A 144,179-nucleotide genomic window follows, 5' to 3' on the forward strand; every position below is an offset into this window, starting at 1 on the left:
CTGCCATTACTACCTCTTGGTGCTTCCTGTACACATGCAGTGTTCCCGCATGTATGTCTCTTATACAACAGTTTAATTATACAGGATTGTTGACCGCTTGGGGTGTGTTCAGAAATGCCGAATTTGCATACTGTAAACTGGATAATCTACTAAGTGATCCGTAGTAGAAATCCGAGGGAGACACCAAGTTTTTCTCAAATTTCTTTAAAATAAAAGCCATTGTTTGATTTTTACAGCATTATATACAATTACTATATTGTGCATGTACATAAACAGCACTTCACTAACTAGCCCCCCCAATCTGTGCCCTTTCCCCCCTACCTTACCTTTTTCAGCTAGTTGTTTATTTCGATTAAATCTCAAGTGACTCCATGAATCCTCCATCATTATAAAAATAGGGATTTTTGTGTACTCACCGTAAAATCCTTTTCTCTGAGCCAATCATTGGGGGACACAGACAGTGGGTGTTATGCTGTAAACACAGAAAAAAGTTAACTCCTCCCCTGCAGCAAACAGTAGAATGACAATAATCATAACTCTGTCAAAACCTAAAAATGCTACAGTGAGCCAATAGGCCAAACAGGGTGGGTGCTGTGGCCCCAATGATTGGCTCGGAGAAAAGGATTTTTCGGTGAGTACACAAAAATCCCTATTTCTCCTACGCCTCATTGGGGGGCACAGACAGTGGGACGTCCTAAAGCAGTCCCTAGGTGGGGAGCCTACAACTGCTAATACCCCATGTACCACTGGCTTAACACTGTGGTACTGCCGATTGCAGGATGCATCTGCCAAGAGCTGCATCCGCAGAGGCCTGAGCATGAACTTGGTAATGTTTTGTAAGGTATGCAGGCTGGACCAAGTTGCAGCCTTGCAGACAGGCCTGAGAATGAATTTGGTAATGTTTTGTAAAGGTACGCAGGCTGGACTAAGTCGCAGCGTTGAAGACCTGTTCTGCCGACGCCTGGTGCCGAATGGCCCAAGAGGCGCCCACTGAGCAGATAGAATGCGCCTGAATCCCTGCTGAGACAGGTGTGTCCCGGACATGGTAGGATTCCTGAATAGCCAAGCAAATCCACCTGGCTAGCGTGGTTTTTGAAGCGGCGAGACCCTTCCTATGCCCCTGTGGAAGTACGAACAGGGCATCTGACTTGTGGAAGGGAGCCGTCCGCGAGATGTACCGTCTCCGAGCCCTGACCATATCGAGGGTGTGGAAGGCCCTCTCAATGAAATGAACTGGAGCCGGACAGAAGGAAGGCCAATTTCTTCATTGAGATGAAAAGGAGACCCGACTTTGGGCAGGAAATACTGGGACGTCCTGAGAGCTGCCCCGTCCTGATGAAAATACAGGAACGGAGGACGGCAGGACAGGGCTGCCAATTCAGAATCTTGTGTAATTGACGTAATTGCCGCTAGAATGACCACCTTCCAAGAGAGAATATCTAGTGGTACGTCCTACGTCCTGCAGTGGTTCGAAAAGAGCCTCCTGTAAGGCTCCGAGAACCAAGTTAAAGTCCCATGATTCCAATCAGGGCTGTGGAGTCGGTAAGCCAAACCTGCGACTCCGACTCCGACTCCTCAATTTCCCTTACACCGACTCCGACTCCAACTCCGACTCCCACACATATTGCTTATATTTAAGTGAAAAATGTATTGTAGTACAATGTGAACCTCAGACATTTAATCATTTTTATGATCCAATAATCAAGATATTTAGATAGAACAGAATATATATTGGTGTACTACCCGGTTTTCATTCTTTTTGGTACAGATACGATATGGATAGACAGATATGGATAAATGGATAGATAGAGCAGATTTCTAGTCTGCTTTTGCTATTGAGTAACATTATTTATGAGCTCAAAAACCTTTCAGGTGATGCAGTTTTTTAAAAAGATGATCAACTTTTGCAGCTGAAAAACGTATCCTCAAAAAACACAGGAAAAACGCTGTGTGTGAATGTAGCCTTAGATCAGGAATATAACAGCCATTTATAGGACATTTCATAACTTTCCCAAACTCCTATGAAAAAATATTCAGCACATCCTGCATTGAATTACTGTACCCAATTTATTATATATTTTAGGAGTCGGAGTCGGTCCATTTTATACCGACTCCAACTCCGACTCCACCAAAATGAGCACCGACTCCGACTCCACGACTCCGACTCCACAGCCCTGATTCCAATGGCTCTTAAAATATAGAGGCGTCACCAGGGAGACTCTCTGAATGAATGTCTTCATCTGAAGTCTGGTGGCAATTTTGCATTGGAATAGCACTGACAAGGCTGAAATCTGGCCCTTGAGCGAGCTAAGCGCGAGACCTGACGTTAATTCGGATTGTAGGAATTCCAATATGGAAAGAATAGAAAACACCAGTGGGGATCGACCATGGTCCTTGCACCACGAGAAAGTTATCCAGGTGCGGTGATAAGTGCGCATGGACACGGGCTTCCTAACATTAATGATGGTGGAGATCACGTCGGGAGAAAAAACAGCCTGTGCTAAAAACCAGGATTCAACGGCCACGCCGTCAAAGACAAGGCCCCGGAGTTCTGGTGGTAAATTGAGCCCTGTGAGAGTAGATCCATGCGATCTGGAAGTCGCCAGGGAACGCCGGCGACTAGCCCTACTAGTTCTGCATACCACGGCCAGCGCCACCAATCTGGCGCGACTACGATCACTGGTATTCCCTCTGCTCTAATTTTCTTGATGACCCTCGTGAGCAAGGGAGGAATGGAAAGGAGCCGGAACCGGTGCCACGGCAGAACTAGGGTGTCCGCTCGGATGGCGCATGGATCGCGCGATCGGGTAATGAATCGAGGAACCCTGTTGTTTAGTCTTTAGGCCATATGATCCACATCCGGAGTCCCCCAGCGATGGCAGATCTGCTGAAAAAATCTTCCGGATGAAGAGATCACTCTCCTGAGGCAAGGCCTTGGCGACTGAGAGAAGAGAAAAAAAAAACACCACCCAATTGTTCACACCCGGGGTGTGGATTGCTGAGATGGGCAAATGGTTGGTCTCGGCCCAATGGAGGATGTGACTCACTTCGTGCATGTCTATCCTGCTCTGAGTACCCCCCTGATGGTTGATATACGCCACAGCCATGGCAATGTCAGATTGGATCCTGATGAGGTGACCTGCGAGGAGATGGTGGAAACGTAGTAGAGCTAATTTGATCGCTCGAATGTCCCAAGATGTTGATGGGGAGACGTGGCTCTCGAATTAACCAACGACCCTGTGCCGTGTGGTGACGAAGAAAAAAACGCACACCAGCCTAGGAGACTGGCGTCGATGGTCACCACCGACCATCGTACTGGGAGAAAGAACTTCCCTTAACTCAGGGTGGATTTCAGTGTCCCCCACTTGGGGGCTCGCCTGATCCGCAAGGACAGAAGAAACCGGCGGTCCAGGGAGAACGGGCTCTTGTCCCGAGTTAACAGCAATGCATGTTGTAAAGGGGCGGAAATGGAACTGTGCGAATGGGAACGCTTCCATCGCTGCCACCATGTTTCCGAGAACTATCATGCTGAAAACTTATGGAGTGAGAAACCGGTCGGGAAAGAGTCCGCGCTGCCTGTTGTAAGGCTCGGGCATTTTCTGGAGTGAGAATGACCAACCCGCGGGAAGAGTCCAAGATCAATTCCAAAAAGGAAATCTGCTGGACCGGTGTTGGGGGAAGACTTTTCGAAGGTTATCTTCCGACCCAGACGAGAAAGTGTTTTTAATGTGATATCCACGGATTTCTCGCAGGCTGGAAGGGATGGACCCTTGATCAGCAGGTGGTCCAGATACGGCAGTACCACCACTCCCTGAGCGTGGAGAATGGCCATGACAGCTGCCATGGCCTTAGTATAGACCCTGAGGGCGGTGGCGAGACCAAAGGACAAGGCAATGAACTAGAAGTGTTCTTCTCGAATTGCAAAAAGCAGGAACTGCTGGATGATAGGGACTCTCCCTCTTGCATGGAGGCAACACGGATCGGAGGAATTCCATTCGGAATCGCCGTACTTTGACAAACTGATTTAACAGCTGCCGGATACCACAACAAGTCAATGAGTAGGGGATCTATGGGATCTGCTTCCTTAGATCCAGATGCGGTCGGCCTGGGTTTCCAAGAGCGGTTAGTTCTGTGAGAGATCTGGGAACCTCTGTCTCCACGCGGGGACCGACCTGATCCGGAAAAGAAGGTTGTGGAGGACCAGCTGGAGCTGTTGCGAAAAAGGTAGAAAAACGAGTCGGCTGTTGATTCCGAAAACGGCCGGGCAGCCCCTTGGGGAAGAAACCTACTCTTCCCCCCGGAAGTGTCAGAAATGAGCTGGTCTAGTTTCTTGCCCAAACAGGCGACCAGTTTGATACGGCAGAGAAGTCTCTGGAGGTGGAATCTGCCTGCCAATCGCGTAGCCAAAGGGTTGTTCTGATGGAGACTGCATTAGCGGTTGCCTTAGCAGCGCAATTAGCGGCATCTAAAGAGGAGTCTACTGCAAAATCCCCTACGTGAATTATCTGCTTGGCGACACTGGTTGTCTCCGGAGGATTGCTACCTTGGGAAGGCAGTAATTAAGACTTCTGCCCAAGTAGCCATTGCCTTGGCCACTCAAGTCACCTGCGAAAGATGGGAAAAAAGCCGCTCCTGAAGCTCCAAAAACTGAACTGGCGAGGAAGGCAATTTGACAATCGGAGGGGTTTCTTACTGAAGATCCCTCAGAATCGGATCAAAGTGTTTTAGGAGCCGTTTTAGGAGCAAGGCACAATACAGGAGGATCCACCGAGGGGGTCTGTAACCAATCCTTCATTAGATCTGGAGTAAAGGGGTATTTAGTCTCGATAGGCTTTTGCCCTGTGAACCGCTTATGTGGTCGGTTCCTACGTTTCTAGACAATGTCCTTCAACTCCGGATGGCTGGCAAATACTCTGTGTACACGTTTAGTCTTCTTAAAGGAGATATCGTGTTCCGGAGCAGGAATATTCTCCTCGTCCAACGTCAGAAACTTGTTGACTGACTGTCAGAGAATCAAGCGATTCATGGACATTTGGGGAATACTGAGGGACTGACATATCAGACAGAGACATGTTCTCTGCGAACATTAGGACAGGGAGAGCGAGAAACAGAACTCGCAGATGTTGAATCCGCGAGCGTGACTAGGGGATGTGTCATGAGTCCGCTTTCTAGAGGCCTGAGGATCCCTTGAACGAGCACGGCCCCTGCTGGCGGACGGTTCCTGGCCGTCGCCAAAGCCCTCCTCGGGCGGTAAAGACGCGTTCTGACTTAAAGAGGATTCCTGGAGTCTATAGCCAGTGACTCCACAGACCGTGACAAGGACGCAGCCCACTCAGGTGGACTAAACTCAGGGAGCACCTTGCAGCGGATGGCGTTTTAGCACAAGCCGGGTCGCAATCCGTGCATAGCGGATTAGTCTGGGTACTGGGCAAGGCAGTCTTGCAATAGGTACCAGCAGTAAAGAAAGCAGTGCGCTTCTTATTAGCCCCCTTTTATGCTTCCTTAGACTGAGACATAGTGCCCGTGAAAGGGTTACAAGCAGAGCCTGGGCTGCAGCTGCAGGGAATGTGCAGTGAAGGTGTTAAGCTTTTCTCTGAGAGCAGATGCAGCTTACCCACGGTCCTGACGCTGTGTCCCTGGGAATATCGGTGGCTCTGTAGCATCACCAGGTGTTATCCATCCGTGCGTGCACCCCCGCAGCCGTCACAGAGCCCGAGGAGCAGAGAAGGGGTTAAGGACATGGCCCCCCGAGACTAGCAGGGCACCACTCTTTCAGAGCGAGAGGCGCCAAAGACATGGGCGGCGCTATGTAAATTGCGGTCTAGTAGGCCAAAAAGCCGGGGACTAAATTTTTGGGCCAACCCGCGGCGAGAGACGGGTGGAGGAGCGGGAAGCTACAACGGGGCGCTGGTATGCCGCTGTTGACTCGGTCAGCGCTTCTCCCAGGGACGAGGACCCGACCCCATACCACCAATCCGGTGCTCGCTCCATCTGCACTGTCTAGGAGCCTGCAGGTTTCATCCCATCTCAGATCCTGAGGTAAAAAAAGCTACCGGACGATGTAGCAGAGTCAGAGAGGTTGTTACAGGGGTATTGCTCAATCGATCCACCATATGGGCAGGGGGACGGAGCTATGGGGCTGATTCAGGGCATCCGAAAGCGCTGGTCAAATCTTCTCCATGCGTTCCGTGCGCTCACCCTCGTATCCATGAGGGGTACTAGTACCGTAAAGGAACCATCGCCAGAAGAATCAGCCCCAGTTGTCGCAGGAAAGTATACGAGGAGGTATTCTCCGCGTGCTTGCCTGTTATTGGTTCGGGGGAGAGCGGGCCGTAGAAAGGAACAGTGGCCCCCCCTTCACTCCGTTAATTAAAAAATAAAAATTTACAGAAAATTCAAAAATAAAATAAAAACGGTGGGGTCTGAAGCCAGACCCAAGTGCCTCCTACAGACACCAAGCAAAGAACTGGAGAAATCCCAGCCACCGAGAGGGTCTATACTGCAGGGGAGAAGCTAACTTTTTTCTGGTTTAGGCTAGTTTCACACTAGCGTTTTTGAGCGCAGCGACGGCCTGCGCACGGCTGCCGCTAAGCCCCGCCTCCGCCGGTAGCTCCGCCTACCGGCGCATGACGCTGCATGCGCCCTGCGTCCCCTATCTTTATCACTGGGGGCGCAGGCCGTGCGCAGTATGCGTTTGGCGGCGCATGCGCCTTTTTGACGGTGCGCAGGCGCAACCAAACTGCAGCAGGTTGCGTTTGGCGCAGGTCGGCGCCCCATCAAAAGGACGCATGCGCCGCCAAACGCATACTGCGCACGGCCTGCGCCCCCAGTGATAAAGATAGGGGACGCAGGGCGCATGCAGCGTCATGCGCCGGTAGGCGGAGCTACCGGCGGAGGCGCGGCAGGGGGCGGGGCTTAGCGGCGGCCGTGCGCAGGCCGTCGCTGCGCTCAAAAACGCTAGTGTGAAACTAGACTTACTTAGTTTCACATAGTGAGATAGCTAGCAAGATCGCTGAAGCATCACCAATTTTGTAACGCAACAGCGATCTCGCTACATGTGACAGGTAGCGGTGACCAGGACCCCGCTGCGATGTCGCTGATTGTGCTCGAATGTCCTGGGCCATTTTTTTATGTCGCTGATGTCCCGTTGGCCAGTGCGCATTGCTGTTTGACACCGACGAGCGACCTCGTTAGCAACTCAGAAATCATGGACGCAGGCGGGAGTCGTCAGAATCGCTGCTGTGTGACAAGGTCCCAACGACCGCCGAGGTCGTTATACGGATCGCTGCTGCGTCGTTGGGCAAGTCTGCCTGTTTGATGGCCATGTAGCGATCATGTAGCGATGCACCAGCGATCCTTACCAGGTCGTATCGTTGTCGGGATCGCTGGTGCGTCGCGTAGTGCAACGGTACCCTTAGAGACAAAGCACAAGTTTGTGCCCTAGAGACAGATTGGCTCAAACCTGGCTACTAGGCATTAGTGATGAGCAAACATACTTGGATAAGGAGTTATCTGAGCATGCTCAGGTGCTAACCAAGTATCTTTGGCGTACTCGAAAAATATGTTCGAGTCCCCGCTGGCAGCATGTCTCACGGCTGTTTGACAGGCACAACACATGAACGGATTGCCTGTCGAACAGCCGCGAGACATGCAGGAGTGGTGACTCGAACATATTAGAGCACGCGAAAGACACTCGGTTAGCACCCAGCATGCTCCGATAACACCTTATCCAAGCACGTTCGCTCACCACTACTAAGGGGTTGTCTTGGCATAGGTCATCAATAGTAAGTTGGTGAGAGTTCCATATCTGTTGCCCTCACTCATCAGCTATTATTTGCTCTGGCAGAGGCTGGATATAAACACTTTGAATAGAGCTGAGCTGACCTTCTCCATTCAATGCCTTTAAATCTGGCCACCGCCAGAAAACTGGTGGAGGTGTAAAGTGTTGGACCCCCACCAACCTGCTATTGATGGCCTGTGCCCAGACAAGCCCTTTAAAGTGTACCGATAATTTTACTTTTTCTGTTGTACTCCTTTACACTACCTGATGGATTGCTATGGATTTGGGTCACAAAGTCGCAGGATCTGGACCTTTAATGATCTGCAAGTCGTGCATGGAGGGAAGCGAAAACATGTAAAAAATAAATAAATAAATAAAATAAAATGATAGGTACGTCTTAAATCAATTAGGAATAATGGAGCTAGCAGAACAGTATATGTACAGTGGACGCTTTTCTCTGACTTCAGACAAATACCACCTCATGGAAACAGACCAAAAATATTTTATTAACTTTTTCCCTTTAAGAAAAACACATTTAAATGGCAGCCATTCATATTCTCCAGTGTGACACTCCTTAAAGCAGGCAAATTAAGGAAAAGCATGGAAAACAAAACAGTAGTTTATAACAATCTGGAGAGTAAAGTACTGATACTATTACTGCCCTGAGCCTGCAAAACAAACTGTTCCCACAGAACGGATGAACTGGGATTTGGTTCATTTACAATCCAAAATTTTCCAGATGTCGATATTTCTGGTGTATCAAAACCTCTTTCATGGATTTTCATACTGATTCCAATAAATGGTGTAATAAAAAGGGGAAAAAAATAATTATAGCAAAGAAGAAAAAAAAAAAAAAGTACATTTTATCTCCCCTCCCCCATCCCGCTTTTTTTGTAGGGAGACATCTACCCTGTAAGGTAATAAAAAAAAAAATCAAGGTCTTTTTCTACAAGTATGAGACAGCACTTCCTCCAAGTAAATATTTTTGCATTGAAATTTCATAAAAAAAAAAACAAAAAAAAAAACGGTTGAGGCAGAAGTTAACGTTAAAGTACTGGCATTTTCCAATAGTGTTTTGTTACAGGAAGATCATATTTGTTCTAGAGAGTATTGCTTTTAATGAAAAGTACTTGCTCTCCACACTTAGTGTGAATTTCAGCCACTGATGCCACATTCTCTGGTTGACTTTTTTTGCATTTCTTGATGGGAATTAAGTAAAAATCCTCAATGGTATTCGCACCATTTTACCATCCTTTGGTCGCATCTCTTATCTTGCTGCTGAAGGAGCTTTTTACTTTTTTGAATACAGTACAAGGGAAAGTATTTCTTGCATCACCTTAAAAAAGACTCCTTTATTATTTATTTATTTTTTTTTGCTGGTAAAAGGATTGCAAACATTCTGAAAACCTTTAACCATCAAAGCTCTGGGTAAGAAAATGGTCCAAAAATAATCAAAAAATGATACACAGGTTTGCTGCCTTTTCAGGACAAAGGGAGCAATTAAACCCTTTGACCAGGGGAAAAAATAAAAATAAAAAATAATCGGGAAAAGCAAAATACTTTACTAGTATGCATCCATGAACAGTCACATTGACGGAATCAAAAGTACAAAAAAAAATTGTCCAAAAAAGTTAAACATAAAACTGATGGAATGCCAACTGATCCATAAAAGGCCGCACTAAGTTGTCTGTAGCAAAATAGAATACAAGTCCGAATGTGATGGAGATGGGAAGTGCCGGCAATGCCTTCTTGAAGATTGCAAGAAGCAGGAGGGTAAGGCACAGGCCCTGTGAAAACAGCATCATTTTTCAAGGTTAGCCACCACTGTAGTAGTCGCACATTATTGTTAAAAAGGGATTCAAAAGGAGACTAGAATAAAACATTACAGAATGAATATAATCACGGATGAACAGTGGCCATTCTGTGAGGTGCATCTATTTTTCCAATCATCCCTAAATGAATTAGTACCCCTTGAAAAGGGTCTGAAACTTTAAGACGCAACAAACTATAATTGAAAAGCTATTGTACAAGAATACATGACGGATTGCGGAAATAAAAAAAATGAAAATAAAAAAAGCAAACCTCCCAACGAAGGCTAGTTTCACACTAGCGTTTATGAGCGCAGCGACGGCCTGTGCACGGCCGCCGCTAAGCCCCGCCCCCTGCCGCGCCCCGCCGGTAGCTCCGCCCACCGGCGCATGACGCTGCATGCGCCTTGCGTCCCCTATCTTTATCACAGGGGGGCGCAGGCCGTGCGCAGTATGCGTTTGGCGGCGCATGCTCCTTTTTGACGGTGCGCCGACGCAACCAAACTGCAGCAGGTTGCGTTTGGCGCAGGTCGGCGCACTGTCAAAATGACGCATGCGCCGCCAAACGCATACTGCGCACGGCCTGCGCCCCCAGTGATAAAGATAGGGGACGCAGGGCGCATGCGCCATCATGCGCCGGTGGGCGGAGCTACTGGCGGGGGCGGGGCTTAGCGGCGGCCGTGCGCAGGCTGTCGCTGCGCTCATAAACGCTAGTGTGAAACTAGCCTAAATAGATTCCTTCTTTAGTTGGTTAGAATGATCACGCTACCCATCGAAAAGGGAGGACTGACACTTTTTTATTGTTGCTCCACACTGTATACAGTGGAGAGAATAATGGTGGTAGTTCCTTCTTTGTTTTCATATATTGTTGTTTCACATGTAAAGCGCAATGGAATAAATGGCGCTATAAAAATTATAATAATAACTACTGTTGGCCAAGACTAAGGCGAGCACTTCACTTCATTCCGTCACAGAGAATAGCTGCAGCCCGTCAGTAATGGCAGATTGGCTGCAGTGTTCACGTGACTGCCAGGAGATACAGCGATGAGATCGCAAGAGCCTGTAGGTAAGCCATGCATTTTTTTTTTTTAATATAGTTTACGGAACAGACGATAGATATTAAGAAGGGGATGTCCAGTAGTGGACAACGCCATAAAATCATTGATCGAGCAACAAGTACCAAACTCCAGTTGGTCCTTGCCCGTCTTCTTGATGGATTTAATAGCAGCAGGATTGACCCTTGTGGTACTGACATCACTGTTTGAAGGGATTGTCCACTACTTTTCATTGATGACCAATCCTTAGGATTGATGACTTATGTCTGATCGGCCGGGATCCGACACCTGGCACCCCTGCCAGTAGTTATCTGTGTTGGCGGCTGGAAGTAGTCAATTGCAGAAAGCTCCATCTTCGGATAGTTGCCGCTGCAGGGTACTACACATCCGCTTCCTATTGATTTGAATAGGAGGAAAATGTGAAGTTGCCCTGCCTCGGCCACTACAAGAAGACGGCCAGCTCTGCAAGTGAGTACTTCCGGCCGCCAACACTGATAACAGCTGATCGGCGGGGTAACAGGTATCAGACCCTGGCCAATTAGATCATATCTTAAGGATAGGTTATCAATGAAAAAGTAGTGGAAAACCTCTTTAAATAGGAATCAGTAAGGGTGGAAGCGTTTAGTTACAAAAAGAACCGAATCAGAACTTACAGTTGTGCTCAAAAGGTTACATACCCCAGCAGAATTTTTTCAGAGAATATGAATTATACCACCAAAACTTTTTCTCCACTCATGGTTAGTGGTTGGGTGAAGCCACTTATTGTCAAAATACTGTGTTTTCTCTTTTTAAATCATTTTAACCCAAAACATCCAAATGACCCTGATCAAAAGTTCACATACCCTGGTGATTTTGGCCTGATAACATGCACAGAAGTTGACACACATGGGTTTGAATGGCTACTAAAGGTAGCATCTTCACTTGAGGCCTGTTTGCTTGTAATCAGTGTGTGTGCATAAAAGCTGAGTGAGTTTTTTGGGATCCAGACACACTATTGCATCTTTCATCCAGTCACTGACGTTTCTGCATTGTGAGTCATGGGGAAAACAAAAGAATTGTCAACGGATCCACAGGAAATGGCAGTTGAAAACAAGATATACAAAACGATATCCAAGGAATTGATAATGCCAGTCAGCAGCATTCAAACTGTGATTAACAAATGGAAAATCAGGGGCTCTGTAAAAACAAAACCCCGGTAAGGTAGACCAACAAAAATGATGTCCACAACTGCCAGGAAAATTGTTCAGGATGCAAAGAAAAACCCACAAATAACATCAGCAGAAATACTGGACTCTCTGAAAACTAGCGGTGTGGCTGTTTCAAGACGCACAATAAGGAGGCACTTGAAGGAAAATGGACTGCATGGTTGAGTCACCAGAAGAAAGCCATTACTGCACAAATGCCACAAAATATCTCGCCTACAATACACAAAACAGCACAGAGACAAGCCTCCAAACTTCTGGAACAAGGTAATTTTGAATGATGAGACCAAAATTGAACTTTTTGGCCACAACCATAAACGATACATTTGGAGAGAAGTCAACAAGGCCTATGATAAAAGGGACACCATTCCTACTGTAAAGCATGGAGGTGGATCGCTGGTGTTTTGGGGATGTGTGAGCTACAAAAGGTACAGGAAACTTGGTCAAAGCTGAAGGAAAAATGAATGCAGCACGTTATCAGCAAGTACTGGAGGCACATTTGCAATCATCAGCCCGGAAGGTGCGCATGGGACGTACTTGAACGTTCCAACATGACAACGATCCAAAACACAAGGCCAAGTCGACCTGTCATTGGCTACAGCTGAACAAAGTGAAGGTTCTGGAGTGGCCATCTCAGTCTCCTGACCTCAATATCATTAAGTCACTCTGGGGAGATATCAAGCACGCAGTTCATGCTACACAGCCCAGGAATTTACAGAAACTGGAGGCTTTTTGCCAAGAAGAGTGGGCAGCTCTACCTTCTGAGAAAATAAAGAACCTCATCCACAACTACCACAAAAGACATCAAGCTGTTATTAATGTTAGAGGGGGCAATACACGGTTGTAAGAAATGGGGTATGTGAACATTTGATCAGGGTCATTTGGATGTTTTGGGTTGTCATTTTATGTAAAAAGAGAAAACACAGTAGTTTGACAATAAATGGCTTCACCCAATTACTAACCATGAGTGGAGAAGAAGTTTTGGTGTTATCATACATATTCTCTGAAAAAGACCAACAAATCAAAAATTCTGCCGGGGTATGTAAACTTTTGAGCACAACAGTATATGTATCACTTACAATCAGTATCGCAACAAAACAAGCCAGGGTCGTATTCCAGTCACCACTGGCTGTGGCTGAAGCTTTTCCCACAAGGACACTGTAGAAGATGAAGTCTCCAAGTCCAAGTTTCACACCCCCTGGAAAAAGAAAAAAAGTTAAAATATAATAAGAAACAATAACGATAACTCTGATTGTAGAGAAAATTGGTGAGGAGAATGATTATTTTACTTACAATAATGATTATTTACTTCCTACAAGAAGAATTTACTTCAACAAGCATTTTCTTAAGACGCTGTCAAATACATCTGCACATTCGTATGGACTAAGGCTGGTTTTACACTTGCCGTGTTTTTGCTAGCCGTTTTGGCAACCCTAATGCATTTCTATGGATGGGGTCGCAAAAATTAGTAGGAGGGCCGTGCTCCATATGGCTGTGAGCTTACTGTGGGCTTACGGACAGGGATGCAATGCATTTCAAAGGTACCGCAAAAACGTTAGCTTGTTTTTGCGGTATACCGTATTTGCGGGGAAAAACGGCGATCCGAGGTTTTTTGCAGCCCGTTTTTGCGGAAGAACGTGGAAATTACAGCCATACGGCCCGCAAAAACGGACATAAAAAAACACGGCAAGTGTAAAACCAGCCTTACACAAATTGCAGAGACGGTCAACCTTGCACAAATGTCCCCATGTGAGCCAGGAGGGGTAGAGAAGACAGCAAAGTGTGCCTGAAGGTCAGGAGTCAACCATAGATAGGAATTCACAGAGTGGCGTTGGGGTGTACTGGCAGTGCTAGGTTTTATAAAGATGATCGATATTTTATTATATCTTTTCATGGGACGACACTGAAGATCTGACACTGTTACAATATGCAGTAGTCAGTGTACAGCTTGTATATCAGTGTAAATTTGATGCTCACGCAACTCACACAATCATTAATGTCTAAACCACTGGCAACAAAAGTGAGTACACCCCATAAGAGAAAATGGCCATATTGTGGCCAATTAACCATTTTGCCTCCCCGATGTCATGTGGCTCAGTGTTACAAGGTCTCAGGTGTGACCATGACCATACAGCAGTTTAACCCCTTAATGACAGCCAATGCGTCTTTTTACTGACCTGAGATATAAGGGAATATCATCCCCATACAGGTGACAATCCAGCAGCTGTCAGCTGTACACTATAGCTGACAACTTGCTGTATCACAAAGATCAGTGTTGGCACCGTTCATATCTGTTTAACCCCTTAGTTGCTGCTGTCAAAAGTGACTACATCAAATGAATGGTTAATAGATTGTGGGGACTTCCGCTTTAATCTAATTGACACACCAAGATGATTGTGTGGTCCTGATGTTTACCATAGCAGTTCATGGTCAAATAGCGGCCTTAAGCCCCCGTTAGACGCTGCGATATCGCTAGCAATATCGCTGTAAAGTCACCGATTTTGTGACGTTGCAGCGATATTGCTAGCGATATCGCTGCATGTGATACCTACCTCCGACCGGCTCCCCCGCTGGTTATCGCTGATTGCGCGAGAAGCTCCTGGACCATTCCTCGTCGTCCACTTCCTGCGGCGCTTCCTGCTGTGACGACGAGCGACGCGTGGAGCCGGGCGGGAGGACGCAGGATCGCCGCGTCTGACAGGTAAGTAGCGATCCCCGTCCCCTGTGATGTTGCTGGTGAGATCTGCCTGTGTGGCAGCTCACTAGCGACCACCTAGCGATGCACCAGCGATCCTGACCGCGTCATATCGCTGGTCGGGATCGCTGGTGAGTCGCTAGGTGTAACGGTACCCTTAAAGTCTGCTAGCTACAGCGGTCAGTTCCGAACTTACCAACATTTAGGTGGTAAGCAAACACTTTTTCATTCCTGCTATACCACTTTGCATTAATTCCTGAAAATCACCGGAAGGGTAAATAAACTATCTGACAGACGTTTTCAATAAGTCACCCTGTGGGTGATCAGACCATAAGCCGCACACTGCATCACATTGATCTGCATGACTGTCATCCCAAAAGGAAGCCTCTTCTAAAGGTGATGCACAAGAAAGTCCACAGATTGCTGAAGACAAGCAGACTAAGGACATGACATACTGGAACCATGTTCTGTGGTGCGATGAGACCAAGATAAACTTATTTGGTTCAGATGGTGTCAAGCGTGTGTGGCGGCAACAAGTTGAGTAGTACAAAGACAAGTGTGTCTTTCCTACAGTCAAGCGTGGTGGGAGTGTCATGGTTTAGGGCTGCAGGAGTGCGATCGGCTGTGGGGAGCTACAGGTCATTGAGGGAACCATGAACATCAACGTGTACTGTGATATACTGAAGCAGAACATGATGGCCCCTTCCCTTCCGAGACTGGACCGCAGGGCAGTATACCAACAAGATAACGACCCCAAACACACCTCGAAGACCACTACCGCCTTGCTAAAGAAACTGAGGGTAAAGATGCTGGACTGGCCAAGCCCTCTCCGGACCTAAACTTTATTGAGCTTCCTCAACAGAAGGTGAAGGAGCGCAAGGTCTCTATCATCCACCAGCTCCGTAATGTTGTCATGGAGAAGTAGAAGAGGCTTCCGGTGGCCCTAGATGAAGCTCTAGTGACATCCATGTACTAGAGAGATAAGGCAGTGCGTAAAAGTAATGGTGGCCACACAAAATATTCACACTTTGGGCACAATTTGGCCATCTTCACTTAGGGGTGTACTCACTTTTGTTGCCAGTGGTTTACACATTAATGGATCTGTGAGTTATTAAGAGGGCAAACCAAGTTTACACTAATATACAATATGTCCCATGAAAAGTTTAAAGATATTTACAAAAATGTAAGGGGTGTACTCACTTTTGTGATCTACTGTAAATGTGTATATCATATCAGTAAATGTAGGCAACCCCTTTTTTGTGCAAGAAAACTTCACATTTGCTTTGCTCAGGTACGTCAGATTTAATTATGTTTCAGGAATTTAAACTTCAATTTAAACAATTATGTTACATGTTATATTAAAAGGGTCCAACAGTAAAAACAAGTCATTAGCTAGGAACAGGATGGGTGACAAGTTACTCATCAGTGGGGGTCCGTACACTTGGACCCTCAGCGATGGGCAGAATAGAGAATATATGTAACCAGACTACTCTGACAGTTGCCCCAATTCATTCCCAACAGGGCTGATGGAAAAAGCAGAGCATAGCGCTTGGTAGCCCCATAGGGAATTAATGGAGTGGCACGTTAGATGTCTGATCATCCTTCCATTTATTCACTTGGAGCTGCTGGAAAAAATGGTGAGCAACGCTTGGCAGCCCCATAGTGAATGAATGAGCTGTGGTTAAGCATGTGCACTACTGCTTCATTTTAACACAGATAAACGTTCCCTGTTCTGCCGATCAGTGCAGATCCCAGCGGTCGGATCCCCCCGACCACAATCACATTCATCCCACAAATAAAGTTTGCGAGACCCAATTGTTCAGCCATTACATCTTCAGCCAATTGCCACTACTTTGCCACCATCTACCTCCGAGCAACCTGACGTAATAAGCTGGTTACAGAGCCTACGTGTGCAACTCAATGGTATCAAGACCATTTGTGAAGAGCTCTGCTGCAGAGACAACACAAGTTCCTTCAAGGGCCGCCCCATTCAAGAACGTGTGCAAAAAAAAAAAGTAATAAAGCAAAAAGCTGGATGGTGGAAATTTTTTTTTTACACTCTTAAGACAAAATGAGTGCATAGAAATGGTACATACATAGCTGTTTAGGCAAAGTGTCTACACCAGCATTAAAGGTCACGATGCGCTGCCGTCTGCCAAGTCATAGTAAAGAGCGAAGAGAGGAACCAGGAAAAGACTACTTTGCCACTTTCGAGCTCACATGAGCAAGCGGAACGCAGAGCAATCTTTATATTTGTGGTGGGAATGAATTAATATAGACACAAACATAATTCTGATCTTGATATTTTAAGTCAAAGCTCCATTTTCAAAGATATACTAGGAAACAGTAAGAATACAAAATGCTTCATAGCTGTGGGCGCCACTTTACATTTCTTATGTATCTATAAGTGAGTGGAGCGGATTACACAACAGCTTGTAGTGTAGAGGTCATTCCCTAATCCCGATTTTAATCTTTGGAATATCTCCATAATTGGAACTTTAATTTTTCAGATCAAAATATATAAAAAAAAAGTTAAAACTAAAGTCGTAGCCCCAGAAAAAGATTGCCACATAAGTGCTGCCTAGGGTAAGCAGGCAATATACAGAAGCCACCGCGCGGAGGGTTGGAGAATGTATACAGTATAGTCCTTAAGCTGTTCTTTAGTCATAAACCAATGGGCCATCTGCACAGTAACATCGAATAGGTATGTGTCTGTCCTGTGTTCACTCAGACCTTCTGCACATACCGACGAAACGTGCCGGGGGCTATGAGATGGCCCCGAAAGAATCTCATTACACTGCCTGTAGGAAAAAATTTTGATAAAAAAATGTGTTCTGTAAGAGCACACGCCTGGGAGCACTAATCATCTTGGACAGTTTTGTTTCAAAGCAAAATTGGGTGTGAGATACATAGCTGCAGCTTTTAGTCCAGCAAGTCTCACCCGGTGCAGGTACCCCCCATATTAAGCACTTTGATTACATAACTACATTACACTACCGGGAGGTGAAAGAGCAGGTTTGATCGCAAATATTTTTATACAATCAAGTATTGATCCAGTTCTAGAAATATTGAAAATAATTTCTAATTTTCTAATAAATACAAATATACATGGAAAAACCTGCTGACAGGTTCCCTTTCCGCACCTTTGACATAAGCCAATGATTAGTTCAGCAAACAGTAAACTTTTCTGTGCAGGGAAGCATATCCCGTTTTTTGTTAAACGTGCTGCCAACAATAATGAAGGACAATTGATTGTTTAAGCAACTCCTCTCCTTATCGTTGCTAGGCGAATGTCCTTCAATGTGAAGTGGGGGGGGGTTTCATTTAAGGCTGATTATTCTGATTATTTTATTTTTAATTTCTCAGAGGAATTCAATGATAAAGGAGTTGAACACTTACGTTCTTCGGGGTCTTCACTCGGAGGAGCATTGCTAGGCAGAGCTTGTACAGCTGCCCGCGACTCAGGGGTAGAGTTCAGTGGGCCGATTCTGGCATTACTTTGTAATTCCCATTCAGGATCAAACCCTCCATCATCATCACCCAACGTGGCGCCATCACTACCTGACTCTACCAAAGCTTTGTCAGATATAAAAAGTAAAAAAAAAAAAACATAGTTATTAGCAAATACAATTAAAATAGTGCAAAATTACTCCATTAGGCATACAAAATTACCATAACAAAAGTACAGTTTGTGCAGAAACAAATCCCAGTCCATGGAAGCAATCAATTCAAGATCAGTCTTAGGTCTTATTCACAAATCAGTGATTTTATCGTATGAAAAAAAAAGGTCTAAGGCCTGTTTCACACTTCCGTTTTTTCAAATCCGTCAAAATCCGTTGTTTTCCGTAAAAAAACGGATCCGCCATTTTTTGCAGGATCCGTTTTTTTTGTCCCATAGACTTCCATTACGGTTACCGTGGATCCGTCAAAAAAACGGATCCGTTTTTAAAAAAACGGATCCGTTTGCATCAGTTTCCGTCAAAAAAACGGAAACGGATCCGTTTGGCGGACACAAAAACGGAAGTGTGAAACAGGCCTAAGTTTCATTAGTTTTTCTTGGATGAGAAAAAAAATTCAGTTTTTTTCCTATACTGCAGGCTGTGAAATATGGAAAGCAATTGAATGGCATTCAGAGTGCTACCCGATTTTTTCATTGACACATAGACTTGCCTTGCTGATATTATAACCTAATAAATTATATAAAATATTAGTACACATCTTATCAACCTACTGTTGCTCCTATGCTGGACCTTCAAAGGACCTGAACGTGAGCAGTGTATATCTAGGTCCACTAATGTCAGGTTTCTCAATATGTGGCCAGAGAAGCCAATTGCTGACCGCAGTAGTGACCTCCATGATGTTGACCCAGTACTGCTACAGTCAGTGATTGAGGTAAGCGCCGAGACGGGTGCGGCAGTGGCTCAGGACAGAGTACGCAATACTTTTGCTATTTTAGATAATGGTCAACAGTTTCTAAATGATGTCACAGAGATGGAAAACCACTTTACAGCTACAGGATAGTTAATCATTAGTAGATCGGTGGGAGTCCGACACTTGGCACCCCACCGATCAGATATATTTTGCTCCAACAGATATAGGACGTAAACAGTCAACTCAGTGTATCGGCGGCTGCTGACGATTACAGCAAAGCTCCTCTGCGAAGAACAAGAGCTGCGCTGCAATAGCCGGCAATTACCGCTACACTTTGAAAACAGCTGATCGATGGGGTCATGTGGTGCAAGAGCCCATCGGTGTGATATTGATGACCTGTCCTGTATATAAGTCATCAAATATCTATGCTCAGACAACCTTTAGATTGATCACTTTGTTACACTGGTTACAATACTTATAGAGCTGCTTACAATATCACACGCAAACATGGTAGCACGGAATCTGCATTTATGTACATAACATCCAAAGCACCGGGAGTCATTCGCACGGAACACGTTTATGTCTACGGTAAGCCTTTGAGAAGACATCAAAGCAACGAGTGGTCACTGCATCCCCGACTTTATCACATGCTTTAGATAAATGGAGGACATTCCAGAATATGACCAAGGGCTAATTCTTTTCAAAGGAGAGAACTAAAAATGAATTGTAATAATTCTTAGAATATGTGAATAAGTGCAGTGAAATGGCAGGCATGTAAGACAAGTAACTGTTCAGATGCCTGTACATTTTTTGGGAACATAAGTCATTGTTGTTACAATGTTCAACAGATCTTCTGTATACAAAACCCAGGAGATTGCAAACACACAATGTGCGCACAACAATCACGACAGAGCTGCCCCCTACCTTGCGAGTTGTGTGACGGTTGCTTTGACCCACTCTGTGTGAAGCCTGGATCTCCATCGGCCATCTTCACTAACCAGATCATTGTAGCTGAAGACCACAGAAAAAAAAAATCCAATATATTATGAGATTTTACTGACTTGTTTATGTAAATCAGAATAATTCTATAATCAAACTAATAAATTAAAAAGGCTTATTCTCAACAATGATCTTCAGGAAGGCACTGCTCCCTGGCCTCCCAACTTCCTGAGTGCCGGGGAGCAGTGCGCTCCCAATGATTGACAATTTGGGGTAGCAGTATCATCAATTCACTGGTCTGAACTGTAAACTCTCCGATGAGGCTATAAGAAATAGTTTTGCCTCTGTAGCATCTGTAGTGCGCAGGGGCACTGAATCAGCGATCTGGCAGTCTTCAGAGCACCGCTTACAAGCGCTACAGAAAAGAGCTTGTAATCACTGAGCTCCTAACCTAGGGGATTGGCCACCGCTAACAAACTACAGAGGTAGGCAGCAACCTAGTCAAGAGGTCTAACGACATAAAAAATGAAAAAAAAAAATAAATTTATTTTCTTGATAACAAAGATTCATTTAACAACAAGTAAATTGCAAAGTTAGTTGATTTCACCAAAACCACCATGGTTACTTACCGGTAGCCGGTTTTTCTGGAACCCATGACAGCACACCTGAGAGAGGGATCCGCCCCACCAGGACAGAAACCTACTGATATATAAGGGGTGGCACCTCTCCCCGCTTCAGTTGGTTACAGAGCATTGAGAGGACTTCCCGGTTAGTCACATGTTTATCCAACACCACATCACACAAATGCACCCTACTAACGTGCACACCCATACGGTGAAAAGGGGGGGGGGGGAATATATGGGTGCTGTCATGGGTTCCGGAAAAACCGGCTACCGGTAAGCAACCATGGTGGTTTTCCCTTCACCCATGACAGCACACCTGAGAGATTTTTGGAGATTCAATACACCTTAGGGAGGGACCACCGCTTGCAGCACCCTTCTACCAAAGGTTAAGTCAGCAGAGGAGGACAGATTTAATCTATAGTGCTTAAAGAAAGTTGACGGTGAGGCCCAGGTAGCGGCCTTACAGATTTGCTCAATTAATACCTCTGCCTTTTCAGCCCAGGAGGTCGCCACGGCTCTGGTGGAAGGAGCCTTGATGCAGTCAGGAATCGGAACACCACTAGCTGCGTAGGCTACACTAATGGTTTCCCTGATCCATCTGGCAATAGTCCCTTTTGATACTCCATAGCCCTTTCTGCCACCCTGGAAGGCTACAAATAGGGACTGGGACCTCCTCCACTGGCTAGTCACTGATATATACTCTAACAGGGCTCTTTTAACATCCAGTTTGTGGAACTTCTCCTCCCCGGAGTTTTTTGGATTCTCACAGAAGGAGGGGAGGACAATCTCCTGGCTACGGTGGAAATCTGATACCACTTTAGGTAGGTAAGCGGGGTCTGTTTTTAGGACGACCCTGTCCTGGGTATAAGGTGGATTCACTGAGAGGGCCTGCAAGTCACTTACTCTACGGGCCGATGTAAGGGCCACTAAAATAATGGTCTTTAGGGTAAGATATTTTACCGGCAGTTGCTGAATTGGTTCAAACGGCTCTTTCGTAAGGGCTTCTAACACCAGGTTTAAATCCCACAGGGCTATTCTTGGTGATGGGATCGGTCTGGACCTATGGCAGGATTTAATGAATCTAGCTACCCATCTGTTTGCTGCTATGTTGCAGTTATATAGCGCGAATAGTGCGGACACCTGCACTTTAAGGGTATTTACCGCTAAACCTAGCTGTAATCCTGCCTGTAAGAATTCTAAGATGGCCTTAATCGGGGATTTTTGCTCCAACGGCTTTCCCAGGAACTGTAGAAACTTCTTCCATGTCCTACCATATATTTTAGTTGTTACTGGCTTCCTACTTTTCAACAGCGTAGCCCCAACCCCAGAGAAAAACCTCTATCCCTTAAAAGTGACCTTTCAAATTCCACGCCGTCAGATGGAATCCTTTGACTTGCGTGTGGAATATTGTACCGTGAGCTAGCAGGTCTGGGATCTCTGGTAGTACCTATGGATCCGAGAGGGACATCATTTGCAGTAGCGAGAACCAGGGCCTTTTCGGCCAGAACGGGGCTATTATGATCACTCTGGCCTGATCTTCTCTTATTTTCCTCACAACTGCTGGGATTAGAGCTACTGGAGGAAATGCATAGCCTAGTTTGAAATTCCACGGAATTTGCAATGCGTCCACCGCCTATGGTTTTTCTTTTGGGTTTAATGAACAAAACCTCTCTACCTGTCTGTTGGTTTTGTTGGCAAAGAGGTCTACTACCGGTTCTCCCCAGAGTTGTACTATCTTCTGGAACACTAACTGATTTAGGGTCCATTCTCCTTGCCTTAGTATATTGCGGCTCAGGAAGTCGGCTTCTACGTTTTCTACTCGTCTTATATGTAGTGCCGTCAGGGAGAGTAGATGTTGCTCTGCTCTGTGAAAAATCTTGTTGGCCGCGTTCATTAAGGAGTGTGACCTTGTTCCTCCCTGGTGGTTGATATACGCCACTGTCACTTTGTTGTCCGACATGATCCGGACATTGCGGCGTTTTAGACTGGGAATAAAGATTTGATTTTTAAGGCTTTGTATACTGCCCGTAGTTCTCTTAAGTTGGAGGATGCATTTTGCTCTTTGGGCCCCCAGGGTCCCTGGGCCGCTTGTCCCCTTAGGTGCGCCCCCCACCCCGAGGAACTTGCGTCCGTCAGGATTATGTCGGACACTGGTCTGTGCCATAACATCCCTGACACCAGGTTTGTCCTGTCTAACCACCATCTGAGAGAGTTTTTGACCTTTAAGGAAAGCTCCAGCCTTCCTTCCAAACACCCTCTTAGCGATTTCTGTGCTGATTTTCTGCCTGAAGTTGGCGGGTATGAAATTGTGCCCATCTGACCGCTGGAATACATGCTGTCAGGGTGCCTAGTAAGTTGTACTGTGAGCTCTTAGTGACTGGGCTTTAAGGGAGATACCAATACTGCAATGAGGCACCTGCGGCCGTTCCACGTGGTTCTATATAACAAGTGGACGCAGTATCCACTGCGAATCCAAGGTGGATACTGCGTCCACTTGTTATATAGAACCACGTGGGACGGCCGCAGGTGCCTCCTTGCAGTATTGGTATCTCCCTTAAAGCCCAGTCACTAAGAGCTCACAGTACAACTTATTGTACATTGATGAAGGTCCTAGACCGAAACATCTGTATGTATGTACTGCAATTCATTAAAACCACCTTTCTGCATCAGAATCTTTTGGGTGTGTGCCAAGTCTATATAAATTTTAGGGTGCCTAGTAAGGACATCGCGCCTCTCAGGGTCGTGTGAGGTTGGTCTAGGGCTGCCAAAGTCATATTCCTCACCTTTTCCATCTTGGCATCTGGTAACAGACAAGTTTGTTGTTCTGAGTCCAGGATGAACCCTAGAAAAATCTGTCTCCTTAGTGGTTGTAGTTTTGATTTCTTGATATTTACCATCCACCCGAGTCTCTGTAGGGTATTTGCTACCCTTTCTACCTGCTCTGTGCAGTGTCGTTCTGAGTTGCCCACTATTAGAAAATCATCCAAATAGGGTATTATAATTGTGCTGTGGATTTGGAGGAAGGCTGTCATCTCCGTTACGACTTTCGTGAACACTCTCGGGGCTATGGATATGCCGAATGGAGGGGCTCTGTATTGAAAATGCCTGAGATTGCCATGGATGTAGAGAGCTACTCTTAAGTATCTTTGATAATCTGGGTGGATCGGGATGTGATAATAGGCATCCTGTAATCGACTACGGCCATAAAACAATTGTGGTGTAGTAGTTTTATGGCCGAAGTTACCGACTCCATTTTGTAGGTATGGTTTTCTATCCACTGATTGAGGCTTTTGAGGTTTATAATTTTTCTGAATGACTGGTCCGGTTTTTTTTTATCAGGAAGAGAGGTGAGTAGAAGCCTGTTCTCTCCGGTCCGCTTGGGACTTCGGTCAGAACGTGTTTGTCTAGCAGACTTAAGATTTCTGACTCCAGGGCCAATTGTTCCTCTATCCTCTTCCTGACGGGGGTCACCACAAATGATGCTTTCGGTCACTGAAAGAACGGGATTTTGAGGCCTTTTCTTATAATGTTTAAGATCCAGGCATTGGAAGAGATACCTTCCCAGGCCTGGGAAAAGAGCATCAGTCTCCCCCCTACCGGGATGTCGGCGTCATTGTGAGGATTTTTTTGCGGATGAGGTGGCTCCTCCGAACATGAATCCAGACTCCTTCTTCCTTTTGTGCTCCCATCTTTTCCTATCCCCCAGAGGACGGTTCCTGTTGAATTTTCCTCTCTGAAAGTAAGGCCTTCTTTAATCTCCTGGAAATCTGGGGAAGCCCTTCTTTCTATCACTTGCTTTTTCCAGGATGTCATCTAAATTTTTTCCAAATAAAAATTGTCCATCACATGGAAGACAGCACAACTTAGCTTTAGATTGTAGGTCTCCTGGACAACCTTTAAGCCATAATGCGCGCCTTGCGACGTTTGATAACCCTGCTGCTCTCGCCGTCAGTCTCATGGAATCGGCGGAAGCGTCAGCCAAAAAAGCTGCTGCTCCGTGTAGAAGATACATATCCGCCAGAATTTTTTCCCTCGAGACCTCTGAAGTGGGTCTCTCTTCCAGCTGCTGTAGCCAAATGATTAAGGATCGTGCTGTGCAGGTGCCGGCTATTGCCGGTTTTAGTCCTCCTGCCGCTGCTTCCCATGTATGTCTTAGGTAGGAATCCGCTTTTTTATTCAGCGGGTCTCTCAGCACACCTGAGTCTTCCAGGGGCAGGGCCGATTTTTTGGATGACCTAGACACTGCTGTGTCAATCTTTGGGACTTTGTCTCATATTTCCGCGTCTTTATGCTCAAACGGGTATCTCCTTTTAGAGGAGGAGGGAAGTGCTCCTGATCTTTCAGGCTTCTTCCATTCTCTTGGACTTTCTCATTGACTGGAAAGGTGCGCTTCCTTCTTTCCTGTAGACCCCCGAACATGACGTCTTCTAGAGACTTAGTCATTTTTTCCTCCTGTAGGCCCATGGTTACCCAAATGGCTTTGAGGAGAGCATCCGTATCCTCTACCGGAAAACACGGCTTGCCACCCGTGTCACTATCAGAGGAGGAGGAGGACAGGTGTTCGGCCTGATATTCAGCTGAGGAGGAGTCTGATGAAGAACTAGGGGAGTCTTTCCTACTCTTTTTCTTTAACAACACTTTAAGTGAGCCTTCCACCTCGGACCTGATGACTGATCTGAGGTTAGTTGCAAAGCTCGGCGCCTCCTCCGCCATGGTTCGCTGGATACAGCTGGCGCAAAGGTCTTTCTGCCAATCTCTCACTAGGGGGCTCCTATATATGGCACAATCCCTATTATTTCTCTTGCTCCCTGCTTTTTTGGCCTTTTCCTAAGGAAAATAATACACAAAAAAGATCCTATTAACATCATTCTAACATTCACGGAGATCACTCACCACCCATAAAGTCGGGTACCGGACTCGGAGGCTGTGGTGGAGCACGTGACCTGTGCTCTCTGGACATCAAGGAATCTCCCGACCTGTGGCTCAGGCGACTGCTGCTTTTGCCGCTCGAACGGCTGCCATGTTTGCGAGCGGAGGTTTGGGATTGGGGCAGAGATGGTGATCGTTCCTGCTCTGACCCCATGGTTTTACCTGGCCGCCCTGCCGTCCTTCCTCCTTTAAATAGGTCCGTCCCGGTGAGCGTCCCTCCTCTTTCTCCCCTCCCCCCTGCGACCGCCGGCCGCCGCAATTCTTTTTAATGCGGTCGGCGTCGCACCAGGCACCATCTTGCTGTCGCGTCTGTGACGTCATCCGGCGCGTCCCAGGATGCCCCGCACCGCTGACGTCAGACTGCGGAAACCGCCCCCGGCTCTCCCTGCCATGTCGTGAGGGAGAAGGTTCGGGCGCGCGAGGGGAGGGAGGTACGGAGGAGTGCCCCGAATTACAGAGGCCGCCTGACCGCACCCGCACGAACCCGGAAACTGCGCATCCAGGAGACTGACGGCCAGCGCTGCAGGTAAGCCGACTTGCTCTTCCCGCGCCGGGACGGCCCTGGGCTCTTTCATCCATGACAGGCACCGCCGCTGTCAGACTGGGATTCCCTTCCTAGGACAGGAACCCAAATGAAGCGGGGGAGAGGTGCCGCCCCTTATATTTCAGTAGGTTCCTGTCCTGGCGGGGCAGATCCCTCTCTCAGGTGTGCTGTCATGGGTGAAGGGAAAACTTTACAAATTTATCCATATGACTAAAATATGCTGTTTAGCAATGAGCGAGCGTGCTCGGATAAGGTGTTATCGGAGCATGCTCACGTGCTGAGTGCCTTCAGCATGCTCGAACAATATGTTCAAATCCCTGCGCCTGTATGTCTCGCGGATGTTAGACAGCATGTTAGATTGCCTGTTTGTTAGACAACCCCTGCATGCCTTGGGGCTGTAGAACAGCAGGGAGACATGCAGTCACGGGGACTCGAACATATTATTCGAGTACGCCAAAGATGCTCGGTTAGCACAAGAGCATTCAACTATAGGTCAGGTGGTGGAAACTCAAGATACGTTGTTCCTGCCAGAGAGGAAAACATTGTAGTGCATTGTATTGTGTCGAGAAGGAAAAAAAAAAAAAAAAAAAGAGCAAGGGGAAGACAACCATTCTAATTGATAAATAATTCAGCTGTAATTATTCTCGGATATGAAAATGATTGCAAAAGGCTGGTAAATAAGAATTTAAGCTTTTTTTTCCTAAAGACAGTGGCAAATAACCCTGGAAATCCCCATTAATACAACATACATACAAGAGTAGATTAAAGCTGGGAAGAGGGTTTCATTTCGCTCCTGAGCAGTCTCCACCAGCATACGGAGGGGACCCTTCGGACACAAAACAGCAACAAGATCTAAAAGAAGAACGAAATGAAAAAGTATAAAAGCCACGAATATTAAAAGGGGTTGTACGGTCTAAAATGATAAGTCTGCAGAATTATGAATCACCCCAGCACACGCACCGTGCGCCGTGACGATTTGCTGGTTTCTGCTCTGGGACCAGCGGGTGTATATTGTATGCATACTCCCAAGCAGAAGCTGTCTATTGGGTGCGGCCTTGCTCCATACACTTGTATGGCGTGTGCACATCACATTACTGGCTCAAAAAACAGAGAATCCTTGCCACGCAAAGTGCATGCGCTGGGGAAGATTTAAAAGTCTGCAGTTACAGATTAACTGCAGACTTCGCTTAAAGGGGTTGTCCGGTCTAAAATGAAGACATTTCACAATAACCAATTAAAATTTTTATGACTTTATTTAAAAAATAAATATATGTTATTTATGTACTCACTGTTTAATCTTTTAAACACACCAACATATTCTGTGGTGCTGTACAGACAATACTTGCATCAGTCCCTAAGACCAAGCCTCCCACCATAATGGACAGGCAAAAGAATGTATCGTTAAAAATATATATTTTATTTATATCACAAGAATCAAAATATATTTTAAAAAATTAATGATGATGCCTCCTGTCAAAAACAGATCAAAATTGGTCCCCAATATACAAGTGACATACATTAGTATATAATAGAAATAAAGCCTTGGTAATGCCACTCAGAGATTTTATGGGTCAAAAGAATTATTTACATTCACAGATATAAACAAAAATAAAATGACAAAGTGCAAATGTGAATGATAAGAAACATATCACGAGCAATGTGCAAAAGAATAACCTCAAAAAGTCCAAAGCAAAGTGCTTGAGTGCATGTAAACATTACCAGCTCAAATTGATCTAATAAAGTGCTTATCTGAATATCATTACCTCAGTGGGGAGCCACTAGAGACCAGCTTCCTACCCCAACGCACGTTTCAATATATTCTTCTTCCGGGGGCATTCTTTTTTAATCAATTTTTAAAATAGTGTTTGAATCTTGTGATATAAATATTTACAATACATTCTTTTGCCTGTCCATTAAGGTGGGAGGCTTGGTCTTATGCTTTGGAATGGAATGGGTTTTTCTGCTATCATAAATTTAATAGACAAAAATGTATATTGCATCAGTCCCTGTCCGTAATCCAGTCTCTCCACTCAAACACGGTTTTCAGGGCCTGAAAACCATGCAGATATACAGCACAGTTAGGCTAGTTTCACACTAGTATATGGAGGAGCTGCGGAGGGATGCGGACTTCCTGCGTGAAGCTCCGCCCAATGCCACGCCTCCTCCGTTCAGCTCCGCCTCCGCTGGCATGCAGCCTGCGTACCCTATCTTTAGCATTGGGTACACAGGCCATGCCGATGTATGCGAATGCCTCCGCATGCATCGTTTTGACGGGGAGGAGACCTGTGCCGAACACGTGTTGGATTTTGTTGCAGTTGCCGCACTGTCAAAACGATGCATGCGGAGGCATCTGCATACATCGGCATGGCTTGCGTACCCAATGCTAAAGATAGGGTACACAGGCCGCATGCCGATGGAGGCGGAGCTGAACGGAGGAGGCGTGGCATTGGGCGAAGCTTCACGCAGGAAGTCCGCATCTCTCCGCAGCTCTTCCATAAGCTAGTGTGAAACTAGCCTAATTAGGATCGTTGCCATCTCCTAAAGTGAATCTGTCACCAGCTTTCACATTATATCCCTTACACCTGTATATTCCTCATATGGTGAGAATTTTATGAGTCCAGAATGAGAATCAGACAGCTCAGAAGTCCAATGTATTTAGTCTTCACCCATGCAGCCTAATTGACAGCTGCAGTGTGTACGTACTGAGCAGCAAGAGATCTCAGCAGGGAGGAGAGACACTGAGGAGCTGCAAATAAAGCCAAGTCGGTGGCAATTATATTAAACTTTCCTAAAAGATGATACAGCTGTTTCACTGTATATACAATTAAAATGGATCTTAGATTTGATAGGAATGTTGTGTGAAATCCGGTGACAGATCCGCTGTAAAGATCTTCTAGTGTTTAAGAAAACCTCTTAAAGGGAATCTGTCACCCCATTTTAGCCCTATAAGCTGCGGCCACCGCCATCAGGGGCTTATCTACAGCATTGCAGAATGAAACCTGAAAGAAAAACAAGTTAGCTTATATTCACCAGGGGGCGTGGTCGGGTGCGGTGGGTATTGCGGTCCGGTCCGACGCCTCCCATCTTCATACGATGACGTCCTCTTCCTTGCTTCTCCCTCGGCTCCTGCACAGGCGTACTTTCTCTGCTCTATTGAGGGCAGAGTAAACTACTGCAGTGCGCAGGCGCCGGGAAATGTCAAGAGGTCCCGCACCTGCGCACTGCAGTACTTTACTCTGCCCTCAACAGGGCAGATAAAGTACGCATGCGCAGGAGCAGAGGGAGAAGCATACATCATAGTATGAAGATGGGAGGGGCCGGACCGGACCACAACACCCATCGGACAGGACCGAACGCCGGACCGGACCAAACGCCAGGGTAAGTATAATCTAACGTGTTTTTCTTATCTTTCAGGTTACATGGAGGGCTTATCTACAGCATTACAGAATGCTGTAGATAAGCCCATGATGGCGGTGGCCGCAGCTTATAAGCCAAAAATGGGGTGAGAGGACTCCCTTTAAATAATTTTTTCTCCCTTTAGCTGTGACAGTCAGCTGAGTCTGACATACTTCTCTCCCAGACAGGAGCTCGTTACCCATGTTCAGACACGACTCCTATATGGCAGGGCATATCATACTCACCGTATACAGATATAACTGCGAGAATAAGCCAGGCCGTCCACTCTGGAAGGTACTTGATAAACACCAAAGCCATTAAAGCGCTGATCATAATGAGATAGGCCTGTTGTAGGAGGAGCGGACCCTTCCAGTGAATGCAGATCATACCCACGACTCCAAAATTCCAGATCATCAAGGCGAGTGTGATATAATCCATGGCTACATTGTATGTCTTGAACACTTCTCTGAAAATCAGATTAAAAAGTTGTTTGTTTTGTTTTTTTGTTGCTTTTTTTAAGTTTTAACTTCATGCAGCACTTTAAAACAAGGTTTGCCTGGAGCTAGGACTAAATTACAACTAGCCATCAGGTCATATAGGTGTCCAGTAAGCCGCTAGTCTCCTGAATCCGGCGTAGTTCTCCTTCTGTTCCTGTGCCTCTCCGTTCCAGAGATACGGACCTATATTCCCTGTATTTACACGAGTTAAGAAAATTGCATATTTATCTCAAAAGTAAAATAATATTAATGATGAAAAAAATAGAAAGAGCTTCCACCCATCATCTTCAGTCAAGACGTTACACAAATTAGATTTTTAAATTCACTGGATCTACTACTGATGGCTGCCATTAACTAATTAACTCTAACACAGTAATATTTATATAATAGTATGTACCCCCTCGATCTTCCAGACTTCAGAATGGTAACTGTCTAAATGTGCAGTGATACGGGTAGGTGAAGGCTTTACTGCAAAACTAAGCAGATCTGCCATCCAGTAGCTGGAGAAATCATAGTGACAGCACACATGGAATCGGCAATTGCGACCGTACAGATTGTCGCTGGTGTTTTAAAAAAGAAATTAAGAAACGGCTAAACTCTATATAAACCGTAAATGCTATTTTTCTTATACACGCAAGAAAATAATGTTAGATCATGTTCTATAATTATGAAAATTAAGCCCATTACATTAAAGGAGTATTCCCATCTCCAAGATCCTACCTCCAATATGTAGTAGGTGTAATAAAAATAATATTAGCAAATACCTCCAATTAGAAATGTAGAATAGTCGTTCTGATTGGCTAGGTTGCTTACCCCCATGTGCAGGGCATTGCAGTAGCTTAAATATCTATGGTTACGACCACGCATAGCAAGTTAGTTAGCTGCTATTTGTCGTAACAATGGATATCTAAACTACTGCATTTTCTGGCACATGGTGTAAGCGACATAGCTAATCGGATGAACTACACTACATTTCTAATTGGAGGTATTTGCTAATATTATTAATATTACACTTACTACATTTTGGGATAGGATCTTGGGAGACTGAAATACCTTTTGAAATAAATAATCGCTAATTTACTGTGAGTGATAACTATATAAAAGGGGAACAAGCTTTTTCTAATTACTTGATGTGTGCTTACCCCAAATAGATGAAAGAGAAGAAAAATAGTAGCAACAATGAGGAAATGATCAGCCAGCCGTGAATGACCTGGAGAGGAAACAAAATATATTAAAAATCTGTTACCTCTGAAAAAGGCTCAATATAAAGACATAGTGGCCACTTGTACCAAGTTTCCATGGGTGGATAATCTGAAAATAGGCAAGGATGCATGGAAATTTTCATAAAAAAAAAATTTACAAAGAGAGAGCAGGCAGAGCTGACACTTTGAAGAAATGTCCGTCACACGAAATATTGTAGAGCTGTATAAAAGAAGGTCCTAGCAGGGCTGTATGCTATTTAGTGTTTGTACAGTCAGTGACAAAACAGTAAAGAAAAAAAAAATCCCTAAATCATGCAAATTTTTAATTTTTACACTGGCAACTAATCTTAATACTAGATTCACACTACTAAGTCCAATACTAGACTCATATATCCTGTTCTGTAAATATGACTTTTCAGCAGACATTATCATCACAGATAGGATTACAATAAAAAGCTAATACCTAATAACAGATGATCCGCCATTCATAATAGGTGATGGGCACAGCTCACCTCCTCCCCTTATCTTCACAATCACATTGGCATAGATTAAAGCAGGCTTCGAAAAATACTTCAACACAAGTCAATGAGTCAGAGCCAGTCTATTACTGCTAATGTCCATTTGGTTGCTGACCAGAACAGTAAGTATGGAGTCCAATGTGAAGTCTAGTGGTCAGTGTGAAAATAGCAAGATTTCAGATTTTCTTTTAGTACAGATAAAAATATGGGAAAAAAGTCTGCAAAATTGATTCAAAATAAACTTAAAAAAAAAAAAGTTGAAAGAGGAAAACCTCTTTTTAAATTCTTTTAGAAATATGTCCTTACCAAGATAAAAAAATAACATAAACCACTGCTATTCATCCTCCCTGGATTCCAGGGCTGAGTTTCCACCGCCGTTTTGGTAATTGTATATAGGTTGCAGCGGTGACATCACGTCTGCAATACTGCGGACATTCAGTGAGCTGTCTGCCATTGTAGACTTAGAACTGGACTCAGTGGTGGCGGCCCATTGGAGACTTAGAACTGGACTCAGTGGTGGCGGCCCATTGGAGACTTAGAACTGGACTCAGTGACGGCGGCCCATTGGAGACTTAGAACTGGACTCAGTGACGGCGGCCCATTGGAGACTTAGAACTGGACTCAGTGACCGCGGCCCATTGGAGACTTAGAACTGGACTCAGTGATGGCGGCCCATTGGAGACTTAGAACTGGACTCAGTGACGGCGGCCCATTGGAGACTTAGAACTGGACTCAGTGACGGCGGCCCATTGGAGACTTAGAACTTGACTCAGTGATGGCGGCCCATTGGAGACTTAGAACTGGACTCAGTGACGGCGGCCCATTGGAGACTTAGAACTGGACTCAGTGATGGCGGCCCATTGGAGACTTAGAACTGGACTCAGTGACAGCGGCCCATTGGAGACTTAGAACTGGACTCAGTGACGGCGGCCCATTGGAGACTTAGAACTGGACTCAGTGACGGCGGCCCATTGGAGACTTAGAACTGGACTCAGTGACGGCGGCCCATTGGAGACTTAGAACTGGACTCAGTGACAGTGGCCCATTGGAGACTTAGAACTGGACTCAGTGATGGCGGCCCATTGGAGACTTAGAACTGGACTCAGTGACAGCGGCCCATTGGAGACTTAGAACTGGACTCAGTGACGGCGGCCCATTGGAGACTTAGAACTGGACTCAGTGACGGCGGCCCATTGGAGACTTAGAACTGGACTCAGTGACGGCGGCCCATTGGAGACTTTAGAACTGGACTTCGTGACAGTGGTTAGCAGCTGTTTTTGCTATTTTTTTTTATCATGGCAAGGACAAATTTGAAAAAGAAAAGAAAAACTTTTTTAGGCTATGTGCACACAGACTTTTTTTTTTAAAGTTTTCAGAGCAGAAACCCCCAAGTGTTTGAGGATTTATTCTAATAGCATAGAATACCCAGTAACATAAGATCAGACACCCCGGTAATTTCTATTTGTATTGTTCATGTCTAGTAATATAGTATTCAAGGCTGAAAGAAGATGATTTCCAACCAGTTCAGCTTATCACCCTGCAACGCCTATTATTGTAAACAATGTCTACTTTAGGCAATTTTGTAATACTTTGACTAGAACTGTAACCTACCAAAGTTACCGTTACCTCCCTAAAATACATTGTATTTTCTACCAGTTCGTGATGAGCGAACGTGCTCTGATAAGATGTTATCTAAGCGTACTTGGGTGCTAACTGAGTGACTTCAGCGTGCTCGAAAAAAATGTTCGAGTCCCCGCGGCTGCATGTCTCCCGGGTGTTCGACAGCCACAACACATGCAGGGATTGTCTAATAAACATGTAGCCGCGGAGACTCGAACACAGTATTCGAGCACGCTGAAGACACTCCATTAGCACCAGAGCATGCTCAGAGAACACTTTATCCCAGCAAGTTTGCTAATCACTTCTACAGGGAAATGAAACTGTTATATAGAACTTGGACTAATTTTCTATTAAAGATCAGAGCATTAGTAAGAAAAAAAAAAAAAGACGTATTTCTTAGGTCTCACATCAGTGATTTTCTTCGTACGCAAAAAACAAAAATTAAAGTTTTGTCAATAGTTTCATAAGCTTTTCTTGGACAGAAATAAAGAACGTCAGTCACTTTGCGGTTACCAGGGAATATTTCATTTTTCTTATGTTTGCTAGTTTTATGTAAGCTTGTGTGACAAAGGATACTATAAAACCTAGCACTCTTATGTTTTGTGTCGGAAAGTTGTTCCATCTTGTAAAAGCTCCGATTTGTTGGGCAGGAAAGACGAGACAATGGTTTCTTTCTACTACAATATAGCAGGTCTATAAACCATCCCTAGAAGTGACATTAGTAGTTGTCTCACAAGGACATATTTGTCATAATTGTTAAATTATTTGGAACAATTTATCAACTTCTTGTGCTCAATACCTTAAGTAATAAGTGTCCAAGATCTAAACAACTCAAATACAAGAGGATTCTTGGCATTTTTCTTTTTTACTGTGAGTACTGTCAGGTTTATCTCATGTTAAAAATTAAATTACTGAAAGATTGAAAAGATAAAGACATACACACATACATAGGACGTGAGAAAAGTATGAGAAAATGTACTCCATAGCCGGGGTCACACACAGGACAATGTTGGAGTGCAGTTATGTTAATCAACATTTTCTATTTTTTTCAGAAATAGAAAGATTTTGGGGAACATTTTTTTTTGCATCATCCAACTGGTCAGAAAAAAAAATGTGAGTTTTACTTAATTTCCATAAGGAGGTCAGGCAGCAGAACTGGTGTCATTGCCACCATATGCCTGACAGAGCCAATTTACTGACAGGTGTTTCAGGTGTATGGCCAAGCTTTAGTAATAAGGAAGCTTTACCATTTTTAATATTGACCCCTGGCGCTTTTTTAGACTTTTTTATACTGGCTGTCCTTAACACAATCATGACCTATGACTTATGCATACATCATATGTCAGGTCTCCCTCTTTGATGCAGGTTCCGATGCTAAGGCTGGTTTCACACTAGCGTTTTTTTTTGCGCTGCGTTTTTGCGCATACATCCTTTTCCCCTATCTTTAACATGGGGGCGCATGGTCTAGCGTTTGCACGCGTTTTACGTGCGCATGCTTTTTTTGTAGTGTGCGCCCAGACGCTACCTGTTGCATTTTTGGTCCGTCCGACAGGTCTCAAAAAAACGCATGCGCACGTAATGCGCAAAAAAACATATTACAGTCTATGGGAACGCAGATGTGCGCATGGATATGCGCACGTCTGCGTTTAAAAACACATGCGTTTTAAGAGAAAAAATGGCTAAAAAATGGTTAAAACACATGCGCAAAAAAGCAGCAAACGCATACAAAACGCATGATGCGTTTTTTGCATGCGTTTGCACTGCGCAAAAACACAGCACAAAAAAACGCTAGTGTGAAACTAGCCTAAGCCAGCATATTTTCTGGCACATGACAGCTCATCTGATCAGAGTCATATGCACCTAACAGCCGCAGGAGGAATCTCGATCCACCTGCGGCTGTTAACATGTTAAATGCCGCTGTCAACCTCTGACAGCAGCATTTAACATGCTCGCACTGGAAACACGTCACTAATCCTGCCCATCGGATGTCCGCAGGGCGCCGATGGGTTGGCGTGAAAACTGCGGGTCTGCAGGAGACCCCCATGTAATTCATGCTTGTCATTGCAGATCTGCTATGAGCACCACCGGCAGATGAGCACTAAGGCCCTGCTATGTGTAGCACAAGCGATCAGAAGATCTCAGCTTCAAGTCTCCTATGGAGACTATTGAAGCAAGTAAAAAAGTATAAAAAAAAAGTTCTTAAAATTATGTTTAAAAGTTCAAATCACTGTTTGGTATTACAGTGTCCAGAATAAACCCGATCAAAATAGAAAAAGAATTAATCCGATCAGTAAAAACGCATAACACAAAAAAAAGCCAGAATTAGTATTTTTGTTTGTCGCAAACGTGCAATAATATACAATAACTGGCGACCAAAAGATCATATCTACCCCCAAATTGTATTGATAAAAACGTCAGCTCAGTGCGCAAAAAAATACGCTCTCACCCAGCCCCAGATCATGAAAAATGGATACGCTACTGGTCTTGGAAAGTGGCGCCATTTTTTCTTTTTTTTTTTTTAACAAACTTCTGATTTTTTTTCACTCTTAAATAAAAAAGAACCTACACATGTTTGGTGTCTGCAAACTTGTAATGACCTGGAGAATCATAATGGAAGGTCAGTTTTAGCATTTAGTGAACATGATAAAAAAAAAAAAAAATTAAATGTGGAATTGCACTTTTTTTTTTTGCAATTTCACCACACGTGGAATTTATTTACTGTTTTCCAGTACATTATATGGTAAAATCTATGGTGTCGATAAAAAAATCCAACTCGTCCTGCAAAAAACAAGCCCTCACACGGCCATATTGACGGAAAAATAAAGTTATGGCTCAGGAAAGAAGGGGAGCAAAAAACTAAAATGCCAAAGTGGACACTGGCCCAGGGGTAAAGGGGTTAAATGAACATTTTTCAGAAGACTCATTATCATCAGAGGCAGGATTACACAGACTATTAATACCTGTATTCACAATTGATAACACAGGATCCACCAATCACAATATGAGATGTTACAGCTCACCCTGCTCCTCATCCATTCACAATGACTGACATGCTTATTCATAGAATCATAGAATCGTAGAGTTGGAAGGGACCTCCTGGGCCATCTGGTCCAACCCCCTGCTCAAAGCAGGATTCGCTAAATCATCCCAGTCAGATGTCTGTCCAGCCTCTGTTTGAAGACTTCCATTGAAGGAGAACTCACCACTTCTCGTGGCAGCCTGTTCCACTCATTGATCACTCTAACTGTCAAAAAGTTTTTTCTAATATCTAATCTGTGTCTCCTCCCATTCAGTTTCATCCCATTGCTTCTAGTCTTTCCTTGTGCAAATGAGAATAAAGTTGATCCTTCTACAATGTGACAGCCCTTTAGAAGGATCAACTTTATTCTCATTTGCACAAGGAAAGACTAGAAGCAATGGGATGAAACTGAATGGGAGGAGACACAGATTAGATATTAGAAAAAACTTTTTGACAGTTAGAGTGATCAATGAGTGGAACAGGCTGCCACGAGAAGTGGTGAGTTCTCCTTCAATGGAAGTCTTCAAACAGAGGCTGGACAGACATCTGACTGGGATGATTTAGCGAATCCTGCTTTGAGCAGGGGGTTGGACCAGATGGCCCAGGAGGTCCCTTCCAACTCTACGATTCTATGATTCTATGAATAAGCATGTCAGTCATTGTGAATGGATGAGGAGCAGGGTGAGCTGTAACATCTCATATTGTGATTGGAACAGTGTTATTAGACACTTCGACACAAAAACGCTGCCCTACGCTTCCAGGTGAGCACTTATATATCACCCACATATCTATTTTTATACATCTCTTATTGCACATAGATATTGCTTTGGTATGACTCTCTCCAACAGTTTTCCTGGAAAAAAGAAATCTTTATCATTCATTATGGATTTCTGATCTGACCTTTTTTTTTTCTACAGATCTAGCTAGATGACACACTGCACATCCGATTTATGACCCATCAGGCCCGGAATCTACCCTGAAGCACTCTCTATTAATTGCGACAGTTATCCCCACCAACTGTCACAAAAATGTGCCTGCTTTGATCAGCCTACTACATATGCTTATTTCAAGAGATAAGTCAGGACAGCCGGACATTGATTCATCTCTAAAGTAAACAAAGGATTGGGCATGATGAAAGCCAACATGCCCACTCCTTTGATTTCCAGACCCAGTACACATACACCCTGATGCTTGTAGATGCAAGTATGGGATATTGAATTGGACAAGCAAACCAATCATTTCAGTACATTAATGATCTGTCAGCACACGCAACTCATCACAAAAATGAAAATGAGCATAAACCCAAAATGTGACAGGGGTCATCCATGGGCTCCTTAATTACTTGTTTTCAACCTGTCATATTACTCGTCGAGGACAGTTTGCTGACCACCGACAACTGCCCCGACCGGCTCTACACTCACCACCCGTCATGGCTGGCCAAGACTTAGCACATAATCCAATGTTCGGCTGCATTTTTCCTGCAGGCTCATTTCTCTGTGGTTATTTCTGCTATGTACTGGATTTTTAACCTTGAACAAGTTTTTTTTTTAAATTCTGTTTTATTTTTTTCCCTTTTCTGTAGAGCGGTTTGACAGCATTTTTACACAAGTCTATTAAATGTAGTGAAGCCCAAGGGAAAAAAGCATGACTCAATTTTTTATGAAAATGCTGAAAGGTTCTAAGATAGTATAAATCTGCATATAAATTATAGTGCGTGTTGTGACTTGAAAATATGAACTTTTGTGTTTCAATTGTAAGGGTATGTTTCCATGGTCATTTTTGGCACCGCTTTGGACGCAGCTCTGCCGGCTTTGTACGCGCGGTGATTCCGCATGTGTTCATTGAACCGTGCGGAATCACCGCATCCTATACATAGGACGGTGTTATTTAACGTGCGGAGACTAAGCGTCTCCGCAAGATAAATAGACATGACACAGTCTAGAAAAACGCACCACATGTCTGGTTACGTAGGTCTGACACCTGCTTCTTTGAACGCATAGTGGAGATGGGATTTCATAAGATCCCCTCCACTATGCTGTGACATCTGGCCGCTGCGGATTTGACACTGCAGCTATACGCAGCATCCAATCCACAGCGTTTACTGACCGTGGATACATACCCTAAGACTCTATTCAGTTGCTGTTGATCCCCAAAAAGGAGTGTTGATAAGCGGAGAACGGTGTTCAGTGCAGTACCCACTGACATCAAAAGTCCAGCAATATTAAGCCCTAACCACCACAGGCAATTTCCATGTTTTCCTTCCCAAAAGCCATTGCATTTTTCATTTTTCCATACACTTAGCCATATAAAGCTGGTTTATTGCAGGACGAGTTGTACTTTTGAAATGACAAATTCTTTTTATCATGTGATGCACTGTAAAATGGTGAAAAAATTGCAAGTGCATCAAAATTGCAAAAAAAAAAAAAAAGTGCAGTTTCATAAAAGGATTTTTTATTTACATTTTCACTATACGATAAAACTGACCTGACGATATGATTCTCCAGTTCAGTACAATTACGCTTCATTGGGGGACACTAGGAGGTTGACACTATGTACACTCCACCGACTGGAATGGATTTTAGTGTTAGAAAGAGGCTGTACTCAGCCCAGCTTCTAGCTTAGGGTTGCTGTTTTTTTATTAATGATTTCCATTTTGCAGGTTCAGCTTGTGATACGGGCTACAGAGTGGTATTGTGTCACTCTGTTCTCCTCCTTAAGACCGAGAGCACATTGTGGGATTGCGTCACTACTGTAGTCTCCCGGGTTCATCCGGCAGGACCCTATCCCACCCTCAACACATCAAGCGTTTTCAGGGCATCCACACTGAGGGACAGATGGACTTGGTCTTCGCCATCAGTCCCTGGTCCGCTCACCCCCCCAGAGCCTGACATGCATGGTGGGATGACTTATCCTTTACCAGTCATATAACTTCTAATGCCAGCCCGAAGATCGGCATCCAGTCATTCTATGGTCTGCACCCAGGACCTCAACGTCAGTCTTTTTTCTCAAGTCTGCGAAGAAGGATTCCGGATCTTCAAGATAGCTATCTCCATCCACGCAGTGAGGGGCTCAGTTTAATAGAACAACAAACATTTCATGCCCAGCCATGCAGGAACTCCCTTTAAAAGAGATCTATGGGTTGCGGGGAGCACAATAACTTAAGTCAATTACGCCACCCCCTACCTAAAAATTTAGTCTCCAGCACCATTCCACATCTTCTCAAGAGGCCTGGTCATTCACGCGCAGCAGATCATAGTGTGGCCACGCCCATCACAACGTTACTACCTTCCAGCACGTGGGATCTCTGAACACTTTTTTTCAAGCTCCACCTCCTCCTTTCATCCGGCGAGCAGGAAAGCTTTGCGTGTTTTTCTCCACCCTGCCTATACGGCTCCATCTCCAGTTGCTGACTTGTGTGCCGCAGCAACTGGTCTCCACAACACAGCATCGTGTGTCGCAGCAGCCGGTCTCTTCAGCTCAGCATCATGAGTCTCTCTATTCACTGCTGACTCAGAAATCAGGATCTGAGTAAGCTCTGCCACCGGGTGCAGCTCTCTTCCCACCATATCTCATATTGGGAATCCTCTCTCTATGCCTAAACCCAGGTAGGCTCACTCCCATCCTCCTCATACTGACCTCTATTTTGCTTGCTCCAATAAAGTTTCTCTCTGGTCAGACCTCGTCCCTCTACCCGAACTACAACTTATCTAATATGCCACCACAGAACCCACCTACTGCCCAAAACGAGAGTGCCCCCCTAACCCCCTAGTGGGCTGCATCTTTCTCCCAGTCAGTAGCAGACCTCACCAATGTCTCCCAGATATTGATATCGGTCTTAGAACAACTGACCAGCCCCGCCTCGGGACCCCCGATCGCTGCCCTTGGTACTCCTCAATCCCAAAGGATTACACCATGCAGACATTCCATGGGTTCTAAAAAGTGTGCCCACACTAGCTCTTCATTTAGATCCTCCTCATCCTCTCCATACTCCAGGATTCCATCGCTCTCTCCCCTCTCCGATGCTCCAGCTCTGCATGAGTCAGAACCCCAGTACGAGTCAGATTCTGACCTAGACTCTGAAAATATCTCCCAAACTATGGGACATGTTAAATAGTCCAATCGTAGCCAGCAATCAGACCCTTGAAATAGAGGATCCAGAAACATCATCTGAGGACACTGTATTGTTCAGAAAGACAAAATGACCTCCCAGAACCTTTGCCAACCACAAGAAGTTCACCAGAATCTTCACTATGGAATGGAAACATACAGACAAGCGTTTCCAGAGAAGAAAACGCATGGACTTCTTGTAGGCTTTTGCACCTGATCTGCTTCAGAAATAGACAGAGTCTCCATCATTAGATTCCCCGGTCTCCACTAACACTATTCATCCTCTGTCAGAAGGCTCTTTTAAGGAGGCTGCATCAAACACACCAAAGCTCTTGACAAATCAATCTTCGAGACCGCGGGCTCAGCACCCTGCAAGTCCTTTGCAGCGACATGGGTATTCAAAGCAGTGTCAGCCGGGGAAAATTATTCTTCCAGGCTATCTTGTCAGCTGCCTTCCTGTTCAAGCTAGTGGACCTAGCAGATCAAATCGATCATACAGGGAAGTATTTCCTCACAACCGCTCTCTATGCAGCTGCTTGCTCTGCTATGGAAGTCTGCAATATCATCACTATCCGCAGGGTCTTATGGTTAAAAGGTAATGGCACGAGGACACAGCTTCCAATAGGTTCCTTACCAAATTCTTGTCTTTTCAGAGGAGTTGGAAAAGAATTTCCAACACCGAGGGGGTAAGAGTACCTCACTCCCTTCACAAGACCTAAAAAGCCTCCCAAACATCACACAGTACAGTTTGTCCTTTCGGAGATTTACAGTCCAGTAGTCTAGTAACCGGAAGGACAAATCGCCAGACTGTCAAGAGAGGAAGAGGCCTTCCTTCAAGCCCACCAGCGCCTGTCTTCCAGTCCCGGATCCAACAAACTTTCTTCGGCATGACAGACCGCTCCCACCTGGGAAGCCTTTCAGGGTGGGCGGACGTCTCCATTTCCATGACGAGTCGTTCTCGGTAGATTATCAACATACCAAAGTCGACCCTAACACTGGTCCAAAGCATTGTTTTTCTGGGAATGCTGTTCGACATTGCGAAATCAAGAGTTTTTCTGCCCGAAGAGAAGCACTCGGCTCTATCATGCGGCATTCGCTTCCTCAGGGGCATATCTCATCAGTCATTCCATTTCTGCATGAGCATCTTAGGCAGGATGGTTGTGTCAATGGAAGCAGTTCCATTCGCCCAGTTTCATACACGCCCTCTTCAACTTTTTTTTTCTATTACGATGGGACAGGTCAACTCTCTCGATATATTGACAAATCACGCTCCCGTCCCAGATAAAGAAGTCCCTAGAATGGTGGACTCAATCTCTGTTAGTTCATCGCGGAAGTTCTTTTCTACCGCCACGCTGGAAGATCGCCAGTATTCTCGGTTGGTGAGCAGTTTTTCAGAACATAACAGTCCAAGACCAATGGTCACCCAGGAATCGTCTTTTCCCATCAACATTCTGGAACTCAGTGCAATCTTTCTTGCTCTGATTCACTGGCAGGATCTTCTCCTCAAACATCCGATTCGGGTCCAAACAGAGAATGCCATGGAGGTGGCATGCATAAATCAAAAGGAACTCAAAATCAAGCCGTATTGTCAGAAGTGACGCCGATTCTGTTATGGGCAGAGCAAAACGTACCAATGATATCAGCAGTACACATCCTAGGAGTGGAAAACTGGGCCTCCGATATTCTTAGCCGAGAGGGTCTCGCCTTTGGCGAGTGGTTTCTGAACCTGTCAGTATTCCATGAGATTTTTTCTGATGGGGCACATGGCGCCCAGACTAAATCACAAGATTCCTCAGTTCATCTCTAGATCACGCGACCAACTAGCAATTGGCATTAAAGCCTTCGTAATTCCTTAGTCTCTGTCCTCCCTTTTGCACCTGTTCCCTTCATTGTGACTGGTCCCCAGGGTGGTCAAGAAGATCAAAACGGAGGGATTGTCTGTCATTCTCATCACTTCAGACTGGCCCAGAACACCATGGTACGAGGAAGTAATTAACCTCCTCGCAGACACTTCACGGAAGCTCCCAGACCTTCTCTTGCAGGGTCCTTTCTTCCAACAGAATTCTCAGTGGCTCAATTTAATAGCATGGATGTTGAGGTGGCGGTTCTGAAATCCACCATTTTCTCAGATCAGGTTGTTCAGTTCATGATCAGAGCTAGGATGCCTTCTGCTCGCATTTACCACCGTACGTGGAAAGCCTTTTTCCACTGGTGAGAAACTAACCAGACCTCCCTGAAGGTCTTTCGTCTGCCATCCATTTTGTCCTTCCTAAAATCAGGCATGGAATGTGGCATGTCTTCTCAGTTCTCTCAAGGGGCAAGATATCTGCTGTTTCCATCCCCTTACAAAAGAATCTAGTGTCTCACCTGCAAATTAAGACCTTCCTGCAAGGAGTTGCGAACTCCATTCCCCCCCCCGCCTCCAGTAAGAGCCTTGGAATCTCAATCCAGTGCCCGATGTTCAAGAGTCACAATTTCAACGTCTACGAGAAGTTTCCCTTTCACACACAATTTCAACGTCTACGAGAAGTTTCCCTTTCACTTCTTTTCTGGAAAGTTGCTTTACTGGTCTCCATCACTTCCATCAGACGAGTTTCCCAACTCACAGCTCTCTGCTGTCGTTGCTCTTATTTAGTGTTCTATCCGATCTCATCCTCTCCCCTAAGGTGGTTCTGCATTTCACCTCAAGGATATTGTTCTTCCTTCTTTTTGTCCATCCCCTTCTCATCCTCGAGAGCAGTCTCTAAATAAACTGGACCTGGTAAGAGCCCATCGCCTCTACCTTTCCAGGATAGCACTCATCAGATGTGCGGACTCGCTGTTCATAATTCCCAAAGGTCTTCGAAAGGGCTTGGTTGGTTTCATATCTACCATTACCCCCTGGGCTTGTTTTGCCCTTCTGGAAGTCTACCGACTAAGGGACAGAAAGAGTCTACTTAGGGTCACTGGTGCAGTGGGGGCATCCTGGGCTGTTTGCCACCAGGTGTCTGCCTCAGAAATTTGCAAGGCAGCTACATGGTCTTCCATTTATACCTTTGCCAAGTCCTACAGGGTTCACACCTACGCCTTGTCGGATGTGAACCTTGGTAGAGAGGTCCTGCAAGCCGCAATGGCCTGAGCTCGGGACTTAAGAGTACTACTATTTTTCCCCCCCTTGAGACTGCTTTTGAATGTCTCATCGTTTCTTGTGTCCCCCAATGAATAGATAGAGAAATTAAGATTTTGGGTATCACCCGTAAAATCTCTTGCTCGGAGCCTTCATTGGGGAACATAGCTCCTACCCTTGTTTATTGTTGATTCTGGTTATGTTATCATTGTTCTATACCTGTTGCTTCTCTTACTGCTTTCTCATTGATTAGCTCCGTGCCAGTTGTTGGGTATATACTGCTGAGGAGGAGCTAACTTTTTTTTTCCTAGTGGCAGCAGCATACACCCATGGTTTCCTTTGTGCCCCAATGAAGGCTCCGAGAAAGATTTTATGGTGGGTATCCAAAATCCTCATTTAGCTTGTATTTTCGGAGACCCGTAACATCTTTTTGGACGATGGGGCTGGGTAAGGGCTTATTTTTTGCACCCTGGGCTGACGTTTTATTTCATTTTGGGGTAGATATGAGGTTTTGACTGCCTCTTATTGAATTTTATTTGCAGAGTTGCAGCAGCCGAAATAGGGTAATTCAGGAGTTTTGATATTTTTTTTTCTCATCATGACGTTTACCGTTAAGATTCATTTATTTTATAATTTGACAGAATGGATTTTTTTTTACGAAAGTAGCAATACTAAATGTGCATTTGTTTCTTTGATTTTTAATGTGGAAAAGGAGGGCGATTTGAACTTTATTTTTTTCATATACCGTATTTAAAAAAATTTTTTTCACTTTCTACTGTATTTAGTGGTCGGGGGTTAGGGGACTTGAAGCTGCAATTGTCTGATCGTTTGTACTGTACACAGCAGTATAGTACATTAAAGTCAGGGACCTGACAAATAACGTACCTGTATGTCATAATGGGAAGAGCTTAAAGGGAATTGGTCAGATGATTCATGCTGCACAAACCAGAGGCATCAAAAATCAAAAGTCTGGTTGCAAGATTGCAGTCTGGTATATTTTTCTCTGAAATGCGCTGGTGTTCCAGAGAAAAATATATCTTTAACTCCTTTCTGACATCAGAAGTACAATTCCGTCCATGGGACCCGGGCCTCTATGTCCATGGACGGGATAGTATGTCTAGTGCGATCAGCTGCGCTCCCGGGGGGAGCGCAGTTGATCGCGGCCGGGTGTCAGCTGATTATCACAGCTGACACCCGGCACTATGTGTCAAGGGCGGTCACGGACCGCCCCCGACACGTTAACCCCTTGCACACCGCGATCAAACACGATCGCGGTGTACCGGGGTTAAAGGGAAGCATCGGCAGGGAGGGGGCTCCCTCCGTGCTTCCCTGAGCCCCCACAGCAGCGCAATGTGCAGCGCTGCTGCGGGGGGCTCCATCCCTGCAGGTCCCCGAATCCAAGATGGCGACGGGGACCTGCAGGGAGCTGGCTTCCTCAGTGCCTGCAAAGCGCAGGCATGAGGAGGTCTGCACCTATGCCTGTGACAGATTGCTGACCTAATAAAGTTAAAAAAAAAAAAAAAAAAAGTGTAAAAATAATTTTAAAAACTCGCTAATTAAAAAAAAAAAATATTCCCTAATAAATTCATTTTTTTAAATAAAAAAAACAAAAAAACAATAGAAGTACACATATTTGGTACCGCCGCATCCGTAACGACCCGCCCTATAAAACTGTCCCATTAGTTAACCCCTTTAGCGAACCCCTTAAAAAATAAAAAACGAAGCAAAAAATAATGATTTATTATCATACCGCCGAACAAAAAGTGCAGTAACGCGCGATTAAAAAGACGCATATAAATATCCATGGAACCGCTGAAAACGTCATCTTGTCCCGCAAAAAACGAGCTGCCATACAGCGTCATCAGTGAAAAAATTAAAAAGTTATAGCTCGCAGAATAAAGCGATGCAAAAATATTTTTTATATAAAATTGTTTTCATTGTATAAAAGCGCCAAAACATACAAAAACGACCTGAGGTATCACTGTAACCGTACTGACCCGAAGAATAAAACCGCCTTATCAATTTTACTGCACGCGGAACGGTGTAATCGCACCCTCCAAAAGAAATTCTTGAAATGCTTGTTTTTGCTCATTCTGCGTCCCAAAAATCAGAATAAAAAGCGATCAAAAAATGTCACGTGCCCAAACATGATACCAATAAAAGCGTCAACTCGTCCCGCTAAAAATAAGATCTCACATGACTCTGTGGGTCAAAATATGGAAAAATTATAGGTCTCAAAATGTGGTGATGCAAAAACTATTTTTACAATAAAAAGCGTCTTTTACGAGTAGCATGTGACAGCTGCCAAAAATAAAAACCCGCCATAAATAGTAAATCAAACCCCCCGTTATCACCCCCTTAGTTAGGGAAAAATAATAAAATTTAAAAAAAAAAATGTATTTATTTCCTTTTTCCCGTTAGGGTTAGGGCTAGGGTTAGGGCCAGGGCTGAGATTAAGGTTAGGGGTGTGTTGGGGTTAGGGTTGGAGTTAGAATTTGGGGGTTTCCACTGTTTGGGCACATCAGGTGCTCTCCAAACGCAACATGGCGTCTTATCTCAATTCCAGCCAATTCTGCGTTGAAAAAGTCAAATGGTGCTCCTTCCCTTTCAACCTCTGCCATGCGCCCAAACAGTGGTTTACCCCCACATATGGGTTATCAGCCTACTCAGGACAAATTGCAAAACAACTTTTGGGGTCCAATTTGTCCTGTTACCCTTAGGAAAATAAAAAATTGGGGGCAAAAATATCATTTTTGTGGAAAAAAATATGATTTTTTTATTTTCACGCCCGGACGCTATATGGGGGTTCAAAGTGCTCACCACACATCTAGATAAGTTCCGTGGGGGGGGGGGGCTAGTTTCCAAAATGGGGTCACTTGTGGGGAGTTTCAGCAGTTTAGGCACATCAGAGGCTCTCCAAACACGACATGACACCCGCAAACCATTCCATCAAAGTCTGCATTCCAAAACGTCACTACTTCCCTTCCGAGCCCCGACGTGTGCCCATACAGTAGTTTTCTCCCACATATGGGGTATCAGCGGACTCAGGACAAATTGAACAACAACTTTAGGGGTCCAATTTCTCCTGTTACCCTTGGGAAAATAAAAAAATTGGGGACTAAAAGATCATGCTTGTGGAAAAAATATGATTTTTTTTTATTTTCACGCCCGGGCGTTATAAACTTCTGTGAAGCACTGGGGGGGGTTCAAAGTGCTCACCACACATCTAGATAAGTTCCTTAGGTGGTCTAGTTTCCAAAATGGGGTCACTTGTGGGGGTTTCCACTGATTAGGTACATCAGGGGCTTTCCAAACGCTGCATGGCGTCCAATCCCAATTCCAGCCAAAAAAGTCAAATGGCGCTGCTTCCCTTCTGAGCTCTGCCATGCGCCCAAATAGTGGTTTAGCCCCACATATGGGGTATCAGCGTACTCAGGACAAATTGCACAATAACTTTTGTTACCCTTGGAAAAATAAAAATTGAAGGTGAAAAGATTATTTTTATGGAAAAAATGTGATTTTTTTAATTGTACGGCTGTACGTTATAAACTCCTGTGAAGCCCTTGTGAGTTCAAAGTTCTCATCACATATTTAGATGAGTTCCTTGGGGGGTCTAGTTTCCAAAATGGGGTGACATGTGGGGGTTTCCACTGTTTAGGTACATCAGGGGCTCTCCAAACGTGACATGGCGTCTGATCTGAATTCCAGGCAATTTTGCATTGAAAAAGTCAAACGGCGCTCCTTTCCTTCTGAGCTCTGCCAAGCGCTGAAACAGTGGTTCCCCCCCACATATCAGGTATCATCGTACTCAGGACAAATTGCACAATAACTTTTGCAGTCCAATTTCTCCTGTTACCCTTGATAAAATAAAAAAAAAGTTGGACCTGAAGTAATTTTTTTGTGAAAAAAGTTAAATGTTCATTTTTTTTTTAAACATTCAAAAAATTGTTGTGAAGCACCTGAAGGGTTAATAAACTTCTTGAATGTGGTTTTGAGCACCTTGAGGGGTGCAGTTTTTAGAATGGTGTCACTTTTGGGGATTTTCTATCATATAGACCCCTCAAAGTGACTTCAAATGTGATGTGGTCCGTAAAAATAAAATGGTGTTGCAAAAATGAGAAATCGCTGGTTAACTTTTAATCCTTATAACTTCCTAACAAAAAAAATTTTGGTTCCAAAATTGTGCTGATGTAAAGTAAACATGTGGGAAATGTTACTTATTAAGTTTTTTGTGTGCCATATCTCTGTGATTTAAGGGCATAAAAATTCAAAGTTGGAAAATTGCGAAATTTTCAAAATTTTCGCCAAATTTCCGTTTTTTTCACAAATAAATGCAAGTTATATGAATGAAATTTTACCACTAACATGAAGTACAACATGTCCAGAGAAAACAAAGTCAGAATCACCAAGATCCATGGAAGCGTTTCAGAGTTATTACCTCATAAAGGGACAGTGGTCAGAATTGTAAAGATTGGCCCGGTCATGAACGTGCAAACCACCCTTGGGGGTAAAGGGGTTAAAGTAGCAGGATTTTGTATCCACAATGTAAGTTCAAATCAGCAATGGATAAAATGTAACTTTTATTCAAAAATTAAGATAAAAAAAAGAGGAATTTTGGGTTCTTACCGTAAAATCTTTTTCTTGGAGCCTTCATTGGGGGACACAGATGACCATGGGTGTATGCTGCTGCTGCTAGGAGGCTGACACTATGCAAAACAAGAAACTTAGCTCCTCCCCGGCAGTATACACCCACCGACAGGCACCAAGCACCTCAGTTGGTGAAAAAAGCAGTAGGAGAAGCAACCAAAAACCATAAACATATGTACCAACTCAACAAGGGACTCTCAGACCCAACACGGTACTACTTAAACAGGGAGGGTGCTGTGTCCCCCAATGAAGGCTCCAAGAAAGAGATTTTACGGTAAGAACCCAAAATCCCTCTTTCTTTATCGCCTTATTGGGGGACACAGATGACCATGGGACGTTCCAAAGCAGTCCCGAGGGTGGGAACAGCAATAAAGGAACGAAATAAGGAAGGGCTTAGGTCGGTCGATGCGCCACCGCCGCCTGCAGAACCTTCCTACCAAGAGCTGCACCAGAGGAGGCCTGGGTATGAACCCTGTAGAACCTCGCAAAGGTGTGCAAAGACGACCAGGTCGCAGCTCTGCAGAGTTGTAAGGCCGAAGCCTGGTGCCGCACAGCCCAAGAAGCCCCTACAGCCCGGATGGAGAGGGCTTTCACCCCCGGAGGGGGCCGTTTCTCCTGAAGACGGTAGGCTTCCAGGATGGTAGACCGAATCCAACGAGCAATTGTGGATTTGGAAGCCGGAAGACCTTTCCGGCGACCCTCAAAAATGACAAGCAAGGAATCAGATTGGCGAAAGGAAGTGGTCCTGGCAAGGTAAACACGCAAGGCTCTCACTACATCCAGGTTGTGGAGCAACTTTTCCAGAGGATGAGCAGGCGCAGGACAAAACAATGGAAGGACGATATCTTCGTTAATGTGAAAGGGGGATACCACTTTCGGAAGGAAAGAAGGAACTGGCCTGAGAACAACCTTATCTTGGTGGAGGATAAGGTAAGGAGAACGACAGGATAAGGCCGCCAACTCAGAAAATCTCCTGATGGATGTAATGGCGATTAGAAAAGCCACCTTCCATGAAAGAAAAGACAGAGGGATATCCTGAATCGGCTCGAACGGCGCCTTCTGTAGAAGGCGCCAAGAACAAGATTGAGATCCCATGGATCTATCGGAGAACGATGAGGAGGAGCCACATGGGCGAATCCTTGGAGAAAAGTCTTCACTTGCGGTAAGGAAGCTAGATCTGTCTGGAAAAGGATTGCTAGGGCAGATACCTGGCCTTTGAGAGTACTGAGGGATAGGCCCGCATCCAAGCCGGATTGGAGGAAACCAAGAATGGGAGGAATTGAGAATGATAGTGGAAAAACATCGTTTTCGTCACACCAAAGAAAAAAGGCCTTCCAGTACCTATGGTAAATGCGGGAGGAAGCCGGCTTCCGAGCCTTAATCAAGGTCTGAATGACCCGGTTGGAAAACCCTGATTCCTTCAGAATCGCGGCCTCAACGGCCATGCCGTTAAACTCAGAGACTAAGAACTCTGGTGGTAAAGGGGGCCTTGCGAGAGAAGATCTGGACGGTCTGGAAGCCTCCAGGGGACGTCCGTGAGCATGTTCACCAGCTCCGCGTACCAAGGGCGTCTCGGCCAGTCTGGAGCCACTAAGATGACCGGGATGCCCTCTGACTTTATCTTTTTGACCACTCTTGGGATCAGGGCAAGCGGAGGAAACAGGTAAGGTATTACTAGGGCGTCGTAACCGACGACTAATGGATCCCTGGACCTGGCTACAAAGTGAGGAACCTTGTTGTTCATCCGAGAGGCCATGAGATCGACGTCCGGGGTGCCCCAGCGCTGGCATATCTGACTGAAGACTGTGGGATGAAGGGACCATTCGCCTGTCACTAGACCTTGGGGACTCAAGAAGTTGGCTGCCCAGTTTTCCACCCCTGGAATGTGAACGGCGGAAATTGCCGGCACATGACACTCTGCCCAGCGGAGAATCCTTGCCACTTCTGACATCACCTGCCTGCTGCGAGTACCGCCCTGGTGGTTTATGTATGCCACGGCCGTGGCGTTGTCCGACTGAATGCAGACCGGTTTGCCTACGAGAAGATGCTGCCAACGAATGAGAGCGAGGAAGATTGCCCTGATCTCCAGAAGGTTGATGGGCAGAAGAGTCTCCTGGGGGTTCCAACGCCCTTGGGCCGTTCTCTGATAGTAGACCGCCCCCCATCCTAGGAGACTGGCATCGGTGGTGATGACCTGCCACCGAGGCGGGAGAAAGGATCTTCCGCGGAGAACTGACGCCGACAACGTCCAAGTCAGCGATTGTTTGACTCTGAGCGGAAGAAGAATGGGGCGATCCAGAGAAAACGAGGTCTTGTCCCAGACTGACAGGAGGAACAGTTGGAGAGGGCGAGAGTGGAATTGTGCAAATGGCACTGCTTCCATAGAGGCCATCATCTTCCCCAGGACTCTCATGCAGGACCGAAGGGACATGATCCTCGAGTGCCGAAGGGACTGGATCCCCTTGCGAAGGGGTGGAAAACTTGTCCCTCGGTAGGAACACTCGGGCTAGATTCGTATCGAACTCCATGCCCAAAAAGGTCAGACGCTGGGTAGGGCGCAGAGTGGACTTGTCCTTGTTGACTATCCATCCCAGGCGTCTGAGGGCATCCAAGGTTATGTGAAGACTGTGAAGACAGTCTTGGCGGGACGAGCCCTTGATCAGGAGATCGTCCAGGTAAGGGATGATAAGAATCCCTCTGGATCGAAGGATGGCCATGACTGTTGCCATCACCTTCGTGAAGACACGAGGGGCGGAGGCTAGGCCGAAGGGAAGGGCCGTGAACTGATAATGATTGTTCTGAATCGCAAAGCGGAGGTATCTCTGATGCCGCCGAGAAATGGGGATGTGGAGGTAGGCATCCTGTATGTCCACCGAGCAGAGAAACTCTCCGGGCTCCATAGAGGCTATTACCGAACGCAGAGACTCCATCTTGAAGTGGCGGATCTTCACGTGGCAATTGAGCAGCTTGAGGTCCAAAATTGGGCGAAGAGAGCCGTCCTTTTTCGGGACTACAAAGAGATTCGAGTAGAACCCTAAAAACCGCTCGTTTGTAGGAACGGGAACGATGACCCCGGCGGAAAGGAGAGAGGAGACGGCCTGAAGGAACCCTGGAACCTGAGATCGCTGTTTTGGGGTTCGAGACAGACAGAAACGACTGTTTGGGAGGGAAGAAAACTCGATTTTGTATCCGGATGTGATGATTTCCCTGACCCAAGCGTCGTCAACAACGGATAGCCACGCGTCCTTGAAAAAGGAAAGCCTGCCTCCCACCCTGGAAAGCTTTCCAGGTGGGGGTGACCCGTCACTTAGATGAAAACCTTCCAGATCGAGAGCCTGAGGACCTGGAAGGCTGACCCCTGGATCTCCAGCGAGGGGCCGGCTTATACGATGGCTTTCTCCGGTCACTGGAAGCAGTGTTCCGGTCCTGCTGGGATGAACCGTCTGTGGGAGAGAAGGGGCGAAAGGACCTAAAAGGCCGAGAAACCTTCTTGTTAAAGAACCTCTTAGGGCGGGACTGGGGAAGGGAAGTGCTCTTTCCACCAGTGGCATCCGAGATTATCTGATCCAGCTTGGCGCCAAAGAGCCTAGTGCCGTGAAATGCCAGGTTGGTGAGCGACTTCTTTGAGGTGGTATCAGCATTCCAAGACTTCAACCAAAGAATGCGGCGTACGGCCACAATGTCGCTGTTAGCTCTAGCTACGCACCCTGCCGCGTCCAAGGAGGCGGCCAGAAGGTACTTGCCTGCGTGATTAATTTGGTCTGCTAAATCTGCCAGCTCGTCCTGAGGAGCTGCCGCTGAAATGCCCCTGCGCAGAATTTTCGCCCAAGCCGAAATGGCTTTCGCCACCCAAGCGGATGCGAAGATAGGGCAGAGGGATGAACCGGATGCCTCAAAGATAGACTTAGCCAACGACTCTATTTGCCTGTCTGATGGGTCCTTAAGAGAAGCTCCGTCCGGAAGGGAAAGGACCGTCTTAGAGGAAATACGAGAAACTGGTGGATCTACCTCGGGAGCTTTGGTCCATTTCGTGACTAGATCCGCATCTAAGGGATAAAGTACATCTAAGTACTTGCGGCCTGAGAAACGTTTCTCAGGATGTTGCCAGTGATTGGCTAAGGAAGTGTCAAAATCCTTATTAGGAAAGGTTCGAGATGGAGGCCTCGCCTTCTTAAGGGAAACAGAGCATTCCTGAAGGGGGGCCTTATCCTCCTTTATCTTGAGTGTTTGGTATATAGCCGATATGAGACAATCTACCATCTCCCGAGTTCTAGCTATGTCGTCCGCCTCTGAATCAGATCCAGATTGTGAATCCTCGTCTGACCCAGGATCGTCTGCCGATGAGGGAGACGAGGAGCGTAGCCTGAGAGAAGCGGAGGGACCCTGCGAACCGGAAGAAGAGCCAGACAGGACCCGCTTCCTAGAGCCCCTACCTGGTCTGTCCGTCTGAGGGCCACGGTCCAGTGCTGTCGACTCACTATGAGAGGCGGTCGGTGCACAGGTGACTGCAGATAACTGAGGTAACCGCTCTAAGACCTGGACCAGCGATTGAGACACCTTTGTCAGCTCAGAAACTGACAGACATCGCCACGGCCCACTCAGGGGGTGGGGTGGTCTCCGCCCGGGGTTCGGAGTGCTCCTGAGGGGCAGACATGGTGGAAGGGCTGCAGGACGGGCAGAGGGGAGACGACTGACCCGAAGCCCACTTCTTTTTACAGCGCGCGCAGGCGTAGTGAGTAGCGGTGGGTCTGGAGCAGAAGGCCATTGCAGGGTTGGGCATAAGTCTCAGTGGTAGAAAACACTACCTGAGGAAAAACTGCTGGGGTGAAGCTAAGTTAGGCGTCAGGGATAGTCAGCGTCTAGCCTACTGAGGTTCAGAAAAAACTAGCGATGTGTCCCCCAGGCAAGGTCCGGAGAGGAGGAAGAAGCTCGGCAATTCAGGAAGGAACGCTGGTGGTGGGCGGAGCTAAGCCACCACACCGCGCGATTGGCTGAGACCCCAGTGGGGAGGGGTGCGGTTAAAGACACTGACAGGGCCGAAATGAAAGCAGCCCTGAGATAGGCTGTAGAAGCGCGCGAAGAAAGCGCGCGCAGGGAGAGGGAGGACCGCTTTTGAAAATGAAAGTGAAAGCGCTCCCTCAGCTTTCACTAGCGACGGCGCGCCCGGGCTCCCTGCGGGCTGAACACTGAGAACCGGGAGCGCTGACAGAGGAAGCGCAGCCCCCCCCCCCCCCCCCCGCCGGACCCCCCCCCTCGCGACAGGAAGGACGCGCGCCTGTCAGGGCGCTGTGTCAAAAGAGCGGGGAATTCAAACAGGAGGAGCCCCAGCGCTGAGGTACTCTGCTGTACGTGATTGAATGTGGTCCCTGATTGGTCTGTGAGCGCAGTGATGCAGGGAACATTCAGACAGGCTTACCTGATGTCCCTGAAGAGGCTGACCACAGGGGCCCACGATAGAGCGCAGGCCGCTGGGAGAGACAATCCTCAGTACCCGCACCAGCCGTATGGTGCAGAAGACGGCTCCAATCCCCGTGTCAGGGGAAACGTCACCGCTGGCGACCGCCGTCTTCCTCTCAGCCCTGTCCTGGGAGAGGGATGAGGAGGGGAATCGGCAAGGACCGGACACCTATCCATGGACCCTAGTACCCGAAGGTGATAGGGAAAGGTCCTGCCTGCGGGCCTGAGAGTTGCGATGTGGGCAATACCACATTGCTCGCTCAGCCGCATTAATAGGAAAAGCAGGATGAACTCACATCCCGTTTCCTGATGCTGTATCTGGAAAAGAAAGGGCAAATCATTAAAAAAAAACACAACTAAAACCTGAAAAGAAAAGGATTAAATGCGGATCTGGGGAGATCCCGGTCCGCCTCCTACAGACACTAAGCACAAACTGAGGTGCTTGGTGCCTGTCGGTGGGTGTATACTGCCGGGGAGGAGCTAAGTTTCTTGTTTTGCATAGTGTCAGCCTCCTAGCAGCAGCAGCAGCATACACCCATGGTCATCTGTGTCCCCCAATAAGGCGATAAAGAAATAACAAACATCACCCTTGTGAAAGATCACACTAACAACCACAAAAACGCAAAGACCTACAGATAAAAATACTCGCAGGAACTTCCTGCCTTCAAATTAAGTATATGGCCTCTTTATCAATGATAAAACTGTTTTTGAATGGTTGCTAGATGAATCAAAATTAATACCTAAATGCAACAAGCTCTCACTGGAGCACTATGTTACTGTCACACTAATAGGATTGAGCCACAAAAACTATAACCACCAATACTCGTGCCATAGAATCTCTAAAAAAGTTCTCTGTGCAGCCGGACGTTTTTGCTAAGACTCCCCTGATGAGTATATTATAACGAAACGCGTCGGGAGACGCAACCTCAGAGGCAGGCAACATCGCGTTACCAGTACAGCATGGGTTTAAGGTCACGGTAGAGAACACTGGAGAAATTGGATTCCTTCACATTGGGTGAGATCTGATAATGTAAAAAGCTGCAATAGTACATACCAAAGCGGCACTGCTAATATTGTTACCCTAATTGGTCACTGGGAATGCTCACGGATTCAGTGAGGCAGCACGGTTCTTATGATGTGACTAAAGTGTAATGATCTCCCCTTTTCTTCTTCCTTTTTGCCTCCTCTTTTAAGCTGCACTTTTTGAACAATATACGTGGCCTCATATTTCTAGCCAAATCTGCTATTCTCTGTATGCATCAAGCGTTTTTTTGGAAAAGGTTCATGATGATCTACTAAACGCTCTAAGGAGCTTTTACTCTCCTTGTGGTATTGATATGCACAGAGCACTTTTTTAGAGATTGTATGGCATGAGTATTGGTGGTTGTTATGGTTTTTGTGGCTCAATCCTATTAGTGTGACAGTAACATAGTGCTCCAGTGAGAGCTTGTTGCATTTAGGTATTAATTTTGATTCATCTAGCAACCATTCAAAAAACAGTTTTATCATTGATAAAGAGGCCATATACTTAATTTGAAGGCAGGAAGTTCCTGCGAGTATTTTTATCTGTATGTCTTTGCGTTTATTTGGTTGGTGTGATCCTTCACAAGGGTGATGTTTGTTATTTTTTTATCTTAATTTTTGAATAAAAGTTACATTTTATCCACTGCTGATTTAAAAATATATCTTTCCCAGCACCGCCTCAGGTGATCATCAGGTCTCTTCCGTAACGAGAACCAGTCAATACTTACAAGCACTCTGGGAAACGCCGGGATAGGGGTGGCTCAGGACAAATCTTGTCTCTGCCCGCGATTCCTGGCCAGCTCATCTAAGCTCCGCCGTTTCAGAAAAATATGCCTGGCTTCAATTGTGCAGCTATACACCGATTCGCCTAGCTCATGTTTTAGTCTGCATGAACCGACTGCCAGAGTCACTTAAAATGGGTTGTGCCAAGTATGTAAGTTATTCAAAGAACCTCACATTTGTGTGTATGTGTGTGTGTGTACAACAATAGTGTAATGCAGTATGCTATTGCACACCGTTTGCATCACAGTTGCCCCTTACCGTGTTTCTCTGAAAATAAGACCGGGACTATTATTTTTTCTCTGAAAGATGCACCAGTGCTTATTCTCAAGGGATGTCTTATATTCCATGAACAATCACCCCAAAAAATGTATTAACAAAATGTACATAATATACAATCTATTTCAAAATGATAACTAAAATATAAATAGCAATTAGTAAATGACACCACATAAATAAATAGGGAAAGGTATGAAAATATAAATTACCGTAGTAGAGTAGAGTATTCATCACATAAGACCTACAATTTCCAAAAGCAATTTTACCTAACATGTATAACACAAATAGATGTTGTATGAATTCCTTTTGGAAATTGTAGGTCTTATCATTTGATAAATTATTTGTTGTGTTGCTATCTACTACAACATTCTATGTTAAGTATTATTTTCTGACAACCAGACTGCCAGGTCATTCCCCTCCCTGAATAATACCAACATGTCCATTGGTGATGAAAGGTTTTAAGGCGATTGTTATCGTGTTTTCCATTGTCATAATATAATACCCTCTTCCAAACTGGGAGTTTATGTGAATTTCCAGTAACGTGGAACAATTGACTAATTTGTGGGAGAGTGACTGATTTTTACCAATCCTCCTCTGAAATTTGGGTCATTGCAGGTGTCCCTTTGTGGTACTTTGTATATACAAGACAGAAGTTTAGTATAGGGACCTACTTGACAGATTAAGGTTTCAAATGGAGTTCATCATTTATGTTATGTTAAGAAGCTCTGGAGAGGGAAAGAAGCACCCACAAAATAGGGCAATACCGTCTGGTAAGAGATAGGTATAATCAGTGGTAGCACTCCCCTAAAGGTGTTGTGTGCAGGCACAACACCTATAAAAGAGTGAAAAGCCGCTGCCCTGTGCCTGGGGAAAATAGTTCTTCCAGAAGTAAAGTTTCAAAATTGGAAGCTGGCACGTTTATTCATTCCCAACTAAAAGTGCCAGCTTCCATTTTTGCCACACTTTATGTTAGTCAGACATACAAGTGGGTACAGAAAATATTCAGACCACTTTAAATTTTTCACTCTTTGTTTCATTGCATCCATTTGGTAAATTCAAAAAAGTTCATTTTTTTCTCATTAAAGTACACTCTGCACCCCATCTTGACTGAAAAAAACAGAAACGAAGAAATTTTTGCAAGTTTATTAAAAAAGAAAAACTGAAATATCACATGGTCATAAGTATTCAGATCCTTTGCTCATACACTCATATTTAAGTCACATCATGTCCATTTCCTTGTGATCCTCCTTGAGATGATTCTACTCCTTCATTGGAGTCCAGCTGTGTTTATTAAACTATAGGACTTGATTTGGAAAGGCACACACCTGTCTATAGAAGACCTCACACAGTGCTTGTCAGACCAAATGAGAATCATGAGGTCAAAGAAACTGGCCAAGGAGCTCAGAGACAGAATTGTGGCAAGGCACAGATCTGGCCAAGGTTACAAGAGAATTTCTGCAGAATTCAAGGTTCCTAAGAGCAGACTGGCCTCCATGACCCTTGAATGGAAGAAGTTTGGCACCACCAGAAGTCTTCCTAGACCTGGCTGTCCAACCAAACTGAGCAATCGTGGGAGAAGAGCCTTGGTGAGAGAGGTAAAGAAGAACCACAAGATCACTGTGGCTGATCTCCACAGATGCAGTAGAGAGATGGGTGAAAGTGTCCCAAAGTCAATTATCATTGCAGCCCTCCACCAGTCTGGCCTTTATGGCAGAGTGGCCGGATGGAAGCCTCTCGCCAGTGCCAGACATATGAAAGCCTGCATAGAGTTTGCTACAAAACACATGAAGGACTCCCAGACTATGAGAAATAAGATTCTCTGGTCTGATGAGACGAAGATAGAAATTTTTGGTGATAATTCTAAGCGGTATTTGTGGGGAAAACCAGGCACTGCTCATCACCTGCCCAATACAATCCCAACAGTGAAATATGGTGGTGGCAGTATCATGCTATGGGAGTGTTTTTCAGCTGCAGGGAATGGACCACTGGTTGAAATTGAAGGAAACATGAATGAGGACAAGTACAGAGATATCCTTTAGCACCCAGCTAAAATAACAAAGGAGTGGCTCCAGAACAACTCTGTGACCATTCTTGACTGGCCCAGCCACAATCCTGACCTTTACCCAATTGAGCATCTCTGGAGAGAACTGAAAATGGCTGTCCACCAACGTTCACCATCCAAACTGACAGAACTGGAGAAAATCTGCAAGGAAAAATGGCAGAGGATCTCCAAATCCAGGTGTGAAAAACTTGTTGCATCATTCCCAAGAAGACCCATGAGTGTACTAGCTCAAAAGGGTGCTTCTAAATAGGAGTGTCTGAGCAAAGGGTCTGAATACTTATGACCATGTGATATTTCACGTTTTCTATTTTAATAATTTTGCAAAAATGTCTACATTTCTTTTTTTCTGTCAAGATGGAGTGCAAAGTGAACTTTAATGAGAAAAAAAATGAACTTTTTTAAAATTTATCAAATGGCTGCAATGAAACAAAGAGTAAAAAATTTAAAGGGGTCTGAATACTTTCCGTACACACAGTATGTGAGAATTTATAAGTGACCTGAACTGGAAATAAGCCAGCCAGGATGGACACCTTCCTGGACAATAACCACTAATTTCTGTAAAGGAAGGAAAAGAGACTGATCCCAAGAGAACGTGTCGCAAACTAACCCCGATGGATCTGTCCCAAATTAGAAATAAATCTGCACCTGAAGCAGGGGGGAAATCTGAGTTGTCAAACAAAAGGCGTTTCTGGACCCAACCAGCGTAATATAGGTGATGAGAACAAAACTTGCTTCCATGTTGGCAAAAAGTAATGAGTGAGCATTGGCAATTGTTTAGTTAGTACATGTATTTTGATGAGCAAAGGTAAAGATGTGAGTCCAGGGAGAGAGGTCCCCTTCCAGTTTCACCCAATGCTTATGTTCCAATGCTCTCATAAGAATCTCAGACTGATGGGTTGCTTTTTTTTTTTTAGATCTTGGGACGACACGACAATATTTTAAAACGTATCCTAGGCCTCTATGTTCCCCATACAAACTTGATAATAGCCTTATTGAGATGTGAGAAGTTTGTTTGAGGAACGCAGGCAGGAAAGGTCTGGAATATATAAAGAAATTTTGGCATTTTGATCACATTAATAGTTACACCACATTTTTGAGTGTAGCAATGGTATAATTCATGTATTCAACATCAGAACACACTTTTAAAAAGTTTTGTCAAATGATCAGATGCAATTTGTTTTAAGCAGTACCAATGTGAGGTATTTAGCCAAGTAGAAAATGACAAAATTGGAACAGACACAAAGCAAATCCTGCAATGTTTCCCCATTTAAGAGTTTACAACTGCGACCCACATTCTGTTATTGCTTTATGAAATAACCAAATTGCAGCAACGTTACTGAAAGTCCATGAAGCAGAGGAGCGAAACACAGACTAATTCTAATATCCATCTAGAGTAAGACGAGCAGTCACCTTATAACACCTGTACTTGTAGAGGACCACTAGCAGGATGGTCATGACAATAATGACGCTGATCATTATCGCCGTATTGAGGATGGAGTTCAGGGCTCTTTGTCCGACTGTCTCGGTTTCTTCAGTGAATGGAGTGTAGATTCTAAAAGATAAACAAAAATTCAGAAAATGATATCAATATGTGATCAACCACACCTAGCATTCTAGAAATGTTAACATTTGAAACCAGCGCATATCATTGCAGCAAACACATAACAGTCTATTAATAATCAACATTGTGCCAACAATTTGAAGGATCAAATATTATGTAATGATTTCCACACTTTTTCAAGTTACACTCACAAACAAATATTTTTTATTCTGATTTTTACCTGATAAACCAACACAAATTATAAAACATTTGTGAAATGTAAAGGAAATGATACAAGGTTTTCAAATTATTATATATTATTATATGATGCATTTATATTCAGCCCCTGGGTCAGTGCTTTGTAGGACGACCTTTCGCTGCAGTTACTACTACTCATCTTTTGGATCTGTCTCTACCAACTTTGCACATCTACAGGCTGAAAGTTTGGCCCCTTCTTTGTATACTTGCTCTCGCTCAGCGAGATTGAATGGAGGCATCTGTGACCAGCAATTTTCAAGTCTTGTCACAGTTCCTCAATGAGATTTAGGTCTGGACTGTGACTGGGCCATTCACAAACATGAATATGATTTGATCAAAATCATCCATTGTAGCTCTGGCAGGATGTTTAGGGTCATTGTTTTGCTGGAAGGGGAACTTACGCCCCAGTCTCACGTCTTTGGCAGACTAACAGATTTTCCTTCTGCATTGTCCTATATTTAGCTCCATCCATTTCCCCCCCCCCCCCCCCCATCAACTCTGACGAGCTTCCCTGTATCTACTGAAGAAAAGTATCCCCAAAGCATGATGCTGCCACCACCATGTACGACGGTGGGGATGGTGTTTTCATGGTGATGCGCAGTGTTAGTTTTCGGTCACACATAGCTTTTTACATTTAGCACAATGACCAGAGCACTTTCTTACATATGCTCGCTGTGTCCCCTGCTTAGAGTTTAGCAAACTGCAAATTGGACTTATGTCTTACTTTTAAAAAATGGCTTTCTTCCATAAAGGCCAGATTTGTGGGGTATATGACTAATAGTTGTCCTGAGAACAGATTGTCCCACCTGAGCTGGATCGCTACAGTTCCTCCAGAGTGACCATGGGCCTTTTGGCTGCTTCTCTAACTAATGCTCACCTTGGTCAAGATATCAGTTTAGGTGGACAGCCATATCTTGGTAGATTTGAGATTGAGCCATACTCCTTCCATTTTTGGATAACAAATGGAACAGTGTTCTGTGAGATGTTCAGAGCTATTTTTAAAACCTAACCCTGCTTTATTCTTTTGCTCAACTTTATCCCTGATCTGTCATAGTTTTCATGATGCTGTTTGATCCTGAATGTTCTCACACAAACCTCTCAAGCCTTCACTCCCCGACACGCGTTTCGGACGAAGGACGCTAGTTCCGAAACACGTGTCGGGGAGTGCCCTGCACTTTCACCGGGGACCACCACTGTACTACCAATAGGTAATACTACTCCAATTATTGGCACAGTCAGCATCTTTCAAACACCACTGATGTGGGGACAGTTTTTCAGCTTGTGATGTTTAAAAAAATAATCATGTATTTATATTTTTCTAGTTAGGAGGGTTTATTTTTAACCCCCTGTATGTTAGTTATGCCATTCATCATGGTCTACTTTACATAGCATCATTCTAGCTGCAGCTTATATTGGTCTACTTGCACTTAAAACCTGTGAGTTTAATTTCTTTGATTTTTTTAGAGGAATATTTATCGATTTTATATATATATATATATATATATATTTATTTTTTTATACTCCTATATTCTATCAATTGTGCATCTTATATATTCATGACCATAACCTGTATGTATTTATGGTGGTCCCTTTATTATATTGTATTTATTTTTACAATATTTTTAATTAGTTTTAATTTTAATTGTTGGTGCAGGCACTTTTTTGCACATCACCAATTTTGCCATATACCTCAATAAAGGCTTTTTATAGTATTTATTATTCCCTGCTCTGTTTATTGCCTTGTTTGGTGTCCTGTGTCCAGTGTGTCTCTTTTTGGTTTTGATAACCTGAATGGTCTGCCATTCAACTTTTGGATGCATCTGCATATATTATTGGTATTTCCAACACTTCAGGTATATGGTTGAATTGAGTTGTGGTATTAATCCTTTTATTATATTTTTATATTTATAAGGAGTCACGTCAAATTTTTGCTAATTTAATATATATATATGGTTTTTCTTGTCTTTGGGTATGTGCACACAGCATCTTACAGATATAGATGCAGCAGCTGAGTTTTCCCAGGGGAAGCAATTTTAGGAAAACACCGGCGGTTGTTTTCGTGAGGCGGCATTGCCTACGTTCTTGCAGCGGCAAAGCCGCCGTCGTCTGACTACATACTGTGGAGTATTAAGCGCTGGTGGCTTCCAAGTCACTTTTAACCACATCAGGGTTTCCAAGCCCTGAATCTGTTAAAAGAAGTGACATAAAACAGAAGATGGGCACAGGAGTGCCGTTTGGACATTGCTGTGCATTACGTTAATTTTATTGGGTTTTCAGGGGAAATAAACCTGAAAGAGACTTTTTTTTACACATATCATTTGCGTGGGTTTCCTCCAACACCCCAAAGTCATAATGATAAGGCATTTAGACTGAGCCCCAATGGGAACAGTGATTATGATGTCTAAAAAAAGCTGTCAAAATAGTGCTATGTAAGCAATGCATAATAAATATGTATATATAAAATGTATTTCTTTACCATTTGTCTGTGCATGTAGCTCTTTCAAAGACAAGTCCAGCAATACCTTTAGGCTATGTTTAGACATTGCGTTTTTTATGCAAATAAATAAGCTGCATTTTACAGTACCAGCAAAATCTATGAGATTTCAGAAATGTCATGCACACAGTGCTTTTTCCTGACCGAATTGGAAAACTGCAGTATGTCACTTCTTTCAGTACTTTTTCACCCATAAGCAAGTGCAAAAAATGCAGGTATCAGGTTTTGATGCGTTTTTAGTGAAGAAAAAAAAAAAAAAAAAGCAGGTACAACAATATGTGAAGCCCACTTATTTTTGTGATTTTTCCAAGTTTAAACCATAATGTCTTGATCGCCTCACCTGAGAATGGGAGAATGGCTGTTATGATGTGTACACTTTAATTAAATTAGTGATGTGCTCAAAGTACTTGATAGACTCAAGAGCTGACCAAAGTGTGAAAGTAAACAGTGTCCTATAAACTCAATGCACTGCCAATGTCTAAACTATTCCAGACCAATTCACCTCCCCCCACTGTTACATTTGTAACTGTATATTTTTTCATGAAGTCATATGAACTTTTTTGTTCAGAAGAGTCACTATTTGAGACATAAAATATGTTTCCACTAAATAATTTGATCAAATTGCCATTTTTCCAAACATGGATGGTTTCTCATATGTCTTGCACTGGTGACCGGTGTTCAAGCTTCTGTGATCAAATAATAGAATGTTAAGTTGAAAGGGACCTCCAGGGTCACAATGTCCAACAGGATTCACTAACCCATATCAGTTAGATGTCTGTCCAGCCTCTCTTTGAAGACTTCCATTGAATAAGAACTCACCACATCTCCTGACAGCCTGTTCCTCTCATTGATCACCCTCAATGTCAAATTTATTTTTCTAACATCTAAGCAAAGCTGAACTTCGAGATCCTGAAAAACACAGCAAAAAAAAAAAAAAAAAAACACAGCAAAACCTGCTTTTTGTAAGCAGCTTTTTAACTGCTGAGAGCAGGTTTTGCCTGCAGGGAAAAAAGCAGCAAAAACGTAACCTGTGAACATAGCCTTACATGGTCAGTCTGATCCCCCATTACTGAGAAATCAGCATTTGAATTAATCTGCAAATGATCCTGAAGATCTTAAGCTCCTGTCACTCCAGCTCTATTCCCCACCTAGTGTTGCCTCCTCCTGCTTAATGGACAGCCTTTATGCTATGTGACTTAAGGCAAAGGAGCCATCAGTTTACCGGCTCTGAGGGGGGAGTTGTGCCTACATCTGTAGAGCTGCCGAGCTCAGTATTGGACCGCCTAGCTGTGACATCACTGCTGCAACCAATGCCAGACGCCAAGGAGCGGTAGTGAAGACACAACGGTGGACCTGGCGAGTAGAGAACTAAAAACAAAAAAAAAATTATATAATATACATACTATATATAATCTCTATCTGCGCTCAGAAACAAACATTAAATGGAAAGGGACAACCCTTTAACCGAAAGATGCAGATTTCTTTTTGTAACACTCACAAAAAAAGTACTAGAGCTGGACACAAATATAAAAAGAATTCCTGCACAGACTGGAGTGATGGCTGAATAATGGGGTGATTATAACAGGACCGGATCAGTGAAATAAAGATCAATACAGCTGATACTTTGCTCTGCCAGATAACCTGAGACAATGACAGGAGCGCCAAAAAAACTGTTAAACTGACAATACTAGACTTTTTCCCATCTATTCACAGTTGCCTCCATAACATACATCATGGGGGCTAATTTATGTGTAAAAGCTTGTCAGGGAAAGTAGTAAATCAAATAAATCCCCAGTCTGTAAATCATACTGGATACTTTTAAATGTCATATGAGCATGTAGCAGAGAGATTAATGCATTCTTTGGCACAAGCCCATAAGTGCACGTACACATGCCGCACTTTGTACAAATAAATCTTGTCGAGGAAGTCAAAAATGATATAGCTGTCAAAGCTGCAAACCCTGATACCCAGAGAGGAATTAAGAACCCGGACTTATAAATACGCAAAAAATTAAAAAAACTAACAAAAAACAGTTTAGCAAGCAATTCCAAACCAGCGCGAGAGCGCTACACGAACACGGTGAAGGTTCTTGCAGCGTTTTATCATATCTGACCACCTGTGACATCTAGGGGCAGAAGAGAAAATGACATTTCATACATACAGTGCAAGAAGGTTTACACGCGAAGAACACAATTTCAGAAATCTCATGCACACACACACATTGGTTTTTTTGGTCACCAGGATTTTGTGCTTTGCATGGTTTTTTGGACATAGAGCATGTCACTTCTTTCAGCGATTTTTACCCATTCACATGAAAGGATTGTGAAAAAACGGAGAAAAAAGGCAGGTATCGGGTGTTGATTTGTTTTTTGTGCCAAAACCTAATTTTATAGAATATAACTTTTTTTTAACACTAAACTTTACCAGCATGCAAAAGAGACAAATCTAGCATGTCAAAACCGCAGCAAAATAGGCAAGAAAAACCAAAGAAAACATGATTTTTTCCTGCCAAGAGATCAGGTTTTGTTGTGGAAAAAAAACGTTGAAAGAACGTCTAGTGTGAACTGACACTAAGATAGATGATCAATACCTTATAAGAGGGAGGATGACACCAGGTTGCCCTAATGAGCCGTGCCGGAAATTCTCGAATGTTTCTGGACAGAACAGCTCCATGACAACTATAGTGGCCGCGGCCAGGTACTATTCATCTGAGCAGGGAGTAGATCTGCAGTACCCTGCCACAGCCACTATAGAAATGATGGCGCTGCTGTGATACGACAGCATGCAAGAAATGTCAGGTTCCCCACTGATCGGATATTAAAAAAAAGTAATGTTTACTATGTTAATGGTGGTGGATGGTAAGAGGAGGGATTAGGAACTAAGATATATATAGATATATATATATCTATCTATACACACACACACACATCAGATCGTGGATCATTCGCCCTGCTGTTTAACTTGATTGCAGTGACACCAAATAATTTTTTTTTTATATTGCCAAAATGTTTTCTGTTAACAGTCTTTTTTTTTTTTTTTTTTTTTTTAAACCCCACTAGAGGGTTATATGATACAAATCACTTTCCTGCTTGTATACCTCTTTAGTACACTCAGTATATTGACAATTTTTTTTCGATCAGAGTAGACCTGCAGTCAACCATGACAGGCTTGTTATGCCTTTTAGATCCCCTATCTGCAGTGACAACCCAATGCAATCCCTCAATCGTGTTGAGCAGCACACAGGGGTGTCAGACTGATGCAGTCACCGGTTCTATCTACCAGCACAGTAATGGGGATCTTCAGAAACAACAAACACCAGCAGATAGTAAGAGTAGATGAAATACAGCTTACAGGTAACAGAATAGTATATGGCCATGTGATAGGAAAGGGGTTAAACGAAAACTCTAGACAAAAGTGATATAGTGAATTCTGCACAGCCCCCTCAGGCATTGCACTAAGCTGTACATTGCTTTTCTATGGTGTACTATGTGCTAGTTTCTCCTGGAGTGTCCTATTAAGGAACTGAAGGTATTTTCTAAATATCTGAGCACAGGTAAATCTAAACTGGGGGTATCATTTTAGTTTCTGAATTATGTAAAATGTAATAGAAAAATGTAATTACATTCTATAATTTTCATGAGTTGGTTGGGACCATTAAGCCATGTTCCCATGTAGAATACATGCTGTGTTTTCTCAGCTGTGGGGCTTTTCTCGTTCGCCTTATTGGGGTACACAGAGACCATGGGTGTATGCTGCTGCCACTAGGAGGCTGACACTATGCACAAAAAAAGGTTAGCTCCTCCTCCGCAGTATACACCCCACCAACCGGCAGGAATTTCCTCAGTTTAGCTTAGTGTCAGTAGGAGGTGGACACGGGTCTTTCATTAGACCCATATCTACCTTGGTGTGAGTCGTTCCTTTTCAGGGTCCCGGAGGGATACAGAGTGAATAGTCACATCTGTAGTCCCACAAGAGACTATGAGTACGGCGTGTACTGCCACCCCGTATCCTCATAGCTCTCCACAGCAGGACCAGGAACTTTGCACAGGTGCGTGCCAGCTATATGGATGGTCCTTGCCCACCGCCTCCCACCCACTTGCCTACCAGAGCCTGTCGGTCGGACGAGGCGCGGACACGGGGAAATAGACTCAGACAGCGTTGGATTTACAAGGTACCTTTATTGAAGACACCACTGGAGGATTCTTCAGAGCGGCACAGGGCAGTGCCGCAGGGTCCTCAGCTGCTTGCGCCTCCCGGCAGCCGCCGCACTTTCTATTGCGCCACATGCCAGGCCCCGGCTGCGGCACGGGCCTTGTTCCCCCCCCCCCCCGAAACCCCCCCGCCACCCTCATTCTTATGCGGGCTTATCCTGAGGGCTTTTTTCGGGCGGCGGTTTCTTCTTGGGTGGCCGTTGCAGCGCTGCAGGACTTACGCGCCGCCCCGCGCTGACAGGCGGCCGCCGATACTAATTTAGTCCCCGGCTTCATTTCGGGCCTACTTGGACGTCACGGCCACGCCCCCCGCCCTCTGTTATAGGCGGGCTGCTCTCCCGCTCGTTCTAGGACCACCCACCCTCCTAGTCTGTAGCTGGGCAGCGGGCGGTCTTCTCTCCGGGTCAGGCGACTAGCTCCGCCCTTCTCTTCTGAACCGCGCATTCCTTTTACCTCAGGCTGCCGCCATCTTTGCAGCCTGTCAGCCGGACGCCTTTGAAGACACCGGGCAGCGGAAAGGGGTTCCTCGTTATCCTCTACTGCGGCCCTGCATCTCAGACGAGCTGGGAACATCGCCTTTCGGGCCACCGGACTGTGAGTAGCTCTGCAACTGCAGACTGACACCCTCCTCTGCCTTCTTTCCCTCAACCTTCCGGCATCTCCTCGGGGTTCTTTCTTTCTTTTCTTTCATTATGTCTAACCCCAAACCGGAACGTGCCCGTCCGCCAGCACAGAGAACTTTCCCACTCCCCTTTAGACTGCAGTAATCCCATTCAGCCCGATGCCGTCCAGGAACCATCTATTGCGCCACGTGAGTGTGAACCCCCCCATTCCTGGCTAGGCCTCTTCTCTATCACAATCTGTGGCAGACCTCACCAGGGTGTCTCAGTCCCTAGTGGCCGTTCTTGATAAGTTGCCCCTGGACACTTCTGCAGGGTCTAGCAGGTCGCAAGGGGTTCCATCTGAGCCAGCCAGCAGAAGCCGCAAAAGACCCAGGCAGGATCTCCGGCCGGAATCCTCTCCTGACCTGGTCTCTCCACATAGTCCTTCCCAGCAGTCGCCTTCCCGTGCCTCCTCACCCGAGTCAGGTGAAGCGTTCTCGGATGCGTCATCCGAAGAGATTTTAGAGCTGGATTCGGACCAGGACGCGGACATGAAGGTTTCGGTACAGAACCTCATTGCTGCGATTAACCACACCTTCGAAATACAGACTCCCCTGCGAAATGCTCAGATCAGGAGGTTTCGTTCAGACGGGCAGTAACACCTTCCAGAGTCTTTGCCTCCCTCTCTGAGTTTGGCAAGATCCTTACCAGGGAGAGAGAAAATCCGACCAGACGCTTTCAAAGAGGGAAGCGTCTCGGTGTGCTCTATCCATTTTCAAAAGAGCTCACGACAACTTGTCGGCTTCCCCCTCTGTAGACGCTCCCGTGTCCAGACTATCTTAACAACACGGTCCTTCCGATTTCAGGTGTGGCGTCGCTAAAGGATTCTAATGGCAGAATTATAGAATCACTAGCAAAGTCAGTATTCAAAGCTGCTGCGGTGGCGCTAAGCCCAGCCTTTGCTTCATCTTGGGTAGCAAAGGCCAGAGCTACTTGGGCGGAGGATCTCCGCAAGGGCATCCTAGATAAAGCCCAACCGGAGCAATCGGCCGATGCAGGGGATTATCTGCTCTCTGCCTCCTTGGATGCCGCGTCTTGCGCGGCTCAGGCGTCCAGCAACGTGATGACAATCCGGCGTACAATTTGGCTCAAGGCTTGGCAGGCGGATTTGTCTTCAAAAAGTCCCTTACCAATCTGCCTTTTCAGGGAGCGCGTCTCTTTGGATCCCAGCTGGACCAGATTATTAGGGACACCACTGGAGGCACAAGTTCCCTCCTCCCTCAGTCCAAGCCTCGTAGGCCTCCGCTAAGGCGTCAGTTTCGGCCCTTTCGGTCTACCAACAGAGGCCGCAGGCACGCCAGGATAGAAAGAAGGTCTCCTTCAGACCCACTCCCTCCTGGCGATCTCACTCATCCCAGGGCAGATCCTCCAGGTCCAGATCTGGTCGGTCCACATCAGCATGACTATCAAGGAAGTCCCGAGGGTTCTTCCCAACTGGGCGGTCGACGCCTTTTCTACAGAGACGTCTGGCTTGCCTCAGTAGAGGACGCTTGGGTCAGGGAAGTTGTATCCCCAGGATACAACATAGTTTGTTTCTCGTCCCCGGGATCGTTTCTTCGAGTCCTTCCAAAAGACCCTGCCTTAGTCCGGGTTTCTTCGCATCCATCACCTCTCTCCTCAGTTCCGGGGTGATTTTGCCCGCTCCCGAATCAGAACGTTTCACAGGGTTTTATTCAAACCTGTTTGTAGTGTGGAAAAAAAGATGGTGCAGTTCGTCCCATCCTGGATTTCAAGTGACTGAACAACAGGGTCCGATTGCGTCATTTCAGGATGGAGTCTCTTCGGTCGGTAATCGCTTCCATGGAGGCGCAGGAGTTCATGTGTTCAATAGACATTCAAGATGCCTATCTACATGTTCCCATCTTTCCCGGGCATCAGAGATTCCTGCGTTTTGCGATTCACCAGGACCACTACCAGTTCGTTGCACTGCCGTTTCGGTCTCGCCACCGCACCCAGAGTTTTTACAAAGATCATGGCGGCGTTGATGGCCTTGTTGAGGATGAGAGGTCTCGTTCTTTTTCCGTACCTCAACGACATTCTGATCAAAGCTACGTCTTTTAACCAGGCTCGCCAAAATCTTACCATCGTCCTCTACACCCTGTCCAATTTTGGGTGGCTCGTCAACAAAAAGAAGTCCTGCCTTGTTCCGACACAACGTCTGGTGTTTCTGGGCCTATTGTTCGACACTCGTCGATCGAGGGTTTTTCTCCCAGAGGAGAAGATAGTTTCTCTGCAGCGAGATGTACGATCGCTGCAGACCACACGACTTCCATCTCTCCGGACAACCATGAAAGTTCTAGGAAGGATGGTGGCGTTGACAGAAGCGATTCCCTTTGCTCAATTTCACTCCAGACCCCTCCAAGAGGCCATCCTGTCTCGGTGGAACAGGTCTGTTCTTTCCCTGGATCGTCCAATTCGCCTTTCATACCAGGTCAGGCAGTCCCTCATTTGGTGGCGGACGTCACCTCTCATTGCCCTAGGACGGTCATTCCTTCTCATTCACTGGCAGATTGTGACAACGGATGCCAGCCTCCTCGGCTGGGGGGAAATATTTCACAATCACACTGTTCAGGGTCGGTGGTCGACTAGAGACAGCTCTGCCGATCAACGTCGTCGAGATACGGGCGATCTGTCTGTCTCTCGTTCACTGGGAGAGACTTCTCAGGGGCCTGCCAATCCAGATTCAGACAGACTGCCACAGCGGTGGCAGATATCAACCACCAGGGGGGGACATGGAGTGCCTCAGCCCTAGCGGAAGTGTCCAAAATTCTTCACTCGGCAGAGGTTTCAGTTCCAACAATATCCGCGGTGCACATTCCCGGCATGGACAACTGGGCTGCCGATTTTCTCAGCCGCGGGGGTCCCGCGGCGGGAGAGTGGTCCTTACATCCGGATGTATTTCATCAGCTTTGCCGTCGTTCGGGAACTCCGGACGTTGACCTGCTGGCGTCTCGCCTCAACAGGAAAGTCCCACAGTTTGTATCCAGGGCTCGAGATCCTCTCGCCAGGGGCGCCGATGCTCTGACCATTCCTTGGTCTTAGTTCGAGCTCCCCTACCTGTTCCCTCCCCTTCCCCTTCTTCCCAAGCTGTTGAAGAAAATCAAAGCAGAAGGAAGTCCAGTCATCCTCATCGCCCCGAAGGTCTTGGTTCGCGGACGCCTCCTGGAAGGTTCCAGACAGGGCAGATCTGCTGTCTCAGGGCCCGATTTGCCACCTCAATTCTCGGCCGCTCAATTTGACGGCGTGGCTATTGAGACCAAGGTTTTGAAACGATCAGGTTATTCATACCATGATCTGGGCCAGAAAGCCTATTTCACTTGGTGTGAGGCCAATAACATTCCGCCCATGTCATTTTCTCCCCCTTCTGTCCTGGCGTTTCTTCAGGCAGGCCTTGATGCGGGCCTTGCCCTCAGCTCTTTAAAAGGTCAAGTCTCGGCGCTATCCATTTTGTTCCAGAAGACATTGGCCTCCCGTCCTCAGGTCAAGACCTTCCTTCAGGGAGTGGCTCATGCGGCTCCTCCTACCGTGCGCCCGTACATCCATTGGGTCTTAATCTGGTTCTCGAGGTTCTGCAAGGTCCTCCTTTTGAACCTCTCAGGGAAGTTTCCCTATCTCTCCTTTCATGGAAAGTAGCCTTCCTAGTAGCAGTCACCTCCATCCGGCGCGTGTCGGAATTGGCGGCCATTTCTTGTCGTTCCCCTTTCTTGGTGCTCCACCAGGACAAGGTAGTTCTACGGACTCCGCCTTCTTTCCTTCCTAAGGTGGTGTCCACTTTCCACCTGGATGAGGATATTGTTCTCCCGTCCTCTTGTCCGGGTCCAACTCACCCTCGGGAGCGCTCCTTGAACAAGCTGGACTTGGTCAGGTAAAAGAAGGTCTACCTAGCTAGAATGACTCGTTTGAGGAAGTCAGACTCTCTTTTCATCATTCCAGATGGGGCGCGGAAAGGTCAGCCAGCCTCCAAAGCTACTATTGCTCGCTGGATCAGGTTCGTCAATTTTGGAGGCCTACCGGATCAAGCATCGAGTGGCCCCTCAGGGAATTAGAGCTCACTCTACCCGGGCAGTGGGTGCCTCCTGGGCGGTGCGCCACAGAGCTTCCGTGCTGCAACTTTGCAAACCTGTAACCTGGTCATCTGTTCACACGTTTGTGACATTCTAGAAGGTCCACACCTACGCTTCGGCGGAGGCCAGCCTAGGTAGAAGGATCCTGCAGGCAGCGGTGGTGAGTCCACTGGCCTGATGGAAGTTTGTTTCCCACCCCAGGGACTGCTTTGGGACGTCCCATGGTCTCTGTGTCCCCCAATAAGGCGAACGAGAAAACAGGATTTTTGGGTTGCTTACCGTAAAATCTGTTTCTCGGAGCCTTCATTGGGGGACACAACACCCTCCCATGTTCTACAACTCCTGTTCTTATGTTGTTGGTTATGTAGTTGAGTTGTTTGTTCTGTTTCAATCTATTCTGTTACTTCTCCTACTGCTTTCTCACTAACTGAGGAAATTCCTGCCGGTTGGTGGGGTGTATACTGCGGAGGAGGAGCTAACCTTTTTTTGTGCATAGTGTCAGCCTCCTAGTGGCAGCAGCATACACCCATGGTCTCTGTGTCCCCCAATGAAGGCTCCAAGAAACAGATTATACGGTAAGCAACCCAAAAATCCTGTTTGTTTTTTTTATAACTTTGTTTATTGAATTTTCAAACTCAAACTTAAAGCAGTACATGCCATCAATACATACAGTATATCCTTGACATTAAAGATAAATGAGATAAAGATATAGCAAAGGGTAAGAAGGAAAAAAAACACCATTTTTATAAACATATATCTTTCAGGTTCCTGACTGAACTGCGAGTATAGTAAGGCGTATACCGCCAATTAATAACTTGTAATATAGACCAGGGAACCTGCCTTCCTGTTTTGAGACATGTACAAGGTGTATGCATTAATGAAACATCTATTTTCCTTCCTGGTATCAAATGTGCTAGATCTTAACACTTTAAAGACAAAACAAAAACTAACATTAAAATTTCCCCTAAATGCTCTATACCCCCCCACCCCACTCTGCGTGCACCTGTTATGAAATTATGTTACGAAATTAGTGTATGTCCACTTATTTGCTGTAGTAGGTACCATTGAGTATTCTCAAATTGAGCATGTAACTTATTTTTAGTACCAGAAGGAAGAGATGGAATAAATAGAGACCATGTTTTCAAAAATTTCCCCGTTATTCTCTCCTTACTGGTTAATGCATCCAGCCAGTCCATTTTGAAAAGAAACAGAACCTTAGTGTGAATGAGGGATTGTGGTGGCACCGTCAGGCTCAACCAACGATGCATTATGCTTTTCCTGTGAGGATTTTTTGTACAGACAATCTGCTGCATTCACACGTCCGATTTTCTAGCACAAGTGCTATATGTTGTTTTCACAGATTGCACTTGCACCCATGATAGCCTATAGGACCATTCCAGTAATGAAGTGAGGCTTGCAAGGGAGACCAAAAATAGTAAAAAAAAGGATTTTGGGGGTATGTCAAAAAAAAAAAAAAAAAAAAAAAAAGATAAGATAATAAGGCTATAGGATTTTTACAGGCTGAAAAGGGAGAAGTGGTCAAAACTGATTTTGAGAAGGCCGAACTTTTAAATTCCTATTTTGCATTTGTGTTCTCTAAGAAAGCAAATGTAACATCAACTGATCTTCACTGTGCTATCGAAGGAATAAAAGAATCCACACCATCCATAAACAAAGATGGTGAGAGAACACTTAGCTAATTTACATGAATTTAAATCTCCTAATCCAGAAGAATTACATCCCAGGGCACTGAAAGAGTTGGCAGAGGAAATTGCAGAACCACTAGCTAGAATCTTTGAAAAATCCTGGAGAACAGAAGTATCAGAATATTGTAGAAGGGCAAATTTTGTCCCCATCTTCAAAAGAGGAAATAATATGGAGCCAGGAAAGTACATGCCAGTGAGTCTGACTTCTATACCAGGAAAGATATTTGAATAAATTATTAAACAGCATGTATGTAAGTACTTGGATAAGAATACAGTAATTAACCAGAGCCAGCATGGGTTTGTAACTAATAAGTCATGCCGCACTAATCTAATTTCCTTCTATGATAAATGATACGGTAGATATAGTATATCTCAACTTCAGCAAAGCATTTTACAAAGTATCTCATAGTATCCTTATTGAAAAAATGATCAACTATGGCATTTACAAGGCTACGATTAGGTGGATTCATAACCGACTCAGTGATCGCACTCAGTGTAGTGATAAATGGTTGCACATCCAATTTTTTATAAATGATCTAGATAAGGGAACCGAAGGTAAACTAATCAACTTTGCAGTTGATGAAAAGCTAGGAGTAATAGCTAATACTAGAGAAGACAGAGAAAGGATTCAGAAGGATCCACATAAGCTTGAACAATGGGCAGCGACTAATAAAATGGTACTTAACAGGGAGAAATGCAAGATTCTACATCTGTGCAAGAAAAACAAAGATTACATCTACAGGATGGGAGGAAAAGAACTAAGAAACAGCACGTGTGGAAAAAAAAACTTGGGTATATTAACCCCTTTACAACCGCCGATACGCCTTTTAACAGCGGTAGTTAAGGGTACTTAAACCACAGCGCCGTTAATTAAAGCCGCGATTTTGCTTTCACTTTCTCTCTCCTCTGATGTGATCGCACATCAGAGGAGGGAGAAATAAGGTCCCCGACTCCCCCCCCCCCCGGTGGTCCTCGGGCCCTCCTGCCTCCTCCGGTGGGCGCCACCATCTTGGTCCGGGAATAAAACGGCGGGCACATGCGCAGTGCGCCCGCCAAATCTGCCTGCCAGCAGATTCCATTCATTCATTCTATGTACATTTTGATCACTGTGATAAACCCTATCACAGTGATCAAAATAAAAAAAATAGTAAATAACCCCCCTCCCCTTTATCACCCCCTTAGTTAGGGAAATATAATGAAATAAAGAAAATATATTTATTTCCATTAGGGTTAAGGTTAGGTTTAGAATTAGGGTTAAGGTTGGGATCAGGGGTTGGGATTAGGGTTAGGGGTGTGTTAGGGTTGGAGCTAGAATTGAGGGGTTTCCACTATTTAGGCACATCAGCACACATCACCACACATCTAGATAAGTTCCTTAAGGGGGTCTAGTTGCCAAAATGGGGTCACTTGCTGGGGGTTTCCACTGTTTAGGCACATCAGGGGCTCTCCAAACGCAACATGGCGTCCGATCTCAATTCCAGCCAATTCTGCGCTTAAAATGTCAAACGGCGCTCCTTCCCTTGCGAGCTCTGCCGTGCGCCCAAAAAGTGGTTTACCCACATGTGGGGTATCGGCGTATTCAGGTGAAATTGCACAACAAATTTTGTGGTTCATTTTCTCTTTTAACACTTGTGAAAATAAATAAAATTGGTTCTGAAGTAAATTTTTTGCAAAAAAAAGTAAAATGTTAATTTTTTCCTTCCACACTGCTTTAGTTCCTGTGAAGCACATAAAGGGTTAATAAACTTCTTGAATGTGGTTTTGAGCACCTTGAGGGGTCTAGTTTTTAGAATGGTGTCACTTTTGGGTATTTTCTGTCATGTATACCCCTCAAAATGACTTTAAATATGATGTGGTCCCTAAAAAAATGGTTTTGTAAATTTTGTTGTAAACATGAGAAATCGCAGGTCAACTTTTAACCCTTATAACTTCCTAACAAAAAAAATTTTTGTTTCCAAAATTGTGCCGATGTAAAGTAGTCATGTGGGAAATGTTATTTATTAAGAAATTTGTGTGACATATCTCTCTGATTTAAGGGCATAAAAATTTAAATTTTAAAATTGCACATTTTCGCCATATTTCCGTTTTTTTCTTAAATAAACAAGTCATATAAAAGAAATTTTACCATTAACATGAAGTAAAATATGTCACGAAAAAACAATCTCAGAATCAGCGGGATCCGTTAAAGCGTTCCAGAGTTATAACCTCATAAAGTGACAGTGCTCAGAATTGTAAAAATTGGCCTGGTCATTAAGCTGCAAAATGGCTCTGTCACTAAGGGGTTAACAGATCACAGACTGCACAGGAGTCAACAGTGTGATGCAGCAGCAAAAATGGCACACACAGTTCTAGGGTGTATTAAGACAAGGATAGAGTCTAGATCACGTGAAGCAATTATCCCCCTCTACTTCTCCTTGGTCAGGCCTCATCTGGAATACTGTGTCCAGTTCTGGGCACCACATTTAAAAAAAAGACATTGAAAAACTGGAGCAAGTTCAGAAAGAGCTACCAGGATGGTGCGCGGACTGCAAAGGATGTCCTACGAGGAACGGTTAAAGGATCTGGGAATGCTGAGCTTGGAAAAAAGAAGGCTAAGAGGAGACTTAATAGCTGTCTACAAAAATCTGAAGGGCTGTCACATTGTAGAGGGATCATCCTTATTCTCATTTGCACATGGAAACAAGAAAAGCAATGGAATTAAACTGATATTGGAGGAGATACAGATTGGATACTAGAAAAAAACTTTTTGACAGTGAGGGTGATCAATGAGTGGAACAGATTGCCACGAGAGGTTGCGAGTTCTCCTTCAATGGAAGTCTTCAAACATACATATGATAAAAAAGATGACACTGACCACACTGATCAAAATGATCTGTTCCTTTTTCTTATACGTGGAAAATACTGATGTGTGAACTAGACCTAAGAGTTTAAGTAAAGTGGAAGTGAAAGGCTATTTTTAATGGCACATTGTTTTGTTGAGAATTTAGATATATGTGCACTTTGCGCTTTGTTTATTTTTCGGTGATTTATGAATGTGATTCCATGAAAACTCATGTGACTGTGAATTTGAAGACCATGCTTAACTGCATTTCTGGGCACAAAAATTAATATTTTTTATTTTTTTATTCTTTTACACATTTGTACAAGAAGCCTTCAAAAATGCATGTAGAAAATGTAATGTGTGTGAAATAACTGCGATTCTGCAAAAAAAAAAAATTGAATCAAATTTGCACCAAAAATGCAATAATCAGAGCAGATAGTTATGGCATATTTTGATGCAGTTTTCACACCCTTGAAGCCTAATTAAATGGCTTGCATGCTCAAACCCCTGTTTTCAAGAGGGTTTAGATTATAACAACTAGGAGTCATATTTAGGCCCAGATTCATCACTTGTTTTTTGCATGTCAGTCTTAATAAGGAGCGCGTTGGTCTTAAGATTATGACCCTGCAGCACAATAATCTGGGGGTCCTTACATTACACTTACAGCTGCCCATCGTTCCTTGTGTAAAAGCTGACGGACTTGATCGTTGCTACAACGACCACCATACAGAGGGTTACCGGCACGAAAAGCATAATCACATGCTTGGCTCCGTATCGCAACGTCAGCTCCTCATCTTCTTCCTCATCCTGCTCGAGGACTTGCTGCGAGCTGCTCTGCGTCTGCCCATTGCTCTGAGATTCCGTCCGCTCGTTGTTTCGCCGCTCGCTGTTGTCATTCTGAAAGACCCACATTTATATTAGAAATGCAAGCAATGCACAAAACTTTGCAAAGTACACACTTAACAATCCACCATTACCTAACGCACCTTGTGCTCTGGAAAAAGTTACTCTATCATTGATCGATGTTACAAATCCTTCACCTGTGGATTTTCACAGAAAGTGGGTCTCACTATTAGACTAAATTTAGTGAAACACTGACAATGTAGGAGCTGGTCGGGGGTCTCCAGACCGGAATTCAACATTCCCATATGTGCCAGAGTCCGGATCAGTACCCCAGCGGCCGTTCGGTACATCATTAGTTAATTAAACAGCGGCATACAATCTCCTATGGCTCATAAACACACAACTGTATACAGATTCCATAAAAAAAAAGATTTTGAACGTTTTAATCGGATGTCATGTTTGGAGATTTTCATTGTAGGCGTAAAGGACTTCGCTTTGTCTGTACAAAAATTTGTGCTACATACAAAAAGACTTGCAGAAAATATTAGTAACACAATGAGGCAAGAGAATATTGTTTAGCCTACAGTGGAACTGTACTTTACACCTAAATTTCAAAAAATATGTATATAAAGAACAGGAAAACCATTAACAGATGGTTAACTAAGCGACCTGTGTATTATAATACTTCCTGTTGTTTTAAGCAATGATATCCTCCAGAGAAGAGAACGACCAACAGTGTACTCCTTAGAGATTGGGAAATAGCATACACAAAAAGTAGTAACGGCCAATAACCACCACTATAAACAAAAAGGAGCTGTCAGCTATGATATAGATACACACCTATAATATTATATACATACACACACACAGGTCCCAAAATATTTGGACAGTGACACAAGTATTGTCATTTTAGCCTTTTATCAAAACATATTCAAGACACAGTCATATAATCAATATGAAGTTAAAGACTCTCAGCTTTAATTTGAGAATATTCATATCCTAATTGTAGTAAGGGTTTAGGATTTACAGCTTTTTAATATGTAGCTGACTCTTTTTAAAAGAGACCAAAAGTATTGTTTTTTCTGGACTACAAGACGTACCGGACCATAAAACGCATGGCAAATTTTGGCTAGGAAAATGGAGAAATATTTATTTTCATGAACATGTGGTGTACCGTATAGTTTCCTTTTACGATACCTTACCGGGGTGGAGCGGGATCCCAGGGAGGCAGGGTCACGACTGTAGGAAGCTGACGGCGGTCAGGAGTGGGGTGATACTCTGGGTACCTGGGCTGGAAGGAGAAGGTGTTTGGAGGAATGAGGCTACGGCATGCTCCCGAGATCTCAATCTGCTCATGCACTGCCCCCGGCGGCCACTTTACCTAAATTCACAGCAAAGAAAATAATAGGAAGTTTGTGAACTCCGCCAACATTTTTTGTAAGCTCCAAGCCCGCCGCAGCCTTACACCCCCACCTCAAAGCCCGGGGGCGAATCAACACCCCACTCCTGTTGCCGCCGCCAGCTTCCTGCAGCAGCAACCCTCCCTACTGGTACCCCATTCCAACACAGGCGCCTCCCTATCCCTTCCCACCCTCAGTAAGCTACATTAGGATTATAAGACACACTCCTATTTTCTCCCCAAATATTTATTATAGCGCCATTTATTCCCTGGTGCTTTATACGTGAAAAGAGGAATATACAGGGTGGGCCATTTATATGGATATACCTAAATAAAATGTGAATGGTTGGTTATATCAACTTCCTGTTTGTGGCACATTAGTATATGGGAGGGGGAAAACTTTTCAAGATGGGTGGTGACCATGGCGGCCATTTTGAAGTCGGCCATTTTGGATCCAACTTTATTTTTTCCAATGAGAAGAGGGTCATGTGGAGAATTTCTCAAGAAAAACAATGGTGTGCTTGGTTTTAACATAACTTTATTCTTTCAGGAGTTATTTACAAGTTTCTCTTTGTTTACAGCCATTGACATGTCACAGAGGTTAACACGTGAGGAGAGGATAGAAATTGTGTTGATGTCTGGTGAACGCAGTACCCGGGTCATTGCAGCAGATTTCAATGCAAGACACCCTACAAGACCACTCATCCTCCATGCTACAGTTAGCAAACTGCTTGCCAAATTTCGTGAATCAAGTTCAGTGTTGGATTTGCCAAAATGTGGACGCAAGAAAAGTGTCACTAATGAAGAAACATCAGTGGCTGTCCTAGCTTCATTCAGCAACAGCCCACAGCGTAGCACTCGCCACATGTCACTGAGTGGCATCAGTCGAACATCCCTTTGGCGGATATTAGCTACTCACAATCGGCGAGCTGAATTTGCAGAATGAGCAAAACAAAAATTGGAACAGGACCCTCAGTTTACACAGAACATTATGTTCAGTGATGAAGCAAACTTTTTTGTGAATGGTGAAGTTAACAAAACCACCGCTATTGGTCTGACACTAACCCACAGTGGATAGATCCCTCCAAGGCTGCTGGAACACAAAAATTGATGGTATGGTGTGGTAAATGCTGCAGCCAGGATCATATTCCTCACCAATCATTACTCTGACGCCTCTACCTTGTGCAAGTCATTACACTGGCTACCCATCCACTCCAGAATCCAGTACAAACTTATTACCCTCACCCACAAAGCACTCCATGGCTCAGCACCACCCTACATCTCCTCCCTTGTTTCAGTATACCACCCTACCCGCGCCCTCCATTCTGCTGATGACCTGAGGTTAGCATCCTCAATAATCAGAACCTCCTACTCCGGTCTCCAAGACTTTACACGTGCTGCGCCAATTCTTTGGAATGTACTACCCAGGTCAATACGATTAGTCCCCATAATCCCTACAATTTTAAGCGTGCCCTGAAAACGCATTTATTCATACTGGCCTATCGCCTCAATGCATTAACCTAACTATTCCTGGGTGGCCCAGTCAAAAATTTTACCATAACCAGGTTCCCCGCATCATGTTCCCACATGCTTTATGCATCTATTATCCCTCTGTGTCCGTACTGTTACATACTCGACACTATGGCTGGTCTGAACAATGAAGGCAACTGTTACCACCCACCTTTCGAGTCTCCCTTGTTTTTTTCTTTTTTTTTTTTTTTACCTCATAGATTGTAAGCTTATGAGCAGGGCCCTCATTCCTCTTGGTATCTGTTATGACCTATGTGATTACTGTTATGCTGCTATGTCTATCGTCTGTACAAGTCCCCTCTAAAATGTGAAGGGCTGTGGAATATGACGGTGCTATATAAATAAAATTGTTATTATTATTATTATATGGGGTACAAAGATAGTGGGGCATTCTTCATCAATGAAAACCTCAATGCCACTGGATATCTGAAAGTGCTACATGATGTATTGCCCTCTTTATGCACTGAAGATGGCACGTCCCCTGAGTTTTTCCAGCAAAATGGTGCACCACCACGTTACGGGTGTCAGGTCCTTGCATTCCTACATGAACAGTTTCCTGGAAAGTGGATTGGTCGTCGTGGGCCAGTTGAATGGCCACCAATGTCTCCCTATCTGACCCCCTTAGACTTATCTTTGGGGTCATCTGAAGGCAATTGTCTATGCTGTGAAGATAAGAGATGTGCAGCATCTGAAACAACGGATACTGGAAGCTTGTGCTAGCACTTCTACTGCGGTGTTGCTATCTGTGTGTCAAGAGTGGGAGAAGAGGGTTGCATTGACAATCCAACACAATGGGCAGCACTTTGAACACATTTTATAAGCGGTCATAAACTTGTATAAGTCATGAAAGAATAAAGTTGCGTTAAAAACCAAGCACACCATTGTTTTTTTGTGAAATTCTCAATAAATTTGATGTGTCACATGACCCTCTTCCCATTGGAAAAAATAAAGTTGGATCCAAAATGGCTGACTTCAAAATGGCCACCATGGTCACCACCCATCTGGAAAAGTTTTCTCCCTCCCATATACTAATGTGCCACAAACAAGAAGTTGATATCACCAACCACTCCCATTTCATTTAAGTGTATCCATATAAATGGCCCACACTGTATAAAAACAAACAAGTACCGTATTTTTCAGACTATAAGACGCACCTAGGTTTTACAAGAGGAAATTAGGGGGGAAAAAAAATGAAGCAAAAAATGTTGTCAATTGTGTACTTAATATCCCCTACGCTGGTATGCATGGCCCCCTCATCCCTATACTGGTATGCATTCATCACTCAACCCTATCCTGGTATGCATGGATCAGTCATCCCTATCCTGGCAGGAATGATCGCCCTCATCCCTATACTAGTATGCATGGCCCCATCCTTATCCTGGTATGCAGGGCCCCCATCTCATCCTAGTATGCATGGCCCTATCCCTATCCTGGTATGCATGGCCCCATCCCTATTCTGGTATACAGGGCCCCATCCCTATCCTGGTATGCATGGCCCCATCCATATTCTGGTATACAGGGCCCCATCCCTATCCTGGTATGCAGGGCCCCCATCTCGTCCTAGAATGCATGGCCCCATCCCTATCCTGGTATGCATGGCCCCATCCCCATCCAGGTATGCAGGGCCCCCCATCTCATCCTAGTATGCATGGCCCCATCCCTATCATAGTATACAGGGCCCCATCCCTATCCTGGTATGCATGGCCCCATCCCTATCCTGGTATACAGGGCCCCATCCCTATCCTGGTATACAGGGCCCCATCCCTATCCTGGTGTGCAGGCCCCCATCTCGTCCTAGTATGCATGGCACCATCCCTATTCTGGTATGACTGACCCTATCCTTATAATTGGCCCCATGCCCATCCTGGTATGCATGGCCCTATCAGAAAAATTTAAAAAAATAAAAACACATTATACCTACCTACCCGGCGCTACCTGCTCTGGTGCCAGCAACTGCTTTATGCAGCTGTCGGAATACTCGCCGGGACTGTGCGCGCAGAAAGCAGTGAGTATTCATTGCTCTTCAGCAGCGCGCTTCCTGCTGCTGCCGGCGGTCACGTGTGCAGCTACTTAAGAGAAATAAATATTCATTTCTCTTATGTAGCGGCACACGTGACCGACAGAAGCAGCAGGAAGGCTCCGTCTGACACTGTGCACTACTGAAGAGCAATGAATACTTACTGCTCTCTGCGCGCACAATCCCGGCAAGTATTCTAGCAGCTGTGCTCTGCTTGTGAGCAGCGCATGACGTCCCTGCCATACACTGCTTACAAGGATAAAGAAGTTGCTGGCACCAGAGCAGGACACTGCAAGGGAGCGCTGGGTAGGTAAGTATAATGTTTTTTCTTTTTTTTTAATGTTTTCTGATGGGGCCATACATACCAGGATGGGGATGGGGGGGAAATCATACCAAGATACTATTATTAAAGAGAAATGAATATTCATTACCCTCCACGGCCACGCCTATGGGTTTGGACTGCAGTGAATATTCATTTCTCTTTAGAAGCAGAAACAGGAGTTAGCCGCAGCCACCGGCTCCAGCCTCCTGTGACCCGCTGCTCCGCCGATGCCGTTCCCCCACCTCCCCACCACTGCCGGAGCCGGTACATCCAGACTATAAGATGCACGCCCCATTTTCCTTCACATTTCTGGAGCAAAAAAGTGTGTCTTATAGTACAAAAAATATGGTACAATAATCTTGAACAAAATAAGTCATCGACTGGTACAGGAGTGGACCCTGACCACCATGGCTCACAGTCTTCAAGTGATGGGTGAGGATACAGTAGGTGAGGGGAGAGCTGGTCGTGAAGCGCTACAGTGGAACGAGGGTTACTGCCAGTTGTAGGCTTGTTGGAAGAGGTAGGTCTTCGGGTTCCTTTTGAAGGTTTCCACAGTAGGTGAAAGTGTGATATGTTGCGGTAGAGCGTTCCAGAATAGGGCGATGCACGGGTGAAATCATGTACGCGATTGTGGGATGAGGAGAGTAGAGAAGGAGATCTTGTGAGGATCGGACACAAGTACCGGGAGACTAGGTCACAGATGCATGGAGGAGACAGGTTGTGGATGGCTTTGTATGCCATGGTTAGGGTTTTGAACTGGAGTCTCTGAGTAATGGGGATCCATGAAAGGATTGAAAGAGAAAAGAGGTCGGAGAATAGCGGGGGTATAAGTGGATTAGTCGAGCAGTAGAGTTTAGATTAGATTGAAGGGGTGCGATACTGTTATAGGGGAGGCCACAAAGCAGTAGGTTGCAGTAGTCGAGACAGGAGATGATGAGGGCATGCACTAGTGTTTTTGCAGATTCTTGATAGTTTACAGATCCGGGAAATATTTTTGAGTTGGAGTCAGCAGGAAGTATAAAGGGCCTGGATATGGGGTTTGAAGGAGAGATCATAGTAAAGGGTTACCCCGAGGCAGTGAGCTTGCGGGACTTGGGAGAGTGAGCAGCCATTGATTTTAATGGATAAGTCTGTGTGTGTGTGTGGGGGGGGGTAACGTGAGATGGGGAAACATGATGAATTAAATTTTTACCATGTTAAGTTTTAGAAATCCAACAGGGAAGAAAGATGAAATAGCGGACAGACATTGTGGGATTCTGGTTAGTTAGGATGCGATATCTGGTCCACAGAGGTAGATCTGTCATTCATCAGTATAGAGATGACACTGAAACCAATGTGACTCTGTGAGGTGTCCCAGGCAGGTGTAGGTGGAGAAGAGCAGGGGTCCTAGAACTGACCCTCGGGGGTCACCGACAGATAGGAGGTGGTGTGTGAGTGGGAGACGCTGCATGGCTGGTCTGGTAGGTATGAAGAGATCCAAGATGGGGCCAAGTCTGTGATGTCAAGAGATGAGAGAATCTGTAGTAAGAGGTAATGGGCCACCATGTCAAAGGCAGAGAATAGGTCTGGGAGCAGGAGAGATTGGATTTGGCAGTAAGGAGGTCATTGGTAATTGGACAATTATCTCAAAATCTCTTTACCCTTTAAAGGGAGCATATGGGACTTGCAACTTACCTGCCTGTTGTGCATGGCACTGTTCTTTCCTGGCACAGAGCAGTAACAGACCGCTCCTACGGGGGATTCAAAAGCCGTCACGTCTACAGAGTGGAGGCTTCTTTTCTGCTCCCCTCTGTCGAATGAGTGAGACTTCTGACATTATTTTGATTGATAGCCGGATCCCCACTGTTTAGCTGGGGGAGCTGGCTGTAAATCAGAAAGACATCGGAAGCCCAGCCCCCTCACGTCAGCAGAGGCAGCTGAATCCCCGGCATGAGCAGTCCAGTAAAGACGGTAAAGAACGGCGTCGTGCACAACAGGCAGGTAAGTTGCAATTATCTGCTTGTTCGTACTTAGGTACATTTTTTGCGTTTTATACAGTCCCAAATATAACCTTTAATGGGCTGCATGGGTTATTCCCTTGCTAACCCATCATCAGTTAAACAGGTAAAAGGTCTGGAGCTGATTTCAGGTGTGGAATTTGCATATGGAAGCTGTTGCTGTAAAACCACAACACGCGGTCAAAGAAGCTTTCAAAGGAAGAGAAACGCACCATTATTAGGCTGAAAAAAGGAAGAAAGCCATCAGAGAGTAGAAATGTTACAAGTGGCCAAATCAACATTTTGGTACTGGTGAGCTTGGGAACTCCAAAAGGCCTGTATGTCCACAGAAGACAACAGTTATGAATGATCATAGAATCCTTTGCATGGTGAAGAAAAACCCCTTCACAACATCCACCCAAGTACGCAAGAGAAGAACACTCTCCAGGAAGGTGTTTCAGTATCTAAGGTTAGTTTCAGACTAGCGTTTCTGGGCCCAGCGCAGGGCCGCCGCTAAGCCCTGCCCCCGGCTGAGCCCCCTCCTGTCATCTCCTCCTCCGATCGCATGACTGTGCATGCGATCAGCGTACCCTATACTTAGCGTTGGGTGTGCTGATCGTGGGCTAGTCTGATTTTGCTGGCGCTGTGTCCTTTTGGCGCTGCGCCCAGCGCACAAAAACGCGCTGTGTTGCATTTTTGTGCGCTGGGCGCAGCTCCAGCAAAATCAGACCAGCACACCCAACGCCTCCAACGATCGGAGGAGATGAAAGGAGGGGGCGCGGCCGGGGGTGGGGCTTAGCGGCCGCCCTGTGCTGCACCCAGAAACGCTAGTCTGAAACTGGCCTAAGTCTCATGAGAGTTAATACAGAGAGTTCACCACAAGGTGCAAACCATTAATCAGCCTTAAAAATAGAAAGACCATAATAGACTGTCACAAAAAAAAAAATTTAAAGACGCCAGCCCAGTTCTCAGAAAGCATTCTTTGGACAGATGGAAACAAGATCAATCTGTACCAGAAAGATGGGAAGAAGAAAATATGGAGAAGGTTTGGAACGACTCATGATCCAAAGCACACCACATCCTCTCTAAAACATGGTGGAGACAGAGTGATGGTGCTGGCATGCATGGCTCTCAAAGGCACTGGGTCACTAGTGGTTATTGATGATGTGACTGAAGACAGACTAGTCGGATTAATTCTGACGTGTACAGGGCAATACTTTCTGCTCAGATTCAACCCAGCGCCGAAAGGTTGATTGGAAGGCCCTTTACAGTACAGATGGACAATGACTCAAAACATACCATGAAAGCAACACAGGAGCTTATTTTATAGCAAAGAAGGGGAATATTCTGCAACGGCAGGGACATTCACCAGATTTGATCCCCATCAAGCAGCATTTCACATGCTTAAGACAAAACGCAAGTCAGAAAGAGCCGCAAACAAGCAACAACTGAAGACAGCTGCAGTAAAGGCCTGGCAAAGCATCACAAAAAACTAGTGAACCTGCAGCAATCTAGTCCCCCCGTATTCATGAGCTCTGCATAACCCTGCCCCCACCGATTGGCAGCTTTTTGTGTACACTGTACATAGGCAGAAAGCTGTGGGGTGGGCAAGGTTATACAGAGCTGTTAGCTGTGCAGAAGTTAAAACAGGGATTTTATAAAAACTACAGCTAGATACCCAGTGATAGATACATTGCTGGAATCAGGGTGTCTGCCCCTACATTATGCTGCTCTCAGATGAGGTAGCAAACAAAAAAGGTGAATGATTCTACTTAACTTTTACTGCAGCTAACAAACAAACTTTTGCTCTAGGTAGCACATTTGGACTTCAGTTTTTGAAGGGAATCAGTCACCTTGTATTTGCTACCCCATCTGCGAGCAGCATGGTGTAGGGGTAGAGACCACTGTCTTCTGGGAAATGTAGTCTGCAGTAGATGCACAGAAGGAGAACGCTGGCAGGAAGTTCAGGATGTACACACTAACTGACCAAGAAAACAAAAACGGGGGCAAGTTTGGGGACTTAATATAGGGAAAGCTAGTTTGCTCTTTTCTTGTACACGGAAAATCTTTAAGTCTGTACTCCTTCGTAATAACAAATATAGATAAACTAGAGGTGTGCCCGATGCTATCGCATCGGGAGTGAAGTGTGTGTGAGTACATGCGTGTGTGTACGAGTGTGTTCGTGCGCGTGTGTATACATACAGTATGTGTGTGTCCCACAGCTGCCTGCCCACCCACCTCTGTGCAGTCACAGCCGGCAGGAAAGAGGGTGGTTTGCGGCCTGTGCTGGAGATGTGAATACATGTGTGTGTGTATACGAGTACGTATGTGTGAGTACGTGTGAGGCTGCTTTCACACGTTCAGGCGTTTTCGCGGCGGTTTTTACTGCACGATTTTGAAGCGAAAACGCAAAAAAACAGCATCCCATTCATTCTTATGGGTTTCCGCAATGCTGTGCTAATGCTGCGGATTTTCCCACAGCGGAATCACATCGCGAAAAAATCCGCAGCATGCTCATCAATTTGGAAAATCGCGGCGATTCCGCCCACATAGGGATGCATTGTTCTGCTTACTTTCCGCATATGGCTGTGCCCACCATGTGAAAAGTAAGCAGAACATTTACGGATGGTACCGACGGTCTGGAGGAGAGGAGACTCTGCTCCGGGCTGTGGGTACCATATCCCTGTAAAAAATAGAATTAAAATTAAAAAAAAAAAAATCGGGTTATATTCACCTTCCGACGTCCCGCGCAGCGTCCCCAGGCTTCAGCGATACACGCGGAAGCTCCCGTTCCCAGTAATGCATTGCGATGACCTCTGCTGACGTCGCGTCTCGCGATGCTGTAGCAGTCTCGCAAGACCGCGACGTCATCAAAGGTCATTGCCGCAATGCATCCCTGGGAACGGGACCTGTCGGAGCATCGCGGAGGCCTGGGGACGCTGTGCGGGACGTCGGAAGGTGAATATAACACGATTTTTTATTTTTTTATTATTTTTAACATTAGATCTCTTTACTACTGATGCTGCATAGGCAGCCTCAATAGTAAAAAGTTGGTCACACTAGTGAAACACTGTGTTTGACAAGTGTGACCAACCTGTCAATCAGTTCTCCAAGCGATGCTACAGATCGCTTGGAAAACGCTAGCACTCTGCAAGCTAATTACGCTTGCAAAACGCTAATTTTTCCGCTGGAAAATCGCGAGAATTTAAAATGCGATTTTCCCGCAGAATGGAATTCCGGAATTCTCGTGGTAACTTCCGTGGGAATTCCGCTACGTGTGAACTTAGCCTTAGTGTGTACGTGTGTGTGTGTGTGTGTATGTACATACGTGTGTGTGATACCCCCCTTGTTACACCTCTCTCACCCTGCGCGTCTGGCGGCGTGGCCAGCAGCGATGGGTCCAGTGGCGGGGGGGTCCTGGCGACGGCGGGCAGTCGGCAGGAAAGACCTGGCTTATGGCCTGTGCCTCAGGCCGCAAGCCACGGTCTTTCCTGCATGCTATTTCTGCACGGAATTGGGTGGGCAGGCAGCGGCGGGTCCAGTCCGGTGGCGGTGAGGGGTTCCGGCGGTGTACCGCTGGTGGTACTATGGAAGGGCCTAGTACCACAAGCAGGTGCCATATTGGAATACCCATCACTTGAAACTGAATGGGAGGAGACACAGATTAGATATTAGAAAAAAACTTTTTGACAGTTAGAGTGATCAATGAGTGGAACAGGCTGCCACGAGAAGTGGTGAGTTCTCCTTCACTGGAAGTCTTCAAACAGAGGCTGGACAGACATCTGACTGGGATGATTTAGCGAATCCTGCTTTGAGCAGGAGGTTGGACCAGATGGCCCAGGAGGTCCCTTCCAACTCTACGATTCTATGATTCTATGATTCAATATGGCGGTCGGCGTACGTCCGGTGCGGCGCGGTGGATTGTGTGATTCGGGGACATCCAGACAGAAGTGGATGACAGACAATTTAAGGCAATTATATATATGGATGTTTATCCAAAGCAACGGGCAGTCCTTAAAACTTACAGGGAACATCTAACGCTGTATTATATTACTCTGTTGGTATATTTGTTATTACTAGTATAAAAAATATTTCCATACATGAACAAACACATTTTTTGTCTAGAAATATAAAATTATATTGCCTGGCATTACTTTAAAAGGTGCAACATGGTCTTAGCCCAACTTTACCATCAACAGTATGGAAAACCAAACCGTGGCTGCAAAGTAAAGCACGCCAGTACATGTGCGACTGCAAGCTTACTTTTCCATACCAAGCAGTTCTATGGCCATCAAGAACAATCTAGTTTTACAATTAGGTTTAAAAATTAAGTGTTTTCCAGATTTGGATTACACTTACAGCACAGAACAAAACCTTTCTGGCAATTATTTCACCATCCCAATGGCCGGCTATATCAATAGTAGGATCAGGTTTGTTACAAATAAATGCACCAGAAACAGAATCTGTAAACTGGTGGGAAAAAAAATGACAATGACACCACTGAAATGGCATAGAAAGAAAACGTGTATGCATCACTCAACTTCCTATTGCAAATCCATGCAAAAAGCAACCGAAAACATATGTTTGAAGCCCTTCTGGAATGGATGACAGAGGTGTTCGTATAATGTAATGTGTATACATGGTGGCTAGACACAGGATATGTAGCCCCTAATACTCACAAGCTGGAGCGCAAGCAGTGGTATGGACTCCTCGTCCACCGACATATCTGCACAGGTGGTTAGTGAGGAAGTCACAGAGCAGCCCTGGTGCAAAACACCAACCTCTGATAACAGACCGGGAAGGGATATTGCTCACTAGTTATGCATTAACCACAGCACAAGCCTGTGTAGTGTACATCCGACCCTAGCATACAGGACGGCTGCAGATAATCATATGACGAGGATAAGCTGCTGCTCAACAGTTACAGAAGCATCATGAGCCATTATAGGTCACAGATATTGTGGCTGCAACAGTCCAATGAGGAGAATAGAAAGAAAAAAGGAGGCGGAAAAAAAAGTAAAAAGAAAAAAAAAAAAGAGAAGAAAGAAAGAAACAAGAAAAAAAAGGAAGAGAAAAAAAATGTAAGAGCGAGTAAAATAAAAAGGAAAACAGTAAAAATAAATAAAGTGTCTTTCTGGGATTTTTCTTCTTGTACATGTTAAAAGCAAACTCTCATATACGTATCCTCCTTAGACCCAGAGATGCTGTTCCCATCTTTGGGTGTGATGTCTACATCAGCAGAACCAGAACCCAGAGCTTGTTTTTTTTGTTTTGTTTTTAAACATAGCCATCTATTGGAAGGTGAGAAACCTCTCTTGAAAACCACTGTGCACGAGAAAAGAGTGCAGAGGTTTTCAATAAAAGAAACTGCTGGTGGATATGTTCGGTCACAGGTAATTTCATCAGCTGCACTATTCAGGATATGGGGCATCCCTCAAAAAAAAAAACAAAAAAAACAAATCAGTATAGTAGGAACTTATTGAAAGAAAAAACACATATGAAGAAAAGAACCCTTTAAAAAATATCTTTTAGTTATTTTTAATTAAAAAAAATACCAAATATACCAGAAATTCTCTTTTTAATAAAAAAAAAAGTAGTAATAGAGGGTCTGGTAATAATCCCAGAGGATTTATTCATTGGGATTAAGAGGAAAAAATAGCGCATTAATTGGCGCTATGGCGCTAATTAGGTAACACAAAGGAAGTATATACATATATATGGGTAGCGAAATGGTGCCCCCGCTCCACGTCGACTGGCCCTCCCGGACCTTCAACAGGACTCCTCAAACAAAGCCACCAAACAACACCTACATAAAGTGCTTTAAGTGCATTTAAAATGCCTGGTCCACTATGCCTAGTCTGAACTGAGCCATGCAGGAATATGGCTTAAGGTGCTGTCACACATAGCGATGCACCAGCGATATGACCCGGACAGGATCGCTGGTACATCGCTAAGTGGTCGCTAGTGAGCTGCCACACAGGCAGATCTCACCAGCGACATCGCAGGGGTCGGGGGTCGCTACTTACCTGTCAGACGAGGCGATCCTGATGTCCTCCCGCCCGCGTCGCTCGTCACCACAGCAGGAAGCCCAACTTTTTGTAATTGTTTGGCCGAACCCGCTGGACCCAAATCCTAGTTAGGATTGTATGGTGGCTCATTAGTTAGTACTGTTGCTCTGCAGCGCTGGAGTCCAGGGCTCAAATCCCGCCAAGTACAACATCTGCAAGGAGTTTGTATGTTCTTCCCATGTTGGTGTGGGTTTCCTCAGGGTTCTCCAGTTTTCTCCCACGTTCCAAAAATATACTTATAGGGAATGTATTGTCACGATCCATTTTTGGATTTGTGGCAGTTCTGGCTCCACAAAGTTAAAAGTTTTTTCCTTTCAGGCCATTGGTGGTTAATGTCAGTTTTTCCCCGCTGGCAACCTGGTGCTACTGCAGTGCTACTGGGTCAGCTGATGTTGCTGGTGACCACTCTCTACATCCTTTAATCCCTTTCTGACATCTGACGTACTATCCAGTCCACGGGACCCGGGCCCCTATGACCGGGGACGGGATAGTATGTCATCGCGATCATTGGCGCTCCCGGGGGGGGGCGCCATTGATCGCGGCGGGTGTCAGCTGATTATCACAGCTGACACCCGGCATTGTGTGTCAAGGGTGGTCACGGACTGCCCCCGGCACGTTAACCCCTGGCACACTGCGATCAAACATGATCGCAGTGTACCAAGGGTTTAGAGAAGCATCGGCAGGGAGGGGGCTCCCTCCGTGCTTCCCTGAGACCCCCAGCGCAGCGTGATGTGCTGCGCTGCTCTGGGGGCCTCCTTCCCTGCAGGTCCCCGGATCCAATATGGCCTCGGGGGCCTTCGGTGTCCTGCAGCAAGGCGGCTTCCTCAGTGCAAGCAGAGCACAGGCATGAGGAAGCCTTGTGCAGCGCCTGTCAGATCACTGAAGTGTAACAAAAGGTGTAAAAATAATTTATGGAAAAAAAAAAAAAAAATTGCTAAGTTAAAAAAAAAAATATTCCCTAAAATTCATTTTTTGGAAAAAAATAAAAGTATACATATTTAGTATCGCCGCGTCCGTAACGACCTGCCCTATAAAACTGTCCCAATAGTTAACCCCTTTAGTGAACCCCGTAAAAAATAAAAAAATAAAAGCAAAAAACAATGCTTTATTATCATACCGCCGAACAAAAAGTGCAATAACGCGCGATCAAAAAGACGGATATAAATATCCATGGTACCGCTGAAAACATCATCTTGTCCCGCAAAAAAATCGAGCCGCCATACAGCGTCATCAGTGAAAAAATAAAAAAGTTATAGCTCGCAGAATAAAGTGATGCAAAAATAATTTATTTTTTATATAAAATTGTTTTCAATGCATAAAAGTGCCAAAACATAAAAAAACGACATAAGTAAGGTATCGCTGTAATCGTAGTGACCCGAAGAATAAAACCGCTTTATCAATTTTACCACATGCAGAATGGTGTAAACGCACTCCCGAAAACAAATTCATGAAATGATGGTTTTTGTTCATTCTGCGTCCCAAAAATCGGAATAAAAAGCGATCAAAAAATGTCACATACCTGAAACTGGAACCAATAAAAACGTCAACTCGTCCCGCAAAAAATAAGACCTCACATGACTCGGTGGGTCAAAATATGGAAAAATTATAGCTCTCAAAATGTGGTGGTGCAAAAACTAGTTTTACAATAAAAAGCGTCTTTTAGCGTGCGACAGCTGTCAAACATAAAAACCCGCTATAAATAGTAAATCAAACTCCCCGTTATCACCCCCTTAGTTAGGGAAAAATAATTATAAAAAAGTATTTATTTCCATTTTCCCATTAGGGCTAGGGATGTGTTGGGGTTAAGGTTGGAGTTAGAATTGGGGGGTTTCCACTGTTTAGGCACATCAGGGGCTCTCCAAAGGCAACATGGCGTCAGATCTCAATTCCAGCCAATTCTGCGTTGAAAAAGTCAAATGGTGCTCCTTCCTTTCCAAGCTCTGCCATGCACCCAAACAGTGTTTTACCCCCCACATATAGGGTATCAGCCTACTCAGGACAAATTGCAAAACAACTTTTGGGGTCCAATTTCTCCTGTTACCCTTAGGAAAATAAATAATTGAGGGCAAAAATATCATTTTTGTGGAAAAAAAAATTTTTATTTTCACGCCCGGGCGTTATAAACTTCTGTAAAGCCGTTGGGGGTTCAAAGTGCTCACCACACATCTAGACAAGTTCCTTGGGGGGGTCTAGTTTCCAAAATGGGGTCACTTGTGTGGTTTCAACAGTTTAAGCACATCAGGGGCTCTCCAAAGGCAACATAACACCCGCAGACCATTCCATCAAAGTCTGCATTCCAAAATGTCACTACTTCCCTTCCGAGCCCCGACGTGTGCCCATACAGTAGTTTTCTCCCACATATGTGATATCAGCGCACTCAGGACAAATTGGACAACAACTTTTGGGGTCCAAATTCTCCTGTTACCATTGGGAAAATAAGAAAAAATTGGGGACTAAAAGATCATGTTTGTGGAAAAAATATGATTTTTTTATTTTCACTCCCGGGCGTTATAAACTTCTGTGAAGCCCTTGGGGGTTCAAAGTGCTCACCACACATCTAGATAAGTTCCTTGGGGGGTCTAGTTTCCAAAATGGGGTCACTTGTGGGGGGTTTCCACTGTTTAGGCACATCAGGGGCTCTCCAAACGTGACATGGCGTCAGATCTGAATTCCAGCCAATTTTGCATTGAAAAAGTCAAACGGCGCTCCTTCCCTTTTGGGCTCTGCCAGCCACCGAAACAGTGGTCCCCCCCCACATATCAGGGGCTCTTCAAAGGCAACATAACACCTGCAGACCATTCCATCAAAGTCTGCATTCCAAAATGTCACTACTTCCCTTCCGAGCCCCGACGTGTGCCCATACAGTAGTTTTCTCCCACATATGTGGTATCAGCGCACTCAGGACAAATTGGACTTCTGTGAAGCCCTTGGGGGTTCAAAGTGCTCACCACACATCTAGATAAGTTCCTTGGGGGGGTCTAGTTTCCAAAATAGTGTCATTTGTGGGGGGTTTCCACTGTTTAGGCACATCAGGGGCTTTCCAAACGCGGCATGGCGTCCGATCCCAATTCCAGCCAAAAAAGTCAAATGGCGCTGCTTCCCTTCCGAGCTCTGCCATGCGCCCAAATAGTGGTTTACCCCCACATATGGGGTATCAGCGTACTCAAGACAAATTGCACAATAACTTTTGGGGTCTTGTTACCCTTGGGAAAACAAAAATTGGGGGTGAAAAGATCATTTTGTGGAAAAAATATGATTTTTTAATTGTACGGCTGTACGTTATAAACTTCTGTGAAGCCCTTGGGGGTTCAAAGTTCTCACCACATATCTAGATAAGTTCCTTGGGGGGGGTCTAGTTTCCAAAATGGGGTCACTTGTGGGGGGGTTTCCACTGTTTAGGCACATCAGGGGCTCTCCAAACGTGACATGGCGTCCGATCTGAATTCCAGCCAATTTTGCATTGAAAAAGTCAAACGGCGCTCCTTCCCTTCTGAGCTCTGCCAGGCACCGAAACAGTGGTTCCCCCCCCACATATCAGGTATCAGCGTACTCAGGACAAACTGCACAATAACTTTTGTGTCCAATTTCTCCTATTACCCTTGGTAAAATAAAAAATTGGACCTGAAGTAATTTTTTTGTGAAAAAGTTAAATGTTCATTTTTTTTTTTTGAAACATTCAAAAAATTCCTGTGACGCACCTGAAGGGTTAATAAACTTCTTGAATGTGGTTTTAAGCACCTTGAGGGGTACAGTTTTTAGAATTGTGTCAATTTTGGGTATTTTCTATCATATAGACCCCTCAAAGTGACTTCAAATGTGATGTGGTGTTGCAAAAATGAGAAATCGCTGGTCAGCTTTTAACCCTTATAACTTCCTAACAAAAAAAAAAAAATTGGGTTCCAAAATTGTGCTGATGTAAAGTAAACATATGGGAAATGTTATTTATTAAGTTTTTTGTGTGCCATATCTCTGTGATTTAAGGGCATAAAAATTCAAAGTTGGAAAACAGCGAAATTTTCAAAATTTTCGCCAAATTTCCGTTTTATTCACAAATAAACGCAAGTTACATCAATGAAATTTTACCTCTAACATGAAGTACAATATGTCACGAGAAAACAACGTCAGACTCACCGGGATCCATGGAAGCGTTTCAGAGTTATTACCTCATAAAGGGACAGTGGTCAGAATTGTAAAAATTGTCCCGGTCATGAACGTGCAAACCACTCTTGGGGGTAAAGGGGTTAAAAGCTAACCTGATGCATTAGCTAACTCTTGGTTATACAGGTCCTTTTTGGAGACCAGCCTAGCAGAAGCAGCTCTCCGGTGCCTGCCACGTTTGGTGTTAAAAGTCCTGTTGCTGTTGATATCTGAGGTGTGGAGCTTTGCAGCTGTGCATATAAGCTAAGTGTGGTGTTTTCTCTCCTAGTCCCTTTCAGTGTTTGTCACTCTCCCCTGTGTGTACTATCTGCAGTGGCAAAGGCTAGTGCTCCTTGCCGGCCAGTGCATTAGCCAGGGCAGAGACATCCGAGACTAGGGATTAGGTTCCTGACGGTGGCAGGGGGAAGGACCTGCATAGGGTGTTAGGAGAGTGCAGGGACAGGCTCAGGTTGTTAGGAACGGCGGAACGCACTAAATAAAAATAAATAATAAAGTGCGTTCGCCGCTCGGGGTCCACCGTGCAGTAGATGTTACACCGCTGCTAGGTAATGACAGACTAGCAATATGGCGGTATAATGCGCACGGGTTAGACTTCACCCGAAGTGCGCAAAGCGGGCTCTGTTCACACACAGAGGCGCCGCAACATAAACATACAAAAACACTGAACCTAGAATCATAGAATCGTAGAGTTGGAAGGGACCTCCTGGGCCATCTGGTCCAACCCCCTGCTCAAAGCAGGATTCGCTAAATCATCCCAGTCAGATGTCTGTCCAGCCTGTTTGAAGACTTCCATTGAAGGAGAACTCACCACTTCTCGTGGCAGCCTGTTCCACTCATTGATCACTCTGTCAAAAAGTTTTTTCTAATATCTAATCTGTGTCTCCTCCCATTCAGTTTCATCCCATTGCTTCTAGTCTTTCCTTGTGCAAATGAGAATAAAGTTGATCCTTCTACAATGTGACAGCCCTTTAGATATTTGTAGACAGCTATTAAGTCTCCTCTCAGTCTTCTCTTTTGCAAACTAAACATTCCCAAATCCTGCAACCTTTCCTCATAAGACAGGGTTTGCAGACCGGTCACCATTCTGGTCGCTCTTTTCTGAACTTGCTCCAGTTTGTTGATGTCTTTTTTAAAATGTGGTGCCCAAAACTGGACACAATATTCCAGATGAGGTCTGACCAAAGAGGAGTAGAGGGAAATAATGACTTCACGTGATCTAGACTGTATGCTTCTGTTAATACATCCTAGAATTGCATTTGCCTTTTTTGCTGCTGCATCACACTGTTGACTCATATTCAGTCTGTGATCTATTAGTATACCCAAGTCTTTTTCACATGTGCTGTCACTTAGCCCTATTCCTCCCATTCTGTATATGCTTTTTTCAATTTTATTGCCCAGATGTAGTACTTTGCATTTCTCCCTGTTAAAAACCATTCTGTTAGTTGCTGCCCACTTCTCCAGTTTATTTAAATCTTTTTGAATCCTCTCTCTCTCTTCTCTAGTATTAGCTATCCCTCCTAGCTTTGTGTCATCAGCAAACCTGTTAGTATCACAGGCCTCAGGTAAATGCACACACGGTATCAGGTCACAGGAGCAGGACCTAAGACAGAGGAGCTGTGTCCGTCTAGACCTACCGTGTGTGCAGCATCGCTACTGCGAGCGTCAAGAAGGGCTGCACCTGCAGCACGGCGTAGGACACTGCCGCAGGATGACACAGCTACAAAGCAGGCGCAATGTCGGACGCTAGCGCAGAGGTGCGGTGTGCACAGTGGCCTAAGGCTTGCCACTGACTGGCGCTGACTGCTGAACTAATTCCCTATCCACAAGCGTAATATCAGAGGGAAGGGGTTTCTTAATAAGTCAGTCACCAGAATCATACATCCGTCACCATTCACACATAGCAAGCATAGTCTATACTAGCGTATGGCCAAACGGTCATGCACGCTTTTTATAGCCGTGCGGGACCTTCCAGATCTCCGAAATGGACCAATGAGATCTGGAGCAGGACCTGGGTACATGACTCCCGATCTCCAATGGGAGATCGTCTCATGAGCATGCCCAGTATGAGCACAGAGGAACTTAGTCTCTGGAGCGGTCTGCTGCAAAGTAATCTTCTCTGCAGTAGATAGACAGCAGGAGACCGCAGAATGTGAGGCTCTGGATTCCTGCAGAGGCAGAAACCTGACGCCTAACACAGGCTGAGCTCAGGTGGTGACCATCCCTCTTTCCCTATCGCTAGGGCCTTCCTTTAGCCTTTTCCATCCCGTTGTGTGTGAGTTGCGCTATCGGTGACTAACCACTCGTTGAGGTCGAGGCACACCATGACATATAGGTTGTGAGCTCCAATGGAAACAGTGAAAATAATGTATGAAAAGCCCTGTTGAATCAATGGCCCTATATAAGAAACGTATAATTCTTTTTGTTTTAATTCAACAATGCGAAATTTGGAATAAGTTCCATTAGGAGCCACTTCAAAGAAGTGACATGCACCTTTTTCCCTAACCCAGAACAGGCTTTTTTCAAAATCTGATCACTCAAAACACTGAATATATGAACAGAAAAATGGTTTTAGAATAGAAATTAAAAGAAAGTGTCTTTAAGACTGCACTTTTTGAGAGTGCACCTGCTCAAAAAACAAACAAAACTATGTGCATACACAGTGGGGAAATAAAGTAGTCAGCCAACAATTGTGTAAGTTCTCCCACTTAAAAAGATGAGAGAGGCCTGTAATTGACATCATAGGTAGACCACAACTATGAGAGTCAAAATGAGAAAACAAACCCAGAAAATCACCTTGTCTGATTTGGCAACATTTATTTTTCAAATTATGGTGGAAAATAAGTATTTGGTCACCTACAAACATGCAAGATTTCTGGCTCTCACAGACCTGTAACTTCTTCTTTAAGAGGCTCCTCTGTCCTCCACTCATTACCTATAGTAATGGCACCTGTTTGAACTTGGTATCAGTATAAAAGACACCTGTCCACAACCTCAAACAGCCACACTCCAAACTCCACTATGGTGAAGACCAAAGAGCTGTCGAAGGACATCAGAAACAAAATTGTAGCCCTGCACCAGGCTGGGAAGACTGAATCTGCAATAGGCAAGCAGGTTGGTGTGATGAAATCAAATGTGAGAGCAATAATAAGAAAATGGAAGACATACAAGACCACTGATAATCTCCCTCTATCTGGGGCTCCACGCAAGATCTCACCCCGTGGGGTCAAAATGATCACAAGAACGGTGAGCAAAAATCCCAGAACCACACGGGGGGGACCTAGTGAATGACTGCACAGAGCTGGGACCACCGTAACAAAGGCTACCATCAGGAACACACTATGCCGCCAGGGACTCAGATCCTGCAGTGCCAGATGTGTCCCCCTGCTTAAGCCAGTACATGTCCGGGCCAGTCTAAAGTTTATTAGAGAGCATTTTACATGTCCGGGCCAGTCTAAAGTTTATTAGAGAGCATTTTGATTATCTAGAAGAGTATTGGGAGAATGTAATATGGTCAATATGGTCTGATGAAACCAAAGGAGAACTGTTTGATAGAATGAAAACTCTTCGTGTTTGGAGGAGACAGAATGCTGAGTTGTATCCAAAGAACACCATACCTACTGTGAAGCATGGGGGTGGCAACATCATGTTTTGGAGCGGTTTCTCTGCAAAGGGGCCAGAACGACTGATGTGTGCACATGAAAAAATGAATGGGGACATATATTGTGAGATTTTGAGTGCAAACCTCCTTCCATCAACAAGGGAATTGAAGATGAAAAGTGGATGGGCCTTTCAGCATGATAATGATCCCAAGCACACCGCCAGGGTAACAAAGGAGTGGCTTCGTACGAAGCAAATGAAGGTCCTGAAGGTCCTAGAGTGGCCTAGCCAGTCTCCAGATCTCAACTCCATAGAAAACCTTAGGAGGGATTAGAAAGTCCGTGCTGCCCAGCGACAGGCCCAAAACATCACTGCTCTAGAGGAGATCTGCATGGAGGAATGGGCCAACATACTACCCACAGTGCTTACCAACCGTGCTTTTTTAGGCAATTCTATTTATTACTCCTAGGCTCTCATGTGGGATGTTTGGACTTGTAGGTATTGTGTATCATCACACATTTTTCACCCTCCCCTCTTTTGATACATTTTTTTGGGCATTATTGTGCTTTTGTTCTTTTGTAGTGCCGCCTTCCTGTTCCGAGTCCATATCATATGTAGCAGGGACTGTGGGAATTTTTTGGTCTTGTCCATTCTCTTTACTATATGGCACCTTCAGTTGGTTTCATACCCATAAGGCATTAATGGGTACACCCATTTGTTGCATATGTTTTTTCCAATCAGTTCCTTATTAGGTGTCAGTTGCGCTGTATATTACTGACCTAATAGCATTGTGTAATTTTGTCTTTAGTTATATTAATATTCGGTTGTTGATTTATTCTGTCATCTTTTCATACTGCCATCTATTTTTTGCCAACGCCTGTTATGGTGGATTGTGTATATTATATCATATTACATTGCTGTTTGGTTACTGATTCATATTGCCACTGATTTATACCACATATATCCTTCGCCAACTCATTTTTTGGTGCATCATGTATATGGGACATGTGGACGGGGTGTTAGGTTCATGTTTTTAATATGTTTTTAATTGTGTTTGTGCTCTTGTGACAATAAAGCAGCACTTTTGATACATTCTATTGCAGGTGTGCACAGTTTATATGCATTGGCCTTCCATTTTTTTCTACACATTCTCTCTTCCATGCATGGTGTAACACCCTGATTTTTTATTGTATAATTGTTGAGTCATTGTAGTGCACCCTGCATCCAGTCTTGATACCATTGCCAACCTTGTGAAGACTTGCACAAAACGTATAGCCTCTGCATTGCCAACAAAGGATATATAACAAAATATTGAGATGAACTTTTGTTAATGGCCAAATACTTATTTTCCACCAAAAATTGCAAAAATAAATCTTGCCAAACCAGACAAGGTGATTTTCTGGATTTGTTTTCTCATTTTGACTCTCTTAGTTGTGGTCTACCTATGATGTCAATTACAGGCCTCTCTCATCTTTTTAAGTGGGAGATCTTGCACAATTGGAGGCTGACTAAATAATAATTTTTTCTCCACTGTATGTGCATGTAGTAGAGCTGATTGTACATGTACCGTCCATGCAGCAGTGTTATGTGTATACGTGCAGTGCAGAAAGTGCACATAATGTGCGTGCTGTGAAGCTATGTGTGTATAATACACACTGCAGAAAAACACTAACAATAGCTCTATTACCTCCATATTCCTCCCTAGTGCATGAAAATTAGTGATAATGACCCCTCCACTTTTCACCACCAGGAAAGTTTTAATTAGTAGGAAAAAATATTGTTCAGATTTCCTGCTCTGTAAACCTGGGGTACGAATTATTGTGAGGTGCGTACTATTGCCCAAAACATATAGTAAATTTTTCCTAAATACCAAAGGTATTCAGCCGACATAATAAAGATAAAATAATGAGAGGAGGTAGGAAATGTGGATACCATGGTCGCAGTGTGACTGTCGGCAAAGTCTTCTGGCGCCTGTCCCTGCTGCAGTTGAGTAAGTGATGCAGATAATTCCGTCATTCGGACTCAGGGGAGAAGAAATTCTATTCAAAGCTTTGATGAAATCTGTAAAAGAAAAACCTACAAAAGGTCAGACTCCTGTCGGACAAGGCACTGTTCGGCCAACAGCCATTCCCTCCTGACTCCTACGTAGCCTGGCCTAGAGCTCCTGTATTCTCTATGAGAAAGCTGCTTGTCAGACATCTCTGGCAGAGGCTTATCTCACCGAGAACAAAAAAAATCGGCAGTCTGAAATGAAGACAAAAGGATCGGCAATCTTGGGGGAAAGAGTCAGGAGACCCCCATACATATTAGACTGTCAGTTGCGCCCGCTGATAAAAGAACCAAATCAGTTAATAAATTGGGGCCACCCTGAGTAAGATTGGGTTATGAACCATCCGACCTCATGAACCACATCAATGGTGTTTAGTACTTCTTGTTATCTCTGAAGCCACTTCTGGTTTCTGATACTGTTTGCACTTACTGGGAAAAGTACTGAGAACTAATGCTACTTACAAACATGTAGTAAAGTATTCAGTGGTCGCCTCTTAGGGTTTTTCTCATCGATTCTTATGCTCAGCTACAGGACAAAATACGAAGAAGCCATCAGAGGCATCCAAGGAAAACGATTCTAAAAGACATAATGGAAGGAGTTAGATCTTAAATACAGAGAGAACAATAATTAGAAGTAGGCACCTACAGATTACAATCTTGGATTTTTCTTCCAGACGCAGAAGTAGAACAAGGCGTACACACAGGCACATTGCTTCGTTTATAGCTTCCTATGGCGTTCTGCACAAGATCAGACTTGCAGAGAAACTTCGAGTGTAACAATGTATCGCAGAATATAATGTATTAGATCACTTCCGGATTCTCATGGGTCTGCACCAAAGAGAGAGCGCCTCATCAATGGTTGTATGATGAACTGTGTCATGTGTGCATTGACTAGCCACCTCGTCACTCTCACCATGGACAGCCACCATAAAAAGGACTTGAATGTGACACTGTTTGACATAAAACAGTATTCACCAAAGAACAAAAAACGAAGGACTTTTGAACTCAGTTTGTGCCGTTGCACTCTATGGTTCCATCTGAATAGTTTTTCATGATCAGAACAGAATAGACACACTGCAGGGCCAAGAAGATTAAATAGATAGTTGATCTGACAATATTAAAGGGAAGTCGCCATCATCAGAAAATGATCCATTGTAAAAAAAAAAAAAAAAAAAAAAAAGAGCACTCCAGTGAAATTTTGAATGTCTCCCTTCATTAGCGCACACATGTGCATGTGTAATTTGTGCAGTAATTTACTCATTGGTTGCCGTTCTCTACCGTTTTCATCAGAGATCCGGCATCATGTGCCTGCATTTGTGATATGCCGGATTACACAGTGTCTGCGGTCACTTTTTCAATACAAGTCTATGATTGTAAAGGGGAAATACACCTTCCAAAAAGTTAAACTTTTGTCTCGTCAGTTCACAGAGTATTCTCCCAATTGTCTTGGGGATCATCACAATGTTTTCTGGCAAAACTGTGACGAGCCTTTATGTCTCTTTCTTATGGTGGAGTCATGAACACTGACTATACCTGAGGCAAGTGAGGCCTGCAGTTCTTTGGATGTTGTTCTGGGATCTTTTGTGACCTTTTGGATGAGCTGACGCGGTGCACTTGAGGTACCATATATACTCGCGTATAAGCCGAGATTTTCAGCCCATTGTTTTGGGCTAAAGTCCCCCCCCTCTCGGCTTATACACGAGTCATATTCGCCAGGGGGTCGGCGGGGGAGTCAGATCATACTTCCCCTCCCGGCACGTCTCTGCAGCCCCCTCGCTTCTCCCGGTCTCAGGCTCCTTCCTTCAGCGGTCATGTGGTATCGCTCATTAAAGTCATAAATATGCACATATTCATGACTTTAATGAGCGGTACCACATGACCTCTGAAGGAAGGAGCCTGAGACGGGGAGAAGCGGAGCTGCAGACACCGCGCCAGGAGGGGGTAAGTATATGCAATATTCACCTGTCCCCGGTCCATCGCTGCACGCTACTCTGTCCTCCGCGTCCTCTGGCTGTGATGTTCAGCGAGCGCGGTGACGTAGTTAGTGCGCGCCGCGCCCTCTGCCTGAACAGTCACTGACAGAAGACCCGGAAGAGACAGAGCAGCACGCAGCGATGGAGTGGAGACAGGTGAACATTGCAGGTTCCAGGTCCCTGAGCCAGCGGTGACAGCGGCACCTGGCCCCCAGCGACAGAGAGGTGAGTATGTCATTTTTTTATTTGCAGCAGCGGCAGCATTTGGGGGCATATCTATGGGGCAGCATATGGGGACATAATCTATGGAGCATCTTATGGGGCAGCATATGGGGGCATAATCTTTGGAGCATCTTATGGGGCAGCATATGGGGGCATAATCTATGGAGCATTTTATGGGGCAGCATATGGGGCATAATCTATGGAGCAGCATATGGGGCATTTTATGAGGGCATAATCTATGGAGCAGCATATGGGGCATTTTATGAGGGCATAATCTATGGAGCAGCATATGGGGCATAGTCTATGGAGCATCTTATGGGGCAGCATATGGTAGCATAATCTATGGAGTATCTTATGGAGCATCTTATGGGGGCATAATCTGTGGAGCATTTTATGGAGCATCTTATGGGGGCATAATCTATGGAGCATTTTATGGGGCAGCATATGGGGCATAATCAATGGAACATCTTATGGGGCCATAACCTTTATGGAGTAGCATATGGGGCATATTCTATGGAGTATCTTATGTGGTCATTATTAACCTTTGTGTAGAATTATATGGGGTGTATTTTGTATGGAGCATCTTATGGGGCCATCATGAACTGTATGGAGCATTATGTGGGGCTCCTGATTCAATATGGATATTCAAAAACATTTAACCTACTGATGTCTCAATTAATTTTACTTTTATTGGTATCTAATTTTATTTTTGAAATTTACCAGTAGCTGCTGCATTTTCCACTCTAGGCTTATACGCGAGTCAGTAAGTTTTCCCAGGTTTTTTTTAGCAAAATTAGGGGGGTTGGCTTATACACGAGTATATACGGTAATTTTGGTTGGTCGACCGTTCCTGGAAAGGTTCACCACTGTTCCATGCTATCACTATTTGTGAATAATGGCTTGCTGGAGTCCCAAAGCGTTAGAAATGGCTTTATATCCCTCTCCTTGGGCAAGCTCTATGTCTGGTCTTTTTGGCTAACTTGGGTTGGTAGGTTTGCTCGCTGGGACAGACCTTTGCCCAACTACTCCTTTTTTCCCATTTCTACGCTCTGTCCCCAATGTGGGATAGGATAACATGGCCGCCCCTAATAACATAGCTTCTCACATTAATATATGCTCCATTGAACTTCTAGCATGGAATGTGGCTGGCCTCAATTCACTGGTCAAGCACAGAAAAGTACTAGATCACATTACTCGTCTACGCCCCCATATTGTCTTTTTACAAAAAACCTATCGGCTATGCAGGGGTCACCCAGCGCTCCGTAATAGATATTATGTGGAGTGCTTGGAGGCTTCCTTTACACAGAAAAAACATGGTGTGGCCATTTTGTTTCATAAGGATCTCGATTATTCTGTACTGGGATGTGGTGAGGGACCAGGCAGGGCGATATATATTAGTCAGAGCTATTATTGAACAGCGGGAATATTGCCTTATAAATGTTTATGCACCCAATACTACTAGCCCCTCCTTCTTTGCTAAACTTGAAGAGATGGTTAATGGCTGGCATCCTACCAATATACTATTGGGTGGAGATTTAAATGCCTTTCATGATGCTTTTTTGGACAGATCTACCCCCTGCTCGCATCTCACCCTCCATCCAGAGCGATTTCTACCTTGTTAAACAGGCTTGACTTGGTTGATGCCTGGAGGTGCTGCCACCCTACGGAAAGAGAATATAACTTCTATTCTAGGGTACATGATGTTCACACTCGAATTGATTATTGGCTAACTTCTGTCTCTATTCTTTCCCTTCTAAAAACAGTTGACATTCTCCCTTCAATTATCTCAGACCACTCCCCGGTCTTACTTACTCTTGAACTCCCCACTAATAGATCTGTGTCTTTGCGCTGGCGCTTCCCCTCTTATCTCTATACTTCAGATGATTTCAAGCGCTATATGACAGGCTGGTGGGAGACTTTCGTGGAGGACAACTTGGACGATATCAATCTATTTTGGGCCACTGCTAAAACAGTACTTAGGGGACATGTTATCTCTTATTTGTCCCAGAAAAAAAGGAAGTTGTTGTCCTCTTTGCGGCATCATTTAGACCAGCTCACTCAGTCGTATAGAGACTTTAAATTACATAATACTCCCTCCTCCAGAGAGACTTACCTGACAGCTAAACCAAACTTAAATACCTTATTACATGAGCAGGCACACAACCAATTAACTCATCAACGTAACCGTTATTTTCGCTGGGGTAACAAACCAGGCCGTCTCCTGGCGTCTTTAACTAAGCCATTCAAAGCGGCTACTAGGGTTCCCAATATTGTCTTACCCGATGGCTCTATCACTCGTGACCCAACCCAAATTTATGCGGTTTTTAGAGACTTTTATGCAGATCTTTATGGCCCATATCTGGACTCTCAGGAGGCTGGATATGCATTCCTACACAAGGCTTGTCCACCAAGGCTTTCTGACTCTCAGCGGAAGATCCTAAACCAACCAATTTCTTCTGAGGAGGTAAGATCAGTCATTAAATCTTCAAAACTGCATAAAGCCACTGGCCCGGATGGGTTCTCGGTTGAGTTTTATAAACTGTTACAACCCTTAATTACTCCACACCTCACTTTTTAACCATATTTTGGACTCGGGTTCTCTGCCGGATAGATTTAATGAAGCCTGTCTATCATTACTTCTAAAACCGGGCAAAGATCCGCTTCTCTCTGCCTCGTACTGCCCGATTTCCCTTTTAAATGTTGACTTTAAATTGCTCACCGAAATCATGGCTAATAGATTACAGTCTATGCTTCCTCATATTCTTACCTCATCTCAAACAAGCTTTGTCCTTGGACGGTCTATCACTTACAATATCAGGACGGTGTTAGCGGCCACTACACATAGTTATCAGGCTAGGGCCAAGCAAAATATACTGGTCAGCCTCGACGCTGATAAGGCTTTCGACCGTGTGTCCTGGTTTCATCTTATCAGAACTCTGAAGTATAGACTGTTTGGCTTTACCTTTTTAAATTTTATACGCACAATTTACACTAAAGGTACTGTCACACTTAGCGATGTACCAGCGATCCCGACCAGCGATATGACGCGGTCAGGATCGCTGGTACATCGCTAAGTGGTCGCTAGTGAGCTGCCACACAGGCAGATCTCACCAGCGACATCGCTAGGGACGGGGGTCGCTACTTACCTGTCAGACGAGGCGATCCTGCGTCCTCCCGCCCGCGTCCACGCTCGTCTCTCCACAGGAAGCGCCGCAGGAAGCTGACGACGAGAAACAGTCCTGACCGTTCTCGCGCGATCAGCGATAACCAGCGGGGGAGCCGGTCGTAGGTAAGTATCACACACAGCGATATCGCTAGCAATATCGCTATAACGTCACCAGTTATAGCGATATTGCTTGCGATATCTCTTAGTGTGACAGGCCCTTAACTCCCAATCTTCGATTTGGCTTAATGGTATCCAGTCAACCCCTTTTTCCATCTTCAGGGGGACGAGTCAGGGCTGTCCAATGTCACCTTTGTTGTTTAATATTGCCCTTGATCCCTTACTAAGATATCTGGAGATGATCCCTTCCTTTGGGGTCATTGGGGTTGGTCGCCATACACTTAAAACGGCATTTGCTGATGATATCTTACTCATGATATCCAATCCTAAGGAATCCATTTCCTCTATAATGGACACCTTTAATGAATTTGGAGCAGTTTCGGGATTTCATATAAACGTTAATAAATCTCATGCTTTAGCTATTTTTAAAACTGCTCAGAAACGGTGGCCGTTCTCTTTTTCCTTTCAGTTGGGGAGAAATTCTTTACGTTATCTTGGCGTGGACCTACCATCAAATCCTCATGATATCTATAAACTTAATGTTCAACCTCTTATTTCTGTAGTTATACAAGAAATTCAATCCTGGAAATCCCTTAAATTATCCTTTGTAGGTAAAGCCCATCTAATTAAAATGATCTCTTTCCCTAAAATACTCTTTCCTTTACAGACGCTCCCGGTTCTTCTTTCTAAAGCTGATGATAGGCTACTGACACGAGCCTTCCACCAATTTATTTGGGGCTCAGAAGGGGGATCTAGAATTAGTGTTTTTAAGCTACAGCAAACCAAATCTTTGGGTGGACTTAATCTCCCAAATTTACGCCTCTACAGTGTAGCGGCTGTTCTTCTCCATTCCCTTGATTGGATACACGCCTTTATTCGCTTCACTAATACCCCAATAGATGAGGCCATGTGTAGACCCTTCAGCCTCCCAGCATTGCTTCACCTACGAAATGCTGAAATTCCAGTGGAGGTTAGAGATAATCCTCTATTATGGTCGGTAATCTTGGGATGGCGTCAAGCTAGATGAATCAGCGGTCTTGACCCCCACATCTCGATGTTTCTTCCCTTTCAAGGTAACCCCTCTTTTCTACAAGGCAAGTCACCTCCCATTTACAAGGTGCTTGGAAACAATGGGTGTAGACTGGTCCAAGATACGTTAACAAATAATCAATGCCTTCTTACCTTAGAGGGTTTTCAAATACCCAATCCTTACAGAAGACAATTTTTCTCTCTCTCAAATTAGACATTACATAAGCTCAATATTGCGAGACATACCGGATGATGCTAGAACACACCCTCTAAATTTAATATCCATTAAAGCCCAAATGGGAACTTATTCTATGCGTCTTATATATAAATCATTAAAGCCTTCTATACATTGGTCAGACTCTTCACCAGGCCCAAGAAAATGGGTTGCTCAATTAACAAACTGTCGGGTAAATGACCTTTTGAAAGCCACTCTGCGTATTACTCTATATTACCATATGACAGTTACATAACCATGACTCTTATATTTCATAGAGCATACATCTCCCCAGAGGTGAAGTCTGATATGTCCCCCTCAGGGGACTATCCCTGCCCTAAATGTTTACACTCTCCAGCTGATATTTTCCATTGCCTTTGGGACTGCCCAAAAATAAGGGAGGTGTGGGATACACTTCTGCAACATCTCATCAACACTTTTGGCATATCTCTCTCTCCCCAGAGTGGGCCATATTTACCATTCTCGCACAGGACCAGTTGGTGAGGCTTTCTGTCCAGCAGCGCTGCATCTTGTTCATATGGGCGGCAGCCACACGTAAAAGAATTCTCCATTTGTGGGCACAAGATGTAACACCTTCTTTAAGCCTAATTACTACAAAAGTAACATATCTCTTCAAAATGGATTGGATAGAGGCCGAACGCTTTTTTTTCACATGGTCCTCTTTTACCAATACTCAGACATCTTCCACACGCCAGGCGATACAGTTGTTTCCAGCTCACCAACTGGTATATGAGAGAGCAGCTTGCCGGTAATATCCCTGTTAGACTGGATTGAAATTGTGTTACGAAGTTATGGAGTCTGCCTGGGGGAGGGGGGGGGGGGGAATTATAGTTGAAAAATGCCATCTAATGTTAATAGTATTGCATAAATGTTCTTCTGTTTTGTTATTGGACATTATCTGTATACTTTGTATTATACTCAATAAAGACGGTTTTATAAAAAAGAAATGGCTTTATAACTGATTGATAGATCACAATTACTTTGCTTCTCATTTGTTCAAGAATTTCTTTGGATTGCAGCACGATGTCTAGTTTTGAAAATCTTTTGGTCTACTACTTCACTTTGTCAGGCAGTTCCTATTTAAGTGATTTCTTGATTGAGAACAGGTGTGGCAGTAATCAGGCCTGTGTGTGGCTAGGGAATATTAACTCAGCCTCCCAAATATATGATAAACTACAGTTAATTTATGTTTTAAAGAAGTGGCAACAATCACTTTTCCACATAGGTCCCTGTAGTTTGGGATTTCCTTTTCCCTTAATTAAGAAATTAATTTAAAAACTGCATTTTGTGTTATCTTTGTCTAATAGTTAAATTTGGTAAACTGAAACATTTAAAGTGTGAAAAACATGCAAAAGAATAAGAAATCAGCAGAGATGGGTGGACACCTGGATATTCGGGTGTGGCCGAATAGTTACAAAAAGTTTGGGTTCGGGTACCAGAACAGTACCAGGACCAGATTCACTTGAATGAGGGGCCCGAACATCCAGTGTCTGCAACGCTGTCATGTGTATGACAACACGGCAAACGCTGCTTCTGACCGTGGTAAAATCATCACCGCCGGTCAGACAGCTGCGGGTCCCACGCTGTCAAAAGACAGTGTGAGCCGCCTGCAGCTGTGATCGGAGGTATAAAGTTTGGGCAGCCGCGAGCAGCTGTTTTTAGCCTGGGGTGGAGGGAACAATATCCATGGCCCCTTACCAGCCTGAAAATACCAGATCCCAGCTGTCTGCTATAGCAAGGCTGGTTGTCAAAAATGGTGAGCATCAGAAGCCGTATTTTTAAATAATAAAAATAAAACAGTGTGGGAACCCCTCTGTTCTTGATAACCAGCCTTGCTGAAGCTGACAACTGTGGGTTGCAGTCCCCAGCTTTGAGTTTTGCAAATACAGGGGAACCCATGCAGTTTTTTTTTTAATTATTTATTTACAGCACAGGTGCCAGCTGATGAATACTCCCATCAACCGTGCCTACTCTCACTATTATTAGCGTCTGATGGGAGCAGTAGTCCCATCAGCCATCACCAGTGACCGGAGGTAAACTTTATACCTCTGATCACAGCTGCGAACTCATGCTGCCTTTTGACAGAGTGGGAACCGTGGCTGTCTGACCGGCGGTGATGATTTTACTGCCGATCAGAAGCAGTGTTTGCCGCACTGTCATGCACATGACAGCGCGTCAACAACCGTTGTTCAGGGAGTCGATCCCGAACAGTAACACGAACTTCCTGGTGAAGTCCGTGTTTGGTGTCCGTGACCAAACAGTAGGTGTTCGGTGCAGACACTGAACTTTACTGTTCGGGTTCACACATCTCTAGAAATCAGGAAGGAGGCAAACACTTTTTTCACACAACTGTATATACATATAGTGGGAAAAATATATTTGATAAACTGCTGATTTTTCAAGTTTTCCCACTTACACAAAATGGAGAAGTCTGTAATTTTTATCATACATACAAGTCAACTGTGAGAGAAACAGGATCTTTACAAAAAACAAAAAAAATCCAGAAATTCAAATTCTATGATTTTTACATAATTACTTTGCATTTTATTGCATGAACTTAATATTTGGTACAGAAACATTTGTTTGCAATTATAAACTGTGTTCCAAATTATTATGCAAAAAGATTTTAGGAGTGATAAGGATAGAATTTTTTTGTTTGTTATTTAAACTCATTGATGGTGATGTGTGTCAGGGCTCTTTATATCACTGAAAGCAATTGCAGATACCTGTGCAAATTAGTTTGGCAGGTGTATCCAAATAAAGGCAAGACTACTTAAGAAGGCTGTTCCACATTATTAAGCAGCCTACATTTTTTGCCAAAATGGGAAAGAAAAAGGATGTGTCGGCTGCTGAGAGGCAACAAATTGTGGAGTATTTAGGTCAAGGCATGACTACAATCAACATTGCAAAGACACTTCATCGTGATCATCACACAATCAAGAAGTATGTAGCCGATTCCCAGCACACACGTGTGCGTGCTGATAAGGAAAAATTGAGGACTCTTTCCAACAGGCAATTGTGTCAGGTTAAAAGAGCAGCTGCAAAAATGCCTTGTCATAGCAGCAGACAAGTTTTTGAAGCTGCTGGTGCCTCCAACGTCCCCCGAACAACAAGATGCGGGGTCCTTCAGAGGTTTGCAGCTGTGCGTAAGCCATCCTGTCGACCACCTCTATCCACTGAACACAAGCAGAAACGGCCCCAGTGGGCCAAACGATACATGAAGACCGACTTCCAAACTGTTTTGTTCACCGATGAGTGCCGTGCAACGCTCCTTGGTCCAGATGGATGGAGTGGAGGATGGCTGGTTGATGGACACCCCATGAAAACACGGCTAAGGCGCCAACAAGGAGGAGGTGGAGTAATGTTTTGGGCTGGAATCATGGGGAGAGAGATTGTTGGCCCCTTTAGGATCCCTGAAGGGGTAAAGATGAACTCCATAATCTATGTGGAGTTTCTAAAACAGCACTTCCTGCCATGGTTCAAGAGGAAGAACCGTGCTTTCCGCAGCAAGATCATTTTCATGCATGATAATGCACCGTCTCATGCTGCAAATAACACATCTGCATCTCTGGCTGCTATGGGCATAAAAGAGGACAAACTTATGGTGTTGCCACCATCTTCCCCTGACCTCAACCCCATTGAGAACCTCTGGAGCATCATTAAAAGGAGTGTCTATGATGGCGGGAGGCAGTTCACATCTAAGCAACAGCTCTTGGGAGGGTATTCTGTCCACATGCAAAACAATTGAAGCACAAACCATCCAAAAACTGACAAATTCAATGGACGAGAGTTCAAAAGCTTCTTTCGAACAAGGGGTCCTATGTGCAAATGTAACATCACCTAGAATAAAGTTTTGACTTGAAAACTGTTTGATTTCATTTTGTAATAAGTTGATAATGCTGATAATTTCACAATTGACCATTTTTTGGTTCAAAATAAAAAGGTTGAAAAACTCTGCTGTGCATAATAATTTGGAACATGCATTTTGAGTGTTTATTATTTTTAAAAATATACTGTTTTCATAGGCATTTTGTTCAAAAACATTGCAATTATACTAGAATAGTAGATGACTGGAAAATAACAATGACTGCAATTCATATAGGTAATTTAGAGAAAATATGAGGAAATATTTTTTGCATAATTTAGAACACAGTGTAGAGGTCAGACATTTCCTGTAATTCTTGACCAGGTTTGCACACACTGCAACAGGGACTTTGGCCCACTCCTCCATACAGATCTTCTAGGTTTTGGGTCTGTCGCTGGGCAATATTGAGTTTCAGCTTTCTCCTAGATTTTCTATTGGGTTCAGATCTGGAGACTGGTTAGGTCACACCATGGCCTTGAAATGCTTCTTACAGAGCCACTCCTTAGTTGCCCTGGCTGTGTATTTTAGGTCATTGTCATTCTGAAAGACCTACACTTGACCCATATTCAATGCTCTTACTTAAAGGGAATCTGTCACCTACTTTGGCGGGCGGTGAAAACGAGGTCGGTCCGGTCCGATGGGCGGTGTTCCCGATGTGTGCCACCTCCCCAGCCTTGGCCGCCGTCCGCAGTTTTTTGAGGAATAGGAGTAGGTGTCTGCCATTTGTTGCGTGTGCGCTAAGCATTCTTGGCTAGCGCACGCGCAGTATGCTTTGCCCCACTGCGGGCAAAGCTGAAAAGCCTGACTGCGCATGCGCCAGTTAACTAAGCCCCGGAAGTATTTTGCAGTGTTCTGGGGCTTAGTTAACTGGCGAATGCGCAGTCAGGCTTTTCGGCTTTGCCCGCAGTTGGGCAAAGCATACTGCGCGTGTGCTAGCCAAGAATGCTTAGCGCACGCGCAACAAATGGCGGACACCTACTCCTATTCCTCAAAAAAACTGCGGACGGCAGCCAAGGATGGGGAGGCGGCACACATCGGGAACACCACCCATCGGACTGGACCGACCTCGTTTTCATCGCCCGCCAAAACCAGGTGACAGATTCCCTTTAAGGAAGGCGGCTGTTCTCTCGCGATACATGACCCCATCCATCCTCCCTTCAATATGGTGCAGTCATCCTGTTCCCTTTGAATTAAAACACTCCCAAAGTATGTTGTTTCCCCACCATGCTTCATGCTTGGAACGTTGAGTTTTATTTTGGTCTAATCTGACCACATGACCTTCTTCCATGCCTCCTCTGGATCATCCAGATGGTCACTGGCGAACGTCAACTGGGCCTGGACATGTGCTGGCGTGAGCAGGAGGACATTGCGTGCCCTGCAAGATTTCAAATCATGACGTCGTAGTGTGTTACTAAGGGTAATGTTTGAGACTGTATTCCTAGATCTCTTCAGGTCATTGACCAGGTCCTCAACATGCAGTCCTGTGCTGATTCCTGACCTTTCTCAGAATCATCCTTACCCCATGAGGCGAGATCTTGAAAGGAGCCCCAGACCGAGGAAGATTGACAGTGATCATGTTTCTTCCATTTCCTAATAATTTTGCCAACAGTTGTTGCCTTCTGTCTTGAAGCACATCCTTGTGCAGGACTACAATTTTGTCCCAGGTGTCCTTAAGACAGGTCTTTTGTCTTTGGCCATGGTGGAGAGGTTGGCGTGTGATTGAATGTGTGGACAGGTATCTATTATACAGGTAATAAGTTCAAACAAGAGCTAATAATAGAGGTAATGAGGGCAGAGTAGGAGGGCTTCTTAAAGGGAATCTGTCACCCTTTTATTGCCCTATTGGCTGCCGGCAGACATCGGGGGCTTATCTACAGCATTCTGTAATGCTGTAGATAAGCCCTCGATGTAATCTGAAAGAGAAGAAAAACACGTTATATTATACTCACCGAGGTTGGCGGTCCGGTCCGATGGGTGTCGCCGTCCCGTCCGGCGCCTCCCTTCTTCATGCGGTGACGTCCTCTTCTCCCGTCCTGTAATGCCTCCGACGCAGGCGCACTGCTCTGCCCTGTTGAGGGCAGAGCAGAGTCCTGCAGTGTGCAGGCATCGGGAGAGGTCTGGCACCCGCGCACTGCAGAATTCTGCTCTGCCCTCAACAGGGCAGAGCAATGCGCCTGCGCCATTACAGGACGGGAGAAGAGGACGTCATCGCATGAAGAAGGGAGGCGCCGGACAGGACGGCGACACCCATCGGACCGGACCGCCCACCTCGGTGAGTATAACGTGTTTTTCTTCTCTTCTTCTCTTTCGAATTACCGCGAGACGTCGCGATCCCGCGAGAACAGACGTCATCGCGGGCATTTTCGCAAAGGATTCCTGGGAACGGATGCGCGGGACGTCGGAGGGTAAGAATAACACCATTTTTTATTTTTTTTTACATTCTATCTTTTACTACTGATGCTGCATAGGCGGCCTCAGTAGTAAAAAGTTGGTCACACTCGTCAAGCACTGTTTGACGAGTGTGACCAACCTGTCAATCAGCTTGGACGCTAGCATTTTGCAAGCTAAATACGCGTGCAAAATGCTAGTTTTTCCGCGGGAAAATCGCGGGAATTTAACACCTTCCTGACATCCGACGTACTATCCCGTCCACGGTACCCGGGCCCGTATGACCGTGGACGGGATAGTACGTCTACCGCGATCAGCGGCGCCCACGTGGTGAGCGCCGCTGATCGTGGCTGGGTGTCAGCTGATTATCACAGCTGACACCCGGCACTATGTGTCAGGGGAGGTCACGGACCGCCCCCGACACGTTAACCCCTTGCACACCGCGATCAAACATGATCGCGGTGTACCGGGAGTTAAAGGGAAGCATCGGGAGGGAGGGGGCTCCCTCCGTGCTTCCCTGAGCCCCCCACGGCAGCGCAATGTGCAGCGCTGCTGCCGGGGGCTCCTATCCTCCAGGCCCCCGGATCCAAGATGGCGACGGGGGCCTTCGGGGACCTGAGGAAGCTGGCTTCCTCAGTGCCTGCAAAGCGCAGGCAAGAGGAAGTCTTCTTCAATGCCTGTGACAGATTGCTGATCTGTCACAGTGATCTGTGATGTGACAGATCAGCGATCTGTCACAGGACAGTGATGTCCCACCTGGGACTATGTAATAAAGTAAAAAAAAAAATAAAAAAAAATGTAAAAATAAATTTAAAAAAAAAAAAAAAAATCGCCAAATAAATTAGAAAAAAAAAAAAAAAATATTCCCTCAATAAATCCATTTTTTGGAAATAAAAAAAAAAAAAAAAAACAATAAAAGTACACATATTAGGTATCGCCGCGTCCGTAATGACCCGCCCTATAAAACTGTCCCATTAGTTAACCCTTTTAGCGAACCCCTTAAAAAATAAAAATAAAAAACGAAGCAAAAAATAATGATTTATTATCATACCGCCAAACAAAAAGTGTAATAACGCGCAATCAAAAAGACGCATATAAATATCCATGGTACCGCTGAAAACGTCATCTTGTCCCGCAAAAAACGAGCCGCCACACAGCATCATCAGCGAAAAAATAAAAAAGTTATAGCTCGCAGAATAAAGCGATGCAAAAATAATCATTTATATAAAATAGTCTTCATTGCATAAAACCGACAAAAACATAAAAAAAACGACCTAAATGAGGTATCGCTGTAACCGTACTGACCCGAAGAATAAAACCGCTTTATCAATTTTACCGCACGCGGAACGGTGTAAACGCACCCCCCCCAAAAGAAATTCATGAAACGCTGTTTTTTCTTCATTCTGCGTCCCAAAAATCGGAATAAAAAGCGATCAAAAAATTTCACGTGCCCGAAAATGGTACCAATAAAAACATCAACTCGTCCCGCAAAAAATAAGACCTCACATGACTCAGTGGGTCAAAAGACGGAAAAATTATAGCTCTCAAAATGTGGTGATGCAAAAACTATTTTACAATAAAAAGCGTCTTTTAGCGTGTGACAGTCGCCAAACATAAAAACCGCCATAAATAGTAAGTTAAACCCCCCCGTTATCACCCCCTTAGTTAGGGAAAAATAATAAAACAAAAAAAAAAGTATTTATCTCCATTTTCCCGTTAGGGTAAGGCTGTGTGCACATGCTGCGGATTAGGTGCGGATTCATCCGCGCGGATTTTGTAAAATCCGCAGGTGAAACCGCAGGTCAAAAGACCTGCGGTTTTACCTGCGGATTGCTCTGCGGTTTTGTCCTGCGGTTTTTCATCTCCTCAATAGAGGAGATGGCAAACCGCAGGAGAATCCGCAGAAAGAATTGACATGTCAATTCTTTCTGTGGATTGAAAACCACGGAAAATTCCGCACCGTCTACACTGCGGTTTTTGATTCCCATAGGGAATCATGGTACTGTACACCGCAGCAGAAACTGCTGCGGGTCCGCAGCAGCCGGAACCGCAGCAAAATCCGCAGCGTGTGCACACAGCCATAGGGTAAGGGCTAGGGTAAGGGCTAGGGTAAGGGCTAGGGTAAGGGCTAGGGTAAGGGCTAGGGTAAGGGCTCGGGTTAGGGCTCGGGTTAGGGCTCGGGTTAGGGGTGTGTTGGTGTTAGGGTTGGAGTTATAATTGGGGGTTTCCACTGTTTGGGCACATCAGGGGCTCTCCAAATGCAACATGGCGTCTGATCTCACTTCCAGCCAATTCTGAGTTGAAAAAGTCAAATGGTGCTCCTTCCCTTCCAAGCTCTGCCATGCGCCCAAACAGTGTTTTACCCCCACATGTAGGGTATCAGCCTACTCAGGACAAATTGCAAAACAATTTTTGGGGTCCAATTTCTCCTGTTACCCTTAGGAAAATAAAAAAATGGGGGCAAAAATATCATTTTTGTGGAAAAAAATGATTTTTTTTATTTTCACGTCCGAGTGTTATAAACTTCTGTGAAGCACTTGGGGGTTCAAAGTGCTCACCACACATCTAGATAAGTGCCGTGGGGGGGTCTAGTGTCCAAAATGGGGTCACTTGTGGGGAGTTTCAATAGTTTAGGTACATCAGGGGCTCTCCAAACGCACATGACACCTGCAGACCATTCCATCAAAGTCTGCATTCCAAAATGTCACTGCTTCCCTTCCGAGCCCCGACGTGTGTCCATACAGTAGTTTTCTCCCACATATGGGGTGTCAGCGTACTCAGGCCAAATTGGACAACTTTTGGGGGTCCAATTTCTCCTGTTACCCTTGGGAAAATGAAAAAACTGGGGACTAATTGATCATGTTTCTGGAAAAAAATACGATTTTTTTATTTTCATGCCCTGGCATTATAAACTTCAGTGAAGCCCTTGGGGGTTCAAAGTGCTCACCACACATCTAGATAAGTTCCTTAGTGGGTCTAGTTTTCAAAATGGGGTCATTTGTGGGGGGTTTCCACTGTTTAGGTACATTAGGGGCTCTCCAAAGGCAACATGACACCCGCAGACCATTCCATCAAAGTCTGCATTCCAAAACGTCACTACTTCCCTTCCGAGCCCCGACGTGTGCCCATACAGTAGTTTTCTCCCACATATGGGGTATCAGCATACTCAGGACAAATTGGACAACAACTTTTGGGGTCCAATTTCTCCTGGTACCCTTGGGAAAATAAAAAAATGGTGACTAAAAGATCATGTTTGTGGAAAAAATACGAATTATTTATTTTCACGCCCGGGCATTATAAACTTCTGTGAAGCACTGGGGGGGGTCCAAAGTGCTCACCACACATCTAGATAAGTTCCTTAGGGGGTCTAGTTTCCAAAATGGTGTCATTTGTGGGGGATTTCCACTGTTTTGGTACATCAGGGGTTTTCCCAACGCGACATGGTGTCCGATCTCAATTCCAGCCAAAAACGTCAAATGGCGCCGCTTCCCTTCCGAGCTCTGCCATGCGCCCAAATAGTGATTTACCCCCACATGTGGGGTATCAGCGTACTCAGGACAAATTGCACAATAACTTTTAGGGTCCTGTTACCCTTGGAAAAATAAGAATTGAGGGTGAAAAGATCATTTTTGTGGAAAAAATATGATTTTTTAATTGTATGGCTTTATGTTATAAACTTCTGTGAAGCCCATGGGGGTTCAAAGTTCTCACCACACATCTAGATAAGTTCCTTAGGGGGTCTAGTTTCCAAAATGGTGTCATTTGTGGGGGTTTTCCACTGTTTTGGTACATCAGGGGTTTTCCAAACGCGACATGGTGTCCGATCTCAATTCCAGCCAAAAACGTCAAATGGCACTGCTTCCCTTCCGAGCTCTGCCATGCGCCCAAATAGTGGTTTACCTCCACATGTGGGGTATCAGCGTACTCAGGACAAATTGCACAATATTTTTTAGGGTCCTGTTACCCTAGGGAAAATAAAAATTGGGGTGAAAAGATCATTTTTGTGGAAAAAATATGATTTTTTAATTGTACCGCTGTACGTTATAAACTTCTGTAAAGCCCTTGTGGGTTCAAAGTTCTCACCACATATCTAGATAAGTTCCTTGGGGGGTCTAGTTTCCAAAATGGGGTCACTTGTAGGGGGTTTCCACTGTTTAGGTACATCAGGGACTCTCCAAACGTGACATGGCGTCCGATCTGAATTCCAGCCAATTTTGCATTGAAAAAGTCAAACGGCGCTCCTTCCATTCTGAGCTCTGCCATGCGCCGAAACAGTCGTTCCCCCCCCACAAATCAGGTATCAGCGTACTCAGGACAAATTGCACAATAACTTTTGCAGTCCAATTTCTCCTGTTACCCTTGGTAAAATAAAAAAAATTGAACCGGAAGTATTTTTTTCGTGAAAAAAAGTTAGATGTTCATTTCTTTTTAAATATTCAAAAAAATTCCTGTGACGCACCTAATGGGTTAATAAACTTCTTGAATGTGGTTTTGAGCACCTTAAGGGGTTCAGTTTTTAGAATGGTGTCACTTTTGGGTATTTTCTATCATATAGACCCCTCAAAGTGGCTTCAAATGTGATGTGGTCCTAAAAATAAAATGGTGTTGTAAAAATGAGAAATCGCTGGTCAACTTTTAACCCTTATAACTTCCTAACAAAAAAAAATTTTGGTTCCAAAATTGTGCTGATGTAAAGTAAACATGTAGGAAATGTTACTTATCAAGTTTTTTGTGTGCCGTATCTCTGTGATTTAAGGGCATAAAAATTCAAAGTTGGAAAATTGCGAAATTTTCAAAATTTTTGCCAAATTTCCATTTTTTTCACAAATAAACGCAAGTTATTTGAATGAAATTTTACCACTAACATGAAGTACAATATGTCACGAGAAAACAATGTCAGAATCACCGGGATCCATGGAAGCGTTCCAGAGTTATGACCTCATAAAGGTACAGTGGTCAGAATTGTAAAAATTGGCCCGGTCATGAACGTGCAAACCACCCTTGGGGGTGAAGGGGTTAAAATGCGATTTTCCCGCGGAATGGAATTCCGGAATTCTTGCGGTAATTTCCACGAGAGTTCCGGTATGTGTGCACTTAGCATTATTCCCTACATCCAATCACTCGCTCATGTCACCTGCATCTAGAAAAACATCTCCAGATTACGACCTTTTCTCACCTTTGAAACTGCAAAACTTCTTACTGTCACTCTTATTCATAATCATCTTGCAAACTGCAGCGCTCTACTGATCGGTCGCTCCAATCTATCCTGAATGCAGCAGCAAGGATCATACACCCCCCACCAAGAGCTACACTGATGCCTCCACCGTGTCAGCAATTGCACTGGTTACCCATCCGTTACACCAGAGATGTCAAACACGCGGCATGCGAGCGGCCCCTGAGGCCCGGGGTGCACCACATGTCTCACTTCCTGAAGCAGGTGGAAGGCGCATATTCAGGAGCGCGCGATAGCTGTTCTGTGTGCACAGAACCTGGGATAAGGTCACAGGAGGGGGATGAATCAGGGGTCACATGATCAGGGGCCTCAGTGTAAGCAGGACACGCGTATACGAGGCGAGCGGAGCGGGGCGTGTACGAGGCGTACTAAGATTGAAAGGAATGCAGCCCGCCAGCTCAAATTTTGTTTAATGTGCGGCCCATTTACTCTGCCGAGTTTGAGACCCCTGCGCTACACAATATACACTTATTTCTTTCACCCACAAATCTCTGCACAGTTCTTCACCATCCTACATCTCCAGCTATCACCTTACCCATGTTCTCCGTTCTGAAACTGATCTAAGACTAACATCGTGCAAAATCTGCACCTCTGTCTCCAAGACTTCTCTCGTGCTGCACCAGTTTTCTAGAATGCACGACCCCGGATGATCCCATAATTACCTAGCCCCCACATTTTTAAGCATTTGATTGTAAGCTTGAAAGCAGGACCCTTACTCTTCATGTAACTGGTGAACTGTGTGTTACTCTGCAATGTCTTTATTGTCTGAACATGTCCCTCTTAATTGAAAAGTGCAGAGGAAAATGTTGGCGCTATAGAAATAAATCATATTATTGCGCCGAATCACAAGTCAAAAATCACACATACTCAAGTCTATGGGGCCATGTAAATCTCGGACAGCTCACTGATGGCGTCCTAGTTGCACCCTTGTGCTGTCTGGTTCTCATTGTTTCATAATAAAAGTTTGAAGAAAGTGGATGAAATGCTGACTGTAAAAATTGACACTGATGATAATCTGTCCGATTTTTTTTCTCTTTTTAATAAAGAAAAACTCCACTGAGGTGTGAATGAGGACCAAGTCTTACATCCGTGACCTGAAAATACAGCGCCTGTGGCCCTCTAACGCAGAGCCTGTGCCTTTCGGCCCCCTAATACACAGCCTGTGCCGGCGGCCCCCCCAACACACACGGCGCCCGTACCGGCGGCCCCCCCCACACACGGCGCCCGTACCGGCGGCACCCCCCACACACACACGGCGCCCGTACCGGCGGCACCCCCCACACACACACGGCGCCCGTACCGGCGGCACCCCCCACACACACACGGCGCCTGTACCGGCGGTCCCCCAACACACACGGCGCCTGTACCGGCGGCCGGCCCCCCCCAACACACACAGCGCCTGTACCGGCGGCCGCCCCCCCCCCCCCAACACACACAGCGCCTGTACCGGCGGCCCCCCAACACACACAGCGCCTGTACCGGCGGCCCCCCAACACACACAGCGCCTGTACCGGCGGCCCCCCAACACACACAGCGCCTGTACCGGCGGCCCCCCAACACACACAGCGCCTGTACCGGCGGCCCCCCAACACACACAGCGCCTGTACCGGCGGCCCCCCAACACACACAGCGCCTGTACCGGCGGCCCCCCAACACACACAGCGCCTGTACCGGCGGCCCCCCAACACACACAGCGCCTGTACCGGCGGCCCCCCAACACACACAGCGCCTGTACCGGCGGCCCCCCAACACACACAGCGCCTGTACCGGCGGCCCCCCCAACACACACAGCGCCTGTACCGGCGGCCCCCCAACACACACAGCGCCTGTACCGGCGGCCCCCCCAACACACACAGCGCCTGTACCGGCGGCCCCCCAACACACACAGCGCCTGGCGGCAGACCCCTAACACACAACCTGTGCCAGCAGCAGTGCACAGCTACTAGTTACACCAGTAGTCAGCAGCACATGGCTCCGTACGATGCCGGCACCAGGCAGACACGGGGCTTGTTATTATCACCAGACACTATAAGGAGGAGCCGCAGTTTCCGGTGGACGCTGCAGGGACAATAAAAGGGATGTCAATAAGGCGCCCAGGGGCGCCACGTGCTCTGCTCCTGAGGTTACGGGGACCGCCCGGGGCCACACACTCACCTCCCGCAATCTCCGCTCACACCGACCTCCCAGTTATAGCTTCTCTTTAACAACCGTACGGGAATCTCAATCAGGTGTCTCGGTGATCAGCGCACACTTCCGGGTCATGACCTCACGTACGAGCGTCACACGTCCGTGTGGCGGCGCCATCTTGTGATGGGAATCCGGTGTCTGTGTAGTGTACAGTGTAAGCTCAGCCTAGGAGTGTGAGGGTTTGTTATTACCTCCTCATTTCCTCTCACATTCATGTCTGTGATTATTCTTGCCGTGAAGAGTTTTCTTTAACTTTTCTTTGTTTTTCTTGAAGAGGTATTGAAAGACGCCTTGTGGGGGAAAAAAAGAAAAAGTGCTGTCACTTCTCTGAAGATGTCAGCTCGAAACTAGGCACCATTCAATTAAAAGGCTTTTTTTTTTCTGCAGAAAAGCCTGTTCTCTTGAGCTGCAGCAAAAAATGCAGTTTTTGGTGCTTTTTATTTTGCTGCTGCTGTTTTTATGCGTTTTTTCCTGCTGTTTTGTCACGACTGTAAAGCGCTGTGGAATTAATGGCGCCATATAAATGAGTAAAATAAATAAATGCTTCTTTTGTGCATGCTGATAAAGTTTAGTGAAAAAATAAAATCTCATTCTCCTCATTCAACCTGCAGTAACCACCGATCCACCAAACCGCTGCTTGACCAGCTCTCCCCTCATCTATTGTATCCTCACCCATCCCTTGTAGACTGTGAGCCCTCGCGGGCAGGGTCCTCGCTCCTCCTGTACCAGTCGTGACTTGTATTGTTTAATATTACTGTACTTGTTTTTATTATATACTAGCTGAAGAGCCTGGCGTTGCCCGGGCATAGTAACTAACTACAGTTATAACAAATTATAATAATATCTATAAAGCGGGAGTGTAGAGCCCCGCCCATTCCGCATAGCCACATTCACTATAATATCCCACATCATCCCGTCAGCCAGAGCCACCGGACTACTACCCCTAATATCCCACGTCAGCCAGAGCCACCGGACTACTAATATCCCACATCATCCCATCAGCCAGAGCCACCGGACTACTACCCCTAATATCCCACATAATCCCGTCAGCCAGAGCCACTGGACTACTACCCCTAATATCCCACATCATCCCGTCAGCCAGAACCACCGGACTACTACCCCTAATATCCCACATTATCCCATCAGCCAGAGCCACCGGACTACTACCCCTAATATCCCACATCATCCCGTCAGCCAGAGCTACCAGACTACTACCCCTAATATCCCACATCATCCCGTCAGCCAGAGCCACCGGACTACTACCCCTAATATCCCACATCACCCGTCAGCCAGAGCCACTGGACTACTACCCCTAATATCCCACATCATCCCGTCAGCCAGAACCACCGGACTACTACCTGTAATATCCCACATCATCCCATCAGCCAGAGCCACCGGACTACTACCCCTAATATCCCACATCATCCCATCAGCCAGAGCCACCATACTACTACCCCTAATATCCCACATCATCCCACCAGCCAGAGCCACCAGACTACTACCACTAATATCCCACATCATCCCATCAGCCAGAGCCACCATACTACTACCCCTAATATCCCACATCATCCCATCAGCCAGAGCCACCGGACTACTACCCCTAATATCCCACGTCAGCCAGAGCCACCGGACTACTAATATCCCACATCATCCCATCAGCCAGAGCCACCGGACTACTACCCCTAATATCCTACATAATCCCGTCAGCCAGAGCCACTGGACTACTACCCCTAATATCCCACATCATCCCGTCAGCCAGAACCACCGGACTACTCCCCTTAATATCCCACATCATCCCGTCAGCCAGAGCCACCGGACTACTAATATCCCACATCATCCCATCAGCCAGAGCCACCGGACTACTACCCCTAATATCCCATATCATCCCGTCAGCCAGAGCCACTGGACTACTACCCCTAATATCCCACATCATCCCGTCAGCCAGAGCCACCGGACTACTACCCCTAATATCCCACATCATCCCGTCAGCCAGAACCACCGGACTACTACCCCTAATATACCACATCATCCCATCAGCCAGAGCCACCGGACTACTACCCCTAATATCCCACATCATCCCGTCAGCCAGAGCCACTGGACTACTACCCCTAATATCCCACATCATCCCGTCAGCCAGAGCCACTGGACTACTACCCCTAATATCCCACATCATCCCATCAGCCAGAGCCACCGGACTACTACCCCTAATATCCCAGATCATCCCATCAGCCAGAGCCACCGGACTACTACCCCTAATATCCCACATCATCCCGTCAGCCAGAGCCACCGGACTACTACCCCTAATATCCCACATCATCCCGTCACCCAGAGCCACCGGACTACTACCCCTAATATCCCACATCATCCCATCAGCCAGAGCCACCGGACTACTACCCCTAATATCCCACATCACCCGTCAGCCAGAGCCACTGGACTACTACCCCTAATATCCCACATCATCCCGTCAGCCAGAGCCACCGGACTACTACCCCTAATATCCCACATCATCCCACCAGCCAGAGCCACCAGACTACTACCACTAATATCCCACATCAACCCATCAGCCAGAGCCACCAGACTACTACCACTAATATCCCACATCATCCCATCAGCCAGAGCCACTGGACTACTATCCCTAATATCCCACATCATCCCGTCAGCCAGAGCCACCAGACTACTACCACTAATATCCCACATCATCTCGTCAGCCAGAGCCACCGGACTACTACCCCTAATATTCCACATCATCCCGTCAGAGCCACCGGACTACTACCCCTAATATCCCACATCATCCGGTCAGCTAGGGCCACCAGACAACTACCACTAATATCCCACATCATCCCGTCACAGACGCCGGAAAACCCCCTAATATCCCACATCATCCTGTCAGCCAGAGCCACCAGACTACTACCACTAATATCCCACATCATCCCGTCAGCCAAAGCTACCGGACTACTACCACTAATATCCCACATCATTCCGTCAGCCAGAGCCACCGGACTACTACCCCTAATATCCCACATCATCCCGTCACCCAGAGCCACCGGACTACTACCCCTAATATCCCAAATCATCCCGTCAGCTTGGGGTCAGAACCAGAGCGCTGAGTGGAACGGTCCTAACTTCCATACCGGGGATCCCTTTAAGAGAGGCTTGGCGTCAGAACCAGAGCACTGAGTGGATTTGTCCTGACTTCCATGCCAATGATCCCTTTAATAGAAGCCTGAGGTGAGAATCAGAGCGCTGAGGGATTTACCCTAACTTCCATACAGGAGATCCCTTTAAGAGAGCCTGGGGTCACTACCAAAGCGCAGAGTGGATTTTCCCTCACTTCCATACCGGGGATCCCTTTAAGAGAGACTGGGATCAGAACCAGAGCACTGAGTGGATTTGCCGTGACTTGCATACCAATGATCCCTTTAATAGAACTCTGGGGTCAGAATCAGAGCGTTGAGGGATTTGCCCTAACTTCCATACAGGAGATCCCTTTAAGAAAGGCCTGGGGTCAGTACCAAAGCGCAGAGTGGATTTGCCCTAACTTCCATACCAATGATCCCTTTAAGAGACCCTGGGGTCAGAACCAAAGAGCTGAGTGGAACAGTCCTAACTTCCATACCAAGGATCCCTTTAAGAGAGGCCTGGGGTCAAAACCAAAGCCCTTGATAGGTTTGCTCTGACTTCCATACCAATGATCCCTTTAAGAGGGAAGATGTGCCTGCAGGATGGAGGATGTGTGATGGGGATATGGGCAGGGAGGGGGGATTCATTTCTGTCATGTACTCACTGCTCCTTTCTGGGGGCAGACAATGGCTGGGAGCTTATGTTCCCAAAGATGCTAGATTTCTCCCACCCGTCAGTGTCTGCTGAGGTGTTGTCAAGTGGGAAAACTTGCTCATAGCAACCAATAACAGGTCAGCTACTTTTAACCAGCTCTGGTGAAATGAGAGATGCTTAGTGATTGGTTGCAAGGAAAACTGTTGCTCATAGCAACCAATCACAGCTCAGCTTCTTTTGAAAAGCTCTGGTATAATGAAAGATGCTTCGTGATTGGTTGGTGATACACATACGCACGCAAGAAAAAAGAAAAAGACACCACTGCAACAAGCGCACACTAAACCAATTAGAAAATAATGTTTATTGATGCAAAAGGTTACACATTAAAAACATAATAAAACATGGTGAGCATCCCACAATATATATAAAGTAGAGTATGGCATATACAACATATGAGACCTGATATAATAACCCATGTACAATCCATATGTAGTCCAACCCTACTATAAATATCACAACCACCACCCTATAGCTAGGCTCATGGAGACCAGAAACCCTAATATAGCACAATAACCGCATGAAATCAATCAATCCATAAGGTACTGCATACTTCCTGGTATAAGCATGTATGCCATAAGCAGCCACAAGACAAGGTGGCCACAATAAACAAATCAATACTCAATTGTGCCACATCAAACAGTCTCACAGACGCTAGGGAAAGGAGGCTGCGATAAAGAATATAAGAAGCGGGTGCTACCCCAGTACCATACCCCACGCGTATCGCCACAACCCGTGCGGCTTCGTCAGGGGAAGTAACTGACCAAGGTCCAAGCACTTTAAATACCTTGCCAAGATCCAGGTGGATATGTATATGCGTCATACAAAAGCGCTCCCATCTGGGAAACCCAATCAATGAAAAAAGACCGAAGTCCCGGTCACATGAAGAAACATGGCCGCCGCGCGTGCGCAGTGTGCTGTGTGCACAATTCTGGCCCCAAGGTAAACAGCTCCACAGCGCATGCGTCCAGTGGAACGCATGGAGCTCTCCCATGGAACGCAGAACCGCGCACTGGCATCCCATACTATGTCCATCCCTCCACATACAATGCATCAAATAATGACACCAAGTACGAGGCTACAATAATGCAAAACGCGCAGTGCTCCCGGGAGCGCAGAACATAGAAGACAGACACAAACAATATCACATACAAAGATACACAGGGAGGGGAACACAAAACATAAAGAGGCAAGCAAGGAAATACACACTGAATAATGGTAAGGAGTCATCCAGATGACGGCAGATCCAAAAGGGGAAAAGGAGAGGGGGACATGATGGTCCAGTCATATAAAGAGACCTAATCTCCCAATTATTCCAAACCATAAAGAAAGGGCATAAAAAGGATTATGCATATAAATCATGGACCCCAATCCCTAATATAATGGTAATAAATGGTATACGCCAGCCAAATTGATATCGATCAATTGAATAGATCTATATCCCAATTAGCAGGACTCACAAAAGTCGATGGTAATTATAAGAGATACCATGCATCAGTCATTAGCCTGGTGTCCATATAGATACCTTTTACCCTACCATAAACCCATGATAGTAAGCACATATAAAGATTCCCCAAGAAGATAAAAAAAAGGGGGGAAAGGCTATACACATGAATGTGCATAAAGATATATACACATCCATGTACATATAGACCAAGGTACCCTAACAACCAAGCCAATAGAATGCATCCCTATACCAATTCAGCTGTAATCACCCCATCATGACCAATACAAGACCAATAGAAGAATCAAAATCCTACCTAATGGTCCCCATGAGCCCAGATCCAAAGTTATACCATACAGGTCCACAGGACCCACTACATCAAGGGGACAATGATAATCCATAGAAGGTCAAAAGACCAGAACTCTGTGAGCTTATCTCGTAATTCAAAAATCCTAATGATAATAATATCCCCAACGGAGCCCCCACTAAACAGACCATCAGCAAAATTAATAGAACCCCCCAACAATTGTCCAAATAGTCAAATGTCCATACCCAATGGAGCAAAATAGCACAATCAGTTGCCCAAAATTTTATTAAGATTTGTAATACACATAAAAGAACAAGACCCCAACATGATGTATCCTAAAGGCGATTCACACGCATTGTAGAGTAGCCGTCTTCACCATTGATGGCAATGTCCAGACAGGATAACTACATAGGAAAAAGGAAAAGAAGAGGGGAACACCATAAATAATCAACCTAAGAACCCCGTAAACAAGAGCTCCTCGTTTAAACCCCTGAGTCCAAGTTAAAAATCCATCTGGATTCTATTTGCAATAATAATTTCTTAGGTGAACCCCCCCTAATTGACAATAATACTTTCTCCAATCCAACCACCATGGTGCCAGCAACCTTACCAGCATGGTGGGTCAGGAAATGGGCTGCCACAGATGTCAAGGTCTTGCCCTTAGTTTGGTCAATTTGTGCCAGATTGATTGTCGAAAAATGCTTCAGTATCCTCCTGCGTAATTCCTGGGAGGTTTGACCAATGTAAACCTGATGACATGGACAAATTAACGCATAGACCACACAAGTAGTTTTGCAGTTAATATATGACATTAACCTATGTCTAGTACCATCTCTTGGGTTCACAAAATAGTCCCGGGTGGAATGCATATGGGGGCATATGGTACAATTGCCACATGCAAATGAACCCCTTAATGTCATTCCCCTATCCAACCCAATGGTTGGTCTCATATAATGACTATTCGTTAGACTATCTCTAAAATTCGGAGCCCTTCTTGCTGTAATACAAGGCCGCTCAGGTACAAGAGCGGATGTCTGAAAATCCGTCGTAAGTATACCCAATGTCTCCCAAGAACTTCTCTCACCTGTGACCATTGACTATTGTATTGTGTAATAAACCGGGGCATCGAGTCTCAAATCCTCTCCCGTGGAGCCAAAAGAGAATCCTGTGTACACCCATTTGCTCGTTGGTAAGCTCGTGAAATACTACCCCGAGGATAATTTCTCTTCTTGAAGCGCTTGGTAAGATTCAGGGCTTCCTCACGAAACACATCATCCGATGTGCAATTTCTTCGTACTCTCAGAAATTGCCCTACGGGAAGTCCATTTCTCGTATGGGATGGATGGAAACTTGTATAATCCAACAGACTAGTTGTAGCAGTAGGCTTCCTGAACAATCTTGTGGAGATACCCCCATTCACATTAGAAACTGTAAGGTCCAAGAAAGTAACTGAAATAGAGGATACAGTGTAAGTGAGCACGATGTTATAAGGATTGGAATTCAATAATCCCATGAAAGCCTCACATTCCTCTACCGTACCAGTCCAGATAAAAAAAATGTCGTCGATAAAGCGCGACCAATGTCGCACTTTATCCCTGAACATTCCTGTCACATATACCCGAGTGGCCTCCCACCAACCGAGAAACAGATTTGCCAAAACCGGGGCACATCTGGCCCCCATAGCCACACCGGAGGTCTGGAGATAATAGGATCTGTCAAAGAGGAAAAAATTGTGCTTCATAATGAACCCAAGCAGATCCACAATAAATGAATCATGCATTCTATCCGATGTAATACCGTCAGAATGATCAATGTTTGAGTAAAGCGATTCCACATCGCAAGTAACCAGCAGGGCCCCAGAAGGTAAGGCCTGTTTCACACTTCCGTTTTTTCAAATCCGTCAAAATCCGTTGGTTTCCGTAAAAAAACGGATCCGCCATTTTTTGCAGGATCCGTTTTTTTTGTCCCATAGACTTACATTAGTGGTTACCGCGGATCCGTCAAAAAAACGGATCCGTTTTTTAAAAACGGATCCGTCTGCATCAGTTTCCGTCAAAAAAATGGAAACGGATCCGTTTGGCGGACACAAAAACGGAAGTGTGAAACAGGCCTTAGGTAACATCCCGAAATTTCCTAATAAAATTAGAAGTGTCCTGTATATAGGATGGTAAAGTCTTAACTATAGGCTGGAGGAAATAATCAACATAAATAGATGCCTTTTTACATAAACTGCCTATGCTGGCCACTATCGGTCGGCCCGGAGGCTTCACAAGATCCTTGTGGACCTTGGGCAGCATATAAAAGGTAGGCGTAATGGGATGTTCGACCCACAAAAATTCCATCTCTTTCTTACTGATAACACCCAACTACAGAGCCCTATCCAATAGGCTTCTAAATTTGATAGAAAAGGGCCCTGTTGGATCTGATGGTAATCTTTTGTAGAATCGAGCATTATCCAATTGGCGGTGCGCTTCCTCCTGATATAATTCATGCGGCCACAACACCACATTCCCGCCCTTATCAGCCTCCTTAATTACAAACAGTTTGTTAGACCTCAGATTATCCACAGCTGATCTTTCCCCCGCATGCAAGTTATCCATATGACGTGACCTCACAGGGATAGCCAAAAAATCTTTTTTTACCAATTCAAAAAACACCCTAATAGCTGGAACCAACGTAAAGGGCGGGGCTACCATCGATTTATTTTTATACGGAAACCGATTTTTACCATTAATCGTATCCTCCTGTAGAAGATCCAATAGGTCCTGTAGCACCTGACGGTCCGTTTGATCCAGGCCATCAACCATACGTGGTTTATTGTGTAAAACCTGGATTATTGTGTAAAACCTGGTTTAAACGAGGAGCTCGTTTACGGGGTTCTTAGGTTGATTATTTATGGTGTTCCCCTCTTCTTTTCCTTTTTCCTATGTAGTTATCCTGTCTGGACATTGCCATCAATGGTGAAGACGGCTACTCTACAATGCGTGTGAATCGCCTAAGGGATACATCATGTTGGGGTCTTGTTCTTTTATGTGTATTACAAATCTTAATAAAATTTTGGGCAACTGATTGTGCTATTTTGCTCCATTGGGTATGGACATTTGACTATTTGGACAATTGTTGGGGGGTTCTATTAATTTTGCTGATGGTCTGTTTAGTGGGGGCTCCGTTGGGGATATTATTATCATTAGGATTTTTGAATTACGAGATAAGCTCACAGAGTTCTGGTCTTTTGACCTTCTATGGATTATCATTGTCCCCTTGATGTAGTGGGTCTTGTGGACCTGTATGGTACAACTTGGATATGGGCTCATAGGGACCATTGGGTAGGATTTTGATTCTTCTATTGGTCTTGTATTGGTCATGATGGGGTGATTACAGCTGAATTGGTATAGGGATGCATTCTATTGGCTTGGTTGTTAGGGTACCTTGGTCTATATGTACATGGATGTGTATATATCTTTATGCACATTCATGTGTATAGCCTTTCCCCCCTTTTTTTATCTTCTTGGGGAATCTTTATATGTGCTTACTATCATGGGTTTATGGTAGGGTAAAAGGTATCTATATGGACACCAGGCTAATGACTGATGCATGGTATCTCTTATAATTACCATCGACTTTTGTGAGTCCTGCTAATTGGGATATAGATCTATTCAATTGATCGATATCAATTTGGCTGGCGTTTACCATTTATTACCATTATATTAGGGATTGGGGTCCATGATTTATATGCATAATCCTTTTTATGCCCTTTCTTTATGGTTTGGAATAATTGGGAGATTAGGTCTCTATATATGACTGGACCATCATGTCCCCCTCTCCTTTTCCCCTTGCATTGTATGTGGAGGGATGGACATAGTATGGGATGCCAGTGCGCGGTTCTGCGTTCCATGGGAGAGCTCCATGCGTTCCACTGGACGCATGCGCTGTGGAGCTGTTTACCTTGGGGCCAGAATTGTGCACACAGCACACTGCGCTCGCGCGGCGGCCATGTTTCTTCATGTGACCGGGACGTCGGTCTTTTTTCATTGATTGGGTTTCCCAGATGGGAGCGCTTTTGCATGACGCATATACATATCCACCTAGATCTTGGCAAGGTATTTAAAGTGCTTGGACCTTGGTCAGTTACTTCCCCTGACGAAGCCGCACGGGTTGTGGCTATACGCGTGGGGTATGGTCCTGGGGTAGCACCCGCTTCTTATATTCTTTATTGCAGCCTCCTTTCCCTAGCGTCTGTGAGACTGTTTGATGTGGCACAGTTGAGTATTGGTTTGTTTATTGTGGCCACCTTGTCTTGTGGCCGCTTATGGCATACATGCTTATACCAGGAAGTATGCAGTACCTTATGGATTGATTTCATGCGGTTATTGTGCTATATTAGGGTTTCTGGTCTCCATGAGCCTAGCTATAGGGTGGTGGTTGTGATATTTATAGTAGGGTTGGACTACATATGGATTGTACATGGGTTATTATATCAGGTCTCATATGTTGTATATGCCATACTCTACTTTATATATATTGTGGGATGCTCACCATGTTTTATTATGTTTTTAATGTGTAACCTTTTGCATCAATAAACATTATTTTCTAATTGGTTTAGTGTGCGCTTGTTGCAGTGGTGTCTTTTTCTTTTTTCTTGTTGATTGTTATCCCACTGTTGCGGCACCTATAACCTTTAATTGTACATTGGTCTATTTACACTGGTGGTGCGCCCTATTTTTTTCATTAGTACACATACGCACGCACACACACATACATACATACATTCACTTTTATATATAGAGATACCCCTCCTCACATGTAAAGTGCATTGGAATAAATGGCTCTATAATAATAATAATAACTCTGTTTATTCAGGTATTGGCACAAATAAAAAACACTGCAAAACCTGATACCTGTGTTTTTGGTGCAGGTTTTCAGCGTTTTTTCACCACCCATTACTTTCAATGGGTAAAAAACACCTAGCATGAACATAGCCTAAGGCAGGAATAAAACTTCAAAACAGAGTCGGGAATTTTTTTTTTAAATTCCCCCGAAACAAAAAGGAGCATTTCCTGAATTGGATTGAGCTTGAACTCCTCCCAAAACTCCGTCTGCGCAAAACCTAATTATCAGTCCTATTGGATTTTTGCTCTCACACAACTTTGCCCCCATAGATCTGACTCTTCCCTTAGAGAGGTGTATGACATGTCTTATGCATAGGATAAGGGATAATTTATTGATCGCTGGGGGTTTGCTCTTTAGGACTCCCAGAGATCCTGAAAATGGAGTGAAGATCTAGCAAGTGCATTTTCGCTCCATTCATTCTCTATGGGACTGTTTGAGATAACAGAGTCCTGTGTTCACCTTGTCGGTCCCATAGAGAATAAATGGCTCGACCTTGGTCCAAATCAGTGGTTGGACCCCCAAGGATCAATAAGTTATCCCCTATCATATTTATACAGGATAATATGCAGTATACTTGGGACAATCCTTTTAATGGGGAAGTCCTATAAAAAGAATTCCTATATATTCTCCACTCTTGGGTGGGAGCTCGCAGTACTGTAACCTAGATCAACATTGCATACATTACACATGCCTGCTGCATATAGGTATCATATGTGAAGCCCCCTTTATAATAACATCGCTGTAGTAGCGGGGTAAGTATCTATATATATATATATATATATATACAATTGCCTAAAATTGTCCGTCATCCACTTCCGTCTAGATGTCCTCGAATCCCATAATTCACCGCGCCGACCGGAAGTACGCCGACCGCCATATTGGAATACCCAAGTGATGGGTAGTACCAGGTCCTTGCACAGTACTGCCGTTGGGACACCCGCCGCATCCCGCAGCTGGCTGCCCACCCACCTCTGTGCAGTCACAGCCGACAGGAAAGACCGCAGCTTGCGGGCTGTGCTCGAGATGGGGGCGCCGCATCCCATCTCCAGCACAGGCCGCAAGCCGTGGTCTTTCCTGTCGGCTGTGACTGCACGGAGGTGGGTGGGCAGGCAGCTGCGGGACACACACGTACACACACACACACGTATACACACACGTACTCTCACACACATGTACTCACACACACACGTACTCACACACGTACTCTCACACACACGTACACACACACGTACACATACGTACTCTCACACACACGTACTCACACACATGTACTCTCACACACACATGTACTCACACACACGTGGGGGAGGGGGTGACAGCTGCCACCCCCAGCGCCACAGAGCTGCCCCCATAGTGATGTCACTGCCCTCCCAATGCGATAGCATCGGGCCCACATCTAGTAACATAATAACTAGTGACAAGAATCCTACAACGCCTTGCTATGGACACGGGACTGGCTAAAGATGCTGGATATGCTGCAAGGCCCGGAATAAGGGTTGGAGCTAGACTCAGCCTGACCATACACAGATTGCTCTCCGCTGATCGATGCTTCCACCGACAGCCATCTCAGCCGGCTCTCCTATACAAAGAAGCGCTCGTTAGTCCGATCACTCATGTTCGCTATGAGAAAGCCGCCAACTGAAGCATTAGCCAGTTGGTTTAGCTCAAAAAGAACTGTGTGATCAGTAATCAAAAATAAAGACTTTGGTGATCAACACCCCCCCAACCATCAATCACCCCTATACTTATCTGAGAATTGAGTGTGGGCAGAGTAAGGGAATTAGCTGCCGAGTAAACCATTGCCTGGCAAACAGACCTCTACAGTGTATGGGGGCTTAAGATCCAGAGTAACCCTATTCTAATTTGAATATTGTTCTATTGAAGTCACTTTAGGCCGGTTTCACATTTGCGCTTTATAGCGCAGCGACGGCCTGCGTACGGCCGCTGCTAAGCCCCGCCCCCTGCCAACTCCCTGCCCGCCCCATCCAGTCATCGTCGCCTACTAGCACACATGGACGCTTGCGATCTGCGCACCCTATCTTTAACATAGGGTGCGCAGATCGTGCGCTGGCCGTGCGCTGCGCACTTTGGAAGGTGCGCCGTGCACGCCGAAATGCAACATGCTGCGTTCGGCACACACGGGCGCACCTTCAAAAGTGCGCAGCGCACGGCAAAATCCTGCTAGCGCACGGCCAGCGCACGATCTGCGCACCCTATGCTAAAGATAGGGTGCGTAGATCGCAAGCGTCCATGTGCGCTAGTAGGCGGCGATGACCGGATGGGGAGGGCAGGGAGCCAGGAGGGGGCGGGGCATAGCAGCGGCCGTGCGCAGGCCGTCGCTGCGCTATAAAGCGCAAATGTGAAACCGGCCTTATTTGGACTCAAAACAAAGACCAGGAAAAACAAAGGACAGAAAACACAAAGACATGGCGACACACGTGCAGCCGGACACTGGACTTGTGCTTACAAAGCTTTGGATATTGAAGAATGAACCTATTATTTTCAACTTAAATCCCACTGGTGAAATTTTAAGGAAATGCATCTTGGAGACACCGTGGTAGCATAAACCTTGTCTGCCCTGAACTTTTCAGTCTTCATGGAGTGACTTTCAATAGAACATATTTACATGACTGGAATAGAGAGAGTTTAGAGTTTATCTGTATCATACTCCCGTACTCAAACACAAGGTAACACAGTGTGATGGGAGATCAGTGACCAGGATCAATACTGTTTTGGATTTTGGCCAGTCATTTCCGACTACTTCATATTTATTATGGTTGTCTTTTTAATGCAGGAGTTAAGATTTTCTGGCAGTTCTACTGAGTCCCGATTATTATCCCATTGCTTACTTACTATTTCAGATACATTGATGATGTCCCTTTCAGAAGCTCCTGGTCCTTGGACGCAATTTATATATATATTAAAAAAAACTGCTGTTTGCTGACTGTTCCCGGGTCTACCGTTGTTCCCGGTACTGGATCCTGACTTCACTGCTGACATCAATCAATCAGGGAGCTCATAATGAGCTTACTGATGTGACTTCAGCGCTGTGGACAATTTCAGATACCGTGAGCATAGAAGACTCAGCAGCGGACTCGGGGAGGAGTAGGAAAGGGTTTTTTTATCCTAACAAATCATGCCTGGAGCCCAGAAATTTCTGAAAGTAAAAAAAAAAACCTTTTAAGTTTTAAATAGGACTTTCTTTCCATCATGATATTTGATCTGATGGTCTTTTGGTTCTCTACAAACTATACTGTTGTAATAGTGGTTAGGCCAGGCGGCCACGATCCGGAACTAGCAGCGGTTTGGACCCAGTGTATGTTTGCTGTGTCCAAAGCGCTGCCGTCTATTGAACGCAGGTAAATCCACATGTGGTCACTGAACCGTGCGGATTTACTGCATTCAATACATTTTATTGATGTAATTTCTGTAGCAGAGACTAGTTCCTCCACAAGAGAAACTGACATGCTGAGGTCTGGAGAAACGCGCCTCATGTCAGTCCATGGGTATCTGCGGACGCATAGTAGACATAGGATTTCTTGAAATCCCATCCGCTATGCTGTAACATCTGGATGCTGAATAAATATGCAGCATCCAACCCGCAGCAACTCCGAATCGTGAGCACACACCCTGCGGATTTGGCCCTGCGGATCCGCAGCAGATTCTGCTGCATTGTACAGTACCATTAAAGTCAATGAAAAACGCTGTGCACATGCTGCGGATATTTCTGCGCGGATTAGCAGCGGATTGAAATCTGCAGCATGTCAATTCTTTGTGCGGAATCCGCAGCAGTTTGACCCCTGCTCCATTATAGAAATCTGGAGGTGTCAAAACACAGGTGAAATCCACACAAATTCTGCACTTAATCCACAGTTAAATCCGCAGGTAAAACACAGGTAATTTTACCTGCGGATTTGGAAAAATCCGCAGGACAATCCACACCGTGTGCACATACCCTTATTGTACAGAACAGTAAACTAACCACAATGGCTAAGTCGAAGAATTGAAGGAGGGTGGGGGGGGGTATCTCAAAATCCACTCACTTTGAATTTTCTATAAATCAATTTTGCTGCACTGCAACATTTCACCACTGTAAAAAACAAAACAAAACACACAAATACACTGAAATTTCCATGGTGTGAGAACCGAGTGATGATTGAGGTGCTATTGAAATCGGGATGTGGTTTTACTGCTATTAGCAGTGATCTTGCAATGTAATCTTTCGAAGTGTATTATTTTTGGGTCATGTGAAAGATACAGTAAAATATATATTTTTTAACAGTACAAATCTTCTGCCCAAATAACAAAATGTGCGGTTCTTAACCTCACCAAAACCACGTGTGACTATACCCCATTGCTAGAAAGATGCTTTAAATTTTACAAACTCTAAGCGGCTTTTGATCTCACGATAAATCACAAGAGTTAACAATGGAATGATTAGTTCAACATTTGCAAATAGTTTTAGCAAGTTTCTAACTTAGGAAGCAATTTATTGATCATTGAAGACTCTGTAGAGCTAAGATCACAAGGGGATCATGCAATCGAAAACCCAGCAACCCCTATACTATGGACAGAAACATCGTAAATGGAGAGCAATCGTACAAAACTTCTATAGGATGCCTCTAACCAAGAACATGTGCAGTCTTCACTTGGAAACATTGGTGCATATGGTCTGGAAGTCTTTTGATATTCTGCAATAGGAAGTACTCATGGACAGAACATTTTTGTAACCCATATTCGCACTCTCCGCCTGCTCTGCCATCCATGGTTTCTTTTTTTTTTTTTATAAGTATTGCTGGCAATCAGATCAACATCTTCTTTTCTTCCAAAAAACAAATATGCCACATATTTCTGAGTAGAGAGATTTTCATGAGTGTGTGAATAAATTGCCAGGTTTCGGCAGGGGACATCAATGGTAACATTTCTCCTTGTGGAGAGCGACATGCCAATGTAAGGTTTTGGCAAGGGACCTCAGTGGTAACATTTCTCCTTGTAGAGAGACATGCCGATGTAAGGAGACTTATAGGCTGTGCACTGCTCATCTGGGAAATTAAATATGCAAATAGCATCTTCAGAAAGATAGAGGACTTGAACTCTACTGCCACCTTTTGGAAGAAGCCATCCTAAATGTCAATATCGACCATTTAACGAGCAGAGTGATGTGCCAAGGCTCATTAAAGGGTCTTTGAAAGTCACCTATAGACACGTATATTACTTACCGTTAATGTGTTGTTACGAACCGCATGACAGCATCAACGAGAGAGGGGATACGCCCTTCAAGGACAGGGAACCTTTAAGATAAAAAGAGCGGCTCCCCTCTTCTCATCAGTGGATTACAGAGCACGGGAGGACCTCCAGGTTAGTGAACACACATACACACTTTTGACCAGTCATTGGAAAGCAACAAAAATTATAGAAATGTGAAATCTGCTCAAAATAAAGGAAAACTCTCCCAGTTTCATACTTATTCAGTGCAGTTCGATGTGGGCTCCATTTGTTGCCCTACACACATCCAAATGATAGTGAAGTTCTTGCCACACACGGGTAAGGACGTCTGGTGTAACAGAGTGAATAACATCTGTGATTCTCTGTTTCAAGTGAATAATGTCGTTGATACGTTCAATGTACACATGTTGCTTCACATAACCCCAAAAATAAAAGTCTAAGGGCGACAGATCCAGGGATTGTGTATACTTTCCTGTGACTGGTCAAAAGTGCACCATGACTTTACGGACACACTATATATACATACACACACACACACACATTTGTACAACTTTACTGACTATATCAATTGCCTTCAACCCCACTTTAAGTGGAAAACTATATACAATGACCCATCAACCAAAGGGTGAAGAGTTAGTAATGGGAGAGAATATAAGGGTGCTGTCATGGATTTCATAAAAACACATTACCGGTAGGTAATATATGTGTTTTATTATCATCCATGACAGCACCAAAGAGAGAATTACAGAGAATTACTCAGGGAGGGACCACCGCTTGTAGAACCCTTTCCTCAAATGTAAGATCAGAAGAGGCAGAAAGATCTAGTTTATAGTGACTATAGAAAGTGACAACCACGTAGCTGCCTTACAGATTTGCTCAATGGATACATATGTACGTTCAGCCCAAGATGTTGCCATTGCCCTTGTAGAGTGGGCCCTCAGGTCATCCGGGACCAGTCTTCCTGCACCCACATAGGCCAACTTGATAGCTTCCCTTATCCACCTGGATAGGGTACCCTTCGAGGCTCCCGTCCCCTTCCTATAACCCTGGAAGGAGATAAACAGAGCCCTACCGTTCTCCTCCAATATTTTGTTGCCCGTAAGCAGTGAAGGAGGCACCTCCTGACTCTTTTCCCTATCACATCTTCGGTTAGGACAGAAGGAAGGTAGAGATATCTCCTGCCACCTATGGAATCTGGACACTACCTTAGGCAGATAACGTAGTCTGAAAACCTGATCCTGCCTATTGCAACAAATGGAAGCGGAGGCACAGATGTTGCAGTGCACATTCGTTTATTGATATTTTTGTGGGACCACGGACCAGGGGGCGCCAAAGGGGGTGTGACTATGCGAGCCCCAGACACCCGTAGTATGACCCCTCGAACAGGATCTGATTGGAGTGTTCAGGGGACGCAGGTGCTACCTCCAGTTAGACCCTGGACATGTGGTAGCTGGCCCAGTGGAACAGGCAGGGATAACAGGAAGCGCTGAACTTGACAGGCGGGAGGCGACAGCACGGGACGAAGGTGGCAGATTGTACTGACGTCGTCCAGGGAAAGAGTGACGTATGGCTGAGCGGAATGGAACTTGCGCAGGTAGCACTGGTATCGTCCCGGGTATGTAGTAGAGAGCCACTGGCAGTCTGAGAAGACAAACAGTATTAGCTCGATACTGGCAGGACACTAGCGGTGCACGACAGAACACAGGTACTACAGAGCACTAAACCGGAAATTAGCAGCAGGAAACACTTGTTGCTCCGGCGCCCCCTCTATTGCAGAGGGGCCAGAAGTAGCACTCGTTATCACACCATTGGTTAGGAGCATATTTGAAAAATGCGCGCTGTCTCTTTAAGAGACCGGAAGCGCGAGCGCGACCTCAGCATCATACCTGGAAACCTGATGGCCACGCGCCAGGAAGCAGGAAAGGGGCCAGAGACCAAAACTGGGCAGAGGGGAGCAGACTGAGAGCAGGGACCCCGACGGGGATCCCGCAGAGGTATAGATGTTACAGTATTCCCCCTTTTACGCCCCCTCTTTTTCAAACCTGCGTAAAATCTCTCCAATAGAAGAGGAGCTTGGATATTCTCTTTATGCTCCCATGACCTCTCCTCAGGACCAAAGCCCTTCCAATCAACCAAAAAATAGGTCTTTCCCCTTACCCACTTTGTGGCCAAAATATTCTCTACCTCAAAGACATCCTCCTAGCTGACAGGATCAGGAGTGGTACCCGAGTCCTTAACCCCTTTACTCCCAAGGGTGGTTTGCACTTTCATGACCGGGCAAATGTTTACAATTCTGACCACTGTCCCTTTATGAGGTAATAACTCTGAAACGCTTCCATGGGTCCTGGTGATTCTGACATTGTTTTCTCGTGAAATATTGTACTTCATGTTAGTGATAACATTTCATTGATATAACTTGCGTTTATTTGTGAAAAAAATGGAAATTTGGCGAAAATTTTGAAAATTTTGCAATTTTCCAACTTTGAAATTTGATGCCTTTAAATCACAGAGATATGGCACACAAAAAAACATAATAAATAACATTTCACATATGTTTACTTTACATCAGCACAATTTTGGAACCAACATTTTTTTTTGTTAGGAAGTTATAAGGGTTAAAATTTGACCAGCGATTTCTCATTTTTGCAACACCATTTTATTTTTACGGACCACATCACATTTGAAGTCACTTTGAGGGGTCTATATGATAGAAAATACCCAAAAGTGACACCATTCTAAAAACTGCACCCCTCAAGGTGCTCAAAACTACATTCAAGAAGTTTATTAAACCTTCAGGTGCTTCACAGGAATTTTTTGAAGGTTTAAAAAAAAAAAAAAAAAATGAACATTCAACTTTTTTTCACAAAAAAATTACTTCAGGTCCAAATTTTTTTATTTTACCAAGGGTAACAGGAGAAATTGGACTGCAAAAGTTATTGTGCAATTTGTCCTGAGTACGCTGATACCTGATATATGGGGGGGAACCACTGTTTCGGCGCATGGCAGAGCTCAGAAGGGAAGGAGCGCCGTTTGACTTTTTCAATGCAAAATTGGCTGGAATTCAGATTGGACGTCATGTCACGTTTGGAGAGCCCCTGATGAGCCTAAACAGTGGAAACCCCACAAGTGACCCCATTTTGGAAACTAGACCCCCCAAGGAAATTATCTAGATATGTGGTGAGAACTTTGAACGCACAAGGGCTTCACAGAAGTCTATAACGTACAGCCGTACAATTAAAAATCATATTTTTTCCAAAAAAATGATCTTTTCACCCCCAATTTTTATTTTCCCAAGGGTAACAGGACCCTAATAGTTATTGTGCAATTTGTCCTGAGCATGCTGATACCCCACATGTGGGGGTAAACCACTATTTGGGCACATGGCAGAGCTCGGAAGGGAAGCAGCGCCATTTAACTTTTTTGGCTGGAATTGAGATCGGACACCATGTCGCATTTGGAAAGCCCCTGATGTGCCAAAACAGTGGAAACCCCCACAAATGACACCATTTTGGAAACTAGACCCCCCAAGGAACTTATCTAGATGTGTGGTGAGCACTTTGAACCCCCAAGGGCTTCACAGAAGTTTATAACGCCCGGGAGTGAAAATAAAAAAATCATATTTTTTCCACAAACATGATCTTTTAGTCCCCAATTTTTTTATTTTCCCAAGGGAAACAGGAGAATTTGGACCCCAAAAGTTGTTGTCCAATTTTCCTGAGTGCGCTGATACCCCATATGTGGGAGAAAACTACTGTATGGGCACACATCGGGGCTCGGAAGGGAAGTAGTGACGTTTTGGAATGCAGACTTTGATGGAATGGTCTGCGGGTGTCATGTTGCCTTTGGAGAGCCCCTGATGTACCTAAACTGTAGAAACCCCCCACAAGTGACCCCATTTTGGAAACTAGATGCCCTAAAGAACTTATCTAGATGTGTGGTGAGCACTTTGAACCCCCCAGTGCTTCACAGAAGATTATAACGCCTGGGCGTGAAAATAAAAAAAATCATACTTTTTCCACAAACATGATCTTTTAGTCCCTATTTTTTTATTTTCCCAAGTGTAACAGGAGAAATTGGACCCCAAAAGTTGTTGTCCAATTTGTCCTGAGTACGCTGATACCCCATATGTGGGAGAAAACTACTGTATGGGCACGTCAGGGCTTGGAAGGGAAGCAGTGACGTTTTGGAATGCAGATTTTGATGGAATGGTCTGCGGGTGTCAGGTCACGTTTGGAGAGCCTCTGATGTGCCTAAACTGTTGAAACTCCCCACAAGTGACCCCATTTTGGAAACTAGATCCCCTAAGGAACTTATCTAGATGTGTGGTGAGCACTTTGAACCCCCAAGTGCTTCACAGAAGTTTATAACGCCTGGGCGTGAAAATAAAAAAATCATATTTTTTTTCCACAAAAATGATATTTTTCCCCCAATGTTTTATTTTCCTAAGGGGAACAGGAAAAATTGGACCCCAAAAGTTGCTTTGCAATTTGTCCTGAGTAGGCTGATACCCCCATATGTGGGAGCAAAACACTGTTTGGGCACATGGCAGAGCTTGGAAGGGAAGGAGCACAATTTGACTTTTTCAACGCAGAATTGGCTGGAATTCAGATCAGACGCCATGTTGTGTTTGGAGAGCACCTGATGTGCCCAAACAGTGGAAACCCCCCAATTCTAACTCCAACCCTAACCCCAACACACCCCTAACCCTAATCTCAGCCCTAACCCTAGCCCTAACTAACCCTAATGGGAAAATGGAAATAAATACATTTTTTTTTATTTTCATTATTTTTCCCTAACTAAGGGGATGATAAAGGGGGTTTGATTTACTGTTTATGGGGGGATTTTATGTTTGGCAGCTGTCATACGCTAAAAGATGCTTTTTATTGTAAAAATAGTTTTTGCATCACCACATTTTGAGAGCTATAATTTTTCTATATTTTGACCCACCGAGTCATGTAACATAGTAACATAGTTTTGAAGGCTGAAGGAAGACCTTATGTCCATCTAGTTCAGCCTATTTTTAGTGCAGCTGTTCTGCATTGTTGATCCTGGGGAAGGCAAAAAACCCACAGAGTAGAAGCCAATTTTCTCCATAGGGAAAAAAATTCCTTCCCCTAAGCTGGGTCAACCATCTACCTATAATATTATGTTATTCGTGAGGTCTTATTTTTTGCGGGACGAGTTGGCGTTTTTATTGGTACCATTTACGGGCACGTGACATTTTTTGATCGCTTTTTATTTTGATTTTTGGGACGCAGAATGAACAAAAACCAGCATTACATGAATTTCTTTTGGGGGATGCGTTTACACTGTTCCGCATGCGGTAAAATTGATAAAGCGGTTTTATTCTTCGGGTCAGTATGATTACAGCGATACCTCATTTATCATTTTTTTATGTTTTGGCGCTTTTATGCAATGAAAACAATTTTATATAAAAATAATTATATTTGCATCGCTTTATTCTGCGAGCTATAACTTTTTTAGTTTTTCGATGATGACGCTGTATGGCAGCTCGCTTTTTTGCGAGACAAGATAACCTTTTCAGCAGTACCATGGTTATTCATATCCGTCTTTTTGATTGCGCGTTATTGCACTTTTTGTTCAGCGGTATGATAATAAAGCATTGTTTTTTGCTTTGTTTTCTATTATTATTTTTTAAGGGGTTCGCTAAAGGGGTTAACTAATGGGACAGTTTTATAGGGTGGGTCATTATGGACGCGGCGGTGTACTTTTATTGTTTTGTTTTTTTATTTCCAAAAAATGAATTTATTAGGGATTTTTTTTAAAATTTATTTAGCGATTTTTTATCAATTATTTTTACACTTTTTTTTTTTTTTTTAACTTTATTGCATTGTCCCAGGGGGGGACATCACTGTAATATGTCAGATCGCTGATCTGACAGGTTGCACAGCGCTCTGTTAGATCAGCGATGTGACAGGCGCTGCTGCAGGCTTTCTCAGAGCCTGCTCTCAGCAGGCACTGAGAAAGACGCCTCCCTGCAGGCCCCCACCGCCATATTGGATCCGGGGACCTGCAGGGAAGGAGTCCCCCGCAGCAGCGCTGCACATCGCACTGCTGCGGGGGTCTCAGGGAAGCACGGAGGGAGCCCCCTCCCTGCCGACGCTTCCCTAAACCCCCGGTACACTGCAATCGTGTTTGATTGCAGTGTGCCAGGGGTTAACGTGTTGGGGATTGTCCGTGACCGCCCCTGACACATAGTGCCGGGAGTCAGCTGTGATAATCAACAGTCACCCAGCCGCGATCAGCGGTGCTTCCCCCTGTAAGCGCCGCTGATCGGGATTACGTACTATCCCACCCCGGTCATAGGGGCCCACGGGATAGTACGTCACATGTCAGGAAGGGGTTAAAGAAGGAGCTCAAGACTACTGGTTTGAGGAGAGAAACATGGATAGAATTAGGCAAACGTAATGAGTACGAGCCTTGTTTACAGACCTCAAAAGGGACCCATGAAGAGAGGGGGCCTAATTTGTAGGAGGGCATATTCAGACAGATGTACTTTGAGGAGAGCCAAACCTTATCTCTGGGCCGAAAAATTGGAGCATCCAGGCGTCTTTTGTCTGAGTGTTTCTTCATTTGTTGTGAGGCTTTTTCTAAAGCAGACTTGGTATCACTCCACACTTTAGAGAATTCCACCACAAAGGTGTCTGCTGCAGGGATGCCCGAAGGCCCAGAGATGGGAAGAGGGATTTCGGGTTGAAGTCCAAATACAATCTGGAAAGAAGGCCTTCCAGAGGATTCACTTACTTGATTATTGTAGGAAAACTCTTTTTTTTTTTAAACCAGTTATTTTTATTTAGGTTTCAAAAGATTTTAAACAATAAACAGTGGATATCAATATACATGTAACAATTCACATATCTTGTAGTAATACAATCAAAGCCATCCCCCCCTCCCCCCTCCCCCAATACTCCTTGTGCCGGGTATACTTGAGAGTCTTAGCAATCATATCACCGCCATCCAGGCGGACCATATTTTTTCGAAAGTTCTTTCACCATGCCTTCGCCTGTAAATGCTTTCCTCTAAATGCATTACCGTACGTGTCTGAGCAATAAATTCCCTCCTAGTGGGGGGTTCCGAATCCTTCCATTTTCGTGCTATTAGTTTGCGTGCCACATACAGCAACCTCGCTATTGCCACTTTGTAATGTTCTGAGACAGGTATCCCATCCACCTCCCCCAAAACACACAGCACTGGATTCCTGTCGAGAGTACATGCATAAGCTCTCTCAATTTTGTTGATAACGACCAGCCAGTATGCCACCAGCCGCGGACACGACCATAGCATGTGTAACAGTCCGGCCTGGTCTGTGCCACATCTAGGGCAGCTAGAGTCTCCCCTCAAGCCCGCCTTGAATAGGACCAGCGGTGTTTTGTATGTTCTATGTATTACATATAATTGGGAGAGCCGTGCCTGCTCACTTAGAGAGATCTTCGGGACATATTCAAGAATAGCCTCCCTTTGTTCTGTTGTGAGGGTACCCACCTCCCTTTCCCATTTACTCTTTGCAGTGAGGTGATTGTCCCCCAGATAGGAGTGTAGTAGATCATGATATATGCTCGATATAACTCCCCTCGTCCCTCCCTTCATACACACAAAGTCTAGTACAATGTCGCCCTGAACCGTCATGGCTCCCAATCTACACTGTGCCCTCCAAGCATGTCGAAGCATATAGTATTGAAACCCCCATACCGAAGGCAAATCAAATTCCTCTCTCAATGTCTCAAAGGTCTTCAGGTCCGTTCCACTCTGCAGCTGACACACATATCTCACTCCTTTCGCCTTCCAATTGCCCATTTGACACAGCTTATTAAGTTCCGGCAGATGCTCATTGTCCCACACCGGTGAGTACCTAGTCAGCTCATCCACCCCTCTGATCCTTTTAATGGTGTCCCATACCTTCTGAATCAAGCCTATGGTAGGATATGGTGCTCCCAGTTTCTTAAAGGTACCATCCTCTAGACCCTGGATAAGTGGGCGTCTCCCCGTCACATGTACCAGCACCCGGTGAGCTGCTCCTCCACAATCGAGCTCTCTCCATCCCCTGACATGATGGCCCTGTACTGCCAAGAAATAGACCCATGGATTTGGTGCAGCCAGTCCTCCCTCTTCCTTTCCTTTTTGCAGAGTTCCAAATTTAATCCGTGCCTGCTTCTTGCCCCATATCAAGGATCTGAAGATAGAATCAATGCCCCGAAACCGTTTTTTTGGTAGCCATATCGGCGAATTGTGCAAAACGTACATTAGTTGTGGCATAAGGACCATCTTAATCAGGTTAGTTCTACCCGTTACCGTTAAAGCCAATTTGCACCATGCACCTATTTTCCCTTTAAATTTCTCTAGCAGAGGAACCAAATTCAGACCCGTGAATCGGGACAGTGGAAGAGCTACCCATATCCCTAGGTATTTAAACTGTGAAACTAGCTGGAGTTGTTTCCCCCTCTCATCTATCTCCTCCGCTTCTATTGCTCTATCCACAGCCATGACATAAGACTTGTGCCAATTTATCTCCAGTCCCGAAATGCTCCCAAATTGTTTAATTACATCCATCGCGCACCCCAGTGTCTCTCCTGCACTTTCCAAAAACAACAGGATGTCGTCGGCATACAATGATATTTTTTCTTCCAGCTTCCCAAATTTAAATCCGACCACTCCCCTCTCAGCTCTGATCTTG

At 45.0% G+C, this 144,179-nt stretch overlaps 1 protein-coding gene across 4 annotated transcripts; it reads right to left on the minus strand.

Moving 5' to 3' along the window:
• Window positions 1-8,266: 8,266 nt before the first annotated feature.
• On the minus strand, window positions 8,267-119,896 carry PSEN1 (presenilin 1). Of its 4 annotated transcripts, none has more exons than XM_073552686.1 (12): window positions 119,757-119,896; window positions 99,837-99,951; window positions 99,258-99,386; window positions 76,080-76,312; window positions 59,070-59,211; window positions 30,982-31,049; window positions 29,588-29,808; window positions 26,700-26,798; window positions 19,836-19,922; window positions 17,940-18,116; window positions 12,925-13,043; window positions 8,267-9,567 (listed from the first exon to the last, which is right to left on the minus strand). In XM_073552686.1, the coding sequence occupies exons 3-12, from the start codon at window positions 99,339-99,341 to the stop codon at window positions 9,412-9,414; spliced, it is 1,386 nt and encodes a 461-aa protein (XP_073408787.1). In that variant the 5' UTR covers window positions 99,342-99,386; window positions 99,837-99,951; window positions 119,757-119,896; the 3' UTR covers window positions 8,267-9,411. The 4 variants fall into 4 exon arrangements, with proteins under 4 accessions (XP_073408787.1, XP_073408788.1, XP_073408790.1 ...); XM_073552687.1 differs by having other exon boundaries at window positions 99,258-99,401; XM_073552689.1 differs by lacking the exon at window positions 119,757-119,896 and adding an exon at window positions 100,021-100,103 and having other exon boundaries at window positions 99,258-99,401.
• Between the last annotated feature and the right edge of the window lie 24,283 nt (window positions 119,897-144,179).

The sequence above is a fragment of the Dendrobates tinctorius genome, unplaced genomic scaffold, assembly GCF_039654945.1.
Source record: "Dendrobates tinctorius isolate UK_male_01 unplaced genomic scaffold, ASM3965494v1 ptg000194l, whole genome shotgun sequence".
NCBI lineage: Eukaryota > Metazoa > Chordata > Amphibia > Anura > Dendrobatidae > Dendrobates > Dendrobates tinctorius.

Excerpts from the sequence above, each read along its gene's own strand:
- PSEN1 (XM_073552686.1), bottom strand. The coding sequence starts at position 99,341 with ATGACGGAATTATCTGCATCACTTACTCAACTGCAGCAGGGACAGGCG. Across the intron at positions 59,212-76,079 it reads ACAAGGAACGATGGGCAGCT|AATCTACACTCCATTCACTG; the intron begins GTAAGTGTAATG and ends TTTATCTTTTAG. Across the intron at positions 13,044-17,939 it reads GAGTGAAGACCCCGAAGAAC|GGGGTGTGAAACTTGGACTT; the intron begins GTAAGTGTTCAA and ends TTCTTTTTCCAG.